Genomic DNA, 137,875 nt, shown 5'->3' with positions numbered 1-137,875 from the left:
AAAATTGTTATCTACTTCTCGCCACATTTCCCACATGCCCACCTACTTCTTTTTTATTTCTCACATGCCCACCTATTTCTTCTCCATTTCCCACACCCTAAAACGAAAATTTTAACTCTCCAAAACCCACCCACGCATCCGCATCATCGCCCTCCTCTCTTGCCGTCTTCCTCCCTTTCTCGATTTCCCTTTCTTCTCGTCTCTCTCGTCCATCGATCTACACCCACCCATCCTTCCGTCGGTCTCCCTCTCCTCTCGTCGCATACATCGGACCACCACCACCTCCACCTCCCGTCGGTGTCCCTCTCATCTCCGTCTCATACGTCGGACCACCACCACCTCCAGTCCGTCTCCCCCTCTCTCTTTCTCTCTCTCGGAGCTCGGTATAAATACATTTATTTACTTATATATTTTTTATTTATTATATATATTTATTTTGTTATCGTATTAATTTAATGTGTTTTAAAGTTAGTTATTTTATTTTAATTTAGGTAAAATTATAAAACTAATGCAAAAAAAAAAAAAATAGAGGAATATGGCAGAAAAATGTGTATTTTTTTCTCTTTTTTTTTTTTTACATTCCCGACGATTTTAAACTGTCGGGGGTTTTAAACCGTCGGGAAGTCCACATTAGCGACAATTTTAACCGTCGCCTATTTTGCCCGTTTTACGACGGTCGTATAGGCGACAGTTATAGAAACCGACAGGAATACCTTAAACAACTGTTTAAAAACGTCGAGAAAAACTATTTTTGTACTAGTGTTAAATGGGTTGTTTGTTCATTGTCCTGAGCTTGCAATACTGGTGGTGAAGGGTAATATGGCTGTTGCGAAGATAATATCTCAACAAATTGTCAAGTGGTTGTTGTGGAAAACTCAGAGATTGTTGCTGTTGCAAAAAAATTCAGAGATTATTGTTGAAACTGACAAAAAAAATATGGATTTTGTGGACTGAAAAATTGATCGGAAAAAAGTTGCTGCATTGAACACCCAAACACTATTAGCTGCTGAGATGAGCTCCCAAATTGACCAAACGTCGGTTGTTGTAACTGTGATCCTCCAAACAAATCAGAGTAGAAAAGTTGAGGAGACTGGGAGGAGCATCCAAACATGTTCGTGTTGGGTTTTGTGCCCTAAATAAAACTCATTTCAATATAATTAGATTTACTAATTAATAAAAATCAGAAATCATTTTATGTTGCATGGTTCACATGATTTATTTCATGATTATGTTTAATGTATAAATTGTATTAAGTCCAGAACATATGTATTTGTTCATTATTATAGTGTCGTCAGCACAGTGAAATATAATCATGATTATATGTTCAAAAGTTTAATTCCCTGATTTATCAGTTCACTAGATTTAGACTGGCATGATAATCAGCGATAGGTATACTTACACCTTAGATAAGTGTTATGTCCTTTCCAGGGCATTGGCAAAGTTTACCAGTATCGGATGTATGGAGTATACATTGGAAGGGACTGAAATTGATCTTAGATAAGATATCATAAACTCGCCGTTTTATCTTTCTAAGTCAATATCAATGGTTGATCTTAGGCCTATGGATCTTAATCCTGACATGGTTAGGTTCGATCTCAAGAGTGTTATTTGTGTTCTTTGATTTGTTAGTTAAGCCTATCTTTTGGTCTGGGTGATACGTACATTTTGGGAACATGATAATGTTGGAAATATTTTACCAGGATCTAGATTTACTACCAAGTATGTTTCATTAGCATCCTAATATGAATTTCTAAAACAATGAAATAAAACACATATAAATTTTAGGAAACTTTACATTGGGTGCAGCGGAATATAATGACTCATTCCGTTTAGATCTCTAGCCCTTGATTCCTTTTGGTAGCAGAGCATTATCAAGATCTGAACCTAGACCTCTTTCTCTCCTTCCTTGTGTCTGATTCTCCTTCTTGTTGATTGGATTCTTCACAATCTTCCACACTATGATTGAGATACCACTTGATGTGTGTGGGTACTCACTCTATCACTCAAGGCTGAATAATATGAAGCAGAAAAGAGAGGAAGAGGGTGGCGGCTAGGGTATAGGTAGAAGGCTCAATTTTTCTGAAAGTGAATTTCATCTCAACTGTTAAGTGTGAATGTGAGCCATCACTATCTATTTATAGGTAACCACCTAGGTTTAGGTTAGATTTAATTAGCATTAAAATAATAGAAAAATAAATGGTAAATTCCTTAGTGTGACCGGCCCTAGATTGGATAATGGGCCCACTTTGCAATTTTGCCATTTTGTCATTTTTCTATCCTATTTTCTCAAAAACGCCAATTTTCTAATTTAACCACTTAAATGCCAATTCCAATTATTTAATAACTAAAAATTAATTATTAAATAATATTGTCATTTAATATATTTATTAATCAGACTTAATAAAGTCTTTCAATTAATAAATAAGACCTAAAATCTCTTTTCTTCACAATTTTGCCCTTGCTTAGTGAAAATTCATAAACTAGACATAGTCTAATTTTAGAATTATAATTGATTAATTAAAATCAATTAACTGAGTCTTACAAGCAGTAGGGTCTCAACTAGTATGGGGACCATGAGCCTATATAACCAAGCTTCCAATAAGTAGATCAAGAATTTACCAAGTAAATCTACTAACTTATTAATTCCTTGTTGCATCCATGCATAGAACTTGGAATTGCACTCTCAGTCATATAGAACGCTCTATATGTTCCACGATATAAATACGCTATTAATTATCCATTGTTATAATCCCAATAATCAATGATCCTCTATAGATGATCTACATTGTATAGGGATAAAATTACCGTTGCACCCTTTCAATGTATTTTATCCTTAAAATACTTGTCCACTTATAAATGATATTTTAGTGAACTAACATAGACACTAAAATGAACGTTCTATTATTTATCTCTATTTAGCAAGCTCGAAGGAAATCATCGCTTCACTTCTAAATACCTATAGAAGCTATAGATTCCATATCTATGTTTAGAGCTCCCACTCAATAGCACTATCATGTTCCCAAAATGTACGTATCACCCTGACCCAAAAGTAGGCTTAACTAACAAATCAAAGAACATGTATAATACTCTTGAGATCGAACCTAACCATATCAGGATTAAGATCATTTGATCTAGGGTCAACTAGGTGATATTGGATTGAATAGATATTACGGTAAATTTAACATATCTAATCAAAGTTCAATATCGGTCCCTTCCAATGTATACTCCATACATCCGATACTGGTAAACTTTGTCAATGCCCTGGAAAGGACATAACACTTATCTAAGGTGTAAGCATACCTGTCGATGATTATCATGTCAGTCTAAATCCAGTGAACTGACAAATCAGGGAATTAAAACTTTCGAACATATAAACATGATTATATTCCACTGTGCTGACAACACTATAATCATTAACAAATAAATATGTTCTGGATTTAATAGAATTTATACATTAAATATAATTATGAAATAAATCATGTGAACCATGCAACATAAAATGTTATTTCTGATCTTTATTAATTAATAAATCTGATTATATTGAAATGTGTTTTATTTAGGGCACAAAACCTAACAGATAGTACAAATTAAGTGGGAGCGCTAAACATAGATATGGAATCTATCATCATAGATTAACACTATTTTGAACCATATATTAGTTACCTATCATATTCTATTTTGTTAGATGATAAAATGAATCTTGTATATTCTGAAATAGTATAAAATAATACACAAGACAATTTTTGACATTAAAAAAAATAATTAAAAAAAACCAACCAATTTGAAGACAATTTTTAATACGAACAGATGTAATCACTCCTCTCTTTCTAGTGAACCCATATTAGATACAATCTATTCTATCTTCGTATCACTGCAGCCTTTTTTTTTCTTTTTTCTTTTTTCAAATTTCGTAATTGCTGGAACTATATGGTTTGATTAATAATAAAACTTAATAGAACACAATGAATTTGAAGAATTATAACAATACATACAACATAGTAATAAACAAAAAAAAAAGTATTTTATACTCTCCTTTTAAAAAAAAAATATATATGTATATATACCTACGATAGGTTCAAACTACAAAGAAAGTAAAATTTTGTTCAATAAGTGAATACAAAACTTTAAAAATGTTTCATTAATATATAATGTAAATAAACATGGAGAAAGGAATAAAAAATCCAACTTTGTTTTGTTATAGAAGGGGACCAAAACAGGCTTTGAGTCCCAAAAAATGCAATGAATAATCTATTGAACAACTTATCTATGTTTAATATGAATGTGCAAAGTATAATTAGATTCCAAACTAAGCATACATCATCTCTTCTTCTTCCCTTAACTGAGATTCATAAGGGGGTGGCAACAAACTCGGCACATTAGCGAAAAGTTCTTCACGGCCTGGTGGAGGCAGCTCGGCTAACGGTTTATCCAAAACAAAGTCCGGAATTGGTACTAGGGCTTCCTCGAAAAATGACTTGACGGTCTACAAATAGGTACAAAAAGCTGTATAAGACATTTGGAATCCTTAAAAGAATTCGGAATGAATCCAATCTCCCCAAGTAGGATTCAAATGATGGTAACACTTCCAATTTCATAGACAAACCACATAAATCATGTTTGGAAAATAGGATTGGATAATTGTTATCATGCAAATTTGTTACAAAATTAAAGAGGTATTATGATTTAGTCTTGACAAAAAATCTACTCAAAGTACTAGTTTGTACTATTTTGAGAAATACATGATCGAATTTATCATTTAACAAAACAAACGATCTAATCGGTAATTTTTGTAAAAACACAAGGTCTAAATCAGTATTTACACAAAAAAGTGTAATTATTGATTGCATACCGTGCAAGTATGGAAAGCAGCATCCGCTTTGCGTTTCCACAAAGTATTCCCGGGTTCGCCATGGAAAAAATTAAGTAAAGGCTGCAAAAAAATTTCAGAAAAGAATATAACTACACAATAACAGCTTGAAAAATAATCTTTCATAGAGAAAAATGTAAGATATTTCGTCCCAAACCTTCACTACATCTCGAACACTTGGTCTACGTCCATCTCTCCACAAAATAGAGTCACCATATACTTGATACTTCTCAATAATCTTGAAAAACAATAGAGAAGTTTAAATAAAATTGTTAGTACTTAACAAAGAAAAGTTCAATGAAGTTTAACAACCGAGTTTGTTCGTGAACCTGACGACGTGTAATATTGGAGCTCGGTACACCATAAATAGCGGTATCAACGTGTCCTAGAACATTCCACGGGCTGTTTAAGAAGAACAAGATTAATTATAAAATATCTGGATAAAAAGAAGCAACGAATTACTGGATAAAGTGAGATTAAGCCTCAAGAATTTTGACTCAAATCACTTTTTGATGATCTGGGGGTGTTTGAATCTTTCCACATTTTGTTTATAGTTTCAATATTTAAAGTGACAAAATTATTCCAGGCTGTGGATTGTAACATACTTGTGATATGCAGCCCGTCCAATCATTACACCATGGGCTCCGGCGGTCAAAGCTGCATTAGCCTATAATTTGAAATAATATAAATAATATAGCCGTTTTTCGAGTCTAAAAGTCCACATTCAAAGCTAGATGAAAAAAAGACTCACCTCATCAACACCGGTTATGCCCCCGTTTATAGTAAATCTTAGGTCTGGAAAGTCACGCAAGAGGCCATAAAAATACTCATATCTGCATACACAGTATAATATAGTGTTATCTTAAACTTCATTCATATTGAATGTTGTGGAAGTTAGTTCCTATATAATAATATAACAGCCATTCTGTTACGAAAGTTAGTTGTAACTAACTTAACTACTTCGGCTACTAACTCAGCTGGCTTACTGGAGAACCAGCTGCCTATAAATATAGCCTTACTCATCTCATTCAAGACAGAGAAGAAGAGCAAGTTAGAAAGAGAGAGGGTACAGAGAAAAGAGTGAGATTGAGACTACTTGGGTTTTGTATGGAGCTGCATATGTAGATGAATATGAAAGCTCGGGATTGAGTGTTTGAGTGGAGAGAAAAACTTTGTGAGAAACCTAGTGAGTTGTATCAACTCAACTGTATTGTACCAAGCTTCTTGCTTAATCAATAAAGGGATTTGGTGGTGTTCCAGAATTGGTGTAGAATTATAGATCACATTGATTTATTGGTCCTGAACCAGTATATTTCTTAGTGTCTTGTACTTAATTGCATTGGTTTATTCTTTTCATTATCTTTGAATTTGGTTTAAGTTCTTGCTAATGTGTTTCATGGTTTTAGTTGTTTAGTTCTTGATCTGTATTTGTTAGTTAATTTTCCCACAAATGTCAAGATTACAAAACGAAAAAAATTATATGGAAAAACGTACTTAAGGGGTGGTATACTTCGATTTTCAGCTGGGCTGATGCCATTAAGAAGTGCCTTTCGGGAATGTATTATAAAATGCCTGGTTGGTGATTGAGAAGAAACCTTGTAAATAAAATCACCTGAAAGGGAGAAAATCAAGTGAGATAAGAAGCTGAGTCATATTCTTTCTTGCATAATAATGTAAACAAAAAATACAAAGTAAGTGATCTTACAGAGCTCGTTATATGAATCGCGATCATCAACGCCTATTCGACATTTAACACTGACAGGGGCATCTGTGTTAGCAGCAATCACTGTCATTGCTTCAGCAACAAACTTCCCATGTAAAACCGAAATGTCAATATAAGAGCATATCAATAAAAATACTCATTTTTTTACACACAATGAACAACGAATCTATCTATCTATCTATCTATCAAACCTTTGGATCAAGCATAAGACTAACACCAAAGCACCCGTGACCAGCTACTTTTGGACTTGGACATCCACAACTATTGAAAAGGAAAAGAAAAGAAAAACTTAATTACAATTATCATGAATAAAAATAAAAGAATAACATTGTAAAGTTAAAGGAAGTGTACAAACTTAAAATTAATTTCATCATAGCCGTAAGGATTCGCAAGTGCAGTTGCTTTTGCGATGTTTTCCAATTTACTACCACCAATTTGAAGAACTATAGGATGTTGTTCGGGAGAAAATCCCAAGTATTTGTCCTGAGAAAGGAACACAGATGTAAGTTTGTCATTAGAACTAAATCATTCCATATGAACCTTATATACATAATCCATTATCCAACTAACTTACCAGATTATCCTTCTGATAAACAATGGTTTCAGCAGCAAGCATCTCTGTGTAGAGCCATGCGTGTTTCGATACAAGCCGGGCAAGAGTTCTATAGTGATGATCAGTCCATTCCATCATAGGAGCAACACTGCAAACAGAGAGAAATCAACCCAAACCCGAAATGTCATTTAGCTTAGTAGCTCAGTGATGATAATGCATAACTAATTCAATATTCTCCTTTCACATAACCAAAATTCATAACTACCCAATATTTTGGATTTGTAACTAGCAGCTACCCATTTATTTTTTTAGCGGCTAAACTATCCAATTTTACTAAAACTGTAATCTCGTCCAATTCCGTCCCAACAGGTTCCGTTTGTAAGTTTGTCTAATCATGTGTATAAGTAACTTATCATTGATTAAATACAATATAAGCATAACTCATTCAATATGCTCCAATCAAATAACCAAATTTCATAACCACCCAAAATTTGTATTTAGCGGCTAAACTATCCAATATTACTAAAAGTGCAATTTCATCCAATTCCATCCCAACAGGTTCTGTTTGTAAGTTTGTTTAATAATCTGTATTAGCAACTAATCATTGATTAAAATACAAGATAATGCATAACAAATTCAATATTCTACTTTCACACAACCAAAATTTAATATAAGCTTCTTACCTAAACAAAGGAGGAAGATACTTCTGAACAACCATCCCTGCTTTTGCACAAAAGTAATGCTTTTGACTATAATTATTATGTAATCTCCTTCCACCAATCAAATTACCATGAAACTTATTCAAATCCAATCTACAACGGCTCTTCCAAAAAATATCATGAACAGGAAAAACAGAAGCAACTGAAGAAGAATATCTAGTAGCAAAACTCATCTTCACTCCATTCAATTCCAACCTTGCTCCTCAAAACACCTATCCATTAAAAATACTATATTAAGCTCTGTAATAATCAATAAAAGACACCCAATTCAAACCCAGAATGAGATTTCAACTAGTTCAACTCAAAGTATTTAGCTTTAAAAAAGACTTACCACAGAGGCATTTAAGCAAACAGTTAATGAGCACAGTTTCATTCATGGGTGAGTAAAGTATATATTATTATTAAGAGAAAAGAAAAAACATAAAGAGTATTAAGTAATTTCATGTACATACATATGTCTATATAAAGATACATATTGATGGGAAACTTGGGTTTTACTTCAATGGCGGAATGGAAGAGGAAAAGTCGCCGGATCTGACCTCAGAGAGATTCTCCGCCGTCCGTACAGAGAGTTGCAGAGAAAATTGAAAAGACAGTTTTTTTGGTTGTGTGGAGTTTATATGCTTTATCCGCCGCCTTTGGGCTCTACCTTAATGGGCTTTAACAATAGATAGGCCCATTATCAGAAACTAATAAAAAGTTTATATTATTTTATTTTTTTTATTATTTTTGAGAAAAACTTAGTTTTGTATTTAGTTGGTAATTTCAAAAGTACATATATGTAATAGTAAAACTTTAAAGTCAATAAAGTAGTAATTTAGTTGGTATTTAATGGTAATATCTAACTGAAATCTTAAATTTGCAAAGAAAAGTAAACTTAAGGAGATTTTGTCACAAAAAATAAATAAGAGGATTAACTGTATAAAAATTAAAACATAAAAAAGTATATCAACTAAAAAGTAAATATGCAAATTTCTATTTTGCTTAAAAAAAATAGGATAATTTAGAAAATACACAAAAATTATAAAAATACAGTTGTATAGAATTTTAAATATTTTTATATTTTTGTAATTTTATTTACAGAAAATATGGTCTTGTGATGTATTTTTATGTTCTACCCCGATTAATTTGTGTGTTGATTTTTTTGTTATTTGTTGTTGTTATTTTGATGTTATTATTTAGACGTTATTTGGATATTATTTTTATGAAATTTTTTTTGTTGCTTGTGTTATTTTATAGAATAAAAATAAATAAAAAAAAATAGGTTAATTTAAATTTTTACCTCTGAACTTTAACATGTACTAAATCATGTCCCTGAATTTTTTAGGTCGTTAAAAATTTCCCTCAAACTATTGAGATTGTTTGATTTAAATTTTTTTGTCTAATTTTACTAAATAAAGTCTGATGTGGACGAAAATTGCAATTTGGTACATGTTAAAGTTCAAGGATCATAATTTAGTAGATATTAAAGTTTGGGAGCATCATTTAGTACATGAACAATCGCCACAATATTAAAATTAAATAAAATTAGACAAAAGTAGTTAAAAAAACAAAAAATAAAATAAGTTTCCATGAGGCGGAGTGAGTACAAGCATATTGAGCTGGGCTTTATCTATATGGGCCTCCTAACAAATCTAGCGATGGCCCAATACATTTAGGCCCATTAACATTTAACAACAACGAATATAATATGTGGCGGAAAAATAACTACCACTAACAGCTTCAGCCTCAGCTTGAGAGCTTTATCCATGGCGAGCTTAAGCTTCAACTCTTCCACACTAAGAACCCCATCTTCGTTTCAATCTCAAAAACCCATTTCCAACTACACAAAACCCATTAAAATCCCATTCACATTCCCCTCTAAAAGTCCCAGAAGCTGGCCAAAACTGCGTCGTTTCGGGGGTTCGAGAAGCTCGGTTTCGATAAAGGAAGAAGTGGAAATTGAAGACGAAAAAGAAGAAGAAGATGATGATGATGATCCAACTGTTGAGCTTTGCTATCTCGATCCTGAAACGAATCCAAACAGTCTTACTGAATGGGAGCTTGATTTTTGCTCAAGACCCATTCTTGATATAAGAGGGAAAAAGCTTTGGGAGCTTGTGGTTTGCGATGAATCTTTGTCTTTGCAATTCACTAAGTATTTTCCTAACAATGTTATTAATAGTATTACTTTGAAGGACGCCATTGAAGGAATCAGTGAAGATTTGGGTATTCCTTTACCTGATAAAATACGTTACTTTAGGTATATTGGTCTCAATTCTCATCAATCAAATGTGTTTGTGTTGTTAGGGTTTTTCTTTGTTAAAGTTATGATTTTTAATGGGTTTTTTTTGGTTTATTGGATTACAGGTCACAAATGCAGACAATTATAACAAAGGCTTGTAATGAGCTTGGTATAAAACCTGTTCCTAGTAAAAGGGTAAGCATTTATAGCTTTGTTTTATTTGAATTTATGTTATGTTATTATGTTGTTTGGAAGATATGGTAATATTGCAATTAAAGGAAAATATATCATATCAAGTGATAAAATTTTGGTGTAAAATGAACACAATGAGATAAGTGTCTAACTGAACCATTTTAAGAAGCTTTTTGTTACACTATGAAATAGTGTAAGGGTTTATTAGTAATTTGTAAAGGGTGTGAAGGACTATAAATATGTAATTGTGTAGCTATTGTTAGATATGGATTGAGAAAATAAAATTTTGGTTCAATTAGGAGATTAGCGCTGTCTCGAAAAATACATTTGGAAATTTGTCTGGTCTCGAAGAGGATCTTTTACCTATTATTTTTACTTTTAGTTTACTTAAGATAAGTAAAAATTTCCACTTATTGTTAGTGTTTGAATAACTATTATAATAACGATTCTTTTTATTGAAAAGTTCTTTTCAAAGTGTTTAGATATTATTTAAAAAAGATTTTTTGTGTGTACTATGTAAATTATTTTAATTTTAAAATAACTTCTCAAGAGTCATTTTGGAAAAAGTTTTAAAATTAAAAATGACTTTGTATTTTATCGAAACACCTTTAGAAAGACTTTTTTCAGTCGCTTACAGACGCTAAGACAAACTGGGTGTGTTGTAGTAAGTAGAAATGTAGAAAAAGAGGTATTGAAATCAGTGTCACAACCTATCACATTAGCTAACTTGGAGTGAGATTAGCTAAAGGCATAGTGAACTTTGTATGGTTTCTTTATATTGTTTAACATTCTTATGGTTGTTTGTTTCAGTGTGTATCTCTGCTGTTATGGTTGGATGAAAGATTTGAGACTGTATATACGCGTCATCCCGGCTACCAGAAAGGAGCTAAGCCGCTTCTTGCATTAGATAACCCTTTCCCAATGGAGCTTCCCGATAATCTTTTCGGGGATAGATGGGCTTTTGTCCAATTACCCTTGTCAGGTTAGAAAATTTACTCCTTTTTTCTCTCTGTGATTGAAATCAATTCTATGTTGGCATGTTTTCTTTGTACTGAGCTTCCTTTTCTTTGACTATTGTCTGTTGGTAATACTAATTTCTGTCTCATGTTTTCAGCTGTTCGGGAGGAGATTTTATCGTTAGAATCAAAACTTGTATTTGGTTCAAGTTTAGATTTGGATTTGTTGGGGATTGAAATTGATGACAACACAATGATACCTGGGCTGGCTGTTTCTTCTTCTCGAGCTAAACCGCTTGCAGGTGCATACTCTGTTCTCTATAAAGCATTACTAAACAACAGGCCAACAGCTGTGCCTTTATTTCTTCAACCTTTTGTTAGTTTACTCTGTAAATTGCTGGCACTTTCTTAATACAAATTTGACTTAGAAACAATTTTTTAACCGAGGGGTAGCTCAAATGGTCAGGCACGAAGTATTCTCCTATAAGTTCTTAGGTTCGAGTCCCTTTTAGGCACTTAGATAGGTTACACACCATTCGGAAACAAAACCAAACAAATTACTACCGAAATCTTTACTCATTTTCTCACATGCCCATGTACTATTTTGTGTGGTTTGATTATGTCTTTCTCTGCTTCTGCAGCATGGATGAACGGTCTTGAAGTGTGCTCGATAGAAGTAGATGTGGCCCGAGCTTCGTTGATTCTTTCAGTGGGAATTTCAACAAGGTATGTGTATGCAACTTACAAGAAAAACCCAGTGACCACAAACGAAGCTGAAGCTTGGGAAGCAGCCAAGAAAGCTTCAGGAGGTTTGCATTTCCTTGCCATTCAAGAAGACTTGGATTCAGATGACTGTGTTGGGTTTTGGCTTCTACTGGACTTGCCTCCTCCACCTGTATAATATTAATAATCTAAGATTACTTGTAAAACAAGAAAAGTTTAACCACAATCACAATATATTTGTCTTCTCATGTGTATTATTCTTTATATTCTTCCCTCCTGGGACTCATATCCAAATGCAGCTTATCCTATTGGACAAATTTTGAGAAATTAAAACTTAAAAATTACCAAGAAAATGTAAAAAAAACTTATAGTCCATATTTTATTGCAGTATACTAGGCCTTCTAATTATTTAAGTGATTATCTTAAAGATTTACGATATAATTAGGAAAATGTTTCAAATACCACACATGGGTTACTCGGCATGCTCGTAAACAATATGATTCTACTGCAAAGTTATGAACACCCCTATCGAGACCACCCATAAGACCCTCTTTGATAGCCAACAATTCAACCATTAAAGGGGTGAGTTCCTACTGTATTACCATGGCAGCTGCATGAGTGACAATGCCACCACTTGCTAAAAAGGGTTTAATTAAATATTTAAAGTAAAAATTAATTTTTGCTTGTTATATATTTAATTATAATTAATTAATTTTAAAAAATAAATTTTGACCTATATAACACGTAAAAAAACATATAACTATTGCTCACCTATAATATATAAATATATATTATTTCTTTTTTTGAAAAAATATAAATATATATTATTAATTTTAACATTATTATTAAAAAGTATATTAAAAGTAGATATGGAAGACTCATATTTTATAGCAGTGACAATAAGATAAGTTAATGTAAAGGAAGAAGACCATTAAAGTTGATATTAAACAATTAATAATAACTAAAAAATCTTAATTTTACATATAATAAATTTATTAATGCACTGTATCTATATATAGAGACACTATATTTAAAGAAATCATACAATTTACAACATTATTATTGAATACCAATAGTATATGTTCAATATTTACTAGATGTGGCTCCTTACAATTAGTTAAGAATATTCCTAAAAATATAAAAAACATTAATCAATAAAGGAAATGCAACTATGTGTTGTCCTTTATTCAAACAATCATATTAAAAAAAAAACCCTTATGTCCTACAAATTGACTCAATAGAACAAACATGATTTATCATTTAACTAAATATGCATGTATATTTCAGAAAATGCAAAATAAATTTTCTATAGTTTTTGTATTTTAGATAGAGAATTACTACTAAGTGTCATACTGCTATTAGCATAAGGAAAATTTGATTTTCTATACTTAGAAAATCAAAATTTTTTTTCCCTAAACTAAAAATTTAAAACCTGAAAAAACTATTCATTTTTTTTCAAAACCCCAAAAATACCCCCCTCACAATATTCTCTCTCTCTGCATCATCTCTCTCTCCCTCTATCTCACACCCGAACCCCAACCCCTCCGACCCCAACGCCGATCACCACCCGAACCCCAACCCCTCCGACCCCAAACGCCGATCACCACCCGAACCCCATTCCCTCCGACTCCAACCCCAACCCGAAAGAGCAACCCCAGTCCGACCCCAACTCCTCCGACCGTCTGTGAAACTTTTTTTTTTCCTGCGATTTGAGAGAGAGAGGAAGAGAGAGGTCCGATGGTCGGACCTTGGGGTCCGATGGGTCCGATTGGTCGGACCCCATCGGACCCCAAGGTCCGACCATCGGTGTGAATTTTTTTTTTTTTTTTTTTTTTGCGATTTGAGAGAGAGAGGAAGAAAGAGGTCCGATGGTCGGACCTTGGGGTCCGATGGGTCCGACCAATCGGACCCATCGGACCCAAAGGTCCGACCGTCTGTGAAATTTTTTTTTTCCTGCAATTTGAGAGAGAGAGGGGAAGAGAGAGGTCCGATGGTCGGACCTGGGGTGTGGGATTCTTGGGACCGGCCGAGATAGAGAGAGAAAGAGAGATGCTATGAGAGTTTGGGGGTATTTTTGGGGTTTTGAAAAAAAATGTATAGTTTTTTTAGGGTTTAAATTATTGATTTAGGAATCAAATTTTTTTATTTTCTAAGTATAGAAAATCAAATTTCCCTAGCATAATTAAGTATCAAATATCACATAACTTTAAAAGAAGGTTAATTTAAATTTTTGCCCCTGAACTTTGACATGTACCAAATCATGCCTCCTGAACTTTTCAAATCATTAAAAATTCTCCTCGAACAATTATGATTATTAAATTTAAGGACTTTTGTTCAATTTTACTTAACAAAGTCTAATGTAGATTAAAATTTAGGGGGCACAACTTTGTACTTTTAAAAGATTGGGGGCAATATCAAAGTTCGATGAACAAAATTTAGTATATGAACAATCGTCACATTAGTAAAATTGAATAAAATTAGGCAAAAATCTTTAAATCTAACAATTTTAATAGTTCAGAGAGATTTTTTAACGACTTGAAAAGTTAAGGAGACATAATTTAGTACATGTCAAAGTTCACCCATGCAACAGAAAGCTTTGTACTTGCCATAACTAAAGGGAAGAATAAGTGTTCACAATCATGACATTCAGAACTCAAAACTATCGAATAGACAAGGAAAAAATAGTATGTCAATGTTCCTAAATCATGTATGAGAATTTCTAGAAACAAATTAACCATAAGAGAAGGTAACTATATCAAGCCATTATCTTGGCCGATCTCACGTAGAGACTATCCACCACCTTACCAATGTTGGTTAAAGTTTCCAACGTGGCTGGGTATATGGCATCAGTCTTCCCATCTTCAAAAATTACTAGGCACCCAGCACCTTGGTCCAAAGTCCCTGCAAATTTTTTGTCCAAAATCATTTGAGATAACTTCTTCTCTACGTGATCGATTGGAAGTTCGATCAACTCAGCGATATGCCCAATCTCAACTCGTGAGAACGGCTCTATCAGCCTGCACAAATTCTGCTCCAAGAGGGTGTCGTAAAGCGATGAAAGGTGTCGATGAACAATAGGATCTTCTGATAACTGACCCTTGAAATCCCCAAGGGCAGTCTCAAAAAGCTTCAAAGAACGTTTTGAGTAGGCGTCGGCCACTGCTTTCATGGCATCCAACTCAGGCCCAACATACTGCAAGCCTGCTTTTGATGATATTACTCCTGTAACATCGTCAGCCTGGTTCACCATGATTTTACATAGAAGCATATACTTAAGGCTATACACAGCCCTACTATCTTCTAAAGCATTAAACGCTTCGAAAGCTTCAAAGAAGTAACTGTACGCTGTTTTGTAGTCTTTTTCCTCTGCGTGCAGGATTCCACTCTGCAAATCAATAGTTCCTTGCTGAGCTGGGGGAACATATATGGCATTAGCCGCTGTTCTAGCAGCTGTGAGGGCAGCTTTTGCCTTAGGAAGATTCCTAAGGGAGAAATGGAGCTTACTCTCCAATAGGTCTATGTCAACAAGCAAAAGCTTGTCATCCAGTCTTCTGACTTCCTTTACCAAACCCGAAAGAAGGTTTAGGGCCTCTGAGTACTCCTTGCTCTCCATCAAAAGAGCTGCAAGCCTGGCCTCCACTCGCTGTCGAAGAAAAGTTCGTTTCTCATCACGAGTCCACTGCACCATTTCTTTGCATAGAGAAATCTGAAGCACTGCTGTGTCTGGTATCTTGGCCACTGTATCAATGATTCCACGAACAATTTTCGCAGTTTTGGCCTTGGGAATCAAGTTAAAGAAAGGCCTCAGTTGAGTTAGAAGGTTCCTGAGGTCCTCAGCACGGTTTTCTTGCCTGAGAAGATCCGAAAGATTTGTGATTGCCTGTTCCTTTATCCGCTGAGCATCAGAAGATGATGATGGGTTTTCAAGAATTTTATAGAGAATAGAGATGGCTTCAGATGGAGCCTTGGCTTCTAAAGCCTGAGCAATCGAATCGGTAGTGGCTGGTAGATATGATGAAGCCATTGCTACTGCTTTAAATTCACTCGACCTGCAATGATAAAGAAACAACATACAAAATTATTGAAATTAACAAAACTATAATGATTAGCAACACAGACTACATGCCAAGTACTAATCATTTCAAAGCTCTTTCACCAGTGGTGCAGATTTGATTACTTCCTATAACACAAAACTACTATGGAGCAGAGAATTATATCATAAATACAATTAAAATTCAACAAACCCCAACTTCCAGAAAGCTATTCAAGGTCCACAATTTCTGGATTTCCTCAGATGGTATATATATGAGAGTATTAGAAGGGTTTTGGGGAGAGAATTGTATGGTTAAGTGAGCAATAGTAGTTGGGAGAGCACTTTATCCTCATCATCTACATCAATGTACCATTCACTATTTTCCTATAATTGATACTGTTCTTACTAAATTTACAGGAAATTCATATCACAATAATAAATAAATTATTTACCTGAATCAAAAGATTGATATATTTCTATGTCCTCTAATACTGAACTCCTCAAATTTATAGTGTTTCTGTCATAATAAAATTAAATCTCAATAATACATCAAATATAAATTTGACAAGATCTTTATAATGAGAAAAATAATAATCTTTACATATACACATAGAAATGAAATACATATTTAGATTATATAAGGTAGAAAATCAAAGAAGAGAGCTGTTCGGACAGTGTAATAACTAGAGCAGCCTTCCAAAGAAGTTTAAGGTGTTTATTTTATTGTCTAAATTAGTGCTGAGAAAAATGGAAAGGGAAACTCTAATAACATACCTGTATCGTGGGTCACCTCGATGAACGGAGAAGAAGGAGAAGCCAACCGCAGCGACGCCGGCGCCGGCGACTCACTATTCTTCAGATCTTGTTTGTTGGTATTGAGAGAGAGAAGATCGTACTTGCTGAGGAAGGAGAAAGAGGCATGGCTATATTGCCCTAAAATTATTGAAATAACTACATAATATACCCATTTTTTTTTTTTAGTTTGTTGATTTTTATTTTTACATTTTTACAATTTCCCCTAAAAATAACACAAAAATAATAAGAAAATTACATAAAAGTAACCTGAAAATAATATCAAAACAACAACAAATTATAACATACATATAACAAAAAATCAACAACAAATTAACATGAATACAACATACAAAAACCGTATTTTCTGTAAATAAAATTAAAAAATTCGTAAAAATATTTAAAATTTTGTGAAACTGTATTTTTGTAATTATTTTGTTATTTTTGTATATTTGTGAAATTATCTCGAAATTATTCATGGGCTTGGGTTGGGCTCAAAATATATTGGCTTAATTAATTTTGGGATAATTTCAAAAAAAACACAAACAATAAAAAAAAAATACAAAAATACGGTCTGTACGGAGTTTTTAATTTTTTTTACGGTTTTTAAATTTTATTTACATAAAATATAATTTTCTGATGTATTTTTATGTTATATTCATGTTATTTATTGTATTTTTATAGAATACCATAAAAATGTAAGAAAAAAAACTTTGAACATAAAAATATAAATTTTTTATAAAAGATTATATTTTGTGTAATTATATTATTAATTTTTATATTTCATACTCTATTTTTTATCTAATTATCAAAATAATTTGGCTAAGTTTTACAAACTTTTTTTAATGTTTTTTATTGTTTGTTATGTTTCAACACCTTTTATATGCATGCATTTCTCTCTCCTTCCGTTTACTTTAAAAATAATATCTGGTCATGTCATTATTTGGTTAACCCTTAAAAACAGTCATTATCATTTATTTTATGATTTATTTTTCAATGTGAATATTTTAAAATGTGGGAAGTATATTTTTCTCTATTTTTGAAAAAAAAAATTATTTGATTACTAATACTATAATTAGTTACTGGTTTATAATTTTTTAAATCTTAGTTAACATTTATTTTAAGAATTTTTTTAAATATATTATATCATATTATACATAATTAGTGTTTTCAAAATAACAAAAAGATATATAACATAATTAGTATATAAAAATAGTAGTTGCAACCCTCATTGGCTCATCCTATTTCTTCTACCTCGATTTTTCTCCATTTGTTGCAAGTATTTTTTTTTTCTTAACTCAGTTTTCTTTTAGGATTTTTTTTCTCTGTTTATATTATATTTTACAAGTAATGTTTGTGTTTTTTTATCTTTACATTGTCTGCATAATGGGTCGATTGTGTGATGACCATTTGAAGTGGCTGTTTACTTTTTCTTTCAATGGAAAATGCTTCATCTATAATGAATATTGAGTATTTTTTTTTTTATTAAATCAAGTTTTTTGTTTATGGATATTGTATATTTTTTTGTTTTAGTGTGGTTGTATTTAGTGTATGTTTGTGTTTTTTTAATTCAAATTGGAGAGTATTTGTTCTCCTTTACATAGATATTTTTTGGTTGTGAAAAGTGTTTCTTTGTTATTAATGTTTTTCTTTCTTGGTTTTTTTTAATATGGTAGAAATAAGGTTTTGATTTTGTATGTGATATTTATTATTTTTGTTGTTGTAAATAATCAAATTATCCCTTTTATTTTTTTTTTAACATGAAATTGCAACTTCATTAAATTAGCATTCTGAATACAAAATAATCTGAAGATCACAGGGGATAGAAGACCCCAGAATGCTACGACCAGTTAGCGATCGTGCATGCCTAGCAATATAGTGGGCCGCACGATTTGCTGATCGTCTAACAAAACGTAAATGAACATCAGAAAGAGAGAATAATAAATTTCTACAGTCATTAACGACTAAACCAAACACAGAAGTCATTAACTGAGTAGAATGAATAGCCTGAACGACGAGCATGCTGTCACTCTTAATCGTAACACCTTTCTAGTGATTTGCCTTGATCTAACTAAGTGCTTCTTTGATGCCCATGGCTTCTTTGATCCAACTAAGTGCTTCTTTGATGCCCATAGCTTCTCAATCGTAACACCTTTCCAGTGGTTTGCCTTGATCCCTTTTATTTTTGTTTATGGATTTTGTGTATTTTTTTGGTTAGTGGGATTGTGTTTTCAGTGTTTGATTGTGAATTTTCTTTTAAATTGCATAATGTATAATCTCTTTTTACCTAGATAATACTCATAAGACTTTTAGTTGTTTTTTTTTTTTTTGGTTGTGAATTAACAATGCTGTTTTAAAGTTGTTTTTTGGTTGTGAATACCCATACATTACAATACATTTCAGAGATTAAACAATATCATTTTCTTTAATTATAAAAGAAATTATACTAATACATCTTAATGCATTATGCAAACATAATTCTAATTACAGCCAATAGTAAAAAAAGAAAGAAAAATAAAAAATCTAACAGCCCTTAAGGGTGCTCTAATAATATCTTACACTATTACAGCTGACTTGATTTCTTAATATAAAGTTTAAACCTTCCATCAATTAATGGTGAGAAACAAAAATTTGCCAATAAAAATCAATCACTGTTGGACTGATTGATGAGTCCCCAACAAACAGTTCATCATCGAGAACCTAGCTGCAGCGATACCAGCGCGGTTGAATTTCTCGGTGGCTTCGAGGATGGGGAACTGTTTTCGTTATGTGCTGAGGTGTAGTGAAAGAAAAGCCTACTGAAATCGAACTTGTTCGACATTTCATGTCTTTGATCTTTTCTGCTTTTGAGACACGAATCGAACGCCTTGTTTCCCAAGTTCCAGGAATTTTACTCTACCGTCGTCTAGAGTAACTGAAAGTGTTGATGTGCCTTCAACTAGATCGGCTACCACCCCCTTATGCCTGGATAAGAAATTCGAAAAATCAACTGTCATAATGCGCATTTAGGATTCGCATAGCGGAAATTGTAACATAATTTTCTACTTGCACCTAAGAAAGATAGCTCAAATCGTCCCACATGTGGTTTGCTCCCCTTGGACATCTACATAACAATTATTATAATTTCCTGATATCCCAATACTATATTTTTCTACATAACAAGGTTTCTTAGAAGAGAAGACTCACCATGAATTGTCAGATGGTTGATGAACTTCAACTCGTTTTCCAATTGCATCTTTACCCAACTTTTTTAGTATCCAATTAGCATCCATGATCTCATCCATTAAATCCTCTTGATGTGCTTGGGTTGCACCATCTGCATTAAGTGTTGTTTTCTCCATGAACGGTGAAGGGCGTTTTCTTTTAGACCTTTGGCCTTTTAAAGAACTTTTCTCCTCCTCTTGATTTGCAGAGTTCTGACTCTCGATACTAGGCTTCTTAAATTTGAACCGCAACAAAGGTTTTGAATCTTTAGGCAAAGAATTTGACAAAGGTGTCTGACTAGAATCATCGTTGTTCTCCGTGCTAGTATCAGGTCTTCCTTCTGATAGCTTTCCTGAATATACTCTCTCCCTTTTCGAAATAGGAACTTCACTTGCAGGCCCAACTGATGCAGCGGTTTCTTCAATTCTTCTTTTTCCCAGTGAAGTGTGAGTTTGCTCTGGAGTAGCAGTTTCAGATCCATCAGCACTACTGCCTCGGCCAACTTTTGGGTTATAACTAGGAACCCCGGTCCTAATTTTTCCCAACTTAATAAAATTTCCTTCTCTTCCGAGCTTCAAACCCTTTGATTGGCTAGAAGAATCATTTCTCTCTGTGAATTGCAGAAAACTATGTAACTAACTTAATAATTTAAAATTTAAAAAGAAAAATCAACAACAAATACTTATGTTGAGCAAGATAAGAAAAAATTATTCCAATAAAGAAGAGAGAATAAGCCAACTACCATCACCACTGTTAGCAAGGCCATCATGCCTCTCCAATATAGACTTCTTATCATTTGTTTTTCGCCAACTCGTGTCTTCTGTGCCTGCTTAAGAACATAAGCACACAAGTCATACCTCAGATATTTTATATTATATAATATATAGAGAGGGAGAGAGAATGTGTATGTGATTGAAAGATGGACACACCGTTGGAATTCATGATCTCTGGTTCTCTTTGGTCGGTTGAAGCATCGGACCTGGGAGAATTGGTTACGTTTATCTTCCGTGGACCAAAATTGATGACTAACTTCTTTCCTTTCACAGTCTTTGACTTGCCAGCTTGCTTTCCAGTATCCTCACCACTATCTAAATCATTAGATTTGTTGTTCTTAATTCGAACAACTCTAGAAGGCCTATTTTCATCACTCACCATTACCTCATCAACAAACTTGCGTTTCAAAACTCCGGGCTGATTGATAGAGCAAATCTCTTCTGTTTGACTATGACTTACTGCAACCGGAGAAGAATACGTGTCTTGTATCTCATCTTTATGAGACTGCATGCCAACATTCTTGTCATTAGCCAAGCTGAATCCTAAGGATTGGGCATCGTTATGCCCTTCAAAACTCATTTCTTGTTCTCTTTTACCGATCACAGATGCCTGGTATTTTTTCTTACTAGACCCTTTGCTGTAATATTTCTTCCCATAATCTTTCGCCTTTTTTGGTGACTTATCAACTAACCCTTTCAGAGATAATTTCAAGGAACGTCCATGTTCATTCTTCAATACAACAGGGCCATTTTCTTCATCGTCAGAATATGGAGAAATCGAAAATATATCTTCTTGAGTTGGCAACCCAGCAGCTGCCCTCAAGCTCGCAATGAGACCTCGATCAGCTTTGTCCTTTCTCCTCCAAAGTTCTTTAACAGCATCCTCAAGATCCTTGACCTAGCATTATATGTAGAAATATGAATATACTTATCAATAGAAAGACTTGTTAAAACCATGTCTACTCTTGGCAAACCTGATAGCATTCTCCTCGGCATGTAGCACATTTGTACTGAAGATTTCCATCCACTTGGTACTGCAAATACTTTTCATCACTGCAAAGAAATTATCTCAGAAGTTAGCACACTTAATTTGTAAGAGATCACTTTCTAGGTCAAAATATATTACGCCATCTGTAATTGGACTAGTGAAAAAGCACACCCAAACAAACACGATACTAAATCGGTATCATGTGGGCAAAGATACTGAAGTAAATAAGCAGATATGTCCTGGATTCATTTTGGCTGAATACCAATGTAACAAATTGCTTCTCCCGCCATTTCTTTGTTATAAATATATAAAAAATATTAAGAGAGTATTTTATTTGAAATAATTCCCAAATACACGAGTTATGACAACACTCCACAGATGTTGAAACACTTCACAGAAGTTGAAACAATAACAGAGAAAAGGGAAGATAATGACCTGATACCATCACATTGGCAATGAACCCATCGCTGGCAAACGTCACAGCAAACCATAGGAGTAGATTCTGAATCCCTATAGACCTATAAATTTTCAACAGTAAAAAATGGTATATATCAAGAATTCCATTATCTTTGACTGATGCATTGTTAGTATTCTGGCAAAATCAAGAAGCATGTTTTTGATTATAAAACATCCAAACAAATGGAGTACCTTCAAACAAACAGGGCAATAATTCCCCTTAACGAACAATCGACCACATGCATCACAGCAAGTGTATCCCAGAAACCACCTGTCAGTTTAGAAGAAAAATATGGTGATCCTGATATTAAAGAAGCAAAGAGGTTGATTTTTTTACTAAAAAGAACACAGAACAATAAATAAGCAATAATTACTGTATTACCTGAAAATTAATAATATAAATTTGCATGTAAAATAACTTAGCAATACTCTCAAAATTTCTTACAAACTTTTCCCTCTACTTTATAGAGAAAAAAATTTAGTAAGTCCCACTCAATATATTTCCACTCATTTTTCTCTTCCCTCCACTCGTCTTTCCTACCAAACAACTTTTTTTTTTCCTTTTCTTTCCTTTCCTTTATCTTCTCTACCAAACATAACATTATAATATGTTAAGAAAACAAAACAAAATAATAAGCTGTTTGGTAGGAGAGAAAAGTGAAGGTATGAGGTAGAATGGATGGAAAATATGGTGAGGCCCGCCAATTTCTTGTCTCCAAAATGACAAGAAATGGGAGATAAAAAATTTTATTAGCCAAGACTTTAAGGGTAATATAGTAAATTTCACAATATGTTAATTTCATTCCTTCCTATATAGACCAAATAATCATGGGAAAAAAAAAATGTCCTTTCAATCCATGTATATATTTCCTTCCGCCCTATTACCTTTTCATATTTTCTTTAAATCATGAACCAGAAAAGTCTAGGTTTTTAGCAAGAACAAATTACTGTAGCAAACACAAAAAGTGAAGATACCATACAGTTATAACCAAAACAGATAAAAATATACACTAAAGACATCTTTCAAACTTCTTTATAATTAATACCTCACGCTTAAGCCATTTCCTGGTACAGGAGAGTTACAGCTGTGACACTTGGTATGTTTTGGACACAAATAAGGTCCAGAAGAAACATTCTGCATTATCCACCAACAAAATTAAGAATTTAGAATACATTTTTTAATTGCAATGTAAGAACTCAGCAATACACATCCACACGCACCTTGTGGGAAGGATGTTGGCAGTAGCAATGGTAAGCACCATCACACCTTTTACAGAACATAAATTTGTTAGGATCTCCTGTTCTCCGGCATACCTATAAAAGGAAATGTATAACATATTTACTACATTTCTGGGTTATTACATTTACTTGAAATAAATTTACAACAAGTTATAGCAACCATATTACATCTTTTCGTCATATTGACATGGAAAATTAAAGTAATAATATCAAATTTCTAAACTAGCAATGATGAAGTTCTTACAATCATATTGAATAAGAAGGAAGAAACAACAGTTTTACCTCACAAATTCGGCAAGAGGGGCATGTCCATGAACTCCAATGAAACAGATCTGCTAACAAGTTCCACTAATTAGGATATGTGAATTTTTAGTCTAAAGAAAATGCTTGGACCAATAATTTTACCTCTATGTTGAGCCCAACTTTTCAAGCAGTTTCTGTGGTACTTCTTGCAACAAGTTTTGCAAGAAAGCATCCTCTTTGCTCTTTCACTTCCTTCATTTTCACCAAAAAAGCATATTCTGCACAATACATTGACATTGGACTGACCCTGTTCTTCTCCTGCAGAACCTCTCGAGACATCCTGTCGACGAGAAGAAAAACGGCAATCATAAATTACAAATTTGGAATTGTACAGAAATCATCTTGACTTTCAAGAATAAACAAAGAAAAAACAAAAACAAAAAATATAACATATCATGTGGGCAGATTAATAAGCTCAGATAAAGTCACTCAGCAATAGTACCTCTAGTGACAAAAGGTCCATGCGTGAGTGAGACAATACAGCAATAATTAAAGGTCTTTCACCAAATTTATCACTAAAGAGGTCCTTTTTCCTTATCACCCCAAACCCAGAAATTGGTAAAAACAAATGCATTATAATCAGCAGAAATCACAATGGCTATTGACTCCCAACAAAACAAGATCATTAAAAGTCAACTAATTTGCAGCAAAGGACGCAAATTAGGGTTTATGATAAAGAGTCCGATCTATTCTAAAATTCTCCATAACAAAAAAGTTCAAGATACTAAATTTCTTCTCAAACTCCCAAAATTTGCAAACACTGAAAAACACCCAACCATTCAACAACAAAATTACGCACAAAAAGGTCAAATTTTCAACTCCACTACATCAAAAAAACTTCCCAAATCATCACAAACAACCACCATTCCAACAAAAAACCCAAAATTGAGACCAAAATTCAAAGAACCTCACCGCCGCCAAATCACCCGACTCAAATCGCCGAGCATAATCTTCAGCAGCAACCATAGCCGCCGCAGCTTTACGCTGCAACGCAGCTCGTTTAGCTTGAGCCGACGCAGCAGCAGCAGCTTCATCATCAACGATATTAACAACCACATCACCTAAAATCGACACCACCGGTTGATAAACCGAAGACGGCGGAACCAACAAAGGCGGAGGTGGCTCAATTCTTGGAACAGCAACCTGAATCGTTCCTCCTTTCTCCTCCCGAACCCTATTTCCCCAAGGATCTTTAACAAACTCCTCAACCTTGCGAATCTCATCAAGGAACTCATTCTTCGCCTTATCAGCAACAAACCCTAGCGAACAAAAACAAATCCTCCGACTGCCAAAACACAGATATAGAGAGTGAGAATGAGAATGAGGAGAGTGAAAGAGAGGGTTTTTAGAGAGAGAAATAGATAGATATAGAGAGAGAAAGTACTAACCATGTAATTGGGCAAGCTACGTGAAATGCCATATTGAAGAGAGAAAGAAAAGATTTTGATTTGAATTTTTTCTTTTTTTTTTCTTTTAATTATTTTTGAGTGTGTGATTTTAGGGATTTGCTCTCGTAAAAAAAATAAAATTTAGTTGGGAAAAAATAAATTTATTTATTTATTAATTATTTGTTAGTGTTTTATTTTGTGAGTAAATAAATATTATTATTATTTAATTGTATATATTAAGAGAGAGAGAGCGTGGTGTGTTTAGAGAGAGAAAGAGTTAGAGAGAGAGAGAAGAGAGAAAGAATGAGAATGGTGCGGTTGGGTTCGGGAATTTGAGGATCTGAATAATGGGTGCTTGGATTAGACGATGTCGTTTTGTATCACGTAATTGTAATTACGATGTGTCGTTTTATGATTAATAAACGACATGTCGTTTTGTTGTTATTTGACTAAACGACAATATTTGCGGGGGTCTGTAATAGAGGGTGTCGTACTCTTTCATTTCTAGTTACGACGTGTCGTTTTTTTGAATTTTAATAAAGACATGTCGTTGTTTGTTAGTTTGACTAAACGACAATCCTTTTGTTTGTAATCTTCCATTTGACAACGTGTGATACTATTAAATAAATTAGTTTATAATATGGTTTTGGAAAATTTCACTATTTCGAGAATTTTTTAATCAAATCTATTTTATAATAATGTATGTTGTAGTTATTTAAGATATTTTACAAAATTTTGACACATTTAAAGAAATTTAACACCCTAAAAATAGAGTTTAAATAGTCTATTACACGCGTGACTCTTTTATTTGATACGATTGTGATATAGACTGTCTAAATAGTACTTTTTATATTATAAATTATTCTGAATTTTTTAAAATTTTGTAAAATTTACACAACTATGAAAATAATTAGACTACAAAATTCTTCCAGATATATATCGAAACAGACAAGGGGTCCACGGTGTACCCTTTTTAGGGGTGTGCACTTAGAATCATTCTATGATTTTTTGGTCTTTAAAACTACTGTTTCTCAAAATGATTTGAAAAAATTCTAAAATACACCCCCTTAAAATGGGTGCACCGATGCGCTCTTATCTGTTTTGGTATCTAAAAAAATATTTAGTCCAATTTTTTTTATAATCGTGTACGTTGTAGTTATTTACGACATCTGACAAAATTTTAAGAAATTTATAAAAATTTAACATGTCAAAATAGTATTTAAAGAGTTTGTTATATGTGTCAAAAATAGTATTTAAAGAGTTTGTTATATGTGTGACTTTTTTATTTTATACACGTGTGAAATAGATGATTTGAATATTGATTTTTATATTGTAAATTATTTAAAATTCTTCAAAATTTTGTAGAATATCTTAAATAACTATAACATACACCACTATAAAAAAATTTATACTAAAAAATTCTTAGAAACAATTAGAAGTAGTATTAGTGTACCAATTTTAGTAGGGTGTTATAAGCACCCAATAAATCCAATAAATTATATTGTAAGATATAAAATCACATTACCTTCTTATAGAGAAACTATACCATTTTCTAATAAATCGAAAAAGTAAAGATTTTTATGTTTTTAAGAATAAACCATCACTCAATTATAAGCTTTTCAACCATTACAACCAGATTAAAAAAAAATAGAAAACAATACAACTTATCAATTATCATTATAAAAAACATGGATGATTATAACTTATCATTATGGTGTGCAATAATAATAAGAAGAATGAATTTGAATTGGTAAAAAAAAGTTGTTATAAGGCAAACACTTTTCTATAGCTTAAATCCTACACTTGATTTTACACTATATTTACCTCTAACTCTTTTCTCTCCTCTAACTTAACTCTTTTCTTTCTTACAAGTGTTATGGTATATGATACTATAACATTATATGCCTAAAGTAGCTCTAAACTAAGTTTCTTTGTCTAATTTCAAAAATCAAAAGACTCTATTATTACATGATTGAGAAATCATCATCAAGACCATCTAATTCTCCTCTTAGATTATGTTGTTGGATGATTAAAACTGAAGTTGTAGCCGAAAAATCTGACCCCGAAAGAACATCTCCAATGGGGCCTAATTCGGGGCATTGTTGCCAATCATTCATACCAAATGTCAAAACTGAGTTCACTCTTCCACCTCTCCCTACAATGATGAGTGAGTATTGTCCTTCAAATGATCTCAAAGTTGAGTATGTCTCAGCTGAATTAGCAAGATGTTTTTCCATGTATGAAACGTGACCACTCCCAACAAATCTTTCATAGAAATCAGCAAAGCATTCGTCGTCAAGGTTGGTTTCCTCTTGTTGCTCGTCGATGTTGATTCTATAGTTTCCTGTCCTTCTCATCGCGTTTTCTGAATTTGCGTCGACTAAGAATCTTATCACTGTGAGCTTCACTCCTGGATGGCGCGCTACTCGGCTAGCATAGGCTAATGCCTCCCTATCATCTTTACCACCAATGAATATCACAGCTACATTGAGTGTTACATAAGGTTTTGACATTTTGTCTTGTAATCCAAAACCTCTGTCAATTAAAATCCCAACTGAGCATGGTGCACTCCTCAACACCTGTTTAAGTTTCAACCATAATATTAAGATGTTAATTGGTCATTTCTTCTAGACATGATAATAACATAGGACTATATGCCAATGCTTTGTGTGTTCATTCTAAGTTGTGATTTTAAGTTAGTTTATACAAAGTTTATATCTTTACGTAACTTCTATTGAGACCCTTTATTCCATTGTTTTTATGACAAATTATAATTTTCTAAGTTGTGATTTTAGGTTAGTTTATAAAAATCTTTACATAACTTTAATTGAGACCCTTTATTCTATATTTTATGACTTTTCTAAGTTGTGATTTTAGGTTAGTTTATAGAAAGTTTATATCTTTACATAACTTCAATTGAGACCCTTTATTCCATTGTTTATGACAAGTTTCTTTTGTTATTTTAAGTTGGTTTATACAAAGTTTATAGCTTTACACAAGTTCAATAAAAACCTTTTATTCCATAGTTTATGACAATTTCTAAGTTGTGATGATTTTCAGTTAGTTTATACAAAGTTTAAACTAACTGAAAATAAAGACCCTTTATTCCATAGTTTATGACAATTTCTAAGTTGTGTTGGTTTTCAGTTAGTTTATACAAAGTTTATATCTTTAAATAACTTCAATAAAGACCCTTTATTCCATAGTTTATGACAATTTCTAAGTTGCGATCATTTTCAGTTAGTTTATTCAAAGTTTATGTCTTTACATAACTTCAATAAAGACCCTTTATTCCATAGTTTATGACAATTTCTAAGTTGTGATGATTTTTGGTTAATTCAAAGAAAGTTTATATCTTTACACAAGTTCAATTGAGACCCTTCATTCCATAGTCTATGAAAGATTTCTAAGTTGTGATTTTAAGTTAGTTTATACAAAGTTTATATCTTTACATAATTTCAATTGAGACCCTTTACTCCATATGTTATGACAAATTATAATGAGTTACTTGCTAATAACATATCAAGGATCAAAGCTGTCTTTTTCTATATGCAGATGCTTGTGTTGTGTGATCATTCTAAAAAAAAGAAAATGTTACCTTTCGATTGACATATCGAAAACCAGAATTGCCACCATCAAGTGTTCCATCAGCTTTCAAAGTCTTATGAAAAGGCAATATAATAAGAGCAACCATTAAATCCTCTGCCAAAATGCATACATCTTGAGACAATCCACTAAATGTTGAGAGTGCAAGCATTCGTCTAAGCGTGATACCATCGCCATTTTCGTTGACATAAGCCTCAACCGCGCTAGTAACTTGATTTCTCTTCTCAACCACACCAGCATCGGTTACAGTCACAGTGTCCGGTCCATCTCCCTTCACCAATGTGGCTGAAATTTCGTTTGTGAGCTCAATCATATCGGTTACATACACAACAATGCCAGGATCAGCCGAGCCCCGAGATATTTCCATGAAATTTATTGTGCTAGGCACATTGTGAGGTCCATGAAGGCATAACAAGATTCTTAATTCGTTTGATGGATCAAGCAATTGAAGTGCCATTCGGTGTGTTGGTGCGCGTTTTCTTGCGCGTTTGATGATTTGTGCTACTACTGATGGTGCATGAACAACAGTGAAAAACACTGCAATTATCATTACTATTGTGGTTGATGTTGATGTTGCTTCAGCCTGCATTTTTACCAATTATATCATAACACATGAACAGTAAGAACTAACAATATTATTGAGACATACTATATTTACCAAAACAAAAAGAGAAAGGGTTATAGAAACTAACTGTTTTTGCAGCAATAGCCAAGTAAATGTGAAAATGTCCTTTAGTGGTTAAAAGCAAGCCAATTGCAATAGACTCAGGCCAATTGAATCCCAACATAGCACCAGAAATTATTGTACCAGAAACTTTACCAATAGTAGCTACACCAAATAGCACAAACAACCTTGCCCAAGTCATCAAATGACCAACCTCAAAATCCACCAAAGTAGCCTCATACCCCATCCAAAAGAAAAATATTGGGTAAAACAAAGTAGTTAACAAGTAATTAATCTTACTAACCACCCATTTTGACACTCTCCCTTCTCTTGGCATAAAAATTCCAGCCATAAAAGCACTCAAAATCGGGCTATATCCATACACCGGTGAGCAACAACAAATCAAAGTCATGAAAGCAACCGAAAGCACCAAATGTGACCCTTTCAAAGGCTTCCCTTCTGGATTTTCATTATTGACCCAATTCATGAAAATTGGTGACAATGTAGCTGCAACAATTGTTTGAAACAACAATGCACAACTCATTTGTATGGCGGTTTTAAGTTGAGTAAATGTAGCGGGATGTAGATCATGATCGCCATCTTTATGAACCGGGTAAATTATGTACCCTAGGGAGAATACAAGAGTGGTTATGAAATCAGAGTGCATTCCTGCACCGATCACAAGCCTTCCTATGTCTGATTTGCCTATTTTTAGGCTTGTTATGAGGCGAGTGAGGACCGGTGAGGCTGTGCTTGAAAGGGCAATGGAGAGTGAGAGTGTGAAGGCTGTTTCAAATTGGTTTGTGTAATGCATGAATGGGATTATAGCACATGCTAAGATGAAGGTTGACACTAATCCTGCATAGGCTACTTTTGCATCTTTTGTTGGTACTCTAAAGAGTGCATATGGATCCATTTCTATACCTAATGCAAACATGTAACAAATCATTCCAAAATCTATTATGAATCTTAGTGTTTTTGCTGATGAGTAGTTTACTGCTCTTTGTACAAATCCCAAGTTTCCAATTAGTAAACCAACCTGTATAACATAAAGATCATAGTGAAAAAAAAACATTAATCACACAATTAAAGCCATTAATCATTACTATACTTTATTCTATAAATGAGACAAACTTGTTCCAATTACTTTAGAGAATACCATATTAGCATAATGAAATAGGCTCTTACTAATGCTTATTTTTTTCGCTAATTAAAAAAAATTTAAGATTACAACACGAAGATTGAAAATTTGGGTAATATAATGATTTCACGAAAATATTAGAAAGTGACTTTTCTTTCCGGGCTTGGTGGGCCCTAAGCACAGACATGGTGCACTATTCAAACTATAGAGTTCTGATAGAATCTGGTGCATTCGATTATAATCACGAGAAGGGTATAAATGCGTTTAACAAAATATCGAGTGTGTCAAAAAAGTTACTTTGTAAAAAATAACAAAAATACATTTTGATTTCGCAAAATGACATTAATTTAAAGTATATTTTAGCATAGATTATTAACATGTATAATAAATTATATATATGATATAAATTAAAAAGAGAAAAAACATACAAATGTATCTGAGGTGATCCTTGGTTGTGAAATTGGCTTCAAAATGTAATGAAAAGCATTACAAAGACCAGCAATTAAGAAAAATCCCAAAAGATTAATAGCCACTTTGGTGAATAGCTCAGTGAGTCTCCCTCTGCATTGGCTATCTCCAAATGAAAAGCTTCCAAAGTCATTAATGGAGCTTGAATTACTATAAGCCATTATTTATATATAAATAAATATAAATATATATTATATTTCTTTTCTTATAACACATTCATAATAATAATCTCAAACATCATCATCAATCATCAAAAATTCTCTGTCTTTTCTCTCTTTATGTTTTCTTTTGTTTTTCCTATGATCTTTCTCTTTTCTTTTCTCTTGAGAAAATTAATTGAAGAAATAATAATTAATTAATTAATTAAGAGTTTGACCTTTTCTTATTAAGTAATTGAAGTTAATTAATTGGTTATTGTTCTTCTTTTGTTATTAGTGGCTGTGAATGATTGAGGTGTTTGAGGAGAATAGATGGTTATTCTATCTCATAATAATAATAATAATAATAATAATAATAATAATAATAATAATAATGGGTTATTAATTTGCTCCATTCTTGTAGGAAAAAATTGTAATTATTTTGGGAGTCTTTAATTTTTTTTATATAATTCCATTCCTTGCAAATAAAAAAATTCATAGTTATTTTCTTAAAAAAAAACATTTTTCATTCACTAAAAGTATTAAAATCCCCTCCAAAAAGAAAAAAAATATATATATTAAAATCAATTTTTGTAACCAACAGTGACGGATCTATAATTTTTACTTTGTGAGTGCTTATTTATCATTTAAAAATATTTATACCTATATTATAATCATTCTTACTAGATTTATTTAATTTTATGGGACTTTTTCTATTATTTTGATCTATAATTATCAAATTTAAAAAATTACATTTAATTTTTTAAAAAGTAATATTTTTGTTAGCGGGGGCTATAGCCCCAAACCAATACACTTGGATCCGTCCCTGGTAACCAACGTTTTTTTTTTTTTTTTGTAAATTTTTACCATAAGAATTTTAATTCAGATTTTCATAACCACCATTAATTCCGTTTACAAACTTTTATTACCATCAAATATTTTAGTCTCATAAGTTTTACCATAGGTCCATAGCTATGATATATTCGTATTTTTTATAGATATTTATTATATATTATATATGACAATTAGAAGTTATAACTGAATAAAGATTTATTAGAAAAAATTAATTAAAATACTAAAAATATCAAATATAACAACAATAAGTTAATAACTAAAAAAATATTATAGTATAATAAAATTATTTTTGAATAAATATAATCATGTATTACAATTCAAAATAAAATTATTAACTTTACATAAATAAATTTTTAATCTATACATATTTTTTATTAAATTATATAGAAAAAATTTCTAGAAATTATTTTTATAGCTCAAATTGCGATTTAATTTTTTTCATAACTTTTGAATAAAATATTCTTAGATAAAAATTGTGTTGGATATATGATTTTTTTTTTTTTTGCTCAAAGAAAGATTTAAAAGAATTTTATAAATATAAGAATATTTTTCTTTTGCTGGTAGAAAAAGTTAAAATTTTCATTATTTTTTTAATATAAAAACATAAAAAAAAAATCTTTTTTTTTATTATTATTTTTGAATGAATATCTTTTTATTATTAATTCTATTATACAAAAAAAAACTAGGCACAGACGAAACCTATATAAGAGCTCAGTGTTTCCCCTAAACCAAAATTCAATTCAGTAAAAAGAAGAAAACTTTTTAGGGTTTTGGCTTGCGATACTCTCTGCTCTTGATCTACTAACAGGTTCGTCGAATTTCTTGATTTCTGTGGTTTAAATGAATCTTTGAGAATTCCATAGTTTCATTTGATCGTCTGTATTCTTTGATTATTTATTTTGGATTGGATTGGATTGAGTTTTCTTTTTCTAGGTATTACGAAAATTTGATTTGCTAGGGTTTTTGGGTGTGCGCCTGTATTAATTCGTGCAATAATTTTGATTATGGAAGCTTTGAAGCGTAATGGTAAGAGAAAAGAATTAAAGAAAGAAAGAGAGAGGAGAAGGAATGATGGTGATTTTAAGGAGAGAGAGGATGAATCAAGCTCTGGTAGGTGCAGAGAGAGTTCTAGATCTAGAAAGAGGAGAAGTACTGGTGAGGATGAAGAGCGAAAATTAGGGGAAGAGGTTGAGAAGCGGAGGAAGAGAGTTCAGCAGTGGCAAGAATTCAGGAGAAAGAATGAAGAAGTTGGAAGAGAGAAAATTTGGGAGGTGAATGATAGGAAGATTTGGAGCCTTGAAGATGAACAATCTGATGGAGAAATCGATCAAGTTAGTGATGATGAAGTTAGGGATGGAATGAAAATTGGTTTGCAGAATGGGGTTGATGGGGTTTCTGTTGATGAGGAGATTGATCCATTAGATGCTTATATAAATACTATGGTTTTGCCTGAAGTTGAAAAACTAAATGATGAGAAAAGTATAGAGTTGAAGAATAAATCTTTGGGTAGAATAATTCCTGGGGAGGAGTCTGATTCGGATTATGGGGATCTTGAGGATGATGGAGAATTGATAGATGATGAAGAAGATGATGATGAGTTCATGAAAAGAGTTAAGAAGACAAAAGCTGAAAAACTCTCTATTGTTGATCATTCGAAAATTGATTATAAGCCATTTAGGAAGAATTTCTATATTGAAGTGAAAGAAATATCAAGAATGACTTCGAAAGAGGTTTCTGCATACCGTGAAGAATTGGAATTGACTACACATGGTGAGGATGTACCGAAGCCAGTTAAGACTTGGTACCAAATGGGACTTACAAGTAAAATATTGGAGACAATAAAGAAACTTAAATATGAAAAGCCAATGCCAATTCAAGTTCAGGCACTGCCTACAATTATGAGTGGTCGAGATTGCATTGGCATTGCAAAAACTGGCTCGGGCAAAACTCTGGCATTTGTGCTACCAATGTTGAGGCATATTAAGGACCAGCCGCCTGTCGTTTCAGGAGAGGGGCCTATCGGGCTTATAATGGCACCTACAAGGGAGCTTGTTAAACAGATTCATGGTGATATAAAAATGTTCTCCAAGGTATTAGGTATTAGGTGTGTGCCTGTATATGGAGGCTCTGATGTTGGCCAACAAATTAGTGAATTAAAAAAGGGTGCTGAAATTGTTGTTTGTACACCAGGCAGAATGATTGACATGCTTTGCACAAGCAGTGGAAAAATTACAAATCTCCGTAGAGTTACATATTTGGTCATGGATGAAGCTGACAGGATGTTTGACATGGGTTTTGAACCTCAAATCAGTTTGATTATTCGGAATATTCGTCCAGATAGACAAAATGTACTTTTCTCAGCTACTTTCCCTCGTCAAGTTGAAAAGTTAGCTCGCAGTTTGTTACACAAACCTGTGGAAATACAGGTAGGTGGAAGGAGTGCTGTTAATAAGGACATCACGCAGCTGGTTGAAGTGAGGCCTGAAAATGAGAGGTTTCTTAGATTATTAGAAATACTTGGAGAATGGTATGAGAAAGGGAAAATTCTAGTTTTTGTCCATTCCCAAGAAAAGTGTGATGCTTTGTTCAGGGATTTACTCAAACATAGTTATCCTTGCCTATCTCTTCATGGTGCTAAGGACCAAACGGATCGTGAGTCGACCATTTCCGATTTCAAAAGTAATGTTTGCAATTTGTTGATTGCAACTAGTGTTGCTGCTAGAGGATTAGATGTCAAGGAGCTTGAACTGGTGATTAACTTTGATGTGCCAATTTACTATGAGGACTACGTTCACCGTGTTGGTCGAACAGGTCGAGCTGGCCGTAAAGGTTGTGCTATAACATTTATATCTGAGGAAGATTCTAGATATGCTCCTCATATAGTAAAAGCACTTGAGCTTTCGGATCAAGTTGTTCCAGATGACTTAAAAGCACTAGCTGATAGTTTCTTGCAAAAAGTGAATCAAGGATTGGAACAACCACAAAGTGGCTATGTGAGAAATGATGGTTACAAGTTTAGTAAAGAAGAAGATGAGTTGATGATAGCAGCAAAAAAAGCACAGGCGAAAGCGTGTGGTTTCGAAGTTATGTCCGACTCAGAAGATGAAGGTGTCTGCAAGGAAGAACTTGACATAGATGGCTCCGCTTCTTCCTCCAAAGGCAGAACAGAAGCATTGGTGCCCGAAACTAAACTGCCTGTATCGGTAAACTTGCAGCATATCCTAGAGAAAATTCAAGCTGATGCAGGGCCTAAACACTACAGAGCAGAGCTGGAGATAAACGATTTCCCTCAAAACGCTCGCTGGAAAGTCACGCATAAGTTAACTTTGGGAACTATAACCGAGTGGACCGGAGCTGCCATTACTACTAGGGGGAAGCACTTCCCGCCGGGTCAAGTTGCAGGACCAGGAGACCGCAAACTTTACTTGTTTATTGAAGGACCTACCGAACAATCTGTGAAGAGAGCTAAAGCCGAAATCAAACGTGTTTTGGAAGACATAACAAGCCAGGCTCTCATGTAGCTCTCTAATTGGTAAGATCTCAATCTTAATCTTTGCTAATGCATTAATTGTGGATCTTTTACTTGATAAAGTTGGATTACTTATAATTTGTTTGTTTCTTTCTTTCTTTCCAGCTCCAGGTTTTGAAACTTTAAGATCAAATTGTTGGGTAGTAGTGGTAATGAGTTGGGTAGTGATTGATTTTGACTTGTGGTCAAAACTTGTTTAATGATATGTGTTTATCCCTTTTATTGGCTAATGATTTTCTTGTTTTTGTCTCTTCAGGAATCCTATTGTGCTGGGTGACTAGTATATTTTGGCTTTTTGTGATAGTTGTTCTTTAATGATGTTTTTAACTAATTGTTCTACTTTGGTTGTTGATAGAATTTGTTTACTGATTTTGTTTCTTTTTTCTTGAAATTTGCAGGAGCAACAAACACTCATGAAGAGAGAAACTTTTTCTTAGAAGAAGGGTGAATTGGTTGATTAATTTTTGTGGGATTCTTTTGTAAGCATTATCTGTTAATCTTTTTATTATAAGTTTAGTATTTTTGTAATTAAAGTACATGTATACCTTAAGAACATTTGAAAAGTTTGTCTCTCTTAAGAATTGAGAAAGAGAAAAAAAAAACAGCTCAATTTGGCACTTTTCAAAGTTTGTTCAAATGCTTGAATATTAGTCAATGGATGGGTATTTTGTTATATTTTCTAACACATTATAAAAATCTTCAAAAATAGATGACTGTGTGAAAGAAGTGAAAAAGATGATCAAATTATAAAAATTATATTTGAAGTTATTTTAATTAAAATTAAACTAAAGATACTATTTTAATCTATCCAAACATAAAACCTAAAATATTAAATAATTATATAAGATGAGTTCTAACAAACCAAAGTAGAATAATAATTTTTTTCAATACAAACTTTATTCATTAGTTCATCAATACAAGAAGGATAGTCTGTCCTCCAAATCTTACTAAGGTATGAGCAACAAAACATACTTATGGCACGTTTACTATACAGTATTCAGAATCGGAATAATTTAAAGGAAAAATGTAACGGAATAAATGAAAAATAATCGGAATCAATATTTGTAATATGTTGTTTACTAAATTTTTTTGGAAATGGAATAGTAGTGATTTATCTTGTTTACTTTATTAGGAAACGTAATCAGAATGCTTAAATTGACTAAATTGCCCTTTTGAGTTAAACTATATTATATGGTAGTTATTTTGTAAGACACATTTTAAAGGACAAAATTGTCATTATATATTTAATATTAAAAAATAAAATAAAAAATAATTAAAATTCATTACCCTTAATGACATTCTTTATAAAATTGGTAGGAGAAGTTCTCCCTTTCTTTTCTCCTTTATTCAATCAAGTTCTCCCTTTCCTAATTTTAATAATGTAAGTAAACAAATGTAAGGGAATGATTACTTTACTATTGATTCCCATTACATATTAGTAAACATGCCATTAATGTTTTAGAATAATGAGAAAGACAAGTATATTAAAAAAAAAAAAAACTACTTAATTAAGGTATGAGCAACAACCGTAAATATTCTAGAACAACGAGAAAGACAAGCATATCGATAACAAAAAAAAAATCTATGTTTAAAATCATTTAACACTAAACGCAAAGAAGAAGCCAACGAGACAGGGTTATTGAACTTCAACACCACACTCAAACAATCTGATTCAAAGCAAACACTATCAAAACCTAGCAACCGACAATAAATACCCATCCATTATCAATCATTTTTAGTGAATACCCACCCATTACATGCCAAACAGCTGAGCCAATCACATTACCTCGAAAATCTGAACCACCATACCCATATCACACCGTCCATTATCAGAATCAAGTGTCAGATCAATGTTGACGTTCATCGTTCTCTCAAGAGGCAGAACCTAGCGGTTGTCAGCCGTCGTAATTTGCTAACTAAACATCTTCACTTATAGAGGAATATTAAGACTCCATAATTTCTTCCACTAATCCGAGTAACCAATAGAAGAGAAAGTAATTGATTAAACACTATGTTTGATTTTTTTAATGAAATTTTTTTTGTTGTCTCAACTTCTTAGGGCTTCTCTTATAAGACGGTAAAATCTCAAAAATAGTAGAGTTTTCACACAATAATACTTCAAGATGTGAGAATCTACAGTGTCCCACTAACGAAAAAAACAAATAATTTTGAATACATATTTGTTTATTTGCATTTATATATTTAAGGCCTACAAAAATTGATAGTTTAATTTATTAAAGAGTAATTTACGATCAAAATTTATAAGTTTAACTTACGGTTGTAAATAAATATTTAAATTTAATTTTTGGCGGTAATAATGTCTAAGTTATATTTCTAAAACTCTGTAATTACCTAGCCGTTAAATGTCACGTTATTATCCACGTGTTATTTTCTTATTAGTATATTTAAACTATTTTTTTAATAAAATAAAAAATTAATAACTTAGACCAATCAAAAATTGTCAGATAGCAATTTACCTAACACGTAATAGTGAAGTACCTACAGAAATTCCATAATTATAAATTAGATATTATTACTACTAAAAATTAAATTAAAATATTTATTTGCAATTAAAAATCAAACTTAAGTATTTATGCTGTAAATTATTCTTTATTAAATATTAATTTAAAATCATGTACTAAATTAATTTATTCTTTTTTTAAAAAATATAACAAAATTATACTTTTAGAATGTTAGTTTTAATTTTAATTATTATAATTAATATCTTATATTAAAGTCAATATTCTTATCATATTAATAAAATAATGGCTAATTAGGATTTTTGCCCCCTGAACTTTGACATGTACCAAATCATGTCCTCTAACTTTTAAGGTCATTGAAAATGTCCCCTGAACTATTAAGATTGTTGGATTTAAGGATTTTTTTTTTCTAATTTTAGTAAAAAAGTCTAACATGAATGAAAGTTCAGGGGGCATAATTTAGTGCATGTCAAAGTTCGAAGGTATGATTTGGTAGATATCAAAGTCTGAGGAACATGGTTTAGTACATAAATAATCATTGAAATAGTAAAATTGAATAAAATTAGACAAAAGTCTTTAAATCCAACAATCTCAATAATTCAGGGGCATTTTCAATGGCCTTAAAAGTTCAGGAGGAATCATTTGGTACATGTTAAAGTTCAGGGCAAAAATCATAATTAGCCTAAAATAATATAATAATACAGAATATGCCATTACCTCGTATAAGTAAACAATAGCTTCAGTAGCTTTTTCTCTGGTCATCGTTTCCACTCCTTTGCCCAGATGATGATACATACAGACACGGCAATGAAGAATTGACAGAAGAAAATCCAGCTAATGGGTACTCACCACAACCACTGCCACACTAAGGTTTCACCAAAATCTCTCTCATCATTTCCCAATTCCCATGTTTATATTTCATCTTTTTTCAATAAGAACCGAAATTTCATGAAAGAAAAGCTTTTTATGTAAGCCATGATTGATTTTCTCCTGATAAAAAGATGGGATTTTTACCTGTGTTTTGGGATGAGTAACAAGTTTTTACTTGCTCTAATGTTTTCAACTACCTTAAAATCAAAAGAAGCCTTAAAAATCACTGTTGGGTTCCATCACTAATGAATAAAAAATGAAATCAAGATGAAAAAGATTTGTTTTTTATGGAAATCAATTGGGGCTCAGTTTTGTTTGGTGTTCATTTGGGTTACTAAAAAAAACTTTACTTTCATCCTTTTTTGTTTATCTTTTATTGGGGTAATCTAATTTCTATGTTATATGAGTGTAAGTTCTTACTGTATGCCCTGAAACAAGTTCAAGCTAGTGACAAAAAGAACAAGCAAAATTAGGGAAAGAATCAAGCTTTAGCCTTGTTTTCATTTTTGCTATATGGCTAAACCTTGTTTCCACTCAAATTCTTCCTTAGGTGGCGTTTGGTTGGAGGTAATGAAACAATTTTTATTCCATTCTTTTGTTTTGTTGTATTTTTATTGGAATGTCATTTCAATCATTCTAATGGAATGGCTTTTTTATTATTTTGGTAGAATAATTATTCCATTTTAAAATTGAAGGAATGATCGTTCCAATATAAAAAAAAATTTATCAATTTTTTTTAAACATTTTAAATTTGATTCTATCCATTCTCATTCCTATTCTAATATTTTCATTTCTCCCTACCAAATAGTCAATATTAATTGGCTAACTATGATTTACTTAAAATTTTGCTTGTTGTTTTAGTGATGTCATGTTCAATATACTAAACTCAAACTTTAGTTTTTGTAATGTTAGGTTAGGACTTGGGAGGTTAGGTGGCGTATGGTCGGAAGGAATTAAAATATAAGAATAAGAATGAAATGCAATCAAATTTAAAATGCAGAAGAAAATTGATAACAAAATTATTAAATTTTTTCTCATCTTGTATTAGAATAGTTTTTCCTTCCATTTTAAAATGGAATAGTCATTCCACCAAAATAGTAGAAAACTCATTCTATTAGAATAACACTCCAATACTTTAAAATCCAACCAAACAAAATAATAGAATGAAACTTAATTTATTTCTATTCTATTTCATTGCCTCCAACCAAACACCATCTTTTCAAAACACTATGTGAGAAGATTTTCCAACACAAGTTGTGGGTTTCTATATGGTTAAAGATTGTCAAAGTTCTCACCTTGTTTTCATTTTTAACTTGTTAAGGAATTGGGATTGCTTGATGTAATTTCATCTGTTTGAAGTTTTCTTTAATGTTCTGTTAGTTTTTTCTTTGAGGGGTTTTTGTGAGTTTAGTTGTTGGTGCTTTGCCTCAGTTGGTCTCTTTTGACTGGAATCATTCCTTACCTTTAATATAAACAAAAAAAAATTAATATGGTTTCTTTCTTTTCTCTTTTTCAGGACAAAGTTTGTGATACATGTGGTGGTAATAATCATCGTGCCAATTTTTTACTTGTAACTTGTTCTAAATGTTACATAACTTCTGAACATGTGTAAGATCATCTTTCTCACCATGAAAATACTAATTTTTATCATTGAATTATCTTTATAACTACGGTTTTTCTCCGCCACAAGTGAGATTTTTCTATATATAACGGGGAACAGAACAGTCTAAGACAAGTGACATCTTTCTCTTCTTCACTAAAAATGATCTTTACATTGATAAAATATAATTGGCTTTGTTGCATTGGATGTGATCATAGTGGAAAATAATGTTATGGAAAGAACTACTTTGATAATAATATGAATGATCTTTCCATATTTCGGTTTTCAGTTATTGCATGCGAAGAGAAATAGAGCACAAGGTTCCCGAAGATTGGGTCTGTGAATCGTGCCAATCTGATAGTGACTCGGTTTTGATGGAAACTAAGGAGACTGAGGATGTTGCTGAACAAGATAATTTGAATGTTCAGCTTGATACGTCGGGGCTTGAGAGGATTAAGAAGAGATACAATTTTCTTGGTAATCTCGAGCTAAGGATGGGCAACGGGGAAGATGCGCAGGCTTGTTGGCCGGGTGGAGCATGGAGTGCATGGAGTGAATATCATAGTAGTGCAGGGGTAGTCCTTCCCCTTAGACAATACTTTATCGATTTTTGTGATTATTTTGGAATTGCCCCATTTCAGCTCGCTCCCAATAGTTATAGAATCCTATCCACTCTGAAGGTGTTGTACCATCAGAAAGGATGGCCAACTCCTAGCCCAGAGGAGATTCACTACATGTATATTTTGAAAGCCAATCCTATTCGCGATAATCGCAATAATACAGATGGCTTTTACTATCTAAGCACTTGGCCTTATGCTTCTGGAAACTTGGTTACAGACATCCCTAGCCATGCAGGTCCATACAAGAAAAGCTTTTTCTTCACTACAGCCATCAAAGCCGAAAACCTGAATTTTCAACAAGTTGGTAAACTTCCTTCCATGAAACTTGTTTGTTTTCTCTTTCCTTTATCATTTGAGTCTTCCTCTTAATTGGGATTCTTTTATAGGGCCATTCAAGCGATCCAAGGTTGATAACGAGATAATCAGTCGAGTTGAGCAAATCAGCAAGTTGCCTTCAGAGGAGAAGAGTTCAAAAGTCTTGCTTACTGATGATAATCTTCGTGAGTGTGGTCTCTTTGATATGTCACATTCTCTTGGTTTGTCTGACTCTTGTCGCCAAGCTGGTTCTCGCTTTAAGAAGGCATATCATGGGCCTGTCCCTCGATTCAATCTTCCTATGGAGCTGCATTGCTCTCCAGCAAACATAGATATTGTTGAGGATTCTGAGGAGACTTTGGATGATCTTCCCCAATGCGAGGAAGCTAACAACGAACTTGAGATTATCCCAACGGTCTGTGAGGATGACACTCACATTGAATCCCCCGAACAAGGATTGAAGCATAAACATGATTGCTCGAAAGAATCATCAATAATTAACCATGAGCTCGAGAGCTCGGAGGGTATGATTCCTTACTAATTCCTTTACTACTTGTACAATTACTCGCTTCGAACATCTTTGTCTTGTCTTTGCAGGAAGCATGGATATATTTGATTGTTTCTCCACACCTATTGTCAACTTGAAAAGAAAGAAGAAGAGAAAAAGAGGTATTAACTCCTTACAAATTCCTTTAATACTTGTACAGTTCTTTTGCTATTAACATTTGGGGTCTTGTCTGTGCAGGTAACATGGATATATATGCTTGTTTCTCCAATCCTAATGTTGACTCGAAAAGAAGGAAGAAGAGAAAAATAACAGCAGGGACCTGCAGGGACACTTCAAGGAAATCAACAGCCAAAACTCCTGCAGCGACCATCTCTTCCAAGGCTGCGATTAGGACTCCCGAGCAAGTGCTAATGGAAACTGCGCAAACTGAGTTGGTACCTGCTCGCTCTCGAGCAATGTCTGATGTTCTCGAGAGTGTACAGGCCTTTGCCACCCCTATGGTGAATGTTTTCGAGAAAGAAGTTGGAGACAACTTGAGCAAAGACGGGTTGTGGATTGACTCTGAGGACTTAACTGATCTTGCTCTCAAGCAGCAGAGCTTGATGAGCTTGGTAAGTGATTATCACCATCCTATTGTCTTTATAATACTTTTGCAACCATATTAACTAACTTTTTCGATATGTTTCTTCTCATCAGACCACTGCGGTAGCGTTCCAACAAGCTAAACTTATGAAATCCTGCCAGAACAAACTAAATGGTCAGGAGAAAGAGCTGATTAAATTGAAAGGAGAGCTTGGAGAGACAAGAAACGAGCGGGACCTTGTTCAACAAGAACTTCAAACTTTAAAGAAGAATTTCGGGGAAAAACTTAAGGAAGAAGTGAATTCGGTTGCTGCTCCTTTAAAAAGTGAGATTCAGATTCTCCAGGAAAAACTTTCCAAGGCTGAGGCTACCGAGACTTCACTAAGGAGTGACCTCAAGGGACGAGATGAACAAGTCGAAGAGCTTCGAATGACACAAAGGCTTAATCTTGAGGAGTTCAAGAAGGAAAAGACCAAGCTGAAAACCCAACTGAATGACATGTCAATGAATGTGTTCTACACTTGTTGGAAGCACAATCGAGATGGCGATTATAGCTTTCTTGGGAGCAAACTCAAGAAGTGCATGGCGGACTTTAAGAAACGGTTGGCTGATGAGGAAGCTGCTGCTGCTGATAGTGAGGAGGATGAAACAAGCTCAATTCAAGAACTGAGCTAAATCTTGAAATCATTTTTTTGTGTTTCATTATTTTCTTTATGTATTAGTGCAATAAAGGACTTTGAACATTTGAATGTTGTATATACAATTTTAAAAATATGTAATTGTATTGCTTAAAGTTGTTCTCAAGTATCAATATTTTGTTAATAAAAATATATATTAAGTATACATAAAATAATTATACAGATTGGTTTGATTTGAATTGTTACCGAAAATTTTAAAATTGTGACTAAATTAGAGAGTTTAAACAGTTCCGATTAACCAAATTATTCTCATTGGATTCATTTAGTTTAGATTAATTAGAGTTTGAAACCACAAATTACAAATTATATATACAACACCTCTAAAATATGCTATAACTATATAAAAGAAAGTGACTTTTCCCTTTTTTCTTTTTCTTTTTGCAGCAATAGAAAAATATTTAATTGAAAGTCTTTCTTAATAAACTAGCATTACATTTTGATTCTTTATTAGGAATTTTATGGTGGTAACATAAATACATGAATTGTGTAATGTAGCTGTATGATATTTTTATGAGCATTTTTTTTTATTTGGGTCAAGGGTTCGAATTTCACTATAATTCTTCATGAAAAGTATTCTTAATAGAATAAGAACTCTCGAATTACATACCGATGATTCAATTATAGAAAAATGAACTATAAAACTCTTGTAACTAGCACGTGATTCCAATAATCGTCTAAACTACTAATAGAGCGAGAAAATAATTTACACCATCTTTTTTTTTCTTAATAAAAAAATTTAAAAAATACACATATTCTGAAAAACAAATATCATTCTATATATAACATTACTTATAATATTATAACATGGATTCAATCTTACATTAAATCTTCCAAGTTCAAATACCCATGTAAAAAAAACAAGACACTATACCCAATTACCCATTTTCTTTTTCCAATTTTTAAATCAATTTGAGCTTGATGTGATTGAATCTTTAGTGGAATGGCAGGTGGGACAGTTCCGGCAACACACGCATTTCTTCTCATTTTTCCCACCCTTTTTCCCAAATAATAATTATATATATGCAAAGCTACAGTGAAGAGAATTTTACAGAAGAAAAAACCAACAAAAATGGGTAGCCATTGCCATACCAAGGTAACCAAATCTCTCTCAATATTTTGTTTTCTTGCCCAGTTCTTCAAGAAATTGAAAAGGGGGATTTTTTTTGGTATATTTATTTAAACTGCTTGTGACAGAGTCTGATTTATCTTTTCAGATTAGAGAAAAACAGTAATTGCGGAATACCCATTTCTAGTGTTAGAGCTATGTGTGTAAAAATAGTGGCTTTTTCCTTTAATATACAATCTAGTACTATTTTTGCTATGTTTTTCCCTTACAAAAAAAAAAAATCTGACTTTTACTTGTGCTTTTGGGGTAACAGAAAGTGTTTTTGCATGAGTAACAAAACTTTAGTTGAAGGCATAGTTTGGTGAATAACTAAGTTGAGAAACATAAAGAATCTGAGATAAGGATTTAGACCAGAAAGATTTGTTTTCTTTTTTTCTATTAATCAACTGGGTTTTACTGTTTTGTTTGGTGTTCATCATGGTTGTAAAAATAATATAATGTTTTAGGTTGTGTGTTAGTACTTAATGTATACAATAGAATAGTTTAGTGTGGAAGTTCTAGCTAGTAATATAGATTTATAGCTATGATCATATAACAGGACATATGTGGGAAATTCAGATGTGAATTCCTGCAACAATACCTTAACACAAGTTCTAAAAGGATCAAATGAAAACAGAATAGAAACAAGTTCAAAGAACTAATTTTGAACAAATGAAAGTAATAAAAAGATTATGCAGAAATGAAACAAGGAACACAGAGAAGTATCCTTGTTACCACTTGAGGCTAGCTCGAGTAGCAATAGGGGGTTATTGGAGTTTGCGTGTGTGGGGGTCTGGGATCGAATCCCAGCTTGTGTAACTCAAAAATGTCTGTATAATAATAATACGCTTAGATCAAACAAAAAAAAGAAGAAGTATCCCTGTTCAGAGACAAGTTCTATGTGAACTTAATCCTAATCAAGCTTGGAAAATCATCTCTGAAGTACAATTACAGTTGAGAGAATGGATCTCTGAATATCTGTAACTCTCAAGTGTTTCCTCACAAGACAAAATCCCAAGAATCCCGAAAACACTTTTCCTCAGTATTCTCAGTGAAGTGAGAACTGTTTATATAGAAGTTAGTTGGGAACAGAAAAAATTAGTTAAACAAGATTAACTGACTTAATGGCAAAGTGAATAGAAGGAGCTAACAGAGATTTGGTGAAGATAAAGTTTGGTACTTGATAGACTTGGAGTCCTATGTTGCAGTTGGTGCTTTCTTCCGAAATTGGTGATTCCCAAAGAATCAAAGCTTAAAACAAAATATTGGAGAAATTTCGTAGTGTACTTTACTAATGAAACCTATATTCGCCTTATCAACTGGCTGAATGAGTAGAACTTCTTCAGGATAAGGAATATATAGGTTTCATTAGTTACTCTGTGGTATGTTTGAGTGTTGTTATTTCTTGTATAAACATAATTAATTTGATTTTTTTCCTTTAAATCTTCAGGAAAAGGTTTGTGAAATATGTGGTAGCAATAATCCTCGTTCTGAATATTTACTTGTAACTTGTTCGGTATGCAACACAACATGTGAACATATGTAAGATTCTCTCTCTCTCTCATATATGTTGTTCAAGTATATCACTCTTATCATTGAATGTGATTATAGTAACACATTAAAATAAATGATCTTTGCATCTTTGTGTCGTTCTGTTTTCAGTTACTGCATGCGAAGAAAGTTAAAGAAAGTCCCTAAAGATTGGGTATGTGAATCATGCCTAACCAGCAGTGACTCGATTATGATGAAATCTTGGGAGACTGATGCTGCTGTGACATCTTCATTCCAAGAAGATGAAGCTGTGAGAAGAGCAATGAGCAATGAGAAAATTTCAAATTCGCAGCAAAAGCCCGTAGAAAATGGTAAAGAGTCAATATGTCAGAAATCTTTGTTAACTTAACATTGCGCCACTAATTTGTCTCGAATGCATACTAACTCGAAAAATAGTAGAAATATCTGAATTTGATTTCCTAATGTTTGGATACATACATTACGAAAATTAACATCATAATAGCTAAGTCTTTACATTACTTATCATCCCACTTTTCATTTTATTTCAAAACTTGAATTGCGATGTTGTAGCTCTTATCTTGAAGGCAGCTTATTCTCCCATTTCGCTTATTCTGTTGATAATCGTTCTTGAGGGAGTATAGTGTATATTGCTTGTTATGTACCTGTGCTTGTGGGCAAAGACTAAGAAAGCATTTGGTTCACTACATAGAGTCTGAAACAATCTATTGATGTTTATTTCCGTTCTAAAATTCAACGAAAAATCATCTTTATGTTCATGAGCTGTTGGCATTTCCGAAATTGTTGTATGTTGTTTTGATTTATCAAGTGTAAAATGACATTTTTCGTTTTCGTAGATATAATAATTTTAGATGATGACGATGATGATGATGCATTTCATGAGGATGGTGATGAGGAAATGGATGATGCTGAGGGGTTCGATGATGATGACAATATGAGTGGTGATGAGGAGATAGAGGATTATGTAGCCGGTAGAGGCCCTGCGTTGATGCATGAGGTAATTAAAGCTCAGAGTAAGGGTATACGCACACCGATAATGTTCAATGAGTTTGGACAAGTTATCGGTCCAGCTAGAAACAAGTTTGCATCGACACTTGGAGCCATTGTACGCAGAACTGTTAATATTAATCATAACAGTTGGGCAAAGGTTCCTATGGCCGAGAAAAATAAATTTTGGCGTATCGTTGAGGTATGTGTCTATTATCATAACATGTGTTAATTGTAATGTACTTAATGTTATGATTCTACTATAATGTATTGTTTTGTAATTGCAGGAGACTTTTGAGATAGATTCGAAAGTGAGGAAAAAGATTTTACAGATGGGCGGTAGATATTGGAGGAATTTCAAAGCAAACCTCACAAAAAGATGGATAGAAAAACATAGACACACTCATCCCCGCAAGCTGAGACACCCACCGAGAGGATATATATCGGTGATAAGAAAAATCGATTGGGATAAGTTTGTCAAAGTAAGACTAAGCCCAGAATGGGCTGAGAAAAGAAAGAAAATGCAAGCGGTACGAGCAAAGGTTCCTTATAATCATAACATGTCTAGAGGAGGTTATATGTCAAAGAAGGAACAACTAATGAAAGAACACGATGGCCAAATAACCGAGGTTGATAGAGCTGAGTTGTGGACATTAGGTCGAACGAACAAGAAGGAAGAGTTGTCTGGTGAGGCGGCATCTGTGAAAGCTAACATTGTAAGCCTATATTGTATTACTTCCTATTTTTTTGGCAGCAATGAATAATTTTATTGACAAAGAAATCATAATGTCATACAACTTTAAAAACCAAGAATCCCCAACAAAAGGAATCTCATCTAACTATACAAGTTCTCTATCTACTCGAAGAGCATGCCGAGCTAATCCATGTGCAGCCTTATTGACCGACCTGTATTATTTCCTTTGTTTCACAATACTTGTGAGATTAACATTTATTATTTGTTTTACAGGATCATTACAGACAACTGCAAACAGAGGGGAAGTGGCCACTCGAAGGGTCTAATGATGAGAAAAGCGGTGCTGTTAGGGGTATGGGAGTTGGTGTGATGCCCAACCAATTTTTCGACACTCCAACACCCATGTCAAAGAAGGGGAAAGCCAAAGAAACTTCGAATAAAACCAGCATTGATGAAATTTTACGTGTAAACTGTTCTGTATGCAACACAACTCGCGAACATGTGTAAGACTCTCTCTCGCCCTCTCTCAGCATGAGTACCGCACATCCTTTCCTTGTTCTAATTTTAACTATTGAATTATCTTTATGATTTTACAGTTATTGCATGCGAAGAAAAGTGAGAAACGAGGTCTCTAAAGATTGGGTGTGTGAATCTTGCCGAATCAGCAGTGACTCGATTCTTATAGAATCTGGAGAGGAAGATGCTGTTGTGACTTCTTCGTTCCAAGAAGATGAAGCGGTGACCATAGCAATGACCAGTGACCAATTTTCAAATCCAGTAGAAACTGGTAAAGTTAAGTTAGATCCTCATGAAGAAGTTGTTAAGCTATCTTCAGGAATCACGGGAACAATATTGTCCACAAACATAAATCATACAGATGATGATCCTGAGGATATGGATGATGCTGAGGGGTTCGATAATGATGAGAATATGAGCGGTGATGAGGAGGTAGAGAATTATGTAGCTGGTAGAGGTCCAACATTGATGCGTGAGATATTTAACGCTCGAAGTGAGGGTATACGCACTTTGATAGTGTTCAATGAGTTTGGACAAGTTATCGGTCCAGCGAGAACAAAGTTTGTGTCTACACTTGGATCCATTGTACGCAGAACTATTAACATTAAGCATGAAAGTTGGGCAAAGGTTCCTATTTCCGAGAAAAATAAAGTATGGAAAATCGTTGAGGTATGAGTCTATTATCATAACATGTGTTGTTTGTAATGTGTTTCATGGTATGAGTTTATTATAATCGATTGCTTGTAATTGCAGGAGACTTTTGAGATAGATCCTAAAGCGAGGAAAAAGATTTTAAAGATGGGTCGCAGATATTGGAAGAACTTCAAAGCAAACCTCACCAAATGTTGGATAGAAAAACATAGATACACTAAACCGGACAAGCTGAGACACCCACCGAGAGGATATATATCGGTTATAAGAAAAATCGATTGGGACAACTTTGTCAAAGTTAGACTGAGCCCAGAATGGGCCGAGAAAAGAAAGAAAATGCAAGCGTTACGGGCTAAGCATTCTCACAATCATAACATGTCGAGGGGAGGTTATATTTCTAAGGAGGAGCAACTAATGAAAGAATGTGATGGCCAAATAACTGAGATTGATAGGGCCGAGTTGTGGATGTTAGGCCGAACTAACAAGAAAGGAGAGCTATCTGTTGAGGCGGCATCAGTGAAAGCTAAGATTGTAAGTCTATATTGTATTACTTCTTTAATTGTTGTTAATTCACAATACTAAGTATGTGATTAGCATTTTATTGTTTGTTTAACAGGATCATTACAGACAGTTGCAAACCGAGGGGAAGTGGACACCCGAAGGGTCTAATGATTTGCTTACTATGGCAATAGGCACCCCAGAGAATAGAGGGCATGTTAGGGGTGTGGGAGTTGGCGTGACGCCCACTCAATATTTTGACACTCCAACGCCCATGTCAAGGAAGGGGAAAGCAAAAGAAACTTCAAATAACACCCGGGTCGATGAAGCTGTGACAAGAGATACGACCAATGAGCAAGTTTCAAATCTGCAGAAAAATGTTATGTTAGAACCTCATGAAGAAGCCGTTAACCTCAACGAGTCAAAAGGTCAGAAATCTCTGTTAACTAAAAATTTGCACAACTAATTTATCTCAAATGCTAACTAACTCCCTAAAGAGAATAGGAAGATCTACATTTGATTTCCCATAAGTCCTTACATTACTTATGATCCCACTTAGCTAATGCGCCTTTTTTCAAACTATCGGTGTGCTTTTATGATTTGTGAAGTGTGAAATGACATACAGATTGCTTTTTCTTTTCACAAATATAAATCCTTTAGATGATGATGATCATCCATTTCCCAAGGATAGTGGTGAGGAAATGGATGATGCTGAGGGGTTCGATAATGATGAGAACGCGAGTGGTGATGAGGAGATAAAGAATTATGTTGCTGGTAGAGGACCGACATTGATGCGTGAGGTATTTAAAGCCCGAAGTGAGGGTATACGCACACCAATAGTGTTCAATGAGTTTGGTCAAGTCGTTGGCCCAGCAAGAACAAAGTTCATATCGACACTTGGATCCATTGTACGCAGAACTGTTAACATTAAGCATGACAGTTGGGCAAAAGTTCCTATTTCCGAGAAAAATAAACTATGGAAAATCATTGAGGTATGAGTCTATTATCATAACATGTGTTGTTTGTAATGTGTTTCATGGTATGAGTTTATTATAATCGATTGCTTGTAATTGCAGGAGACTTTTGAGATAGATCCTAAAGCAAGGAAAAAGATTTTACAGAAGAGTGGCAAATATTGGAAGAACTTCAAAACAAACCTCACCAATTGTTGGATAGAAAAACATAGATACACTAAACCCGACAAGCTGAGACACCCACCGAGAGGATATATATCGGTGATAAAAAAAATCGATTGGGACAACTTTGTCAAAGTTAGACTGAGTCCAGAATGGGCCGAGAAGAGAAAGAAAATGCAAGTGTTACGAGCTAAGCATTCTCACAATCATAACATGTCGAGGGGAGGTTATATTTCTAAGGAGGAGCAACTAATGAAAGAATGTGATGGCCAAATAACTGAGATTGATAGGGCCGAGTTGTGGACATTAGGCCGAACGAACAAGAAGGGAGAGTTGTCTGTTGAGGCGGCTTCAGTGAAAGCTAACATTGTAAGTTTATACCGAAATACTTCTTTTAATTGTTGTTATTTTCACAATACTAAGTATGTGATTAGCGTTTTATTGTTTGTTTAATAGGATCATTTTAAACGGCTGCAAACCGAGGGGAAGTGGAAACCCGAAGGGTCTAATGATTTGCTTACTATGGCAATAGGCACCCCCGAGAATAGAGGGCATGTTAGGGGTGTGGGAGTGGGCGTGACGCCCACTCAATATTTTGACACTCCAACGCCCGTGTCAAGGAAGGGGAAAGCAAAAGAAGCTTTGGAAAACTCCAAAGTTGAAGCGTTAAGAAGAGAGTTTGAAGAAAAATTTCGGCAACAAGAAGAATTCTTCAAACAACAACAAGAAGAATTCTTACGCCGACAAGAAGCCATGATGAAAGCATTCATGGAGTCTGCGAGAGGCTCGTCGTCTCATGCAGTAACGCCTGAGTTGGACACAACACAACCAACATGTGTAACGAACCTTGAACCCGATTAATAGAAAAAAGCATGAGTTTTCTAGCAATGAATGAAAAATGTAAACTGGTGTAGATGATCAATGTAGAAGTTGGACTGTTGTAGAGTAGAGACTATACTATGCTAAACTCTTAAGTTAAGATGTCATATGGTAAAAGAAGCTCAATGGCTATGATTTTGATAAGAGCCTAGAATGGGATAAAAATTGTCTTTTTTTGCTAGATGAATGAGATTCATAGTTACAAAAGAAGAAAACAAGTAATATGGGGTCTCAACCCCAAATTCTTGGAATTAATATGATTCCCTTCACTTATTAATTTGTAACAATTAATATTAAGATAATGGTGCTCTATTAACAATGTTTCATTGCTTTAAGCCAAATGTAAATGTTATTAAGAGGCACCAGTAAGATCCATTACTTAACTAGTATACAATAGTAGTGCTCTTTAGTCCTTCCTAAAACAAGTTACTTTTTCTTTCAAAAATAAAATAAAATAAATATTATATTGTTTTGTTGATTAAATTTTTTTAATGGGGTGAAGTGGGAGAGAGATAACAATTCTTTTTGTTTGGCAAGAGAGATTGGAGGAGGGAAGAAATAGTTAGATGGAGAGCAAATTCTTCCAAATTTTTAATTTATAATTCTTCCACTAATGGAAGAGTCCATACTCTCTCTTTTTAATTGTTTAAAATTACAATTACCCCTCTTAATATATTATTAAAAAAATATTTATAAGGATTATATAATAATTTTATAAATAAATACTCCATCCTTCTACTACTATATCTTTTACCAAACATCTTAAAAGGATTGTTACTTCACTCTCCCTACCTTCTATTCTACATCCTTCATCAACTCTCCATCCTCTCGATCCCCTACCAAACATAGTCGAAGTGCAACCAAATAAAATAACAAAAATGTATTTTTAAAAAGCTAATTAGGATTTTTACTTCCCGAACTTTGACATGTACAAAATCATGCTTCCAAACTTTTCAAGTCGTTAAAATTTTTCCATAAACTTTTGAGATTATTGGGTTTAAGGACCTATGTCAAATTCTACTCAACTTTACAAATGCAGCTATTGTCCATGTACTGAATTGTGACCCTCTAAATTTTGATATCTATTAAATTGTACCTCTTAAACTTTGACATATACCATATCGTGCCCCCAGAACTTTAATCCACGTTAGAAATCTGTTAGTAAAATTAGATAAAAATCCTTAAATCCAATAATTTCAATAGTTCAAGGAGAATTTTAACGGCCTGTAAAGTACATGGGGCATGATTTTGTACATGTCAAAGTTCGGGAGATAAAAATCCTAATTGGCTTTTTTTTTTTTGAATAATTAGTATTTTTGCCACTTGAACTTTTGACACTACCTGATCTTGTCCCTTAAAATGACTTGTTAAAATTTTTCCCTGAAATATAACAATTACATAATTATGTCTTTTTTGTTAAATCCCGTTTCTTTTACCGCTAAAAATTAATATTATTACTTTTCAACTTTGACTAATACAAAATTTTGTCTTATTTTATTAAAAAAATTAATTTTGAATATTATAATGTTCTATTAATTTTGAAAATTAATTAAAATTATTAAAAAATCTGATAAAAATATTTAATTAATTAAAAAATATTAAATTTACTTAAAAAAAACATAAATTGTTTTTTAAAAAATTATTTCAAATTTTATTTTATTTATAAATATGTATCTTAAAAATTAAACTAAGATTATTAAAAATCCAATAAATAATTTAAACAAATTCAGAATTTTTAACAAAAAATTAAATTTTTTTATATTTGTATCTTAAAAAATAAAAAATAATTAAAAATTTGATTAAAATATAAATTATTTTTAAGAAAAAATAAAAAATAAACTAAAAAAAATTATTATATTTACTTAAACAATTTTTTTTTCCTCTAATCATAAATTTCCCTCTTTTTTTTTTCATCTGTAAGGAAAAAAAAAGTTCACTCTTTTGATAAAAGGGCGGGATAGAATCAACATTTTCCTACCCACTTTCCCGGAAAATGGTACCGACGAAAGGCCAGTAAATGGGTAGCCACTGCCACACCAAGGTAACCAAAATCTCTCTCAACATTTCCCATTTTTGTTTGTTTGTTTGTTGTTGTCCATTTTTGCAGACCCTACTTCACTTTCTCTATCAGGGTACAAAAATCTTGGACCATGTTGTTTTCCGACTTTACAAAATTGCATGAATTGAAAAGGGTTTTGTTTATCAAAGCTATTATGTATTGAAGGGGTTGATTTGGTTTCTTGGATTAAAAAGGAGACTGAATACCGAATACCCATTTCTTGTATTTGATTTGGGTTCAAAGATGACTTTTTTCTTGTATTAAAGTGTTTGTTTATGTTATAAGGGTTATAAAGTTTCAGTTGCATTTGCATGCATAGTCTGGTGATCAAAGTTTTCTTCTTAAAAAAAAAAAAAAGAAAAGGTCTTTAGATAAGATCATATTAAACTATTTGATTTTGATCCTATGGTTATTATGGAAAATTTGAGTTTTTATGATTAATTTAGCTTCTTAATTAAAAATCTCTCTTTTAACACTATATGAAAAATATGTTTATATCGAAAATATCTAACTGTATCTCAACTTTTGTTATCTCTCTCAAGTGATTGAACAACAACCTTAATCATATAATAGCCAATTCAATGTAAAAATGAGTGATATTTTTTAATTAGATAGCAAATTTCGGTATAGATACTTACATTTCGTAATAATATCCATTCATGGGTAATACCCATCAAAAGTGAACTCATATATTATCAAGAAGATTTGTTATTTGGAATCAATTGGAGCTCATTTTTTGTGAGTGGTGTTCATCAGTATACTATTCCTTTTTTCCCTTTTTGATTTGTCTTTTATAAGGTAATATTATAATAGTTCTAGTAACAAATTTATAGCTAGGATGAAACTGAGTGTGATTTCCAGTTGGGTCCCTTTATTGGAAATTTAACACTGGTTGGATAGAATGAGATATATATTGGTTTTGCTTAAGGACTTAATTAGAAGCAAGAGAAATTCCTTTGGTTGGCTCTTATTTATTTCCTTTTTAATGGCTTAATTTGCTTGATGAGTACGTACCAGTTTCTACAGGCTTCAATATAATATAGTAAAGCTTTGCTTGTGAACATGTGTAAGAGAGCCCTGACTTTCTTTAATTCTAATTTATCTTTGTGAGTTTGTATATAACCGAAACGATCTTTATGTGAGATAGATTTGTTGTTTAAGTATCACTCTTGCTTTGAATATGATCATAATACTTATTAACATAAGTGTTTTATATTGGCAATAATGTATGAAAATAAATACCTTTGATAGTAAATTATGAGTGATTTTTCTATCTTGAGGTTTTCAGTTGTTTCATAGGACAGGGTCTGTGAATCATGCCTAACTGGCGGTGACTCGATATTGAAAGAATCTGCAAAGAAAGATAGAGCTGTCACAAGAGCAATGAGTAACAAACAATTCTCAGGGACCAGAGCAACAAGGTCATCCACCTTCAAAGAGCCGAAAGGTAAGAAATCTTTGTGAAAAAAGACAAAAGATTTTTGTTATTTGAACGAGTAAGATAGTTTATGTTTATGTAGGTGGTAAAACTAAGGATGTTCCTCAACTTGATCATTCAATTTCAAATGTTATAGAAGGAGACCATTCAAGTTCTCCACCAGATATTTGGAGGTGGGTAACCTATCCTGAGTCCTGATCTTCAGTTTATCTATTTTTGTTATCTTTAACTTGAGCATTCTTTTGTGTTTGGTTGGGTCTATATATAATATACTTATTAGTGATTAAGAAAATGTTTAGTTAATATTTTATTTTACTTTGGTGATGTTGAAACTTTTGACAACAAATTCAGAGATATTAAAATGAGTTTTGAAGGAATAAAATCAACAATTGGAGCAGATGCAGGCTAAGATTGCGTTGGATTTTGGATAGTAAAATTTTTGTCTGATAATTATTATTCAATTTATGTGTGTTTGTTTGTCTTTATTTCAAATATCTGTTATTGATTTCTAATAATAATTATTCTTTCTTATTTTGACAGGATCATGGACCAACCTGATGATGAGATCGATGAGGATGAGGAGGTCGAAGATATCATTTCTGATGACCCGAATGAAGAGGAGGAGAATAGTTCGACGACTAAAGGGGTAGTGAAATTGGCAAAAATAATTGCTGATAAACTCAATGGAATTAAGAGACACTTGAAGTTCAACAAGAAAGGAAAATCTATTGGGACTCCAAATAGAGAGCTGCAATGTTATTTAGGAATGCAGGCGAAGACAATGGTGCCGATAACAATCGACCATTGGCGCCATGTTCCTGCTGAAATATTAGATAACTTATGGAAAGATGTAAATGTAAGTTTTCCTAACTTAGCTGCACATTTATAATTATAGTGTAGTTTGTGTTACTAATTAATTAAAAATTTGAAGTAATCTCTTGCTCGTGTAATTGGGTAATTGCTGCGTTTGGTGTAATTAAATTTAGGCTAATAAGGTTTTTTGTTTGGAACTTTGACATATATATGCTCCCTGAACTTTTCAAGCAGTTAAAAATTCTCCTTAAACTATTGTCCAATTTCATTGACGGAAGTCTGACGTGGATGAAAGTTCAGGGAGGGGCACAATTTTTTTGAAAAAGGAGAAGAGATCCTTATGTCATTGACAGGATCCTCCCCGATATATATTAAAAGTCTTCCTTATGGTGGAAGAAAAACCATAATTACAAATAATAACAAAAATTCTAAGGCAAGGGAGGGGCACAATTTGGTAAATATCGAAATTTGGGGGGCACAATTATGTATATGGATAATTGCCGCATTTGTAAAATTGAACAGAATTGGATAAAAGGTCTTTGAATCCAACAATCTTAAATAGTTAGGGGAGAATTTTAATAGTCTTAAAAGTTTGGGGTATGTCAAAATTCAAGAGGCGAAAATCTTAATTAGCCTTACATACTTATCCATTTTCAATTTCTTGATGGCAATGATTTGTCATGACTAACGAGTCTTCCTTGTTATTTTATTGTCGAGTTGTTCTACCATTTCACCGAACATGCCATTGTTTTCTTCTTGTTGCCTGTGTTTGATTCTGCAATTTGTGTACCTTTTTAGATTATTAACATGTCTTGTGTAATTGTTGAGTCTCTTGGATGTTCAGACACATAATGGATATTCGGTGGAAAATGTTTATATGTCGTTCGTTCAAGTTACTAATTAATTGTCAAATTTCACAGGAAGCTTTCTACTTGAATGATGGAATGAGGAAAGAAATTCTGAGTTCAGTAAGCATTAAATGGAGACATTTCAAAACAAGCTTGAACAGAAAGTTCGTAGCTCCATATTTGGAGAACCCGGACTTATTGAAAGCAAAACCCCATGCTCTCGAAAAACCTCCACCTTTATATAAGGGGATTACGGAAAAGACTTGGAAACAATTTGTTTCCATTAGAGCAACTAAAGAATTCCAAGTAAGAGTATCTCATATATAACAATTTCAACAACTTTGATTCATTATTATTATTCATGGATTGACTAATTCATTTCTAATTAAAATAGGAGTATAGGAAGAAACAACAAGAAAGGCGCGCCGGTATAAAGTCTCCTCATGGATTGTCAAGTCGTAGTTACAATGAGATAGAAGCTGATCTTGTATGTGAGAGAAGTGATCATTTTGTTAATAATTTGAAATGTTTTGTTGATTCCATACTAACTTGTTTCTAATACAGCGAAGTGAATTTGGCGCAAATGAGTCAATAGACCGATCTATTCTTTGGAAGGAGGCAACAGAAGATTCTTCAGGGGATTATCGAACTGAGCTTGACGAGTTAACAACAAATGCCACTGTAAGTTTCAAAGTTGTGAAAAAATTATTGAGCTAATATAATTTTAGATCATGTGTTTAACAAAATTTATGGATTGGACTCTCTCTGTTTGGTTAAATGATGATTTGGATCTTGTCATAAAAAAAGAACATAATAGAAATACTCTGAGCTGGAGGTGGCTCAGGTACTTTATGTTCCTTATTTAAAAAATACAATGTCTGAATTTTCATTTAACAAAACTGCGGGTTTGATTAGTAACTTTTGCAAACATAAAGTCCGAAACGATTTCTCCCAAAATTATTTGTATCATTTTCCAAGTATTCATTTTTAACTCTTGTCATTGAAATTAACATGTAGGATAATCCGCTTGAGAAAAGAAAAGCAGGTGGGCTTGTAGAGATTGGGAAAAATGATGTATTGACCCAAGCGTTGGGGTCTTCCAAACACCCACGTCGAGTTCGAAGCCAAAGCCAAGGGGTGAGTCAGATAGACTGCTTTCCGAAGCCAACTGAGGGTGTGAGAGAATCTCAAGAACAACATGGCGGAGTGTACTTTCAAGATTTTGATAAGTTGCAGCAGTCTTTCGATGAAAAACTGAAGAGTCGTGAAGTAGAATCAAAGAAAGAAAGAGATATGTTTTTGGCTAAGTTTGCTGAACTTTCAAGCCAAATTGCAACACTACAAGAAAATTTAACTGGCCATTCTTCAACAAGTATGCCTACTACTTCGCCAATATACGAGACACCTACACCTATGGAGGGAGTAGGGGAGTTTTGCACGCCTATGAATATCGAAACAACAAAGGTAGCAGCTACCAAGCCTTGATTTCATAATAGAGTTTTGGTAATTCGGTAAATGTTATGTTTAGTGTGATTTAATCTGTATATAAAATAAGTAATGTAATCTCATACTAATTCAATAGTATCATAGACATTGCAGGAAACCCAAAAGTGCAAGTTGTTGGGCAAGAAAGACGGTGATGTTGTTGCCGTTGGAGAAGTCATAGCTAAGCAAGGGAACATTCATGGAAAACCCTTAGGAAAGGGTAACTACTGCGTGGTGGTAAACGAGTGTTTGGACAAGAATGCCGAGATTCCAATTCCAAATGGGAACGAGAAGACTTTAGTAGCTCATGTTGTCAACAATTCCGTTGCGTGGCCATCTCATTTGATCATTCATGGCGACGAAGAAATAGTAAGAAAAATTCAAAATAACTTATAATCTAAACTTGTATAAAACAACTAACATCTTTCATTTTTTTGTTGTTTTTCGTAAACATTCAAGTCGCGGAAGAGAGCAAAGAAGAATGAGAAGAATGTTTCTCTACCTATTGCCCTAATGACACAAGAGAAGACTCATACTTCCATACAACTTCCTAATCAAATTGATAGTACCCCATTGATCTCCAAAATTCCTAATGAGCTTCCAAAGTACTTGAGGATTCTCTTTAGAAGCATAAAGTATATGGAGGCAGGTCTCATATTCCAAGTCCAAATGGATGCTGAATTATTAGGTCATCCACATATTTTATGCATTTCTCAAGAAGATATAATCCGATTTGGCTTAATGGAGAAGGTTGGAGTACCATGTATTTCCTTTTATATAAGGTATTCGAGTCCCTCTTAGATACTTACATAACAATTGTTATAGTTTTCTGGTCTCCAGATATCGTAGGGTTAGACGATAATACGTTTAAATTTTCCATGCAGAGTTCTATATTCCGAATTAGCAAACAAGGATATAAATCACTTTATTGGATTCCTCGAACCGAGTTTTTCGTCAAATGTTGGCGCCATTGAAGTGGAGCGAGCTCGTTTGATATCGATTCGCTTAGATAAGTCGATACAAGGTCAATTTTGGTTATTACCATACCATTTGAGGTAAGTTTTTTTTTTCAATTAATTACAAGTTAGTTAACTTTGTATAGTTATATTAATAACTAACTTTGTATCTTAATTGTGATGTTAGATATCATTGGACTTTAATAATAATTGATAAAGATCACCAAATTTGTTACTTCCTTGATGCTCTTGGAAATCCTCCACCAGAAGATCTTAAGTTACTTATGTCCATGTAATCATTCTAACCCTATTAATCTTTATTATAATTTCAAATTTAAATCACTTTTCGTAAATATTATTTTTAAATTTTTTAGGGTTTTCGACAAAAATGGCGGTGCTAAATGGAGAACAATCGAGTGCCCTCGTCAATCATCAACAGCGAAATGCGGCTTCTATGTTCTAAAGATGATGAAAGACTTTGTTACGAATGAGGCACCGATTCGGTGGCTTAATTTTCATGTAAGTATTTATAAAAGGTCATTAGTGATCTTAATTATATTTAATTGTTGTTTTAATTATCTAATTAGTTTGATTTTTTTTTGTTCTAGTGTAGCGAAAAGAATCCGTACACTTTAGAAGAGATCAATGAAGTACGCGATGAATGGGCGTTTAACCTAATCGAATGGATGCCATAAGTTAATTAGTTTGTTAATGTAAATAGAAATGTTGTGAATCTTCTTTATATTTACTATAAAAAAAATTAAGAGCTTATTTTTTATTAAAAAAAAAAAATTAAGGGCACAATTAATTTTACAGTTTCTACGAATTAAAATTATTTTTGTATATAAAAAATAAAAAATGGACAAACAAATTTCAAAAATGCTGATTTTGAACTTATATATCCAATTAAAATGGACAGAGTCGTAACTTCATAAATAAAAAATTATTTTTATAAATTACCGTTAATTTAGTTATAAATATAATTCTCATGATATTAGGATTATATCAATCAATATTAAATGTTTAAATCTTTTTTAAAAAAAGGTTATAAATATCAAGATCAAATTAAAGAAATCCTAATGATATTAAGATTATGATTAAATATAGACCTATATATATGTGTATATTACATTTTGGTGTTTTAGTTTTATGATCATAAATTCAAAATATTTTAGTTTGAAAGTCTCTGCAATCCATCGATCCTTTAAATCTTATATTTCTTACTTATTCTTCCACCATTGTCTAATTAAGGTTAGCAATTTTCATTTATTTTTTTTAAATAAGAATGTTATATCATTTTTAAATAATAATAATAATAATAATATTATTATTATTATTATTATTATATCTCATCTAATAAGTTTCTCTTTCAATTATTGCATATTTAAATTTAAATGTAATTAAACTAGTTTAGATTATAAATATCTAAATTAAATGAATCCTAATGATATTAAGATTATAATTATCTTTTAAATACAAAACCTATATTTTTTAGAATATATGTTGTGTAATTTAATTTCTTTGTTTTTAGTTTTTAGTAATAATTTGAATTTATTACGATATTATTAAATCTTATCTTTATCTTTATATTTTACATATCTAAATTTAAATTAAAAACAAATTACTTAAACTAGTTCAGGTTCTAAAAATCAAAGTTAAATTAAACTAATCCTAATAATATTAGAATTATAATTAAATAGGCCTATATATATATGTGTGTGTAAGTGTGTTGGGTCTATACTTATTACGTTTTGGTGTTTTTAATTAATTCAAAATAATTAAGGTCTCACTTATTAATTAGTCTTAATATTCCTTCCTTAATTATTCTTCGAGCATTGTTAATAAGGTCAGCAATTTTCATTTATTTATTATAAGACTTTATTTAATAATTTTTTTTTTTTGAAAAAATATAATAAATAATAATAATAATTACTACAATTATTTTAAGACCAATATAAATATAATAATAAAATTACATATATGTTTTTTAAAAATTTAAGTGATGATTTCATATAATTACAGTTAAAGAAGATTATGAGGATTAATAGTGGATTGGGTTTGATCAAGTCGAAGTTGCAAAAGCGTCACACATCAACAAAGGTTAATTATGTTATTAATAATCTCTTAATATTAATTTTCACTTTTGAGTATTATTAATACTTATTTTTGTTTATTGTAACAGAATGAAAAAACCAATCAACACTCTTTGTCTTTGACTGAGAAAGACACTGTAATTCCATCTTCATCTTCTGAAAAAAGTAATTAATTTGTCTCAATTATTTTGATTTTTCTTTTTAATTTATATTGTATATTTCATTCACTTAATGCATTAATAATTATTAATAAATATATCTTTTTTTATTTAGAATGTCCTTCGAAGAAAGCTCTTCCTGTTGAGAAGTTAGAGTGTGCCAACTCAAATTACACAGCTGCAAAATATGAAATAGAAAATTCTACTGAAAGAAAATCAATCTTAAGGAGACCATCTAGCAAATATGAAACTCCACTAGATTATCTTCATAATCATAAGCCAATTCTTTCGGTAAAAGAGGTTTAAACTTATATTCTTTCTATACATGTCTTAATATTGGTTTTAACTTTTCGGTATTATTAATGCTTATTTTTGTTTATTGTAATAGAATGAAAAAACCAATTATCGCTCTGTGTTTATGACTGAAAAAGAGACTGTAATTCCATCTTCATCTTCCGAAAAAGGTAATTAAGTTGTCTCATTTTTTATATTACATTAGTCTATGTTGTATATTTTATTCACTTAATGCATAAATAATTATTAATAAATATATCTTTTTTATTTAGAATGTCCTTCGAAGAAAGCTCTTCCTGTTACGAAGTTGGTGTGCTCCAACTCAAATTACACAGCTGCAAAATATGAAATAGAAAATTCTACCGAAAGAAAATCAATCTTAAGGAAACCATCTAACAAATATGAAACTCCACTAGATTATCTTCATAATCATAAGCCAATTCTTTCGGTAAAAGAGGTTTAAACTTATATTCTTTCTATACATGTCTTAATATTGGTTTTAACTTTTCGGTATTATTAATGCTTATTTTTGTTTATTGTAATAGAATGAAAAAACCAATTATCGCTCTGTGTTTATGACTGAAAAAGAGACTGTAATTCCATCTTCATCTTCCGAAAAGGGTAATTAAGTTGTCTCATTTTTTATATTACATTAGTCTATATTGTATATTTTATTCACTTAATGCATAAATAATTATTAATAAATATATCTTTTTTATTCAGAATGTCCTTCGAAGAAAGCTCTTCCTGTTACGAAGTTGGTGTGCTCCAACTCAAATTACACAGCTGCAAAATATGAAATAGAAAATTCTACCGAAAGAAAATCAATCTTAAGGAGACCATCTAACAAATATGAAACTCCACTAGATTATCATCATAATCATAAGCCAATTCTTTCGGTAAAAGAGGTTTAAGCTTATATTCTTTCTATACATGTCTTAATATTGGTTTTAACTTTTCGGTATTATTAATGCTTATTTTTGTTTATTGTAATAGAATGAAAAAACCAATCATCACTCTGTGTTTATGACTGAAAAAGAGACTGTAATTCCATCTTCATCTTCCGAAAAGGGTAATTAATTTGTCTCATTTTTTATATTACATTAGTCTATGTTGTATATTTTATTCACTTAATGCATAAATAATTATTAATAAATATATTTTTTTTATTCAGAAGGTCCTTCGAAGAAAGCTCTTCCTGTTACGAAGTTGGTGTGCTCCAACTCAAATTACACAGCTGCAAAATATGAATCAGAAAATTCTAACAAGAGAAAATCACTCTTAAGGAGACCATCCAACAAATATGAAACTCCACTGGATTATCATCATAATCATAAGTCAATTCTTTCGGTACAAGAGGTTCAAACTTATATTCTTTCTATACATGTCTTAATATTAGTGTTCACTTTTCAGTATTATTAATACTTACTTTTGTTTATTGAAACAGAATGAAAAAACCAACCATCACTCTGTGTTTTTGACTGAGAAAGAGACTGTAATTCCATCTTCATCTTCCCAAAAAGGTAATTAATTTGTCTCACTTTTTTATATTTTATTAGTCTATATTATATGTTTCATTCACCTAATGCATTAATAATAATTAATATATATGTTGTTTCATTCAGAATGTCCTTTGAAGAAAGCTCTTCAAGCTGCAAAGTTAGTGTGTGCCAACTCAAATTACACAGCTGCAAAATATAAAGTTGATGAGGAATTGAAAAAGAGACGGCGGGAAATTTTTGAAAGTGCAAGAATTGAAAAAGAAAGGGAGCAAAGAGAAGAAATAGAAAAAAATGTCAACTTACAACGACAAAAAGACAGAGAAGAACAAGAAAAAATTCGTGCTGCAAAATTCGTGCGTGCCAACTCAAATTACACAGCCACGAAGTATAAAATCGATGAGGAGTTGAAAAAGAGACGACGCAAAACATTTGAAAATGCAAGGATTGAAAAAGAAAGAGAAGAAAGAGAGAGAATTGCCAATTTACAACGAAAAGAAAGAGCTGAAAGAGAAGAAAAAGAAAAAATGGAGAACTTACAACGACTAATTAGAGAAAGAAAAGCTCACTTAGCTTTAATCGAAAAGGTTTGTTATCAAAATTTTGTATTTAGTATCTTAATTGATAGTAATATAAAAAGTTTTGTTTTGATGATAAACTAATTGTATTATGATAATTAACACAGGTTACACAAGTTGAAGATACTGGTGAAAATATGAAGGATTACTTAGAACTTGAAAAGTTATGCGGGTACAAGCCTTGGTTTAGATATGTTCCAAGAAATTCCAAATGGGAGATCTTTTCTTCTTCTAACATATTAAATGGGACACCCTTAAAGAAGTTGGGATTATTTTTAAAAAATGAGGAAGAAGAAGAAGAAAAGTTATATCGACAACCCATAAAGAAATTGAGAAAAGCTTAGAGGAAATGCTAAAATATTATTTGTAATTATTTTGTTTTTGCACTTTTTTATGTAAGGGATTATTGAGTATAACAACACTTAATGGGGACTAGGGGTAGTTAAAGCTGTTAGGTTATATTAACAGTCTTCTTTTTTATGTTATGAATGAAATTATTTTGAATAAAAACTATAAATTAATTTAAAAGTAAAATCTGATTTTATGCAATTTATACTAAATAATGTTATTGTATGTGATTAAGCTATTATTTTTTTATGAACTTATAATTAATAATAATAGAAAAAATAATGACCTAACTAAATTTATTTAAACAAAATTAAGTTAATTAATTAAAAGGCATACTCTAAACTATAGGACACTCTTTTATAATTAATAAACTTTCTTAAACTAATCTTAAACAATAATATTCAATAAAATATACATATACACACCAAAACTTCATAAACAATCAAATTTTGGGTCATACATATTTCTATAAATTCTTTTTTAAAAAAATCCAAAATTTCAAATTTTGGGTCACATATATGAAGGAAGCCATTTGTGACCATTTAACAAATAACCATTTAAAAGGAAAACGTAAAGAGAGACTTCATTAGTTACCAAATTTGTTTTTGTACAAAGATCACCAAAGATGTTTTCGAAAACAGTATGTATTTATATATATGGAAGAATTTTCAATATGATTACATTAAATATGTAACCGTGATGATTACATTTGTTTTAGCCAAGATGTGTTTAGAAAAGCCGAAATGTAAAAGAAGTGTTCACCAAATCAATCAATTGTTGCGTGCCACCGAAAACAGCCCATAAGAACTTTCCAATTTCTGCTCATGCTGGCAACGGCTCCTCCAGAACTGTTCCAATTTTTTAAGAAATCCATAATGAAATCAATAGTGATGAAATGTTACTGTGAATGAAAGTGTAAAAGAGTGAGAGAAAGAGAGAGAGAGAGAGACCTTTAATCTTTGAGGAAGGTTCAGGTGGAGTAATTTCATCAGTAGTATTGGCTGTAGTTACTGGTTTTGTTGGTACATCAGGAAGGTCCAGTTTGTCTGACTCTGATTTCGGTACGTTAGGCAGATCTTCAACATTCATCTGAAGATTATCCAAAATAAGCAGAAATGAAATGCATTAGGATAGGAGTAATCAGATTTCGATATGTTAATCCAACAAAAAAAGATACCGAAGCCACGTGAATTCTTAAACATAAACAGCCTTTTTCCTCTTAATTTGACAAAAAAAAATACATAGCATGAAAAATCAAATTACACAAGCGATTTCATTGTCCCATGTATGTATTTTAACAAGAGAATGTGATTAATGATCTGAAATTCTAATTGTTTATAAGAGTTTTGATAAGCTCACACACACATAGCAGTAGTAGACAATAGAATAGAGCAGAACTGCAACTGTATATCCACAACCAAAATTGACCTTTGTACTACAAATTGTTCCATCATCACAAAATAAAACCCCACAGGACTTAAGAGGGCTTGGAACTTAAGAGCCTGTTTTCATCCACATAGTGATTACTCCACACCACAAAATGAACCCCCTCCCTCTATTTATTCTATTCTTATGGAGAACCCGATACCCCAGCCACACTCTAATATCACCGCACTAACTCTATGTCTATGCTGCTAAGGGAAAGTCTATCAATACCCTGCCCTTGTCCTCAAGGTGACAGTGAGAGTGAGACCCTAGCTGCACCGTACGTAAAGTGTGTCGAGGAATCGAACTAGGATCTGACTTGCCATAGAATATTAAGAAAAGCTAGTTGCACAATCTTCAAGGGCCTGGAACCTCACAATACAATTCTCCCTATATCCCTAATACCCTCTTAATCCCACCCCTCTGTATTTATATTTCCTATCAATTTCCTAAGATATATGTAACAAAATTAGTTGCGATTAAAGCTCAGCTATGTCACTAACATAAGTTTGCTTGACTAGGCCTATCAAGTTCAAAGGCATTAAAGCCAAATGACATAAAATGGTCACAAATTGCAGACCGGCATTTGCTACTGCACACTAAAAATTAACACCCGAAAAGTAACCTAAATAATTATTCAGATTGAGTTAGACCTCAATTTAAAAAGTTTAAATCTAGCAATATAAGTTTACAAAAAATAAGCAGACAATAAGTGGATGAACGTTCAATTCTAGTTACACAATTAGTCAGGACGAGAAAAATACGAACCTCAGTTTCTAAGCTCTCAAATTCTGCTAAGATCTCTTCTTCGTCTTCTGCTGATAACTGCTCTCCCAAAATAGCATTAAGCTCCTGCATTGATACATATCCAATTATAAACTCAGAATGTTTGGAGAATAATGGTAAAAACAATCTATACCATTACAAGTGAACAAAATTTTGCACAGCAGCAATTAAATAAATAAAAAAAATCTTAATGGCAACAAAAGAAATAAAAAACAAACTGTTGTGAGTGGATCTTCTTCCCTAAGACCATAGACATGCTCGTTTTCAAAAAAGCAAAGATTTGATCCTCACCGAGTACAATGTCATTGCATGAATGAACTCTGATTTGCTCTGGCTTATCAATTAATTGATTTTTTCCAAACCAACCAATACTTTAGCTTAATGAACTAACAGAGATCAATAAAAAAGAAAACTCAATAAAACAGTTAAAAGCATTGAAATCCTATCTCAAACCCGGAGCATGGGATTTGGCAGCAGGCCTCAACTCTTGTAAAGAAACTAAAGAAATAAAGAAAAATAGGCAGCCAACACCCGTACTCTAGCAACTGGTGCAAAATATAAAACAAAATGCTTCCAGTGTCCTACTGTCCTTTACAAATAAACATGGATAAAGTTGCTGCATAATATTAATTGGGGAGTTTTCATATTTATGGGATTAAGGTATAAGTTTGCAAAAATATAACTTATAATCAAGAAAAATTATTTTATGGGGAAAAAACAGTATTAGGTAATGACTATCATAAGGGTACCTGATTAGCATGGTTTTCGATATTTTTCAACTTTTTATTGAATTTTTCTCATAAAATAAATTTTCTCTTTTCAAAAAGACATATTTTTGCACTGTTAGTATAAAATCTCATAAAATTTGTAATTTCCCATGACGTACACGAACAGAGATCACAAATTTAATATTTGAAAACATAGTAATATATATATATATATATGGAGAAAGAGAGCGAGAGAGAGAAAGAGAGAGAAGGATCCTATACAGAAGAGCCAAGCTAAACATAAAGAAGAGAGAAAATCAAACTCACATCTTGATAAGCTTTGGCTTCAGCAGTATCATCCATTAGTTTTTGAACATCATCAAGGTTGACTTCATTCTGTAGAGCTTTCATTGCCTCACTACCAGACTTCAAACTCTCAAACACAGCATTCTGCTTGCTAGTCAATTCAATATCTGCCAACTAAACAAAAATACATGCCAAAAACAAAAAACTATAAAAAGCCAAAAATCATTATGACTTAACAGACCAACATTTTGATCCTAACAAATAACTACTGAAAAAAAAAACAGACAGTAATAATCATAATAATGAGAAAGAAGTAAAAAATTGTGGCTTAAGTTCTCGCTTACCTGTTGCTCAACATTAATGACCCAGACATCAACTTTCTTCAATAATTCTTCTTGTGCCTTCTTCTTTTTCAAAGCTAACAAAGCTCTATCCTTTTTGTTTTCACGAATCAAATCTCTTGCTGCTTGTTTTTCAGCTTCAATGATAGCATCAAGCTGGAAAAAGATAAACACAAACAAGTAAGACCCCAGCATTAGAATACGTTTGTTGAGACCAATCCTCCAGTGTGCGTACAAGTTGATCTATTTCCGAGCTTTCCATATTTACCAAAGTGATAACAAAAAACAAGAGGAGAAAATGTCTAATAAAATGAAAATACAAAAAAAAATGTCATTAATAGAAAGAAGATAAAATTGTTAATATTGGCTACAATAGCCCTCCAACTAGATTCGCATATGCTAGACATAAAAACAGCCAACAGGAGGGCTCCCTGAGTCGAGTAGTAGCTGGAATAGGTTTAATTTGCTCACTTGGCTAAAAATGCTATGGAGGTACTTTCTCAGCTTGTTTCTATTGAAATTGGGATAGATTACATTAGTTAAAATAAGGGGTGGACTGAAAGTAAGAGGGAGTTTATTGAATACCTGGCCATTTTATTTTCTGAGTTTCCTTACTTCAATACAAATTTTTATCAAAAAGATATAATATGTCAGCGCTAAACTAAACTCTAACGAGTATCCAATCCAAATCCAAAAACTAGTTCAAAATGAAAAGCCAAAAGAGCCGCTTGTGATTTGGGGATAATGAGCCAAAAAGAGACATTGTGGGCCAAAAGAACTACTTGTGATCGAGTCGTCCAAGATTGGTGAGCAAAAAATAGCTGTCATCTTGAGAAAAATATTAGAGAGTCACATTGATAATGTGTGGAAACTAAATACCATATATAAGATAGATGCATGGGCTACTCCTTTGGATTTTGAGATGGAACTACATACATCTTACCATACACTAAACCTCATCATACTTAATCCACTACATTTCCGCATTCTAACAGTCACTTCACAAACAATTTTGGGTGTAACACAACATGAGGAATCATGGTTCTAAGAATTACTAGAAAAGATTGCTTCGGTATGGTATGTTTGCGACTGAACTACAATTCAAATGTCAATTGTGCAGCCCTCTCTACACAATGAAAGTAAACCAAGAAGATACTAATTTGCTAGAATAGTTGAATGAAAACTTCCAAAACAAAGTAAGAGCAGGCTATTACCTTCTCAATTATTTGACTATGGTGGTATTAAAATCATTACTGGACATTATTATAGTGGTTCACACAGATAAAATATCTATTATCTTCTAGCCAATAAAAGCAAAAACTCAATAGCATTCCCACTTTACAAGCCTATATACAAATTTTTACTAACACTAACTAATTCATATCACAATTATAGCTAAATGAATCAATGAAGTGAAGCCCCAATAATATGAAACACAATCTTTTCATACAAATTTCAAATGTCAATTGTATTGGAGATTTGCATTGGGTTTTCTAAGTTCCAAAACTACAACTGTAAATTTTGTTTCTTTTGGTTATTTAGTGTTGAAAGTTAACTTGTCTCTCAATCAAAAATCCTAATTTTTTTTACAAACCCTAATCAATTGCCAAAAACAAAACATTTGAAAACTATGGATGAGTTTTATTATACCTGTTGTTGATATTGAGCAAGCTTGCGTCTTTGGGTCTTCAGAGAAAGAATAGCTCGATCTACGTCAGTGATCTTGGGTTTCTTCACGAACAAATTCCCCATCTTTTTCGATGAGCTTTTCTACACATCCCAGGCTCTGATTGTGCCCAGCTCCTCCTCTGATCACCTGCTAATGATTAGTGCCCTAGATCTTTGTACCGAAGAAGAAGATGATGATGAAGAGCCTTGAAGAAGAAGGAAGATCTCGGTCGTGAAGTGACTTGAGCCTCTTCTCTTCTCGTCGCCGGCGACCAAATGTTGTTGCAGAAATAGATTGAAAAATAAATAAAAATAGGGAAGAGTAGAAAAATAAAGGTATTATTTTTTAGTAATTTTCCAAATAAATATCAATGTTTAACTCTCATAACAAATATATAAGGTTAATTACAATCTCCTATTATAATCTCTTAAGTCAGTTTCCACATCCGAAATTACATGCCAAAATATTTTTTTTCAAATTTTTTATAGCGGTATTCGTTATAGTTACAGTATCATCCCTGTAAATTTTTGAAATTTTTTGAATAGTTTACCGTACCGAAAACATAGTTCCTGATATTCCAGTTTACCACGCGCGTTCAAAAAACTTCAAACGTATTTTTGGCACTGTAAACTATTCGAAATTTTTCAAAAATTTACAGGGATGATGTTGTAAGCATAACGAACACCCCCGTAAAAAAAATATTCTGACATGTGTTTTTGGGCGTAAAGGTTGATTAAGAGGTTGTAAAAGGAGGTTGACGGTAGCACTTCTCAAATAGCTAATTTTGAAACTTTATTTAAGTAATTTGTCGTTAAGTGTCAATGTGGCAGTCGCTGATTAGTTCAGGTCATTAAATTTTATTTTTTATTTAAAAATTAATTTAAATAAACTAATAAGAAATGAAACATGAATAATGACTGTACACTTAACAGTCAAGTACTTACGGAAGTTTCGAAAATATAATTTAGATATTATTATCGTCAAAAATCAAACTTAGGTATTTATTTACTGCTGTAAGTTAAATTAAATATTTATACCACAAATTACTCTATTTTAAATTATTATTTTAGTTTTTAAATACTTTCTTATTAATAATAGAATAAATAGGATTTATCCTCCAAAATATAACCCTTGTAAAGTTTTTCCCTTGAACTATAAAAATTGTTACAAATATCTCATATAGTTGCATTCTGCTCATTTCTTTAAATAATTTGTTGATATGCACTAACATAACATTCATCTAACCGAGTTTAAAAATCCAGACAAAACGTAAATGCATAAACAGTAGTCTAATGATGAATTATGAGAGCATGTATGTGAATTCTTAGAGCTATTGTTTGTATGTTTAACGCCAATAAAGTAAATTTCAGGTAGTTTAAAGTTATTAAATAAGTTATTGTATTGTAATTATATCAGTAACTTATAGTCACATAAACAAAGTGTTTTAAAAGATGAACAAATATAACTAAAGAAGGGTATTTGCAATGATTTGTATAGTTCGTAGAGAATTTTCGTAGTAGAAAAAATTTCAGGGGATAAAATTCTACAAGAGTTATAGTTTAAGGACAAAACTCTACAAGGGTTATAGGGGAAAAATTTTATTTGTTCTTAATAATATTTCATTAGATTTATTAATTTATTTTTAGTATTAAAATCATTGATATTTATTCTTATTTTGCATTAATAGTCATCTTGGAAAATAATGATATATTATATTTTTTGTAAATGGCCCGATTCGAATAACGCACCTAAATCAAATTAAAAAAAATTAATAAAAAATACAAACCGAAAAACAAGATGAAAATACAACCAGTCCAATATATATTAAACAAGTTGAAAATAAAGTCAACCTATCTAATTAATTCAAACTAACTTGACCAATCTAATTAAGAGCTTTTTAGTATGTTTTCATTATTTATATAATATTATTTATATCCATTTTTTAAAATATAGTTCAAACTATGTTTATTTCACAGTTGTTGATTTGAATTTTAAATTTAAAGTATATTTGTCAATATTAGTACTAATTCAATTGAATCGACTAATCTATTGAACCAGCTACTCCTTTTTTAGTAGGTTACACTTAAATATCTGTAACTCGTTATTTATTTACATTTGAATGAATAAATATATATAAAACTAAAGTACACTTTTACTTTTTAGGTATTATTTTAACAAATTTAAATTTTTAAAAATTATTTCTAATTAAAACAATAAATAGACAAATGGTTGGAGGTCATTGGGATAAAAGAAGCTTTGAGTTGGATAAAGACCAATGGTTGGGTTGGGGTCATTTTGGAATCGGATTGTTTAAGGGTGATTTATGATATTCAAAGTAATAAAAATATGGCCTCTCCATATGGTCATATTATTTTAGAGTGTAAGACATTATGTGTCGAGGTTGGTAATATCTCTTTGAGTTTTGTGAAGCTGCTAATAAGGTGGCGCATTGTTTAGCGTGATCCTCTCTTGTTGAGGTTGATCGTACTTGTAATAGTCTTTCTTTACCTTATGTAATTTCTTCTTTGGTGTTGGATGATTTAAAGTAATGAAGTTCCCATTATTATTCAAAAAAACAATAAATAGACTAGTAAAATTTATTTTAAGTTATTGAACAAGAAAAAAATCGTGTGTATAGTTCAATTTTGCAAGATATTTATTTGATTTATAATAATCTTAATATTTCTTAATATTTATTTAATTTATTTAATTTATTCTTCAAAAAATAAAATATTTCTAAATTTTTATTTTGTAATTCACTCAACAAATTTTATTGGTCATAATTTTACCAAGAGAGTTTGGTAGTCAAAATTATCCAAGTTTATGCAAGTCTTCAAACTTGTTTTAGCTTTGATCTAATGAGAAATTTCATTCATTAAAAAAAAACAGTATAAATTTTAATTATAAATTAAAATAGAACAAAAATAATAATTATTCAACTCAAATTTTTATAAAATTAAATAAAATACATTAATTTCATCACTATTTTTTTTTTCTTTAAACCATCATCATCCTTCTCAATTATTGTCCAAACAAACTTTTCTTCTGTTGTTTTCTATAGTTGGTAAGAATGACTTTCTTTTTTACAACTTCAATCCAAACATATATGAGATAATTTTTTTAATTTTACTACAAAAATCTCTTCTATTAGTCAGCCTCCTTTCTATAGTCAGTGTAGTACTACTTCTGTTCAGATCACAGGTTCTTAATATACAACACTTAAACATCCATAACCAAATGACATACTTTTCAAGACCACCGGCAAAGCGATTCCTCGTGTATGATACTAGTTCTCCGGACGGCCAAATTAATCTTCATCATCGATATTGTCAGGCGACGACTCAACCTCGGGGAAGAATTCTTCACTAGGATACATCTTCTTGAAAAGCTATTGTTATCGGAAGTAAAACAATTCCAAATTCATGAGTTACCAAACAAATTTTAAGTAAGAATTTGCACAGGTCTTTCGAAACACATTACCTTTACAGTTTCATCTAATAAATCGTTGTAGTCAAGATTTCCATCTGGCATTGGTGTGGAGCTGATATGATCAAAGTTACCCTGGAAATTATAAAAACAATTTGCAACAGTTAAACTTGAAGCCGAAAATTGAGAATTATAGGGAAGTGTACATTGACAATGTGAGAAGAATAAGAAGCAAACCGACCGTAGTCAACTCATGAATATACATTGCGCTCCAAAGCAAAGTGGGTTTTACTTCTGCATCTTGATTTTGGACTTCAGAACTCTTTTCGGAAATTTCAGAAGCCGGGATCTTGAGAAGGGCATTCATAGCTGCACGTAACATGTCTTTCCCTTGTTTTGCATCATCACACAATGCTGAAAAGTACAATATAAACCTGAAGAAGAGAAAGTAAACAGTAGCCAATTACACATTTTTGAGTGGTGAGTGGGGGCTAAAGGTCATCTGCCAGTCAATAGTTCATTCATAAAAGCAAAAAAGTAAATGATAATAGTTCATTCATGGTAAGTAACTTTATACAACTGTTTAGAGCATCAATTTTTCTATCGAGTTGTTTTAAAAACGATAGAAGAGTTGTTATCATGCATCCAACTTGGGATAGCAAAGACAAACTCTCACAACTGAAGGCGTGACTATGATAAAATGCTAAACCTTTTTGTTTTAGGAATAACTACAAAAACAATATATTTGTTTTCTAATTAAGCTGTTTTTCCTCTTGAATTTTGACATGCACCAAATTATACCTCATAAATTTTTTCAGGTTGTTAAAAATCATCGACGAACTATTAAAATTGTTAGATTTAATGACTTTAGTCCAATTCCGTTCAATTTTACTAACAAACACCTAACAAGTCCTTGAATCTAACAATCTCAATAGTTCAGGAGAATTTATAACGGCTTAAATGGTCAGAGGCACAAATTGGTACATGTCAAGTTGGGGGGAAAATCCAAATTAGCCATTTTGTTTTAACATATGATACATCACAATCTCCTAAGAAAATTCAATTTCCCCCCAAAAAAAAAGACCACAAAGATATGCTAAGAGCTAAAACCTACAGAAATATGCTAAGAACTAAAACCAAAAGTATGTCACCAAATAAGAGATATTTCTATATTATGTTATAATAGGAGAAAAATACATTTCAACAAAACTATCACTTACATTCCTGAGGGACAAACTGCCAGATTGCCACCAATCTGCAAAGCTCGGATCGACATACTCTGCTCAGGATATAAAGCTAAAAAAATACGAACATCATTTATTTGCTATCAAAGATAAGAAAATAAAAAACATCAATGAGAGCATTGGATTAGAAAACATTCTTACTTCGAGGAGGGTACATAACGAGAAAATTGACTACATCTGCCTTCAAGGAACTTGTTGTAACACATATCCCCCTTGCCACCTTTCCTTTAACATCTCTTAGATTTAAACCTTCTAAAGTTCCTCTGAGAGGCTCTGGTAAACATGGGACCGTGAACGTTGGGTCAAGAACAAGCTGATTGCTGAATAAATCCTGACCTGAAGCTAATCTAACACCCTTGTACTGCCCGCTCTCCTGGAAAAGTTCTCAAGCTCAAATGTTTGTGAGCTTATATGATCCTTAAGAGTAATAACTTTTAAGGCATAATTATTTTAAGCAATGCAATCTGTACCTTGTCCATAAGCAATGAAATCACTGGCATTCTCAGAACCTGTATAACAAAGATCTCAAGATTAATAAGCATGCATAATCACGGAGTATATGCAATGCAATGTTCGGACTTCGCAACCAGACAAAACTATATTATAATCCTTGAAGTGCAATAATCACTGAGTATATCAAGAACATGAAGGTCAAATTCCAAATTCTTCCATGTAAAATGTACACCGGCCGTGCAAGAAAGACGTTATGAAGGAAGAAATATCAAACAAAAACAACTCATAAAGGCTATAGATATAAGGAGAAAAACACACACCCAAATATAGTCAGCAATATACTATGGCATAAGTAAATCTTAAAGAAATTATGGAAATCAAGTTGAAGTTTCGCATGATATAGAAAACTAGAGATACCACCTTCAGAACTTACATGAATACAACCTTTGACAGCCGCACGGCGGCAAAAGGCCTGAGATAACTCTCCATGGCCATAAATTGGATAAATCAAGGCACCAGACGCATTCATAAACCTAAGAACAGCATAAGAATTAAAAAAAAAATGCTCGTAGAATACTGATCATACTAGCTTTTCGAAATAAACTAAAGATGAAGTGTCAAACATTAAAAGAACATATTGGGTTCTAAATTCCATCTCAAACATGAAACTTTAATTCATAATGTAGCTATATTTCATATTATAATGAACACAAATATATTTGTAACCTTTTATAAGTCTCTTAAGATTGTACCAAGCCTTCAAATTAGCAAATATAGAATATGAAATCTAACCTGCCAACTGATTTGTGATACAGAGTTAAACGTTCTATCCCATGTCTAGTCTTAAGTATACCTTTGCAAAGCTCTAAGTTGCTTTGATCATAATCCGCCATGGCAATAGCATATAGAATAATCCTGCATAAATATATATACATAAACATATATATATATATAAATCATTTACTAGACTCAAAATCTGAAATGGCAGAAGAAAAAAAAATAAAAAATTCTCATTTACAGATAAAGAAAATCAGTACGATTTAATCTTAGGAGGCAATCGCAATTTCTTCAAGAATTCAACAAAAGGGCTTTCCAAATCCTCCATAGAAATCCTCGAACTCTCACTACTTTCTTCCTCAGAATTCTCCAAATGCTGCTGAACCAGCTTAAAGAATCTCATCAACTGATTCTTCTCCGTAAGACTAAGACTCTTATCCTTAAAAATGGCCGCTCGAGAGTCAGGAACACACGATAACTTCCCATTATCATCACAAACAAAGCTCGAATCAATACTTTTGAACTCAACATACTGATTCACACCAGATTTCAATATCAAATCAATGGCTTTATCAGCACAGAACAAAACCCTAGGTCCCCCGAGGTCAATGTTGAAACTTCTGGAGTGTTTGGCAATGGTTTCAGCATCAAAAGACGAAATCTCAACATCAGAATAAAGAGAACTGAGATTGAGATTGAGATTCAGTACAGTATAGTTTTGATCATCATCATCATCATCATCAGTGGTGGTAGTGGAAATTTGGGGTTTGAGGAAAGAAGTTAAATCAGAAATGGAGAGAGAGGTGAAGTGGCTACCGTAGTAAGGGTTGGGATCGAGGTGGAGAACGGTTTTTCCGGCGGATGAGGCGGCGGCGGCGATTACGGATTGAGGTAAACCGGTGCCGATGAGGATGAGATCGAAGGTGTTGGGCTCAATTGGAGGGTATGAAGAGAATTCGAATTCTTCCATGTTTGGGTCTCAAAAACACAACAATTTACTAATTCATTCATCAAATTCTCTTCAAAAAAGATACTTGTAACATTTTTTTGTTAAGTGAAATGATGAGAAAGACACGAGTGTTCATCAAACCGCTCAAATCGTCTGCATCGCACCGTATCGCAAAAAAAAAATAATGATTTGAAATTCTTTGCGGTGCGATCGCGGTTTGAATTTTTTCTAAATCACGCAGTATGATGCGGTTTGCGGTTTTGAATTGTTAATACGCAGTTCAAACCGCACTGCACTGTACATTATAAAAATACTAATTTTTATATTTATTTAAGACCCAATATGTGAATGTCTAACCCAAAGTCTATTATTGTATTACTGAAACTTAATTTTTTTTCATATTTATTTTCAAGCCTTATAGTATTTTTGAAAAGTATTGCTCAAACTTTATTGTATATGTGATAGTTTAATTATTAGTGATAGTCCAAATCGCATTGCTTCGCACCATTTTTTGCGGTGTGATTTTCATGGTTTTTTAGTTTCGCAGTGCGAGTGCGAATTTAGAAAAAATTAGAAAAACTACATGTGTAGGTTGGTTTGAAAAAATGGTCAAAAACTGCACTACCCGCACTATGAACACTCCTAAAAGTAGTAATAAGTACGGTTTCTTATATAATTTAGAGTAATTTGTGATATAAATAAATAAGTTTAAGAGTAATTTATGGGATAAATATTTAAGTTTTATTTTAGTTATAAATAAACATTTAAGTTTAATTTTTAGCGGTAATAATACTTAAAATTATAATTTTGAAACTTCTAATAAATTGTCATATACCACGTGATAATAACTTGACATTTAATGTTGAGATGCCCACGAAAGTTTTATAAATATAATTTAGGTATTATCATCGTCAAAAATTAAACTTATGTATTTATTTACAACTAGAAGTTAAACTTAGTTATTTATGTCGTAAATTACTCTAAGTTTAATTATCGGATAGAGATAAATACTTAAGTTTAATTGTTAACGTTAATAATATGTAAGTTAAACTTCGGTAGGTACCTAACTCTTTTAAGTGTCAAGTATTACTTTTTTTATTGGTATATTGAAATAATTAATATTTAAATAAAAAATTAATAATGAGATGGACTAATCAGAGACTGTCACGTGATTATTGACTTGACACTTAATGACTAGGTACTTACGTAAGTTCCAAAAATATAACTTAGATATTGTTATCGTCAAAAATTAAATTTAAGTATTTATTTGTAATTTAGGATTAAGCTTAAGTATTTATGTCGCAAATTATTCTATAATTTAATGTAAAAAAAATACTAAAAAACACAAGTAATGCTTTGTACTCTCTTTGGTGGTGCTAGTTACCACTAGTACCAATAATAGTACTCTTTAAGAGCAATACTATTAGGTACTAGTGGTTTCCAATCCTCAAGGCACCATGCCTCCACGCATGTTAGCAGGCCCTCGAGACAAGCCACCAAACTAGTAGCATACATTAGATCTCTGTCTCTTTCCAACATGGTGCATCCGTCCTATGCGCATATGCAAACTAGTCCACGAATGACTACCTGTGCCATCTCGTGTTGAGACTCGTGGCCAAGGCACACCACAACGTCTCTTGGAGGTTTAGGCCACGTCCCGTGCAAGCGGCATACCGGCAAACCAATAGAAACGTACCTGTTAACCTCTGGCAGCGCTATTGGGTCGGCCTGATAGTGTCCATGAGTATTCCAACTCATGGAGACATATGAGTCCCCTCGTGGTCCTCATATGCCCGCCCTACTAGTCCCACTGACCAGTAGTAGCTCATTTAACACCAAGGTGCCAGGGGTGGTGGAGAGAGATACTCCCCCCTTAAAGAACATTCTAAGCTTTTAGCCTTCTACCAAGATCATACATGATTTTGGCTATGTAGACATATGGCCAAACCATATACCAAATCACAGAGTTTCTCAAATCCAATTGTGCCATTGTATTTGTAGACTCAAATAAATGGTGAATACCAAGTCCCGTCCCTATCCGAACAATGATGAAGATATTTACGAAAATGCCACGACTGTACAAATTAAGCATCAACATGCCACCAGCATACACAACAACATGCGCCACCACTTGACCACCACTTGGCCAACTTGTGGGCATCACCTAGCTTGTAACATGCCATCTTGGCATGCACGCTACATTGAGCATTGTAAACAATTTTTATCTTCTTTTAGTGATATTTCTTTACGTTTTGTCAAACGATATGCTAATTAAACTACTCACTTTATGATTAGAGTATTTTGTTTATATAATGATCATTTATTTTTAAATATTTTATTTTATTTTGAATAGTTTTTATTATGAAATAAGTAAATTAAAATAATAATAATATAATAAACACTCAAAAATAATTTTTATTTTAGAACTTTTTTCTTCATTTTTATATTTTAAAATGATTTTTTTTACATTTTTAGGAAAATTCAAAACTCACATAGTAATTAATAGAATAGTATATTTCACAAATAAAATTTAAATAACAATCTACATAAAAACTCTAAATAACTCAAAACATAAATTAAAATAAAAATAAATAATAGTATATGGTTAACTTCTCTTTATTTTATTTAGATTAAGAAAAGGCTTATGGAAGGAGTTACTTAAGTAACACTCTACACTCTTCAGTTCTTCATAAAAGAAAAAAAAATGATCAGAAAGACGAAAAGCCTCCAAATCCAAATGGATTGTCAACTCCAAACAAAGGTAACCAAAATCCCCCATTTTTTGTTTTTGTTTTCCTTTTTTGTAGACCCACCATTCTTACGATTGTGTTCATGACTTTTCAATTCCATGTATCATTTTTGAAAGAAATCAAAAGTCCTTTTTTTTTTTATTTGTATAAACTCCATTTGAATTTGGAGCTGGTTTGGTTTCTTGGATTGAAAAAGACACTGATTACCGAATACTCATTTCCTTGTATTGAAGGATTTTATACTCTCTATCACATTTTGCTATGTTTTCCCATATGAAAAGATGTGATTTTAGGGTAGTATAGTTATAGTATAACAAGTGTTTGTGAAAAAGCTTTTAGTTGCTTACCACAATTTAAAGAGGTTTTTGGTTTTCATTTTTTCAATCAAGTGGATCTCTTTTTCCATGTTTTTTGTTCATGAGAGTTGTGAATTAGTTTCCTTTTTTTCTTTATATTGTATAAGGTAAAACAATATTCTGATTGTATAGAAATAAGTCTGACCCAGTTGGTTTTTATTTTAATATAATTTAGTAACAACATTTCTTGTATAATTAATATGATTTATTCCTTTCTCTTTTTCAGGAAAGAGTTTGTGAACTATGTGGTGGTAATGATGGTAATTTTAAACATTTACTTGTAACTTGCTCTGTGTGCAACACAACTTGTGAACACATGTAAGATTCTCTCTCTTAGCATGAGAATGCCTTTGTTTATTCTAACTTTGATTATTGAATTATCTTTATGATTTGATAAATGAAGTCAATGGAAATTATTTTTGTGTGAGATGGATTAGATAGATGTTTATGGCTGTTATTGCTGTCCTTCTTGTTTTTGTTTTATGTTGTTCAAGTATTGCTAAGGTGGCGTTTGGTTGGGAGTAATGAAATGGAATGGATTGGAATCGAAATCATTCCAATAGAATGGGTTTTCTACTATTTTGGTGGAATGGAACCTTTATCAATTTTTTTTATGCATTTTAAATTTGATTCCTATTCCTAACTAAACGCCACCTAATTGCTTTTGTTGACAAAAGTTTATGGAAAGAACAGAGCATTGATAATAATCAATCTTAAATGATTTTTCTGTTTTCAGTTATTGCATGAGAGGAGAAGTAAAGGATGAGATACCTGAATATTGGGTCTGTGAATCATGCCAAAGTGTTAGTTACTCGACTTTGATCGAAACAGAGAAGAACGATGAAGCTGTCACAAGAGCATTGAGAAATGGGAAATTCTCAGTTTCACAGCTTCATTCCAATAAGCAAAAGACTGTAGAAACTGGTAAACTTAAGTTCATTTCTCATGAAGAAGTCATTAAGCTATCTCAAATGCTTACTAACTCTAAAAAAAAATAGTGGAGAGATATATGTGCATAGCATCTACATTGCTATAAAATTTTGTGTAGAAATTGATAAGATTGTTTGTATCATCAGTTCTGCATCTTTCTTTTCATTTGTTAATTCATTAAAAAGAATTACATTCTCTACATAGAAAGTCAAGAGGGAAATGGATTTGGTTGTAATTGACAGTAATTACACAGTTCTGTGTGTATTTATCTGATCATGTAATTACACGGTAATGGTATGCAATTGAGATATGTGTAATTGAGAGATCTCAAAATTTGGTGTAATTATACTTTGTAAAAACTAAAAACTTTCCATTTTAAATATTAGGTACTAAAAAATTATTATTTTCGTGTGTAATTACTAACTATTTTGCCAAACAAGACATTCGGAATTCATAAGTAATTGCCACATTATAGCCAAACACACCTTGTATTTTAAAATAGAGTGTAATTACTTCCCCAGTAATTACACAGTTACTTTCAAAAACACCCTAATATATTAAGGTGCTGTTCCTAGGATCCTTTAAGAGAAAAAAGTTGTTGTGCCCCATGCACAAAAGAGCCTCTAACAACAAAACAGCCAGTACATTGTTGCCTATCACCATTCTTAAGTTGATTTGTTGTTTGATTTGCAGTCTATGTTTCTGTAGGTGGTAAAACTAAGGATGTTCAAGAAGGAGAGCTGCCGAAATTTCCACCGAGTTTTTCCTCGTATATTACATTTTTTCCTGCTCCAAATGCAACTTGGAAGTGGGTAACTTATCCTTTCAATTTATTTATTTTTACTTCAAAATCTTGAATTTCTCGTACTGTGATGTTGTGGAATCGTTGCTTGTTTGAAAAGAAAAATGCTCAGATATATGCTTTGTGCTTTAAGAAATACTCCTCCTCAATGCTTCTCTGTGATTGGCATTTGTGATTGTAGTTTTGATAGTTTTAATCTGCAAATTAAATTACAAACCAGAAACCAAGAAGATAAAGTAAAAACAGAATATAAAGAACACAAGGAAATTTATGAAGGTTCACACCAATTTGGAGCTACTCCTCTTGAACTCCTTTTGAGGAATTCGATCTTCACTATGTCAATGACACATTACGAATTAATCAAGAAAGTTTGACAACTAAGTACTGAACATCTCCCTTTGAGTAAAGCTTCTGAATTGGAGAAGAACACCTTCAAAGTCCCTTGAAGAATTACCCTCTTCCCTTCGACTTCTCTCTGTTACGACAATTTTAAAACCTCACCAATACAGTGGCTCTCTCTGTACTAAGTACTGATTGCAATACTTACAAAAACTGTACTTATACAAATGAAAAGAAGCTGACTTGACTACTAAGTAAGCCAACTGAATTAACTAACTTCAAGAGTAGTCAAACTTGAATATCCAATCCGTAAGTGCCATGTCATCAAGATAAAAGACTAGGATTTAATAAAGCTTCTCTGAGATTGTCTAGACAGTTATACAGTAAAGGTGATTTCCCATCATCTCTTTTTAATGCAATCTTGTTTGGTATTTGTGAGAATAGGAATAGAATGGAAAGGAAATACCAATTCCTTTGTTTGGTTGAAATTTTGGAATGGAATGAGTATATATGCTTTCATAACAAAATGCTTGTCTTTTCATGTATCTCAAATAGTAAATCCTTTGAATTTCAACTGTTTTTTCTTTCTTCAGGGGAGACTTCAGCATTCTAAATTGGACACCATGTGAATTGCTTGGTAGGTTCCAGGCACAACTTCCATGCAAAGTTCATCAAAAAGTGTATGAAATTTCGAGAAAGATGCCTGCCGTTCTTCAACTTAAGATGCTTCCTCGGTGCCATGTCTTCACTGATCTCTTCCAGGATGTTTGTCCAGATCTTTTAGATGTTGGCATGTACTTTTTCCCAGCTGATGATAACAGTACAAGGTCCATTTCAGCTTCTTATTTATTAGATGATATCGCTTTTTGAGTTATGTTCTTGTGTTGTAAATACTTTTCTTTTATATCACTTGTAGTTCAAGACAGGAATATGTGAAGCTGTTTGAATACTTGGAATTCCATAAATCTGTTATGACAAGTTGTGTCAATGGTGTTGAGCTACTAATATTCTCATCAACACAGCTTAATGACGATTCGCAAAGTAAGTTTTTTTTCTCTAAATTCTTGTTGTTAGTGTTTCTAAACAAACATTCTTAGTGCCTAATAGATGATATGAGGTTCGAGTCTTTTCTGAGTACCTTACATAGCAGTTGAATAGTTTCCTTGACTCGAAAAATTATTTATTTATTTATTTTTTATTTTGTGGAAAAACAGAAAGATGCCACTTGTCTTAAAATGATCCCTCTCCCACGCTATATATTGAAAAACCCTCACTTGTGGCGGAGGAAAACCGTGATTACATAAGTTTTAGCATAAAACACACCAAAACAAACTAGTATCCAATTTGGATAATCCAAAACAGTTCACTAGTATATAAAATACTCATTTGTCCAAAAATAAGAAAAAATTACACCGAAGCTCTCCATTCTCTGTGTAAATCTAAGAATGAGAATTGCTCAAAATACTTAGTCTTGACGCGAAAATTTATAGGTTTAGACGGGGTTTCCTTCATGAAAAATATATTGTCACTCGCATTATTTTGTATTGACATTTTCATTTTTTCAAGTCGATCTTAAACTTATTTAGGTTATGACTAAACTCACAGGTACCTTATTTGCTTAAAATAAGTTTTCACTTTCATATGAACACTACCTGTTGCCATTGATGACTTGTTTCTCAAATGAGCTAGAAATTGCTATGTAAAACCATTATAACATGTCTGATGTTTTGTTATGATAATAAGATTGTTTATTTGCTATTGTCTTTATATGCCTATACACAAAATTTCCTTTCCCATGTATTTTGCCAGATATTTTGTCCTCAGAATCAAAGCAGTTCTTTTGGGGTATCTTCCGTAGTAGCACCAACAACGATACGCCTCTTCCTTCAAATGCACAAGAGAAGCTCCCCACATCGGTTAATTCTATGACCGTCGATGAGGACATGGAAATCGAAGTACCATTGATTCGTAAAAGGCGAAGATCGGTAGAATTCAGAAAAGACTAAACTGAAAAAGGTTTCATATCAGATATTGTAGCTGTTTTCTTAACCATTTTTATTTCCTCATTCTTGTTTAGCTGAGATGTACATATATAGTAAGAAAAAGAAGCTCAATGGCTATGATTTTTTTGACAGAATTTGGAATTGGAGTGGAAATATTTTGTCATTTTTGTATGAGATGATGGTGAATGAGATTTTGATTAATGTTACAAGAAAGCCAGAGTTGAATTTGTCATTTTGGGTGTTCAATCTTTATTTAATCTCCTAGACTTTCTTTAAAATGTTCAATTGAATTGGAAAATTTGTCAACAATTATATAATCTGCTCGAGTATTTACAAATAATATTAAAATTGTTTCATTAATAATTCCATTCAAAGTCAGAAGTAACCATCACAAACATACTAATAATAAATACTATTTAACTTTTATAACCTAAATATCTTCCTAAACTATATGAGACTATGAGTGGTTGCAAATATCTTCTTTGTGAAAAGTCTTCATAAAAGGCCAAAAGGGCAAACAATATATCATTCAAAACTTAAAAAGTCTTTCCAGTAAGATCGGCAAAACAAGTCAGACACGATAACACGATTCAATAATCACACGAGAGTAAGCGAATTTGGATCGTGTTCAGATTGACATGACTAACACAAAACAAACATGTTAATGATCTATTTAAAATTATTTTAGTACTTTAATAAGTCATAAATAAATCATAATCATGTTGAATATATCATAAGCGTGTCATTAGTTGACATGTTTAAACAAAATATAATTATCGTGTTCAAATCGAGCATATACCTATTGTATATGTCTCGACACGAATACAATTTGCAAACACGAATTATCACCCCTACTTTTTAGTATCCTAATTACACACTCCAAATTGGATATGAGAAACTGGTGTGGTGTGGTACATTTCAAGCAGCAAAAGAAAGAACAATCTGATTAGGTAGCTACCACAAAGAAAGTACTACATAACAAGCACTTAACACATACAATTAGCATGTATATAAACTTCTTTGGATGAAGTTCAAAAAAGAAAAAGAAAAAGCTTGGAATATCACCATCAACACAACCCATGTTTCTTTCTAGATCTCATTTCTTGTACTTGCTTATCCATTGCTGGAATAAGCTTGGAATTTCATCATCAAAACAATCCATGTCCCATTTCTTGGACTTGCTTATCAATTGCTAGAATATCGTTCGTTTTCTTGTTCTGCAAATGCAATCTTTCTTTCATTTGACGAATTTCTACACCTGAATCCAAAATCCTGCATATGAAAAATAAGTAAAAGTTATTGACTGTACACTTTATTTTGTTAAATGATAAATTAAACCCTGTATTTTTTAAAATGGTACAAAATAATACCTTAAACTCTGATACAGTAGAACCTATATCCAAGAATACACTTGGGACCAAGTAAATTATATTCTAATTGAGAGGTTATAACTAAATAGAGTTACATTAGAAAAAGAAAATTAAAAAACTAAAAAATATCAATGTAATAATAATAACAATAAATAATCATTAGTACTATATTATATTAAAATTATTTTAGAGTAAATATATAATGTTAATACATATATTATAATTTGAAATAAAATTATTAATTTTACATAAATAAATTTACAAAATATATGTATATATTTTATTAAGATGTAATTATTCTTATATAGAGGTATACTTTGTAAATACGGGATTTAAAAAATGTATAACTAATTACAATTTAGAGGTTATTCTTATTTATAACTGGCCCAAATTGAGACTTGATTTTTTTATAATAAATTAGAGATTATTCTTGAATAGAGTATTCTTAAATAGAGGTTCTACTGTATTTTCTTTTAATACACCCAACTTGAAGATAATTTATAGCACAAAGATATGCAATATTATGTATCCAATCGAGTTGTTATTAAATTTTTTAAAATACTATTTTGTACCATTTTAAAACATAAGATTCAATTTATCATTTAATAAAACAGAATATCCAATCGGTAATTTTTTCAAAACGCAGAATCAAAAAGAATATTTATCAAAAAACAAATGAAAATCTATCTTTGCTATGTAACATTAATATAGATTCAAAATTTATACCTGTAAAATCACTGGTGAATGAGGAACAATTTCACCAGATAACAAATTGTTATGTTTATCCTTCTCTCCTTCTCCACATGTTTCCTTCTTTACAACATCTTTATCCACTAATGACATAACAAGATCCTTAATTTTTTCGAAATCCGTCTTTAATCCACTAAGTTCTGTAATTTTGTGATTAAGCTCATCTATTTTCTTTCTTAATTCACCATGCTCTTTCCTCATTTCAGCATTCTCTTTCTTGATTTCACCATTCTCTTTCATTAAATCCTGATAAAATATATGAGGTGAAATATACAATAATTTTACAAATTTGTAAACCATATGGAAATATAATTAAGAAAGAGTAAATAGTACACAAAGTTGTCAGTTTGTAAGCGGCATAAAAGAATAAGTACTCAATTTTTATAAAACTGTAATTTTTCTCCAGTTTCGTCAACAAAGACTCTGCTATTGTCTTAAATAAGACACTTATAAAACCCGAATTTTAGATTAATAGGTTTGGACGAAAACATGTAATATTAGTTACTTTCAAATCTTCTTTTAATAAATTCAAAACAGTCTGTATTGACGAAACTGAAAGAAACTTACAATTTTACAAACATTGAATATTTAGCTTACAAAAATTATTAGATTGACATGAACTCTCTCTCTTACTTTTTCTCTCTGACTTGAGAATTGTGCCCATGCACACGAGGGGGTTCCATGGCTCCTTTGGCCATGGTAAGCACCGAAACCCCACTGGTTTTGGGAAGGAAAATGGCTATTACCCCACTGGTATTGGCCTTAGAAAACACTCTGGATCCGGTAGTGACCAGGGGTCTCAAAAATATTGGAGTTTTCGTACTGCTCATAAGGTGTTTATGCTCACCCTATCGAATGATGGAGGCTTCGTTAGAATATGTGAAAGAACTCGCCTCGCAGGGTATGAAATTGCTGTTACATTGGAAGCAGCTTCGTGGTTATGATATCTTAGAAGAGCTGATAGACAGGGAGGAGATGCAGAAAGTTAACTACAAAAGATCATTTCGTAACAGGTCCAACAGTTGCTTATTGGAAATATATCATAACAACCGGGGGGTGTTCATGAAAGTATCAGTCCTTAAGAATAACAAGATATCAATGGTGATCATCCCGGAGGAGGAACGTGCTAATGGATGGAAGGATTTTGCACGATGCCTTAAAGGAACGTTAAAACGAGACTGCCAGCTAAATATCGACAAAGCGAATTTGCCCAAGGAACCTTTGAGAAGCAAGGGAGGAGGAACTCAAGAATCTTGGGCAAGTATTGTGAAACGTAATACCGGCTCGCGAGAAGACGTATTGTTGATAGAGTCTTCGACCCAACTAAAAATTCGAAACCTCTTGGTGGGAGAAACAAGATCAAACAAAGAAACATCCCTGAGAATCGGAAAGCCAATGATTGGGATATTGGGACTTCCTACCAAAAGGTAATGGGAGCTTCAGCTCGAAATCCATTTCCAAGAAGGAGAATGGAGCGTAACAACTTTCATGAATTTCTACAAGCGAGTTTGTGATAAGGATTGAGCCGAGCCGTGATCATGTTTAAATAACGGCGAAGTGTCCCTGAGCTCTATCTTCTATAACTCGTCACTGAAATTAATAGAAAGTTAGAGGTTAGTCAAATGTTTGACGATCGTACTTTAATATGGTGCAAGAACGTGGAAGAGATGGATGCATTACTGAGGATCAAAAAGACTACAATACCGGGAACAGGTGACACAATTGTCTCTTTTGTAAAGTGGTCAGGGGAAGAACAAAACAAAGAGGTGAAAGTCGAATGTAGGAGCTCGTGGATTGGGGTAGAAGGAGTCCCCCTGAACTTATGGAACCTTGAGATGATGGGGAAAATTGCGCTTATGTGGAGGGTTGTTGGATGTAGAGAAAGACACAAACGGAGAAGAACTTTTACACCACTTCGAGACTCGAAACGAGAGGAGACGATAAAGGATTCGTAAACAATTCAATTCTGTTAAGTCACGAGGGACAGGAATATCCTTTGAAGCTGTTCAAACTAAATGATTGGGGCTATAGATTTAGTGGTTTTTTCAACACAATATGGCATCAGGACTCGGAATTCTATAAAAGTCAAGAAGCAGGGAAAATTCAAGCTCTAAGGGAAGAAGAAACTTGTGAAGAGATGGAATTTGTAAACAGGCAGGCGGCGGGTGAATCTCAGAAATCGACCGATGCTTTCACGGTGGTTTCTCAACAAAAGGAACCAGGGACTCTCCCTTCTCCGGCGACGGCAGGGGCTAGCTATGGTAGGGCGGTTTGGGGAAGGAACAAAGCGGCAGAGAGTTCAAAAACTCAGCGTCCGTGCGATGATGATGGTACGTCCCTCGAGACAGATAGCCGCCCTAGTGATGCGGATTTGTCGACGATTAAGAGTCCCAATGAAGAGCTACGTGATTGTAGGAGGACGATTCCTATTCAGAAGATCTTTCAACGTATTTGGAGAAGTTTGAATGTGCCACGTGTGGGTGCTCCCTCAATGCCAGCTGGACATTTAAATTTAAATTTTTTGTAGCGGATTTGGGAAAAATCTGTCTTTTGATGTGGGCCAAGACCTTATGGGCCGTCCACTTAGGGTTAGAATGAACCAAAGAGATGATGGACTTACAAGCCTTAATAAGATGGATTGGAACTGTTTGGGCCTAAAAAATAGTAGCATGGGCTTCAGTATTTATACACACCATGGGCCCTACACGATGAAATTGTTGTACCACGATCTTCAGGGAAGCAAGTCGACTTCAGTCGACAAGAAGGAGCCTCTTTCCATGGTCAGCAAGAAGAACCCAGCCCAAATCTTTTCTGAATATTTCGAAGGCCTCCTCAAGTCTGTCAAGCCAAAATCACGACAAAAATTCCGAAGTGCCATCATTCAATTCTGGAAAGAATTCGAACCAAGAGAAAGAGATTATTCAAAGGCAGTGTTGAGAGAATCGGAACAAATCCCAGTCGTGGAAGAACCAGTAAGCAAACGCTATGTCGTAATGTACTCCAGAAAAAGGAAGTGCACATCCAAACGCAGTAGAGAAGAAACAATAGGTTCAGATCGAACGGACCGTATTGAAGAAATGATATCGGAGGACGACGATCCCTTGACAAATGAGATTCTCGATTTCTCCTCCGAGAGCGATAATTCAGAAGAAGATGATGATCCGGGATTAGTAGAAGATGAAGGAGAAGAACAGGAGGAAATTATGAAGGATATCAAGGCTCTTTGGATTGATAGTGAAAAGCCTACAGAATGCCCAGTGAGTTATGAATTAGGTGTGGAAGTGGGCGAGGTGGCAGCAGAAGTTTCTGCAATAGGCGAGATAGGGGCTGCTCAAGGAAACAATTTGGTGAGAGCCATGGAGGAGTTGGGACTGAATTTGATAATGAATGAGGGCGAAGAAGAACAAACAGTACAACAGACAAAGGCTCGGAGGAAGAGCATTAGAGAACTCAAAAAGTTGGCCTTTAACATTGACTATGACAGAGGTCAGAAAAAAGAGGGATCCCAAAAGAGATCATTATGAGAATCCTATCGTGGAATGTAAGAGGCAGCGGAGACAAGGGAAAAAGAAAAGCAATTAAGGCATCTATCAACAAAGTTAACCCGGATTTAATAATATTACAGGAAGTGAAAAGAGCAACTGTAGATAGGAACTTCATTGGTAGCATTTGGCGATCCCGATTTAAAGCTTGGATCTTGATTCCAGCCATTGGAAGTTCGGGAGGGACGTTGTTAGCTTGGGATACCGTGTATCAACGTGCCGGACTCCCCGGTGGGCGAGTTCTCTATCTCGGTATTAGTAGAAGCAAGGTAGAAGCCCGTGGTGGTTTTCTCGGGATATATGGACCGTGCTCGTATAAAACAAGACATGATTTTCGGGATGAGTCAGCCGGTCTTAGCGCAATTTGTGGTGATTCATGGTGTTTAGTTGGGGATTTCAACGTAGTCGGACCTCGTACAAGAAAAACTAAATAGCTCTTCTTGGACTAAGAGTATGAAGACGTTCGATCAGTTAGTGCGGGAAATGAAGTTAATTGATCCAAAATTAAATAATGGGTGTTTCACTTGGTCAAACTTCCGAGACAAACCTATTTGTTGTAGATTGGACCGTTTCCTTTTTACTAGCAATTGGAGTAACGTTTTCCCGTACGTGAGACAAGAAATGTTGGTGAGGATTGTCTCGGATCACAGTCCTATTATTCTAGACTCAAACCCGCCTAGATGGGGTCCTAGCCCTTTCCGATTTGATAACCAATGGGTGGAACATAAATTGTTCCCCAATAATTTCCGTAATCGTGGAAAGAGCGGTCAATGTTAGGGTGGGCTGGTACGAAATTCATGAGCAAATTAAGAACAGTAAGAGGAAACATCCAGAAGTGGAGCAAAGAAACGTATGGCCTCAAACACGAGGCTAAGATCGCCATGGAACGAAGATTGATGATCCTGGATCGTCTGGAGGCCTCTGATGATTGGAATCAATCTTTAATGGACGAAAGGAAGGTTATCAAAAAAGAGTGGCAGCAACTTGCATTTGAAGAAGAACGAAGTGTGTGGCTAAAATCAAAGTGCAAATGGGCTAAAGAGGGTGACGCAAACTCAAGATTCTTCCACAACCTCTTGAACGCCAGAAAAGCCAGGAACACAATATCAAGACTTGAAAAGGAAGATGGGTCAATCATTGATAGTGAAAAAGATATAGTCGATGAGATAGTGTCCTTCTATACAAACCTGTATAAAGCTGAAAGAAGACAGGGCTTAAGCATAGAAGGTATTGACTGGCAAAGGATCCCTCTTGACTCCGCCATGGATCTGGAGAGGCCATTTGAGATAGAGGAAGTGAAGGAGGCAGTGTTTAGTTGCGAAGGAAGCAAGGCCGGGACTCGATGGTTTCACTTGGTCATCTTTCAATCCCACTGGGAGGTAATTAAGGAAGACCTTATGGAAGTTGTTAAATCATTTGAGAAAGAAGGAATCATCCAAGGCAGCATCAACGAGACCTTCATATGCTTGATCCCAAAAAAACTAAACAGCTGTAGGGTAAAAGATTTCAGGCCAATCAGTCTTATAACAAGCGTCTATAAGATGATTGCGAAAATGCTCTCCATCAGACTTAGAGGGGTGTTGGAGAAGACCATACATGAAACTCAATCTGCCTTTGTTGAAGGTAGACAAATTCTTGACTCGGTTCTCATTGCTAATGAAACAGTAGAAGACTACAGAAGTAGAGGCAAAAGCGGGCTGGTTTTAAAGTTAGACTTTGAGAAAGCCTATGATCGAGTGGATTGGAATTTCTTGGATCTCGTATTGTGCAACAAGGGTTTTGGAGTCACTTGGAGAAAATGGATCAAAGGATGCTTGTCTTCTACCTCATTCTCAGTTTTCATTAATGGAAGACCAAGAGGGAAGTTCTCTAGCTCTCGGGGCCTTAGACAAGGTGACCCACTATCACCCTTCTTGTTTACTCTGGTAGCGGATGTTCTAGGAAGGATGGTGGTCAAGGCAGTAAGCTCAGGCAACTTTTCTGGGTTCGAGATTGGAAAAGAGAAGGTTCATATCAGCCATCTTCAATTTGCAGATGACACCTTATTTTTTGTCAAAGATGATGACTCATTGCAGAAGCTGTTACGATTAGTGGAGGCCTTTTGTGCTATTTCTGGGCTTAAAATCAACATGAACAAAAGTCAAATCTTGGGGATTTGCACGGAAGAGGAAAAGGTGGCCAGGTTGGCATCTCAGATAGGGTGTGAAGTTGGCAGTTGGCCCTTGACTTACCTAGGTATGCCCCTGGGGGGCTCGCCTAGAAAATGGGCTTTTTTGAGCCTCTGCTCGAATAAGTGCGCTAAAAGACTAGATGGCTGGAAATGTTCATTTTTATCTCGTGGGGGTAGATTGACTCTCATTCAGTCAGTCCTATCCTCCCTTCCAATCTACTATCTTTCCCTATTTAAAGTTCCAAAAGCTGTAACTAAAGCATTGGAGAAGTTGATGAAGGATTTTCTTTGGGAAGGCTGCGAATCGTCAGGCGGGGATCATTTAGTGGCTTGGGGTGAAGTATGCAGATCTCGAGAGGAAGGTGGCCTGGGAATTGGGAACTTGGAGATGAGGAACAAGGGCTTGCTTATGAAATGGTTGTGGAGGTTTTCCCTAGAACCAAACTCGTTGTGGCATAAGGTGGTGCTGAGTCGATATGGAAAGTCTGATAACTTCTGGGACACAAAAAAAGGAAGTCGTCTCTCTCCCAAAGGCCCATGGAGGGATATCTCTGACTTGTATGACGAGTACCTTGGGTTAGTACAATTCAAGTTAGGCAATGGAGCCAGCATTCGGTTTTGGGAAGATGTTTGGCTTGGTGACTCCTCCCTATCGAGATCCCTCCCCGACTTAGCAGCGCTCTCCAAGGATAGAAATGTGTCAATAAAAGATCTGATTGTTGACGAGGGTCAGCCTGGGGGACGAGTAGAAAGCTGGGATTTCAAATTTAGAAGGAACCTAATGGAGCGGGAGATCCCAAGTCTCTCCTCGCTGTTGCAAAAGGTGGAACATGTTAGAGTACTCAATATCTCAAATGATAGCCGATTGTGGAAACCAGACTCATCAGGAATTTTCTCTTGCAAGTCAGCCTTCTCTTGGTTTACGGCGAACCCGAATGGCAGACGAGTCTATTGGGTAAGGCCCTTATGGAAAAGTTGTGTTCCATCAAAAGTCAAAGTTTTTGGGTGGCTTGTTGCTCTAGGAAAAGTGAACGTTCATGATAAGCTGCAAAAAAGGAGGCCATATTCTTCCATCTCACCTGGATGGTGTGTTTGCTGCAAAGCTAGCGGGGAAGATGTGGGGCATCTATTCTTAGGATGCAGTTTCATCAGTCAATTATGGATCAAGTTGATAAAGGAATTTAAGTTGTCATGGGTTATGCCAAGATGTGTACCACAACTGTTAGTTAGCAAGCTAAAGGGCAGCAAACGCACAACAAAGATGTGGAGAACGGCAGTATTAGCAATAATTTGGGCTGTGTGGTTGGAAAGGAATGCTAGAATCTTCGAAGGGGTGGAGTGTTCAGCAGAGGAATTGTGGGAGAAAGCTAAGTTCTGGACAGCTACTTGGGTTTTTAAAACTAAGTTCTTCGAGGACTTGTCCTTCTTAGATTTAAGTAGAGATTGGAATGCCTTGTTGTAAAGGGGTATCTACCCCTTGTATCACTTGTAATATGGTTTTCCTCCGCCACAAGCGAGGCTTATTAATTTACTTTTGGAAGGGTCCTGTCTATGACTTGCGGACCCTTTCCCTTTTCAAAAAAAAAAAAATATTTAGCTTACAAACTCAAAATTTTGAGTATTTATAATAGAAAAGCACCTTTAATGAAACAATATCTTCATCATTATTCATTGTTGGACTACTAAAATCAGGAGTCCTTCTGGCATTAAAGAGAGCCAAAGGGGCATAAACAACCTGTATACATAGAAAAATAATATCAAAAAAAGAAAAAAGAAAAAGAAAACTTAGACAAGATAGGAATACACACCGTCGGATCTTTGAAAACTTTTCTCCATATTGTATGGAGGCGGGCCGTCTTGGTCAACTTCCAGTTTAAAATTTTAGGAATGTTACTACCAACCTTAGTTGCAAACAATGAGCCTAACTTCGGAAGAACTTCAAAACCCCAAATTTGAAAAGCTAAAGGAAAGCCACATAACTCATACCCCGTTTTTCGACAATTCACAGCAGTAGAAAGATTGCCAATCGTTGCATTGAAAGAACGGCGGCCCCAAGGATAGTTTTCAAATAGTTGTTCATCATCAACCAATCTCAGAACAAAATTGTCAATATACCTATCACCGCGCTTACTTTCTAAAATGTTTTGCACAATAAAAACCTTTGTCAATTTAACAGCATCGTCATCATCATCAATATTGGTTTTCATAAGAAATTCTGCCAACTCGTTTCTTTTAATGAATTCTTTGTGAGGAAAGTACTTGTTCAGTAATCGATTGGTAGGGCAGTCAATGACATCAAAATCTGGTGGAAATTCATTGCAATTCAAACCCGTTATGAAACCAAACTCAGCAATACCAAACTTTGCTTTGTGGTGACCAAAACTCAACTGAAGCTCATTTATATTAGAGTTGCACTCTTGATGAAGTAAGAGAGAGTGGATAATCATGTTTGATGGTTTAAGAGATTTATCTAAATCTAAAAGAAATCCAAAACATGATCCTCTCAACTTCTGTAGCTGCGGCGTGCTTAGAAAGCTTCGTATACAATCAAAACCGTGCCAATGACTTGAAATGTGGATGTTAGAATCAACAAAAGTAAATTTGTTTGCATCGAAATTCTACACATAAAACAAACATTGAAGAAAAGGTAAAAAAACTTAAATAAACTGAAAAAAGCATACAAGACATTGATTGTATCATAAATAGGTCTCTAATTCGAATTTCAAATGATACCAAGTACTTTTATGTATTAATCCTAAGTAGAAAACAAAATAAACATTAGTTTCTAGACCAACATGTGTGTTAAGTATTGGTCAAATGCTCTTAAGACAACTCGGCTATGAATTGGACATCATAACTGAATATTTGAAATTCGGTTATGACAGTTGGTACTCGAAACTTTAGGGTTTTTCATAGTTACCCTAGTGTATATAAGGCTCTACCTCTCACTACTCCAATTCATTCTATTCCTAACAATTGTAAATAACAAGAGTGTTACAGAAAAAAATACTTTGTACCACTGTAGAGAGAGAAAGATTGGAGTTAGTCTCCATTGTTGTACAGATTGAAACTCGGATTCAATAAAGAGATTATCAAGCCCACGTGGCTGGTTTGGCCGTGGAGTAGAGTGGTGTCTAGTCAACACTCATTCGGAACCACGTATGTGATTGTGTTTTTCTTTATGTTTCAATTCTGTTAAGCTATGATTCCTTGATTAAACCAGTTTTTAGTTTATGATTGATTGTTGATCAATTGTTTTTGGTTTAAGGTGTGAATTATGTTCTTGTCTTGAGGTTGTGGTTTCAACAATGTAAACCAACTCCAATTTAATCATACCCTTTACATGTAAACCAACAATTTTGTTTACCCTTTTAAAAGTTGAATCAAAGATTGTTCAGAACATATTAACTACAATAAAACATAATCATACCTTATAAATTGCATCCTTCTTTTTATTACGACGACTTGAAGAAAATGTTTTCTTTCGTTTATTTTGACGACGTGATGAAGCTCTCCTTTTTTTCTTCATTAGGGAACTAATTGTCATATCTACAATGATAAGACAAACAATAAACATAGTTAAGCAAGATGACATAGATTGAAACTACCAACAATAACTTGCAAAGTCAAAATCAACTATTATATTTGTGGATTTCTGTAGTACACTCCCTTAAAAGGATGTTCGGGTAGACTTCTAACCTGTTTCAGCATCTATAAAAGTTTTTTAGTTTATTTTGTTTTATAGTTGCATACGTTGTAGCTATTTAAGATCATTTGTAAATTTTTAGAAAATTTCAATGTGCTACAGTGCCTAAAATAAAGTTCAAACAGTTACTTAACACGAGTATAGGAGCAAAAAGTTGTGTGTGCAACGAAATATTTAAACCTTATTTTCAGCATTGTAAATTACTCGAAATTTACTAAAAACTTACAGGTGGTCTTAAATAACTATAACGTACATCATCATGAAAGAAAAAATTGGATTAAAAAAGCTCTATTAAATGCTAAAACAAATAGGGAGTCTACAGAATCATATATTGTAGCAATGTGATCTAATTGGCTGTCAAATTAGAGATGAAATTGATATATTGGGGAACAATTACAACACAGTCAAAAATTTATAGCAGAGTTAGTAAGCATTTGAGATAGTTAAATTAGTGTACATTGCTAAGTTTTTGACCTTTGACTCTTTGAAGAGCTACTCTTCTCATGAGGAAAGAACTTAACTTTACCTGTTTCTACAGACTTTCTCTTCTTGGAATGAAGCTGTGAAACTGAGAATCGCCCATTTCTCAATGCTCTTGTTGTGACAGCTTCGTCGTTCTTCTCAGATTCCATCGAAGTCGGGTCACTGACACTTTGGCATGATTCACAGATCCAACATTCAGGCACCTCATGCTTTACTTTTCTTCTCATGCAATAACTGAAAATACAAAGATATAAAAGCCATAAGTTAGTGACACTTGAACAAGTAATAAAAAGGACAGCAATAACAACCATAGACATCTATCTAATCCATGTCACACAAGTAATTTCTATTGACCTCATTTATCAAATCATAAACATAATTCAATAATTGTTAGAGAGTTCTACATTTCTAGTTCGTGGAAAAATAATATCATATATAAAGTTCATAATCTACTTACTTCTCTCTTGGATTTTGAGATGGTACCCTATGCATCTTACAATTCTAAGATTGTATCGGAGGCAAAAACAAAAACTTCTAACAAGTATCCGAAAACAAAAAGTAGATCAAGAAAAAGTAGGCCAACAAAAGGCACCAAAAATCCAAAAAGTTGGCTCAATAGAGCCGCTTGTGATCGAAATATAATGTCACATATAAGATAGATGAATTACTTCTCTCATCGCCAATTAATTTTGAGATGAAATCCCGTACATTTTACAATTCTTACAATAATCAAAGTTAAAGTAAACAAAGGCACTTCCATGCTGAGATAGAGAAAGAGAGAATCTTACACATGTTCAAAAGTTGTGTTGCACACAGAGCAAGTTACAAGTAAATGTTTAAAATTGCCACCATTATCACCACATACTTCACAAACTTTTTCCTGAAAAAGCGAAAGGAATAAATCATATTAATTATATAAGAAATGTTGTTACTATATTACATGCAAAATAGCTATAGACCATTTGAAGCAAATTAAATCATAACAAATGAAATCAATAACAACTCAGCAAAGATTTCCCAATCAAAAGCACCAACTTCAACTGGGTAAGACTAAGTTTCATCAAAACTGTAAAATTCTTACTAGCATAATCTACAGTAAGAACTTGACTATTACTAGTATATTATATAAGAATTTTTTCATTTTTACACTTTAAAATAGTTTTTATTTTTTATTTATTTATTTATTTATTTTGCATTTTTACATAAATCCACGTAGCAACTATCAGAGCAACCTAAATCACAAGATTTACATAACAATCCACTTAGAAATCACCGTAAAAATTACCGAAACAACCCAAACAAAAAAAAAGTTGAAAAAATAATACTAAATATATATACATACAAAATATAAAGAAAAAAGGAAACTTTACCACTCTGATGAGCAACAAACATGAAAAAGAGACCCTCTTGATTCAAAAAGGAAAAATCTTTTGAGTACTTCAAAATTCTGGTAGATTAGAAGATATTTGGTCTATCACCAAAAATTTTACCCAAAAATTTAATTATACCCTTTACACGTAAACCAGCAATTTTGTTTAAACTTTTAAAAGTTAAATCAAAGATTGTTCAAAATATATTAACTACAATAAAACATAATCATACCTTAAACACTGCATCCTTCTTTCTATTACGATGACTTGAAGAAAAGGTTTTCTTTCGTTTATTTTGACGACGTGATGAAGCTCTCCTTTTTTTCTTCATTAGGGAACTAATTGTCATATCTACAATGATAAGATAAACAATAAACATAGTTAAGCAAGATGACATAGATTGAAACTACCAACAAGCAACAATAACTTGCAAAGTCAAAATCAACTATTATATTTGTGGATTTCGGAAGTACACTCCCTTAAAAGGATGTTCGGGTAAACTTTCGGCCCGTTTCAGCATCTATAAAAGTTTTATAGTCTAATTTTCTTTATAGTCGCGTACGTTGTAACTATTTAGGATCATCTATAAATTTTCAGAAAATTTTGAATGTGTTACAACGCCCAAAATAAAGTTCAAATAGTTACTTAACACACGTTTTTTGCATCAAAAAGTTGTGTATGCAACGAAATATTTAAACCTTATTTTCAGCATTGTAAACTACTTGGAATTTTTTAAAAACTTACAGGCAGTCTTAAATAACTATAATGTACATCATCATGAAAAAAAATTGGACTGAAAAAGCTCTCTTAGACGCTGAAACAGATAGGGGGTCTACCGAAACACTCCTCTAAGGGTGTACTATAGACTTACTCTATATATTTGTTATATTGTAGCAATGTGATCTAATTGGCTGTCAAATTAGAGATGAAATTGATACATTGGGGAACAATTTTAACACAGTCAAAAATTCATAGCAGAGTTAGAGAGCATTTGAGATAAATTAGTGTACATTTCTAAGTTTTTGACCTTGGACTCTTTGAAGGTCTCTGTAGATAGTTTAATGACTTCTTCATGAGGAGAGAACTTAACTTTACCTGTTTCTACAGACTTTCTCTTCTTGGAATGAAGCTGTGAAACTGAGAATCGCCCATTTCTCAATGCTTTTGTTGTGACAGCTTCGTCGTTCTTCTCAGATTCCATCGAAGTCGAGTTGCTAACACTTTGGCATAATTCACAGACCCAACATTCAGGCACCTCATGCTTTACTTTTCTTCTCATGCAATAACTGAAAACACAAAGATATAAAAGCCATAAGTTAGTGATACTTGAACAAGTCAAAAACAAAGAGGACAGCAATAACAGCCATAGACATCTATCTAATCCATCTCACACATAAATAATTTCTATTAACTTCATATATCAAATCATAAACATAATTCAATAATTGTTAGAGAGTCCCACATTGCTAGTTCGTAGAAAAATAATATCATATATAAAGTCCATAAGCTACTTACTCCTCTCTTAGTTAATTGGTTTTGAGATAGAACTCTATGCATCTTACAATTCTAACATAGTATCAGAGAAAAAAAAACAAAAACCTCTAAAAGGCATCCGATCCATATACAAAAAGTCGCTCGAGAAAAAGTAGGGCCAAAAAACGCCACCAAAAATCCAAAAAGTTAGCTCAAACAGAACTGCTTGTGATCGAAGTATAATGCCATAAATAAGATGGATGAACTATATCTCTCTATTGCCAATTAATTTTAAAATGAACCTCGTCTCGTGCATTTTACAATTCTTACAATAATCGAAGTTAAAGTAAACAAAGGCACTTCCATGCTGAGATAGAGAAAGAGAGAATCTTACACATGTTCACAAGTTGTGTTGCACACAGAGCAAGTTACAAGTAAATGTTTAAAATTACCACCATTATCACCACATAGTTCACAAACTTTTTCCTGAAAAAGAGAAAGGAATAATAAATCATATTAATTATACAAGAAATGTTGTTACTATATTACATGAAAAATAGCTATAGACCAATTGAAGCAAATTAAGTCATAACAAATGTAATCAAAACTGAGCAAAGATTTCCTAAGCAAAGCACCAACTTTAACTAGGTAAAACTAAGTTTCATCAAAACTGTAAAATTCTTACTAGCTAAATCTACAGTAAGAACTTGGACTATTACTAGTATATTATATAAGAATTTTTAAATTTTTAAACTTTAAAATAAGTTTTTAATTTATACATTTTTACAAAAATCTACCTAGAAATTCAACTAGCAACTATCAGAGTAACCTAAAACACAAGATTTACATAACAATACACATAAAAATCACTGTAAAAACTACCAAAATAACACAACAAAAAAAGTTAAAATTAATACTAACATATATATACATACAAATTTTAAAGAAAAAAAGGAAACTTTACAACTCTGATGAGCAACAAACATGAAAAAGAGACCCACTTGATTCAAAAAGGAAAAATCTTTTGAGTACTTCTTCAAAATTCTGGTAGAGGAGTTAGAAGATATTTGGTCTATCACCAAAAATTTTACCCAAAAAAAACACTTGTGTAAATACCCTAAAAATCACATCTTTTCAGGGAAAAAATGTAGCAAAATATATAAAACTTTAATACAAGAAATGGGTATTCCTGAATCAGTGTCTTTTTCAATCCAAGAAACCAAATCAAACCTATTCCAACTTCAAATGGAGTTTATATAAAAGCTATGAGGAAAAAAAAACCCTTTTTATTTCTTTCAGAAAAATGATACATGGAATTGAAGTGCTCTTGGAAGATGACAAGAGAAAATGGGTATGCAAAGAAGAAAAAGGAGGGATTTTGGTGACCTTTGTTTGGAGTTGGATACCCGTTTGGAGGCTTTTCGTCTTTGTGATCATTTTTTTTCTTTTATGAAGAAATGAAATGAAGTGTAGAGTGTTACTTAAGTAACTTGTTCCATCTTCAAATATAAATCTTTTTAATATTTATTAAGCTTTAAAAGAAAATAAGTAATTTAAACTAATTTGTATTTTACAAAAATTATCGATTGAAATTTCTATTTTTATTGAGCATTGTTATAGGGGTATCAAGCACCTTTTATAAGTGGCTCCTTACGATTGGTTATCATATTTTCTAAAAATTATTTTATTAAGTTATATAGAATTCGATATTTAATTTCACCAATAGCAGTATGACATCGAAAAGTGTATCAGTGGTGCCTTTTAGCATTTTTCGTTTTTATTAAATGATAAAATAGATTCTATATTTTTTAAAATAATACAAATAGGATCTTAAGCTTAATTTTCGACATTTTTTTTAATAACCAACTTGAAGACAATTTTTAGTACGAATAGTTGCAGAAAAAGTTATTAGTTTTGTCATAACACCTTCTAGGTCGACTTATTTACTAAGATTTATTTTGATAAAAATTCAAATTAGGATCCTATTTAGTACTACAGTAGAACCTCTATTCAAGAATACTCTATTCAAGAATAACCTCTAATTTGTTATAAAAAAAATGAAGTCCCAATTTGGGCCAGTTATAAATAAGAATAACCTCTATATTGTAATTAGTTATACATTTTTTTAAGTCCCGTATTAATAAAATATACCTCTATATAAGAATAATTAGATCTTAAATAAATATATACATATATTTTATAAATTTACTTATGTAAAATTAATAATTTTATTTCAAATTATAGTACATGTATAAATATTATATGTACTCGAAAATAATTTTAATATAATATAGTATTAAGAATTGTTTATTGGTATTTTTGTTACATTAATATTTTTTGATATTTTGATTTTTTTTTTCAAGTGTAACTCTATTTAGTTATAACCTCTCAATTAGAATATTATTTTCTTGGTCCCAAGTGTATTCTTGAATAGAGGTTCTACTGTATTTTGAAAAAATACAAAGTGTAATCTATCATGTAACATAATAAATAGTCCAATTAATTAATTTTACAAAATATGTGATTTAAAATAGTATATATGGCGAAAAAATTAGTAGAATATTTTTATTAGAATGACATAATTCTAACAAGATAATAATATTATGCTTAATTATTAACTCCGTATAAATTAATCTTTAAAATTGACACTTGTGATTATATTATAGAGAATATAAAAGAGTATAAAAAAGACTTTTCTTAGCACTCATCTTCTGTAAATATATAAGTACATATTTTTTCTGGATAATTTCACAAATGTACAAAAATAACAAAAATACGGTTTCACGGAATTTTAAATATTTTTGATTTTTTTGATTTTATTTACAGAAAATACGATTTTTTATGTTGTAATCTTGTTAATTTGTTGTTTATTTTTTGTTAGTTGTTATTTTGATGTTATTTTTTTGTTGTTTTCTTATTGATTTTATGTTGTTTTCGTGTCATTTTTTGGAAAACCGTAAAAATGTAAAAAAACATTCTTTAAATGTAAAAATGTAATTATTTTACCAAAAAAAATAGTGATTAATGTAATTATTCTTATTTTTTCGTGTTAAATTATGCTTATGTTTTTAAGACTCGTGCTATTTGTGCCATTTTAAAAAACCCCAATCCATATTTACTACTCTAATTCTTATTTATCCAATATCCTATATTAATTGAAAAAAAATAAAAATTAATTAACAAACAAAATGGAGAAATTTCAAAACAATAAAAAAACAAACTAAAAAGGGTCCCACAAGTCAACAAAGAAGTAAACCGCCAAAAATAGCCGTTGGCGCCAATTTAGTCATATAACTTACAACACTAACAACTATACACTATATATACATATTCATATACATATATATATATAAAGCTTCGTTCTTTTCCGGTGAACGACCTCCGTGATCTCCAACCTCTCTCGCTCCTTCTCCACCCTCCGATCATCTCCACGATCTCGGCGCTTTATCATCCAGGTTTCTATTCCAATCTTACTCTTTACAGAAAATCTAAATTTTATATGTTTTGTTTGTAATTTGGATTAGGATTTGAGAGAGGAATCGTGATTTGCGATGATTTTGTTTTTTTCTAGGGCAGAAATGGGTGCGATTTCAAGGCAGGTTTTTCCTCTTTGTGAAAGTCTCTGTTTTTGTTGTCCTGAATTGCGCGCCAGATCTAGGCATCCTGTTAAACGCTATAAGAAGTTGATCTCTGATATTTTCCCTCGTTCTCAGGTTAATTTTACCTCTCTTATATCTTGTTTATCTCAACAAAAATTGTAATTAATGTGTGTGTGTGTATGTATACACATTTGAGTAATTGGTGAAAATTGATCCTTTTCTAATCTTACTTTGCAAAAGATTGTTTTTTTTTTTTTAATAATCTTTTGTAAAATAACTATGTTGATAAGGTTTAGGGTATACTTTTGTAGTGTGTGTAGTGTTTTAGGAATGTTATGTTGTATATTGGAAAACATTGTCCCATATAAGAACACGGACTACTCTACGATTCTCATCGTGGTATGAAGAGCCATATCCTCGATCTACACTTATCTAGATAGTAATGCTTGCACAAAATCTTCATAGTGCAAAGGCACTTGGTTTTGAGATAGAATCCATAGTTATAGTTCTTGTCATTGTAAATAATTATTTAAAGAATGCTTATTTTTTACAAAATAATATTGGGAAAATGTTTATTTTGCCAAATTCTCCTGTATATTTTTACTTATATAATTGCCAAAAATATTTGCAGGATGAAGAACCCAATGACCGTAAGATTGGGAAACTATGTGAATATGCCTCAAAAAATCCTCTTCGTATTCCAAAGGTACTTAAAAGAGCAATTTAAGAAATGGTTGTAGGTTATTATATGGGTTATTGATGGATTTAGTTAATTTGATTAAATATTTGAACTTTCAGATCACAACTTCTCTTGAGCAAAGGTGTTACAGGGATTTGAGAAATGAGCAATTTCATTCAGTAAAAGTGGTCATGTGTATCTACAGGAAGTTGTTGTATCTTTGTAAGGAGCAAATGTGAGTTCTTTTGTTTTATAGTATAATGTGAGTACATACGAATAGTATAGTGTTTTTCTCTTTCACCATTTGAATAACTTAGAATTGAAAAAAGAGGAATGAGTTGGGGAGTAGGATTAGTTTGTCTATGTATTAATTATTCATTTCTTATAAAATATTAGTTATTACATTGTGGCAGATCATTGTTCGCAAGTAGCTTGCTTGGTATTGTACATATTTTACTTGATCAAACACTACATGACGACCTACGTATTTTAGGATGCAACACGCTTTTTGAATTTGTGAATAACCAGGTGGGATTTGTTGTCATTATGTTCTTTCTTTTTGAGCTTGTATTGTTCATTCTGAATGTTCTTTTTGAGTAAATATTGTTTTTGTGTTGTGTAGAGGGATGGTACTTATATGTTCAACTTAGATGGCATGATTCCTAAGCTTTGTCTTTTAGCTCAAGAAGTGGGGAAGGATGAGAGGGAGCAATGTTTACGTTCGGCTGGGCTTCAAACCCTTTCAGCAATGGTACTTGTTAGAATTTTTGCTTAATGTAGGATAGGATATGCATGTTGCAATAAGAGGTGACTATTCGTCATCTTCAGATCCTAATAATAACTTTTTCGTGCTTGCAAATTCGATTTGTTTCTTAGTTTTGAGACTTTGACAGATAAATCTATTGTAACTCAAGTACATCTCTTATTGCAGCTATGGTTCATGGGTGAATTCTCTCACATTTCAGTAGAATTTGATAATGTAAGTGAATTTGAGTTTGTTCTTTTTAAACATTCTAATGCATACTTACATTGCCATTTTGAATAGTAGCTCAAATATTATTTTTTTCACTGATCTGGATTATAAACATGTCATGTCTTTCCACTGGAAGAACTGTTCGAAAAATATGGAAATGAAGAGAAGAACCCTTTTATGGGTTGCATTTAATCATTGAAATATGTCAATCAGTCTCTCTTTATCTTATTAAATATACTTTCCTTTTCAAATGATAATATTAATCTTGCCAGAGACCTTATGTCTTTTTTAACTACCTTATTGCTTATTTTTTCATAATTGTGTTCTTCTATGCTTCTCATTAAGCCTTTTCTTTTAATGAAAAACTAAAGGTTGTTTCAGTAGTCTTGGAGAATTTTGGTGATCTTCAAAAAAAGTCAGATGCCTTAACCAGTGATAACAAAGATTTCAGCAGTGAATGTTCAGAAGGGGATTCTTATTCACCAGTTGCCATGACAAGGATTTCTTCCTGGAGGATGATAGTGAGTGACAAAGGCGGACTTAATGTGTCTATGTAATTCCGCTGATCACAACATGTAGTATCTAGTTATGCACCCCTCTGCTTGAAATTGTGTATGATATTTGTCCTTGTATTTCAATAATAGGGAGGATGCCAAGAATCCAAGATTTTGGTCAAGGGTATGCCTACATAACATTGCAAAGTTAGCCAAGGAAGCTACAACTGTACGGCGAGTTTTGGACTCTTTGTTTCGCTACTTTGACAATGGCAATCTCTGGTCTCCTTCTAGTGGGCTCGCTCTTTCGGTGTTACTGGATATGCAGTTAATAACTGAAAGTTTGGGTAAGTGATATCCTTGGAAGCTTAGTCAGCCTCCTAATTTCTCAATTTCGTAGTACAGCTCATTTGGCATTCTTATGAATTGCATAAACTTATCTTCTGATCAAATTTCAGGGCAAAACACACACTTTATATTGTCCATCTTGATTAAACATCTTGATCACAAGAATGTTCTTAAAGATCAAAATATTCAGTTGGACATTGTTGATGTTGCCACCTGTCTTGCTCAGCAAACAGATGTTAAACCCTCCGTGGCCATAATAACTGCATTAAGTGACATGATGAGACATCTAAGGAAAAGTATACACTTTTCACTCGATGATTCTAATTTGGGTGCTGAAGTTATTCAATGGAACCAAAAATATCGGGCAGCTGTAGACGAGTGTCTTGTGCAGTTGATACATAAGGTGCACTCTCACCTTACAATCTTTCATGTCTTTTTTAAAATACAATGCTGCTTGAATTGAATCAAAATTATACGTAGATGACTTGCCATTGTTATTTTGGCAGGTTGGAGATGTAGGTCCTGTTCTTGACCAGATGGCAGTAATGTTAGAAAACATGTCTAGTATTGTTGTTATGGCAAGAACCTTGGTTTCTGCTGTTTACCGAACCGCTCAGATCGCTGCATCTATTCCAAATCTTTCATATGAAGACAAGGCATGACTAACTAACTATCAATCCCATTTGACCTCTGGCTGTGTATTACATAGATTTGCAAGGTTCTTCTTCCTCCTTTTCTAACTCTTTTTGTTTTCCCCAAATTCTTTTAGACATTTCCGGAGGCACTATTCCATCAATTACTAGTTGCTATGGTCTATTCGGACCCTGAGACAAGGGTGGGAGCACACCGTATATTTGCAGTTGTTCTTGTCCCGTCTTCTGTTTGCCCTCGTTCTTGCCCTGCAACAGCCTACTCCACAAAGAAAAATGACATTCAAAGAACACTCTCAAGAACTGTGTCTGTGTTTTCTTCTTCAGCAGCACTTATTAAGAAATTGAAGAAGGATCAATGTAACTTGCAGCAGGAGAACATGTCTCAGGAGAGTAGTAAAAGCAAAATTTTCGGTGAAGATGAGAAGAAGATCAATAGTTCTACCATTTTCAGTAGATTGAAGTCAAGGAATCCGTCAACTAGAACCACTGGAGAAAATGACGGCTTGAAATCAAATCCTTCTTTTCTCAGCAGATTAAAATCATCTTACAGCAAATCTTATAGCATTAAAAGACACTCTGCAACAACTACAATTGACACTTCAGGAAAAGATACTGTATAAAACCATGTATCTTTGTCTAAAAAGTTCTTTGATACTTTCATCATTGTCTTTTCTGATAATATTGTCTTATGATATGTTTGCAGACAATGTCCTTGAAATTGAGTAGTCGCCAAATCACTCTCCTGCTTTCAACAATCTGGGTGCAATCTATCTCTCCTATAAATACACCCGAGAGCTACGAAGCAATTGCTCATACTTTCACTCTGGTATTGCTGTATGCCCGATCAAAGGTATATCTTTCATTCCTCTATGATGAGATTTGGCTGTCAAAGACTAAACATTTGAAAATCTTTTATGTATAATGAATAACAGAATTGGAACTCAAAATTGTCTCTTTACTTTATCTTCTTCTAGTTAATGAGTTATTTGCTTAAAATCCATGTAATACAGAATTCCAGCTATGAGACTTTAATTAGAAGTTTCCAGCTTGCATTATCCTTAAGGAGCATAGCTCTTGCAGAAGGAGGTAGGCTACCTATAAATAACATACCATGTATTTTTTCTGTATTTTTTTACCTTTAAGATTTAGCATCAAAGATATAGCAATGCTCCCATGTTCCGATAAGGATTTTTATGTTTCCAGGTCCACGGCAACCGTCACGACGCAGATCCCTCTTCACCTTGTCAACATCTATGATCATCTTCTCATCAAAAATTTACAACATCATCCCTCTTGTCCCTTTTGCTAAAGCTGCACTTACCGAAAAAACAGTATGCAAAACAATACTTTATAAAAGTGTTTCTGCAATTCATTTCACTGTACCATTATGTTTTTCTATTTGAACTTCTCATGTGTCAATATTGGGGAATCTTCTTGAGTCATGAATTTTTTGAAATCACCTACTAATCTTGCTATAATACTCTAACTTGAATCAGGTTGATCCATTTCTAAAGTTGGTAGATGATTGCAAGTTACAAGCTGTTCATGGAGAATCTGACCGAGCTTATGGATCAAAGTCTGACGATGAGTGTGCTTCAAGCTCACTTTCAGTGATAGACATTACAGGAAGTCAATCAAAGGAATCACTTGCTACCATGATATTGAAAGCTCTGGAAAAGTCATCAGATGTAACCATTGCTTTGTGCCCTGAACACATGCTGTTTATCATTACAGTATGGTCAGTGATAAAACTTTTAAATTTCTGATATGCAGGAATCATCTGCAATAAGGCAGCAGTTACTCAGTGACTTTTTGCCTGACGATATATGCCCGCTGGGATCTCAGTTATTCACGGAGACACCGGGACAAATCTACCAACGTGGATTAAAAGATAACATTGTTAGTTACTATTTTACAGATTTTAAGTCTATTGTTTTTCATCACCATTGCTATGGAAACATTTACAGAGCGGCTTAATCATGCAGGTTGAGCCTCCCTTGTTCACAACCGAGGAAGATGTTTCATCCAACATGTTTGGAAATCAAACTGACTCTGAAGCTAAACAGGCCTCGGAAAGTCCTAGCCTTTTAAGCATTGATGAGCTTTTAGACTCAGTGAGTAAAATTTTCATGTTCTTCATGTTTAGAGTTGTATGAACTTCCAAGACTTCCTTAAGAAATTTCAATATCAAAATTAGACTTTCACAAACTATCTACAATCAAACCCTCATCTTACATAAAGTTTATCTCCAATCTGGCCAATTTGATTCAAAGTTGATTTTTCACATGCAGGTATTGGAGACAAGACACCAAGTAGGGAGAGTATCGGTTTCAAATCCTAACGACATGCCCTACAAGGAAATGGCAGGCCAATGCGAAGCTCTTCAAATGGGAAAGCAGAAGAAGATTTCCACTTTCATGACTACCCAACAGAGGCAAGAAAGTTCAATTAGTATTTCTTATGATTTCAACAAGGAAAGAGAAGCCTCTTCTTCTTCTGCTTCTTCTTCTTGTTCCACAATCCAATCGGGTTTGCCTATGGTACTTTTTCCTTCACTTGTTATAATCCCATTAAGCTCATACACTACTACACATTTGAAACTCTAACTATTATGTAACTTACTATTAACTGAAAACTGCAGAGTGGGAATCCATTCCTTGCCTCAAACTTGAATGAATTATCATACTACTCATCGGTTAACACCGGTCCAACACCATGCTCAACTGTTTACCATCATAACTTTTTTCAGCTTCCGGCATCAAGCCCTTATGATAACTTTCTAAAGGCTGCTGGTTGTTGAGACGTGGAAGCCAAGTTACTCATTAAGCTCCAATAATGGAAGCTCTCCTTCTTTCTATCTTTATGAATATCGATATGGGGAACCCGCCATTTGATACCCCATACACACCAGCTCTGACCACCATTGCAGATTCATCACTCAATTCTTGTAAGGTTTTCATTTGATTTGTATAATGTAGGTTAGATGTACCTCTTATCATGCTCACCTAAGGCTTTATGTGAAGTTATTTGATTTTGATGTGTTGTTATTATTATTTTATATTTGGGTTTTGTTTTATATTGTATTGGGTTGTCAATCCCTTCAAATGTTTTGGTATATATATACAGTTGTAGAGCTTAACTGTATTAACAGTTTGCTTGTTAAAGCTTTGGTATATATACGACTTGTCGTTTTTTATTCTAAACGACATTATTGTTTTCTCTCGCTTCATAACTCTTCCCTCACTTTTACTTAAACTACTTCATTTTGTACTTTTCTTCCAATATTAATTAGTTTTCAATAATTACACTCTCTTTTAAAATACAATGTTAAGTAATAATTATATATGAATTTTTATTCTGATGTTTGGCAAATAAATTAATAATTACATAGCTTAATAGCATTAATTGAAAAATACAGTAGAACCTCTATCCAAGAATACACTTGGGACCAAGAAAATAATACTTGAAAAAAAAATTAAAATATAAAAAAAATAACACTTGGGACCAATAAACAATTCTTAATACTATATTATATTAGAATTATTTTCGAGTACATATAATATTTATACATGTACTATAATTTGAAATAAAATTATTAATTTTACATAAATAAATTTATAAAATATATGTATATATTTTTTTAAGATGTAATTATTCTTATATAGAGGTATATTTTATGAATATGAGACTTAAAAAATGTATAACTAATTACAATATAGAGGTTATTTTTATTTATAATTGGGCCAAATTGGGACTTTATTTTTTTTATAACAAATTAGAGGTTATTCTTGAATAGAGTATTCATAAATAGATATTCTACTGTAGTAATATTTTATAATTACAACCCTAAGAATTAGAAAGTGTAATTAAGATCCATCAATTACCTTTAATAACATAATTACTGTGTAATTACTTGGTTGAACATCCAATAATATATCATAATAAAAATGTACAACAGCTACAATGTGTCGTTTCTCTCTCTCAAAACGACATTATAATTCTTCTTTCCTCACTAAAACGACATGTCATGTTGTACTTTCCTTGCCCAAAATATCCTACATTTTCTCCAGATATTTTCCTTGGAAGAAAGAAGAAAAAAGAAGCAAGAATCATCAATACACAATATCTACTAAACTTATTGAAACTATAATCAAATCAAGTTATACAACAATTATAACCAAATCCAAATTTTTAAGATCAAATAATATACAAAGATCTCTTCACAACCCACTTTCCAATTTCCCAAAAATGCTACCATAATTGTTTGGGCATGGACATGACCCAAGCAAAGTAAGCACAAACAATCTTTTGAGAAATATAAACATAAACAGCAAAGGACAAACTCATCAAAGTCAAATCTTTCCAATCACCCTTTTGTTTTGGGCTCAAATTCTCTCTCAAACACTTTCCAAACTTGTCAAACGACATCATCATATTCATATTCATCTTCTTCTCTTCTTTAGCTTCTTTATTTGTTGTTGTTGTACCATTGATTTGTTCTTCACGTCTATTGAGGCAACACACCAAAACGACACCACTTTGGTGTAGTTTTGGGAGTTGTCGTTTGATTGGATTTTGGGTGTAGAAAGATGGAGTAGTCCCAGCTGAAATTGCAGCAACCATAGTTACTTTACTTATTTATTGAGAAAGAAAATTTTGATTGTTTTGATGAGATTAAAGTTGTGGTTTTTTTTGTTTGACCTTTGCTTATTTATTGTAATGGAGAAAGTTGTGGCTATTGGAGTTGTAGTGGAGTGATTTGGATAAGGCTTTTTGTTTGTTTTGTTCTTTGTCGATGTGGGACAAATATCTAGCCTACTAAACAACTTATTTACTTGCACAACTTAATAAAGTATACAAGGATTTAAAAGATTTTTTCTTTTGAGTTTAGTACTTTTAAGGCAAAATATTATTATTGGTATAATTAAAATTTATAGAATATTATTAACTAATTACAAAGTATTACCTCAAAGTGATACTAGATACTATGTCTAATAACTACAAAAATAAAATGATAATTATTTTAATTAATCATATTTATTTAAACTAAAATATATGATTTAAAATATAGAAGTGTTAGGATGTAGGGCAATTAAAATAAATCATTTATTTGATATATTCTTTTAAGGCTAATTAGTAATTTTTCCTCCCGAACTTTGACATATATAAAATCATGTCCTCTAAATTTTTTTGGCCGTTAAAAATTCTTCCTAAACTATTGATATTGTTAAGTTTAAGGACTTTTATCTAATTTCATTCAATTTTACTATTTCAGGTACTAAATTATGCTCCATAGACTTTGATATCTACCAAATCATGCCCATCAAACTTGTATATGTATTAAATCATGTCCTTGAACTTTCACCTATGTTGGAAATTTTTTACTAAAATTAGATAAAAGTCTGTAAATTTAACAATCTTAATAGTTCAGGGGGAATTTTTAACGACCAAAAAAGTTTAAGGGGCATGATTTAGTACATGTCAAAGTTTGGGAAAAAAATTGTTAATTAGCCTTCTTTTAATGTCGAAATGTGGTGGGTTCTACAAATATTTCATAAGTAATATGAATATTTTTTCTACACTTAAGTTTTATGTGTTCAACATGAATTTCATAGTTATGCATTTGATGAAAATGATCAAACTTAACTCTTTGGTAAATCAAATTTAATGAGATTTGTATCTCTAAGTAAATTTTATTTTTTAAAATTAAAATGATAGTATTCAAAGCTATCTCGAAACACAAATTTTATTAATGTTTAATGAAGTAAAAGTAGGATTGTGATGTTAAAGTAAGATTAGATAGCATGTGTACTGCAATGGTAGCGAGGAACCATCTTGATATGGTGGTGTGGTTTAAACGACATGTTTAGAATTTTTTGATATGCTTTGTGTGGAGAAGCGGTTGCCTGTTGCTTGGCTTTAGAAGTTGCTAAAGGCAACAGTTACAAAGTTTATTATTGTGGAGAACGATTCTATGGTTATATGCACTTATTGGGAAAGAGTCCCATTGGGCGCTTGAGAACTACGCCTCTTTTTGTAATAGGGTCTCTCCCTTATTTGTTAGTTGTATTTTCTCTAGTATTAGTAGATCTTGTAATTTTATGGCAAAGTGAGTATTTTACCCACAAGCATTATGGTTGTCCACCGATTTTTTCCATCCCTATAAACTTATTTTATAATAATTGTGAGGTCTAATCTTTATTTATTTATACACATATAAGAAAGCGTTTCATAATTGACTAGCAGTTTTTTATATTATTTATTAAAATAAAATATGTGAAGTTAAGTAAGGCAACATAGTTTTAGAATCTCTTTAGTCTAAGTAAGTGCACATTTAGTTTAAGTTTGACCAAGATTTTTTCCCATTATTTTCTCCTTAGAATATATACCACCTAATAAGTAATAAGACCATTTCAAAAATCGGAAATTAGAAGGTAGGAAAACTTAATGACATGTTTGAATAGCTAACTAAAATAGTGTTCATGTCAAATTCTACTGGTTACATACATACAAACACACACAAAAGAAAACTAGTAGTTCTCTCAGTCAAAGTCAACAACATCTAGTTATATAACAGAAGGAAAAAAAAACAAACTTTTCACTCCTCATCAAAGTCTACATCACTTTCACTTTCAGACTCATCAAATTCAGAATCCCCAGAAGGCTTCTCACTTTCAGAGTCACTCAGCACATATCTCATCTGCTTCCTGTTAGCCCTCAAAGGTCTAGCTTTTGCAGCTGGGAATACAACTTCAGCAGAAGCAGCCTCAGAAGAAGAAGAAGAAGATGGCTTCTCACCACTCCCATTGGATGCATCCTCATACTCATCATCACCATCCTCTTCAACAATACCAATATTACCAATAGTAGTCCTTCCCAACAAGGAACCACTCTTCTTGTTAAATGGGGATTCCCTCATTTTCCTCACTTTCTTCTCTGGTGAAATCCCTGAACTCTCATCAGCTGGCTTCAACATATCAGTCAAAAACTTTTGTCCCAGCAACTGACTACTCTGTTTGCTGGCTGCTGCTGCTGCACCACCTCTCCTCTTTGCTGGTGCCTTGGCTGCTGCTTTCGGTTTTGCTTTGGCTGCTGCTGCAGCTCCTCCTTTCTTATTGCCACCCTTCTTATTACCACCAGATGAGCCTGAACCCGTTTCCATTTCAAAGTCATCGTCGTCATCTTCATCTACCTCATCATCAAGATCAACAAGATCAACATCTGGAAGAGCTTTCTTCTTTGCAGCAGCCCTTTTTGGAGCTGCCTTTTTCGGGGCTGGAGCAACCTCTGGCGCTTCTGTAACCAATATGCTAAGTTAGGCCAAAGTATTTCTAGCACAATGCTAAAGCAAAGTTTAAGAAGAACATGTTACCTGCTGGTTTATCAGGAGATGAGTCAAGATTATAGGCAGCAAGTCGATCTTTCAACTCAAGTACTTCGTCGTCGTCGTCGTCATCACTGACTACCACCTGCTCAGAAGAACACATACCATAGTTAGTTTGTGTTTTTCTTTTTCTTGTTAAGGTTTGAGAGATCATGGGAAAGAAACAAGCCATACCTTCTTTTTAGCAGCAGCAGCCTTCTTTGGGGCTGCTCTGGCTTTTGGTTTCGCTTTCTCTGGAGGTTTCTCTGAAATACACAATGATAAATATTACATTAGAATAACAATGTTGAAGATAAAATCAAAATTCATGCTTGTAACTAACTAATCCAGCTTACCAATATCCATTGCAGAATTAAATGTTTCAGTGATTTGTTCAACAGCTTCAGCATTAGCCGCCTTCTTGGTGTTCTTGCGTGGGGCTTTAGGTGCTGCTCTGGAAACTTTAGAAGCAGCCACTGCCCCCTTCTTTATTTGGCCTTTTGCATTCTTTTTCAGCTCCTCTGCTAATGCATCACTTTTTTCAAGATCCTGAAAGTAAACCAAAAAAAAAACAGTCAGTTGAAACTCCAAATGTTGGGGAATGATAACATAGTCTTGCTATTTTCAAGATTCATACATTCAGCTCGCTCTCAAGATTATCAAGATCTTTAGCCCACAATGACGTTGGAGTTGCTTTTCGCAATTCATCAACCTGGCTGTTAAGCTTATCCTGTTCAGCCAACAATGCTTGAACCTTCTCTAGTGTCAATGTTCCAATTGCCATAGACAGCAGGTACTCATAATCACCAATGCGAACTTCGGTAGCAGCAGCCTCAGCATCATCCTCGTTATCATCTGTTGCATCGGTTGCTCCAGCTACCTCTGGCTCAACAGCCTTAGTTTTCTTAGGGAAAGGAGTAAAACCTTTCTGTTGCAGCTCAATGAAGAGATCAGCTCTCTTTCGGTTGCTCACAACAATCTCCCCTTTCACAACACCAAGAATAAACCGAACCTTGTTCTCCAATTTCAATAGGTCCAACTCTAGATTATCCAATAGAACTTTCTGCATTCATAAAATAAAATGTTTATGTAAATGGCTGCACATCCTACAAACGGATAAAAAAACTACAGGACCAGTAAAATACCTTTCTCTTGACATAAAATGCAAGCCTAATGTGGAAAAATTCTTCAAGGACTGCACAAGAAACATAAAAGGAAAACATAAGTATAAAAACATTAACGGTTAGCCAGTGTTGACATAACATCATCTTGGATTGAATGCTTACTTTGCTCAGGAGTATCATATTTCTTTATTAAGCCATTAGCATCAAACAGGTGCATGTTACTTGTGTTTAATGAAGTTGTCAATTTAAACTTCTTCAACAAACCGTCTTGCTTCGCCGCCATCATGTTCTCTTCGGTCATATGAACAAGGATATCCACAGTACTGTGATCACTGTGTTGTGTAAACCCCTGAAAGCAAACATAAAAACAATCAGAAACTAAAGCTCTTTTCAAGACATTTAAATCAGATCATAACATGGGCTAACTAACTTACTTCAATAAATGGATCCTTTGCCTTATCATTTCCACGAGTAACAGATTCCAAAAACTCCTTATAATCTTGAGTCCACCTACGAACTGGAAGCTCAGAAATTCTGATAGTTGTCTCATTAATTTCCTCTAACACCCCACTATTATTGTAACTTCCATCCTTGGAAGATTTCTCAATAGTTCCCTTGAATCCTCTGTACCATGGAGCCATTGGAACCATTTCCTCACCATTGATCAAGTTCCTTATGTTTGCAACTATGTCTCTTGGGTTATAATTAGGAATGTAAGAACTCCAACCTGTTCCAATACCTTCACTTCCATTGACAAGAACAGTTGGAATGACTGGCACATACCAAGTAGGCTCAATGGACTGACCATCCTCATCAAGGTAGTCAAGAAGAATGTCATCGTCCTTTGGGAAAAGTGTTCTTGTGATAGGAGATAATTTGGTATAGATATAACGAGCACTAGCATGGTCCTTTCCTCCCTGATAGTAAAGAAATTGGCATAGTAAGTAAAAAATAATTAAATAAAGATTGAAACTTTGACAAGTGGGCAGAGCTCATTTACCAAGTTACGTGTGCCAAACTGACCATTTGGTTGTAAAAGATTGATATTGTTACTACCAACATAATCCTGTGCCATTCCAATGATGGTACCGGCAAGACTTGCCTCACCATGGTGGTAGGCTGAATGTTCAGATACATAACCAGAAAACTGAGCAACCTTTGCTTCTTTCACAAAGTTCCTCTTAAAAGAACAGAAGAGGATTTTCCTTTGACCAGGCTTTAAGCCATCCACCATTGATGGAATGGACCTTTGTAGATCAGCCAAAGAAAATAAGATAAGCTCCTTGTGAACAAAGTCCCTGTACTTAATGAGCTTTTCCTTCTGGTCCAGGTGAGTACCAGGCTGAAAATCAACAACAACAATAAAAAAGATTAAAAATTTCTTCACCATCTATGGCAGCCAAAGAAAAATATATAAAGTTCCCTTTTCATACCTCGAATTTTCTGAGCCAACATTTTCTCTCTTCTATCTTTTTCTTACTAAATGCAAGCTCAATTGCCTCACCGTCTTTCTCATCTACCCACATGAAATCTTTCTTGTGCATGTCCAGATTTTGAAAGTAATCCCTTCCTTCCTTTGATGTGCTGGTTCCCAACCCCTGTAAGACATAATAAAGTTAAGTTCATAAAAAACGAGAAAATTATGATGGTTCATAAAATTCTATAATTATAGAAGTGCCTTACTTTATAAGTTGAATAACACAAACCTTATAGTATTTTATGGTCCACCCATTTGCATTTCCCCTCAAACTTTCCTTCCATGCCTCGTACTCAGGCATGGTATAGAATGCTAATTCATTTCCATTTTTGTTAGTTGCCTGTAAAATCCAATTGCAGGTAAGTTAATATTCATAATTCAAAAACAGGTATTCCATAAACTAAACCCAAACACAGAGCATAAAGACACCAACCTTCACAATAGGAGTAATAAACTCCACCAAGAAAGATGGGATTTTCAGAAGTGATGGCCAGAAAGAATGGATGAAATTAATCAACAGACCCTTGATATGTGAACCATCGTGATCCTGTTGTAAAAAAACATATAAGATCAGCAATAAAAATATTGAAAAGATATTATTTAAAATAAGAGACTCGAGAAATCAAACCTGATCAGTCATTATCATCAGATGACCATATCTGAGAGATTTCACGTTGGCGTATTGCTTATCTTGCTGCAACCCAAGAATCCGCTTGATGTTCTTAATTTCCTCATTATCCCTTACTTGGGTTGCGCTAGCTTCCCTTACATTGAGCAATTTACCCCTCAATGGAAATACACCATAATGGTCTCTACCAACAACAGAGAGTCCAGCCATCTAATTGAACACAAGTGAGTTAAAATGAAATCTAGTGCAGTTCATACTATGAATGAAGTAACTGATGAAAAAAAATTCAACTTACTGCAAGAGCCTTGGCTGAATCTCCTTCAGTTAAAATCAAGGTACATTTCTCAGAGTTCCTTCCTCCAGCTTCATTAGCATCCTCCAGCTTATTGATGTTGTGAACCCTTTCGGTCTTGGTTCCATCTGTTTTCTTAAGATCCTTGTTCTGTTTGAAGTTAGCCCAGGAAAGAAGACTATCCACAATGCCAGACTTTGCCACTGAATAAGAAAAGCAAATATAAATAATATGCACAGATAAACACTGGTAACAGTTACTACATAAACAAACAAAGAGCTTCTCCCACAAACCTTTCTTTAAGAACTCAGGTGGCAGTTCACATTTAGACCCGAAACTACTTGGACGAATGGTAAGAGTTTCTTTAGTTTGAGAGTCAAAAGCAGGATTGTCAATAAGAGCATTGACAAAAACCCACAAATAATTCTTCACATTGTGGGCTTTCAAGTTGGCATTCTTGTTCTTCTTATTTACAACGGTCATGACATGGTTAGTGATCTGACTCGTGACGTGATCTACATGAGTTCCACCCTTAATTGTGGCAATCGAATTTACAAAGCTAACCTGTTTGTTAGAACAGAAAAATAATCAGAATGAAACTCACAACCTTATAAAAGTACAGGACAGCATCAAAGTATTATAATTAACATAGAACTTCATATACCTGTTGAAATTGCCCATCACTAAGGCTTACACAAACTTCCCACCTATCATTCACTCTCTCTGTGATCCTGTAAAAAAAAGGTTAAGTAAATATCAGCAAATAAGAAATCCCATGAAAAAAAGAATGCTAGTTTTAGTAAAAATGAAAAAGAACCTGGGAATAGTAGCATCAGATTTCTGGGCAGTTCGCAAATACAGATCAACATAATCTAAGAAGGATTTCACAGGAACTCGGTTTCCATCAAGTTCCACTTTGACAGAACTCCCAAGGCATCCAGCCATGTCAAAAACTCTCTTTTTCATCAGTGCAACCACATCATTTTCCAAATGAGTCATGTTAAACTTAGCCAAATCTGGCTTAAATGTCACCTTGGTCCAGTTATCACTCGCCTTGCACTTTGTGATTACTGGATCAGATTTCTTCCCCATGTTGTTGGTGAAAACCTTCAAACAATCACAACAAAAAATACCAAATTCAAAATTAAGGAAATTAGCTTAAAACTATGCTAAACAAAAGTTCAAAATTGACTATAAAGAAAGCTTTTCTGAAACTCAAATCATGAAAATGAATTTCATAAATGACAGTTTCTGCTAAACCCTAATCAAAAAATGAAATGTAAAAGCAAATCATTTCCAATCTTGGAAAACCTTAAAATCATTAACACCAAATCAACATGTATGCTAAACACTAAATTCAAATTAGCTAGCTCAAAATGAAAACTTTTGTAAACAAATTAATCCCAAACCATGGTTTAACTATGCTGAACAAAAATTCAAAATCAACTAAAAACTAAAGCTTTTCGGAAACTCAAATCAATAAAATGAATTTCAGAAATGACAACTTCTCCTAAACCCTAATCAAGAAATGAAATGTACAAGCAAATTATTTCCAAATGAACTAAAAATGATAACTTTTCCAAACTTCAATTCAAGAAAGAGCCACAACCCATAGTTAAAAGTTCATACCTGCTTGTACTTCTTCTGACGCTTTCCATCAGCAGTCTCAATAACAAACTCAGTTGAGAAAATATTAGTGAGCTTAGCACCATACCCATTTCTTCCACCAGTTGTTTTCTTCTCCTTATCATCATAGTTACTACTCGTCAACAAATGCCCAAATATCATCTCAGGAACATAAACCTGCTCCTCTTGATGAATCTCCACAGGAACACCATCACCATTGTTATACACACTAATACTGTTCATCTCAACGTCAATCTCAACCTTCAGACTGTTCATGGAAGGATCCCTCTGCTTATTATCGGCAGCATTAACAAGAATCTCATCAAAGATCTTGTACAAACCAGGGACGTAGCTAACAGATCGGCTCACCATTTCATCATTCTCGTACACCCAAAGTGTTTGGGTGTGCTTTTCAATGGATCCGATGTAGGTATCGGGTCGGAGAAGGATGTGCTCGAGTTGAGACTTCTTCTGGTACATTTCTTCGATCGTTTTTCCTCCCGGCGGAGGAGCAATGTTGACATTGTTGCTTGACTGAAGAGGGCGTTTCTTCTCGACCACCATGGTTAGGGATTCGAATTGAGTCTTCAAATTACTGAAAGATTCGTTCTTGAGATAGAGAACGAGGGTTTCAGACAGAGAAAGGAGATGAGAGAGTTGAGACTTTATATAGTTGGAGTTAACGGTCAAGTGGAGATTTGAATTTGAATTTTGAACTTCAAGCGGGATGTTTTAATCTTTTGGGCCTTGTTTATTGGGCCGGCCAGATTGGGAAATTTACAAAAATATTAGAATTTAGGTTAATTTTTACAAAAATACTGTCACACAGAAAAGTTTTCAAAAACACTGTATTTTTATAAACACCAAGGGCTCGTTTGGAACGCCGTATTAGGTCGTATTGTATTGTATTGTATTATATTGAATTGAATTATATATCATATTTTTATATAATACTATGTTAAACTTTAATTTATACTAAAATATTATATATTTAGGTGTCCATAAAAGTTATTACCACATATAGTTTTACATAAAAATATTGCATAAAATACAATTCAATATAATACAATACAATACAATACAACCTAATACGGCGTTCCAAACGAGCCCCAATAGAATACAAAATAGAACAACTCAAAACAACATAGAACAACTAAAAAACACAAGTAGAACATTAGTGAAAACTTAACACGGTATACTGTAGTATCAAACTTATAAAAAAATACAGTAAAAAAATAAAAAATACCACCTGCAGTATTTTTGTAAAAAAAATGACAAAATTTAGTATACCATGTAAATTTCCCTACAAATTTGGGCTATAATGTGGCTGAGAAATTTGTGGCCGGCCCTCAAGAGTTTAATTTAGGAAAAGGGAATTTTACAAAAATACTGGATTTTAGGTAAAAGTCTACAATTTTATACAATAACTATAAAACAATACAATATAACAATTAAAATAATAGTGGAACAACAAAAAAACAACTGTATAACAACAGTAAAAACTTAACACAATACACAGTATAAAACTTATATAGTATTTTTGAAGAAAAAAAATACAGTATTTTTGAAAAAATTCCGTCCCCCAGTAAAAAAAGAAAAAAAGCTGTAAATTTCAGTATGTGGTGTAAAAATCCCGCTAAGAAATTGAGGAAATTTGTGGGCGGCCCTCAAAAGTTGAATTTAGGAAAATGACCCCTTATGGTTGTGTGGTTTTTTTTCAAACTTGGTTGTGTACTTTTTGTTTACAAATTTAAATTTTCGCAGTGTGGTTTTTGCGGGTTTAAGATCTCGTGGTATAGTTACAAATTGAGAAATTATAAAAATCACATATGTAATTTGGTTTTAATAAAATTTTATAACTCGCACCCCAAACACCCTTAATAATAAAACTGGTACTAAAATAGTTTTTTTTTAGCTACAGAAAACAACTCTGTAACTCCAGAAGAAACCAGAAAAACAATCACTGCAGAAAAGTAAAAACACACAAGGTTTTTATACGTGGTTTCATCAATCCTTTCAGATTCTTACTAGTCCACGGGGGCACGCCAAGAGATAAGATTCATTAGATAGGTCTCAAAAATACAAAATAATTGACTTATGCATAAATAAACTCCCTTTTATTATATGCTGCAAGCTTGATGTATTCCACCTTCTAACCGAACCTTGTTAAAACTTCAAGAGCTCAAACTCCCTACGATCTCCTTGAAGAGTGCTTGCTTTCTCCCGATGCAAGACTTGAAAAGCAATCTCCCGAAAGTTTTGTAAAACCTTCTCCTGAAGGTAGCATTGTTGTTCTTCTTCTTTGTAGACTTGAATACAAACTCAAGATAATACAAAATACAAATAAACAAAGTAAGATTCGAACAAGCTCTTCTCTACAAAACAAAGACACTATTTACTTAAGATATGAATACAATTCAAAGTGTATGAAAGAGATACTAAACCTAGCTGTTATATGGTGTATTTATAATCAATATACACCTTATTGACAGCTCATACACGATCTAAACAAGACCACAACTGACTAGAAAATTCTCTAAAATAAAACTTCAATCAGCCGAGGAATTTTTATTTATGTACCTACAAATCGTGAGCAGTAAGTGCGACTTTCCTTTTATAGAAAAATAAAGTTTTGCTTTGATTTTCTCCTCAAGAAATCTGATCAATCAAAACGAAAAACTCATACAAGATCGAAATATTACAGCTCGTTAGATAGAAAAGAATTGAGTAATCAAACTTATCCTCTTTACCTTATTTTTCATTAATAGGAAAGCTAGACAACTTTCCTTCCAAAGATAGATTGCTTAATATTAAATTCACATATAAAAGAAGAAAACCAATATTTACACACAAAAATTAAACAATAAATTAATAAAATATTTTTGTCAATTAAATATGCTAAAAATAAAATTAACATCTTTTTTTTTATTATTATTAATTTTTAACTGTTAAATGTCAAATAGACCTGTCACAATGTACACTACTACACTTAACATATTTTTATTGATCCACCTCATTTAATTGTTTAAATAATTTAAAAAAACTATTTTAAAACATAAAATAAAAGAAAAAAAATATTTTTTCATTTTTGTATTTACATTTTTACAGATTTGTGTATTTTATGCATTATTTTTATATTGTGACATTGTTACTATGAAACAACGACTTTTTTTAGAACAACCAAAAAATATTAGTCTGTAAGAAAAAAAAAATCCATCAAAATGTGAAAAAAAACGAAAAAATTCATTAAACATAACCTCTTTTTTTATATTATTTTTTTTTTTTATTTTTTGTAGTTTTTAGGTATTTTTGAAATAATCCCTTTCACAATTATATGTAAGGTTTTCAATAAACCACCCACACTGCACAAATTGCCCACACCGCACCACACCACATAAAAATGTGGTTTAAAATCCTTTGTGATGCGGTTGCGGTTTGCATTTTTGTTAAACTGCGCGGTGAGATGCGAGTTGTAATTTTGAGTTTGATAATTGCAGTTTAAACCGCTATATATTATAAAGTTACTAATTTTTTACAATATGATTCTTATTTTATTTTTTCATATAAAGACAAATATATGTATGTACATTATATTATTTTTTAAAGATAATTTATTTTTTTTTTAATAAATTACGTAATTTTATTAAAACTTAATAAAGTTAGACCTCATGGTCATTACGTAATAAGTTATCTGGTATGGAGGACGGATCGACCATACTAGTTACATTACAAGCAAATGTCCACTTAGTCACATTATGGGTTGCGAAACTGCAGTCTAGAAATAAACACAAAATTACAACTAGTTAAAAGGTTTGAGAGAATTTTACATTGAAGCACATAGATACCAATATCCCAAATGGAAGTAGTCTCCTTCATCGTGTTGATCACCGTCTCAAAATCACTCTCTATTATCACAAACAAATGCTTCCAAAGGATTGTTGATTCGAGGGCTAACAAACAGGCCACAACTTCTCCAATAAGAGGGTCAGAGAAGTTGAGGACGTTGTTAGCCACCCACAAAATTGACTCCTTGTGGTCTATAGCCAAAGCCACTACACACATTGAGTCACTGTTGACTTTAACGTCACAGTTGATCTTGACCCAATCGTCCGGTGGGGGAACCAAACTGGAGGCGCAACCATCACCGGCGAAGGAATATATAAGAACCAAAATCTGTGTTACATATAGAAACAGAGTCAATACAGTGCTTAATGCTACGTATAGAATTATTATGAATTTGACCCAATCCCACACTTGGACCCCATAATCCAGCACGATCATCACTCCCCAAGGGGAGAACCTCCAAAGGTGAAAAGCAAAGTTACAGTAGAGAAAAAGATGTTCCATTGTTTCCTCTCATTAACCATAAATAGGGCATGACACATCCTCAATATGCACCCTTCTAATAAGAGCGGTACTTTGTGACGCTCTAAGATTCTAGAATTCCAAAAAGCGATAGTAACATTAGTAGGAGGCGCTCGTGCCAAGGCCTGAGTAAGATAGGCAGATTTCGTAGAAAATCGACCATTTGGTTCTTTTGTCTAAATCTACTTATCACTAGTATATATGTTATGATATTAAAATTTATGACTTGATGACTTGTATATATTCATTTATAATGACTTGATGACTAGTATATATATGTTATGATATTAAAATTTCAATAATTTTTTTATATTATTAAAATGCTATTAGATTGATTTTAAATTTAATTATAATGTTTTGTAATAGTGATAATGTAAACCGTTTAAAACACAGTGCACCACATTTTCGCAGTATGGTTTTTGCGGATTTAAGATCTTATGCTCCAGTTGTAATTTGAGAAATTACAAAATTGCATATGCAGATCTTATGGTCTTGTGTTTTGCAAAAAATTATCAATTAGACCATGTGTTTTGTTAAATGACAAAATGAACAATGTATTTTTCAAAATGGTACAAATAGGATACTGAATTGATTTTTTGCCAAAATAAAATTTAATAATAATCCGATCTAAATGTGCTATGAGAAACTATTTATATTTTCTGTATTTGTTCTTGTTAAGAATTGTCTTCAAATTGGTTGTATTAAAAAAAATTGTCGAAAATTAAGCTCAGGATCTTATTTTTAGTATTTTGAAAAATACATAGTTCGTTTTGTCATTTAACAAAACAGATAGTTCAATCAGTAACATTTACAAAACACAAGATGTAAAATGGTATTTACCGTAAAAATATTATAACTTCCACCGCAAACACCCCATGTGTAATATTTTGGGCTAAAAGGTCCAACTTACAAAATAAAACCGCTAGAAGGAGGGTTCGAACCTCCGACCTTGTGGTTAACAGCCACACGCTCTAACCAGCTGAGCTATTCCAGCTTTTGCTACGTGCCATTAACAAACTTTTGTTATACTATTCCTAAAAACTTGGACTTTGTCTTATCCCGCCACACCAATCGATACGCAGACTAAAACCCTTTTTGGGTATTTGGTAATGAAGAAAGAAAAGGAAGAAAAACAATGCCCACTATCACAAACCACCTTCGTTTACTCTTCCATTCTTCTTCTTCTTCTATTAAGCTTAAACCCTCTTTCAGTTTCTCCTTACTTCCCAAACCCAGACTCAAACCATACTCATCTTCTTTCACTCTTCTTGCCTTATCTTCAAATAGAAGAAGACCCCGTTTTGATCCCCACCCTTCTCGTGGCCCTGGCAGGAGAAATATTAGTACTTTTAGAGAGAGGAAAAGCCGGGAAAGAGGAGTGCCGATGGAGGGGAGTAATGAGTCTTCTGGGTTTAATAAGAGAAGGGCTGAGGGAAGGGATAAGGATGATAAGCCTAAGAAGAGTTTGCAGTTGAAATCGCGTAAGCTTAATCCTTCGAATACCATTTGTTATTTGCAGGTATAGTGTTTTGTTCTTGTTTTATGTTTGGATTTGTTGATGGTTTTTTTTTGAGTTTGGTATATTGAAAAGGATGGAACTTTATTGGTATGTATAGTTATTTGAGAAAGATAATGGCTTTGTTTGATTAAGCATTGGGAATATTGTTAGCACTAGTAGTTGTTTCTATAAGTTCTTGAGTAGAGAGGTAATGAAATGGAATAATAGAAATGAATCAATTTTTGTTCCATTTCATTCTTTGGTTGCATTTTAAAGCATTGTAATGTCATTCCATTAGAATGACTTTTTTACCATTTCAGTAGAACGACTATTTCATTTTGAAACGGAAGTAAAGACCATTTCAATGTAAGATTAATGTCTATTTTTGTTTCCATTACCATTCCTATTAGGTGATGTTTGGTTGGAAGGAATGAAAACATAGGAGTAGAAATGAGAATGAGAGTAGGAATATGAATGAAATAAAATCAAATCTAAAATTTAAAATGCATAAAAAAGTTATTCAGTAATGATCGTCATTTCTTCTATTTCAAAATGGAATAGTCATTCCACCAAAATGATAGAAAAGTCACTCATTTATAAGATTGGATTTTAATGCCATCTTTACTTGATGTATGTAGATACTGGGGACTGGAATGGACACACAGGATACATCACCTTCGGTGTTACTTTTCTTTGACCGGCAGAGATTTATCTTTAATGCAGGAGAGGTAAGTCTTCTACACTGATTTTTACTTAAGGAAATCATTCATGTAAATTGATCTCATTATTTTGGTGATAACTTTTTATGTGCCTATTGTTTTGTATTTAGTAAAAAAGCAGCATTGGATTATGTCAAAATCTACTCAGTATAAATAAAAGAGTTTTTATTGCAGTAATTTAAGGCTACTAATAATCTTCAATAGTAAAAAAGATTTTGTTTGATCTTGAAGGGCTGTGTTGTGTTGTTAATAGTTTTTTTTTTCCCCTTAATACTGGATCTGTAAACATCATTGGATGATGCTATGGGTGACGAGCGCATTTGTAGAATGACGGCTATACATCACTTCATGTTGTTCTTGTTGAAACTAGTTGCGTAAATCAAACATTGTAGGATTATGCAGCGAGCGTAGTTTTATGAAACTATGCTTGGCTTTAGTCAAATCGCTTGAATGTATTTCACTGCATTTTTTTGTGGGGTAGATACTATTCTCGCATTTGTTTTCTGCAGTCGCTTCATCTAATTATTTTCTTTAACTTTTAATATAAAGTTTTGATTTTTATTTGGCTCTTAACGTATAATTCTTCTTGTAGGGTTTACAACGTTTTTGCACAGAGCAAAAGATCAAGTTGTCTAAGGTGTGAGTTAATTAAAAGAGTATTCCCAATATTCAGTTGCAAAATTATGTCCCGAAATTAATCTTCATCAAGAGGTTCCTTTATATTGTTGGTAAGCTCATTGGAATTCTTAATGTTATTTTCAGATAGATCACATATTTCTCTCTCGTGTATGCTCCGAGACTGCAGGTGGCCTTCCAGGTTTGTTTCTCGATTTCCAGCTATTGTGGAGCTATTATTTACTTTAAATGGTTGTTTGAAGGATGATTTTTGCAGGTTTGCTTTTGACATTGGCTGGGGTTGGAGAAGGATTGTCTGTGAGTACCGCATTGGCTTGTTGTTTTTCTCTTATAAATTTAATTGAAGAAGATATTCTCTACTTTTTCGTTCAATATTTTAATTTGTTTTTTCACATACAAGGTTTGTGTATGGGGTCCATCAGATCTGAAGTACTTAGTTGATGCGATGAGGTCTTTCATCCCGAATGCTGCTATGGTTAATACAAAGAGCTTTGGACCCGCACTTGGCTCTAATGTAAACACTATGCCCGAGCAACAAAACTCAACAAAACCCATTGTTCTTATTGATGACGAGGTTGTTAAAATATCAGCTATCGTTTTGCAACCGACGGTTTCAGAAGGAAAGCCTGGTGATATGTCTGTAGTATATGTATGTGAGTTGCCTGAAATCAAGGGGAGATTTGACAAAGAGAAAGCGCTAGCTTTGGGTGTTCGACCTGGGCGAAAGTATAGTCAACTTGTTGAAGGGCAATCAGTAAAGTCGGATCACCAAGATATCATGGTAGGTTATAGAAACATAATGAAACTTAATGTATCTGTTGTGCATTTGATGTTTCGAAAGTAAGTTTGATTTCCCCGATTTCTGTTTAGGTTCATCCGAGTGATGTAATGGACCCATCTCTTCCCGGTCCCATTGTAGTACTCGTAGATTGCCCCAAGGAATCGTATTTGCAACAGTTGTTGTCCACAGAGCATCTCAATAACTATTTTGCGGACTTCTCAGGTTTGCCCGAGAGTTCTAAGGTGGTGAGTTGTATCATCCATTTGAGTCCCGCATCTGTAGTTAACAGTCCAAAATACCAGAATTGGATGAAGAGATTCGGTTCAGCACAACATATAATGGCTGGACACGAAAGGTTTGCTAGGTTTGCTCGTGTCTTCTTCTTCGTCTTAAATTATGCCAATGCCATTTAAGTGCTCATCTGTGCTGTTCGCAGGAAGAACATGAAAATTCCAATACTCAAATCAAGTGCAAGAATTACGGCGAGGCTAAATTATCTATGTCCCCAGTTTTTTCCAGCTCCAGATTTTTGTTCTCTTCAGCAAAATGGTTCCTCGGAATCAAGCTCCATTGTTTCAAGTGAGGTTTGTTAAAATGTTACGATATAATCTTTGATTTTTCTATTTAAGAAAAAACTTACATTAGGAGATGTAGTTATTTTGCAAGTTTTGAGCCAATTCATTGTAATACAATTTATTCTACCAGGATTCTGATGGAACACTTTGCGAAAGTATTGGCGCGGAAAATCTTCAGAAGGTATGAAAATGGCTTCTTTACTTTGATCTGTCTAGTAATTTCTTCAGCATTTGTTTTGTTAACAGAGTGTTCATTTGATGGAATATGAGCATCACTCTATGGATTGATGAAATATTGATCTTAAAACTTGTAAGGATGTATGGTTATTCTTGGGTGAGTTTATTTATTTCATTGAATGAATAATAGTTTAGTTCTTCTGTTTCGTGTTGAACAGTTTGTTTTGCGACCTCATAGTAAGCACGGATTGGATAAATCTTGCGTACCAAGTTTGTTGGTACCCACAGAAATCATCGACGAATTACATTCTGAGATTCCAGATATTGTAGTTGCTGCCCAAAATGTTAGTCAGTTGTGGAATACATCCACTGGATCGACAGGAGAAATAAGCTGCGTTCAAGATGTTAAGTTTATGGTTGAAGAGCCGTGGTTGGACGAGAATACTCTTCCCAGTTGTCTCGAAAATATATCAAGAGAGGACATGGAGATTGTCTTTCTCGGGACTGGATCATCTCAGCCATCGAAATATCGGAATGTCAGCTCTATCCATATCAATCTTTTCTCGAAAGGGGGTTTGCTTTTAGATTGCGGTGAAGGAACCTTAGGACAGCTTAAACGAAGGTAAAACCCGAGATTTTACCCAAATACTTAATAGTATAATAGTGTGTTTATCGAATGTACTAACCCTATGACGGTTATGGTTTCACAGATATGGTGTAGATGGCGCTGATGATGCGGTGAGAGGTCTGAGGTGTATTTGGATTTCCCACATTCATGCCGATCACCACACAGGCTTGGCGAGAATACTAGCCCTCAGACACGAATTGTTGAAGGAAGAGCCTCACGAGCCAATACTCGTTGTAGGACCGAGACAGCTTAAGAGATATTTAGATGCATACCAAAGACTTGAAGATTTGGACATGATGTTTCTCGACTGTCAGCACACCACTAAAGAATCACTCGATGCGTTTAAGAGCATTATCGAGTCTAGTAACGACCTAATTTCTATAGGAGATCCGAAAAGTTCCAAAGATATTTGGAAGAAACCAACTGACGGGCAAATGGCTCAGAAAATCGATTCTACTTTGTTTGCTAGAGGATCCCGAATGCAGAGCTACTGGCAGAAATCGGGTAGTCCAGTTGACAATATCACAGAAATAAAAAGCTTAAAGAAAATTCTCGGCGATGCTGGTTTGGAAGCCTTGATTAGTTTTCCGGTTGTTCATTGCCCACAGGCGTTCGGTGTTGTGTTGAAGGCAGCCGAGAGAACTAATAGCGTTGGAAAATCTATTCCAGGATGGAAGGTTGTGTATTCTGGCGACACTAGACCCTGTGAAGCTTCGATAGAAGCATCTCGTGATGCAACTATTCTCATACACGAGGCAAGTACTCGTATACCTTCTCCCGAAAAGTGTGTAACGATGATTGTAAGTTCTAACATCTCTGATTTTCGCAGGCAACGTTCGAGGAGGGAATGGTCGAGGAGGCAGTGGCGAAAAACCACAGCACGACAGAGGAAGCCATAGAAGTGGGGAACGCTGCCAGTGCATATAGAATAATTCTCACACATTTCAGCCAAAGATATCCGAAAATCCCAGTATTCGATGAGACACACATGCACAACACGTGCATTGCGTTCGACATGATGAGTGTCAACGTAGCAGATTTGCCTGTGCTCCCGAGAGTACTTCCATATCTGAAGATGCTGTTTCGAAACGAGATGGCGTTGGAGGAGTCGGATGATGTTCAAGAATCCGTGTTGGTGTAGTGCTATTGTACTCAAGTTTCTTCTTCATTTCATTGGTTTTATTTATTTACAATATTTTTTTGGTCACTTTGTTTGTAATTTGAAGTGTTTTATTAATATTCTTTATGGGGATTCACTCACTGCATGTATAGTCAGTCCCCTAAGTAATTGAAATTAATGGAAATTATACTTGTGTTTTTTTTTTCTTCTTAAATAGGAGGACAAGAGTATCTTTTAGTGAAACATGTAATTATTATAGTGAATTAATTTATAAAAAAGAATTGAGTTAATAAGCATAGTTCTCATTGTTTCTTCAATATATTTATGCACAAAGAGATTCTGAATTAAATTACTCATCTCGATTTGTAGTAGCATTCATTATTACCAATCTTAAGTTAGATAAAAATTAATTGAAAATTTAATTAATATTCTTTTTTACCAACAATCAATCTAAAATGAGTAGGGAGTTTCATCATGATCTTGAATGGCGACTCTAATTACCGGTTATATTACAATCTACTGCACTTGTCCTTCTTTGTGTAGTGGTATATTTTGTTAATTTTAAGGATTTATCAACAACAAGAAAATACTTCAAAGATAAATTTTTCATTCTTATGTAATTTTATTTTTCTAGATAAAAGGTATAGTTTAATCAATTTGAGTATTAGGTATAATGTTTGCTTATTTATAGGATGTCATCTTATTTATGTAGATGTTGTGGCATATGTGGGAGTTTCACATTTTTTTTTTAAATCAAGAGCCTCACATTTGCTCTCTTAAATTTGGTCAAAGCATTTTTCTTTTCTTAATGAATGAAGATCTTTATTAAAAGTGTTCGTTAGTTCACTTTTTTTATTTTTGTAAGATGTTTCTAGTTTATGTTTGTACTTATAATTTGAGCATTGTTATTAAGTATAGTGGTGCTTAGGGGTGTTCATCCGATCCAATCCGCACTGATTTGGTCAAACAACATCCAATCCGCACTAAGTGCGGATTTCATATTTTGGATCCAATCCGATCCACGTAAGAGTTTAAATTCAATCCAATCCAATCCGCAATAGTGCGGATTGGATCGGTTATTTTGGATCGGTTATTTTTTTAATAATAAATTATTTAATATTTCATAGAAAAAAATTAGAAAAAGACTATTGTTTCTTAATCTCCAATAATAATCTATTTCCATCTCTATTTATATACAAATTAAACCAATATACATATATATACATCAATATATACTTATTTTTAGATTTACACTAAAATATATATGTATCTCATTACTAAAATAAATAAGCTAGTATATATATATTTAAACTTTATGTATATGTGTCTATGTAAATAAGATTTATTTTTCTTGTATTTTTTATTACAAAATAAATAAAATGCACCAACTCAATATCTTTATATATTAAAAGTGCCAATCTAACGACAATTCTTCGTTTAACAGAATATACTCAAGAATATTCTGTTAAATTTAACGATTAGGTTTGATCTCCCGTTAACAAATAAACTCAATAATTAAACCCAAAAAATTAAACAATCTTTTAAATATTAATAATCTCTTTTTAAATTAAAAAAAATCATCTTAGCCACATATCTCTCTAACAAACCTATCTTGGGAGAATATTAATATATTTTTTTTATTTTTTTTTTTAAAAAAAGAAAAATCTTTATATATTAAAGTTAACCTCACGTTATCTAATGTTTTCTCTCGATAAGCATAGGAAGCAGAAATACCACTTCTATCTTTGTGTGATTGCAGATATACCACTTCTGTCATTGACCCACTTTTTAGCTTTATAAATGGAGATGTTTATATAATATTAACACTTTACAGAATATTTATAGATATAAACTTACATTACAATGCTATGTTAAAAAAAGAACTAAATAGAATAATCTACTACTCCAATAATAAATTTATTTACAATTTTATAATTACACTAATATTATTTTTAATACATTATTAAATAATATTTTAAATATAAATATTTAATTTTTTCAAACAAAAAATTTGTAATCTTTAAAAATAAAATACATTCAAAATCTTAAAAAGACCAAAATCTTAAATAAAACTAGCAATACGTGGCTCGACACGTACATTCACCTAGTATTACTAAAAAAGATTAAGAAATTAGAAGTTTGTGTATTTTTTTAATTAATATATATTACATATTATAATTTTTTAAAAATATATATAATTAAGTGCGAATTGGATTGGATCGGTTACTTTTTGAGGTCAAACAACATCCAATCCGCACAAGTGCGGATTTTAGATTTTTCAATCCAATCCAATCCGCACAAGTGCGGATATCCGCATTTTGCGGATTGGATTGGATTGGATCGTGCGGATTGGATTGGATCGGATACTTTGTGAACACTCCTAGTGGTGCTTAGTACTTTCTAAAAGTGACATTTGTTAACGATATTCCTTAAAATTTATTATATTAGATTATAGGATAATCATATAAAATCAATCGTACGGTTTTGAGCGATTTTTAGTGGTGTTTTAATTTGGCGGTTTTGGATGATTTTTGGCGGTTTTAGGTAGTTTTGGGCAGTTTAGGACGGATTTTAGTGGTTTTGATAGTTTTTTAGTTCAACTATTTTTTTATTTCGAAAATCAAAATCGACCGCCATATAAAAAAAAATTGTAACCGAAAATAATTGACAAATTCAATGATGACGTGGAACCAAAAATTTAGTTTTGGTTTGGTCGGGTCGGTTTGATGGTCGGTTTCGATTGTTCAGTTTTTATGAACATCCTAAGGTAAATATTTTTGGTGCCATTTTTTTTCTAATTAAGTGGATTTTAAATATGCCTACTACTCCCTCCTTCCTAACTGCTTTCCGTTTTTTTCTCTTGTTCCCTCCAAAGATTCATTACCACTTGCACAGAGACCAAAATCCAGGAAACAGAACCGCCGATGGAGGAGAGGAAGAAGAGAAGCTCTGATGGACGTGATAATGTCGACGACAGGCCTAACAAGACTCCTCACTCGGAAACAACACCCGACCTCATTCCTTCAAACACCACTTGTTATTTCCAGGTATAACTTTTGAGTTTGACGTTAGACATTTTCTGTATTTCTGTTTGAAATTGATACGTTGGTTTATCATGCTATGCATTTTTGCGAATTCGAGCTGTTCAGTGTTCTTACTAAAGACACTGATTTATTGATGAATCGAATTGTGTTTTTTCTGTTGTTTGTAAAGTTTGTTGACATTGTTAGATGGAAAAGGATGTAACTTTGTTGTTATTTAGTTAGGATTTTTCCACAAAATTTTCAGAATCGTGTTTGAACTTTTAGGCAGTTAAAAATTCTCCCTGAATTAGTCTTCTTGTTGGATTCAAGCACTTTCGTCCAATTTTGTCAATTTTACTAACGGACGCCCAAGGTGAGTGATTGTACATGTACCAAATTGTGCCCCGAACTACTGTTCAGACACGTAGTAGTAAAATTGAATGGAATTAAACGAAAATATTTGAATCTAACAATCTTAATAATTCGATAGAATTTTGTACAGTCTGAAAAGTTCGGAAACATGTTTGGTACATGTCAAAGTTTGGAGAACCTAATTGTTAATTAGTTTGTTTGTTTGATGTGTCCTTGAGTATAGGACACTTATACGATTGGATTTTAATGCTGTATGAGTATTTACTTCTTGTCTGTAGATACTGGGGACTGGAATGGACACCCATGATACATTACCTTCGGTGTTGCTTTTCTTTGACAATTTAAGATTTATCTTTAATGCAGGAGAGGTAAGTGTTCTTGACAGATTTCATTTATGTAAATTGATCTCATTACTTTGTAGATAACTTTTGTAAGTGGATTATGTTGTTTTTAGTCAAAAAGTTGCATTGGATTATGTCTAATATCTACTTAATGTGAATGAAAGAGTTTCTACTTCAGTTATTTAAGGTTGCTAATTGTCTCAATTGTTAAAAAATTGTATTTAATCTTGATTTGTTAACTTCATTGGAAAATTCAAGCCCATTTGTATTTAAACCTAGTGGAGAAAATATTACCAAATGCTTGAGATAGCTTTTATGAAATTATGCTTGGCTTTTGTCATATGATTTGAATATATTATGGACAGTTTCTCTTCCCCCATTTGTTTTCTACAGGCTCTTCATCTAATTATTTTTTCTCTATTTTTCTTTTATACAAAGTTTTTAGTTGTCTCTTAATATATGATTATTGTTGTAGGGTTTACAACGGTTTTGCACAGAGCAAAAGATCTCATTGTCTCAGGTGTGAGTTAATTGAAGGACTATACTTTTTTTTTTTTTTGATGAATAAGAGAATTTTATTGCTCATAACCAAACTTACATCACAGTTTACATCACATTTTTACACTGTTTACAACTATTCCATCACCCAATATAATCATGTACAGTTTAAGTTTCTAGTATCCAATCTATATCTTCCCCCCTTGCTTTTTTAGGCGGCCAAGCTTGAATTCTCAGCTTACTTAGCTGCTTGGCCTGCTGCACCGTTCTGTTAGTGAGCCACTGTTGCTGGTTCCAAAGTGCTTCATTTCTTGCCTTCCATATGTGATACACAAGGCTAGCCACAACTGTATTCACCATGCTCTTCCTAGCAGCAGAAAACTTTTTTGTTTGATGACAGGATTGCAGCAGCTTGAAGATATCACCTGCTGGTGTGTTCCATTGCAGGGACACTTTGATTTCTTGCAAGCATTTTGAGCTATATTCACACTGAAAAAACAGATGCTCAATGATTTCTTGTCAAATCAAAGGTTTGCTTATATTGTTGGGAAGCTCATCGGTAACCATAATGTGTTTTTCTTTTTCCAGATACATTACATATTTCTCTCTCGTGTATGCTCTGAGACTACAGGTGGTCTTCCAGGTTTGTTTCTTGATTTTCCAGATATTTGGGAGCTCTTACTATTAAATAATTAGTTAAAGAGTGATTATTGCTGTCCCCTATACTAGTATCTATGCATTGCAGGTGTGCTTTTGACTTTGGATGGTGTTAGATGTTTTGTGAGTATCGGATTAACTTGTTGTTTTTCTCTTAGCTCCTTTATCTATTTTAAATTTGATTCAAGATGGATAGCTTTATTCTCTATTTTTTTTTCTTATATTTTCTCATATTTTTAAGGTAAGTGTACGGGGTCCATCAAATCTGAAGTATTTAGTCGACACAATGAGGTCTTTCATCTCAAATGGTGCTTTGGTAGACATAGAGAGCTTTGAATCCTCACTTAGCTCCATTGATCTTAAACATGTTAAAGATGTGAAAATATCATCTATTGTTTTACAACCAACTCCTGGTGATATGTCTGTAGTATATGTCTGTGAGTTGCCTGAAATCAAGGGGAGATTCAACAAAGCAAAAGCCCTGGCTTTGGGTGTTCGACCTGGGCCAAAGTATAGTCAACTTGTTCAAGGACAATCAGTAAAGTCAGATCACCAAGATATCATGGTGAGTTATAGAAACATAATAAAACTACTTATTTGTTATGCATTTGTTGTTTTGAAAGTAAGTTTTATTTCTCCAATTTCTGTTTAGGTTCATCCAAGTGATGTAATGGACTCGTCTCTTCCCGGTCCCATTGTACTCCTTGTAGATTGCCCCAATGAGTCTCATTTGCAACAGTTGTTGTCCACAGATCATCTCAATAATTATTTCACAGACTTCTCGGGTTCACCTGGGAGTTCTAAGGTGGTCAATTGTATTATCCATTTGAGTCCCGCATCTGTAGTTAGCAGCCTGAAGTACCAGAATTGGATGAAGAGTTTTGGTTCAGCACAGCATATAATGGCTGGACATGAAAGGTTTTTATGCTAGTTTGTCTTGTTTTTTCTCTTAAAAATATATATATAATAAATTATGTAAATGTTGTTTAATTGCTTATTTGACTACCTATGTTGTTGACAGAAAGAATATGAAAATTCCAATTTTCCAATCAAGTGCAAGAATGATTACCAGGCTTAATTATTTATGTCCCCAGTTCTTTCCATCTCCAGAATCAACCTCCATTATTTCAAATGAGGTTTGTCAAAATGTTGTAATAGAACCTTCAATTTGGAAAGCAATCCACTTGTAATATAATTTGTTATAATATTTTCAGGATTCAGATCTAAAGCTTTGTGAAAGCATTGCTGCTGAAAATCTTCAGAAGGTATGAAACTATGAATGGCATCTTAACTTGGATTTAGCTAGTAATTTATTCAGTATATGTATCCTTAATATAATCAATCTTCTTGTAACCTTATTTATTTATTAAGTTTTCATATTTCCTGAAAAGTTCACTGTAACTATATTTGTGATGAAGTTAATGACACACTAATTAACATTAATCATTCACACAATGGATATATGAAATACTGATCTTAGAACTGGCAAAATAGTCTACTTCCTCTGTTTGTTGTTTGAACAGTTTGTTTTGAGACCTCATAGTAAGCACGGATTGGATAAATCTTGTGTACCAAGTTTGTTGGTGCCCACAGAAATCATTGATGAATTACATTCCGAAATTCCAGATATCACCTTTGCAGCCCAAAATGTCAGACAGTTGTGGCATACGTCCACTGAATCAACAGGAGAAATAAGCTCTGTTAAAGATGTTAAGTTTAGCGTTAAAGGGCCGTGGTTGGATGACGATACTCTTCCTAGTTGTTTGGAAAATATAGGAAGAGAGGACATGGAGATTGTCTTTCTTGGGACTGGATCATCTCAGCCATCGAAATATCGGAATGTCAGCTCTATCCATATCAATCTTTTCTCAAAAGGGGGTTTGCTTTTAGATTGTGGTGAAGGAACCCTGGGACAGCTTAAACGAAGGTAAACCCAAGATTGTTATCCATAACACTTTTTATATCATCTACTAACTTATAGTGGTTATGGTGCCACAGTTATGGTGTAGACAAAGCCGATGATGTCATGAGAGGACTGAGGTGCATTTGGATTTCCCACATGCATGCTGATCACTATGCAGGCTTGGCAAGAATACTTGTCTTTAGACGCGAATTGTTAAAAGAAGATCCTTACGAACCAGCACTTGTTATAGGACCGAAAAAACTCAAGAGATATTTAGATGCATACCAAAGACTTGAAGATTTAGACATGGTGTTTCTTGACTGTCAGCACACCACAAAAGATTCACTTAATGGGAAAATCGACTCAGTTGACAATGTCACAGAAATAAAGAGCTTAAAGAAAATTCTCAGTGATGCTGGTTTGGAGGCCTTGATTAGTTTTCCTGTTGTTCATTCCACACAGGCATTCGGTGTGGTGTTGAAGGCAGCTGAGAGAGCTAATAGCATTGGAAAATCTATCCCGGGATGGAAGATGGTGTATTCTGGCGACACTAGGCCATGTGAAGCTTCGATAGAAGCATCTCGTGATGCAACTATTCTTATACATGAGGCAACATTTGAGGATGGAATGGTTGGGGATGCTGTGGATAAAGACCACAGCACAATAGAGGAAGCCATAGGAGTGGGGAACTCTGCTGGTGCATATAGAATGATTCTCACACATTTCAGCCAAAGATATTCGAAAATCTCAGTATTTGATTCGACACAAATGCACAACTCGTGTATTGCATTTGACATGATGAGTGTCAACGTAGCAGATTTGCCTGTGCTGCCGAAAGTAGTTCCATATCTGAAGATGCTGTTTCGAAACGAAATGGCTTTGGAGCAGTCGTAATCGGATGATGGTACATGGTAGTTCTGTTTCTTTCTTCATCTCATTATAGAGTTTTATTTATTTATTTATTATTTGTTGAGTTAATATTATTTTGGACTAGTATTTTTTAAAAATTAATAATTGGATCCTCTGTATTTTTTTAAAATAGTACAAATAGGATCATGAGCTCAATTTTTAATAATTTTTTCTTTTAATATAACCAATTTGAAGACAATTCCTAACACGAACAGATGTAGAAAACATAACTAGTTTTGTTATAACACTTCTAAATCGAGTTATTATTAAGTTTTAATTTAATAAAAAAATCAATTCATGGTTATTTAGTAGTATTTTGAAAATACAGGGTTCAATTTGTTAACAAAACAGAGAGTCTAATTAAAAAACACATGATTTAAAATTGTATTTACTCTTATTTTTTCTCTTTTATGGAATTAGTTAAGAAAGAAAGTAGTAGTTTATATTTTCCTACAACTCTTATCTTGTGTAATCTGAAGTGTTTGCTTATATTTTATAATTAGCAGTGGTTAATCCAATTTTGTTGGAATATTTTCCAAGGTGCCTATAGGTGTGTTTTTTTTAAGTGTACACCAAATCTGGAGCTAAAATCTCACTTATAATATTATCATTAATTCTCTGAGAAAGATAAAGTAGAAATAGATTATAATTTTAAACATAATTTAAGAGAAAAATGAATATCTCAAAGAAGATATAATAATTATCTGACAATTCCATTGTTTGAAGGACTTAGAATTAATTGAGGCATCAATAGAAAAATAACTTCTTGGTTAATATTTTAAGGGAGAAAAAATAATTAAAAACACCACTGAACTTATTAAAAAATTTGAACTAAAGCACCAAGATGTATATTTTATTAAATGATAAAATAGACTCTATATTTTTTAAAACACAACAGCTTAAAACACAAATAAAACCAGAAAAGTATTTGTTTAAACTGAACACTTGTTTGGTTCAACAATTATTTCACCTAGCAAAAGAAACTTTGATCTCAGGACAGTCTTCGAACTCCATCTTCGTCTTTATAGAATCGAGGCTACCAATCATCTGAATCGACAATTCAAGTTGAGGCAGAGCTTGAGGGAGAGCTTTCGAGCGATTTGAAGTGCTCAACACAATCCGAGATGTCTTCCAATTTGTTACTCCTCCAAATATAAAGCTCTTTCAGGTTCATCAGATGTTGAAGCCCTTCAGGGAAAGTCTTCATGTATGGAAGATGATCTAATGTTAAAGACTCAAGGCTAGAGAGAGATTTCCAATGATTGTCAAGATGATTGATTGATACATTAAGAGTTAGTCCCACATTGCTAATGTGTGGAAATAAATTGTGATATATAAGATGAAAGGGCTACTCCTCCCATTGCTAATTGGTTTTGGGATGGAACGTCATTCATCTTATCCCCAAAATTCTAACATGGTATCAGAGCCACTTGTGATCCGTTGTGAGCCAAAATTGCCACCGGTCCAAAAAGCCGTTTTGACCCGTTGTGAGCCAAAGTGTGGTTTCAAAATCCACAAATTTCCCGACATGCACACCCACAAGTTTCCCGATATTTGGTTTTGGGATGAAACCTCATTCATCTTATCCCAAAAATTCTAACAATACACTAACGAGTTGAAGTGTACTTAACTGATGTTGTTGTTGTTACTGTTTTCGTCCACTGGACTAGACTTCAAATATTATCTCAACTTGCAGTAAGAGATCAAGGAACCTTTCCAAATATTGGATTTAATAATACATTTACCAAAGAGGTTGATATCAATAATTTGGGGCATGAAAAGTTTGATATGAGCAGGTATTTGAATGTGGTATCAGGGGTTTAATCATTGTCTTTGAAATGGGAAAGTAATGCACCTGAGTCTGATGAGCACAAAACACCACTAGAGTGACTTGTTGTTAGCTCTTCAAGAATTGACTCTGCTTGGTTTTAAGGGGAAGGTCTTATTCTCTTCTAACTGTCCAAACATTTTGGTCAAACTTTCATTGCGCAAATGCATAAATTGCAAAGCCTACCACCACTCGAACAACTGTTGAATCTTAAGGTACTTGTACTGGACGAACTTATGAAACTCGAATATATTTCGGAAGAATAAGAATGCTTCTTCAGTAGCCACACCTTTCTTTCATTGTTTGAAAGAACTCTAGCTCATAGAACTACCTAACCTACAGAGTTGGTGGAGAAATGAAGTCATGAATGTTGATGTGTCATTCCCTTGTCTCTCATAATTAGTTATTGAGGATTGCCCACATTTGAAATCTATGCCATTGTTTCCAACTCTGGAAGAAGGTCTTGCTCTGGACTCAACTTGCTGGGGAAGCCATTTCAACGCACCTTAAACAAGAAAATTGCACCCCAAGAAGCATCATCATCGTCATAATTGTCATCTCTTCCACTTTCCAACTTGAAAGCTCTGCGAATTGTAGGCATTGAAGGCTTGAAGCTGATGAAATTAAGTGGATGTTGGGATTATACTCACTTAACCCTTATCAAGTCACTAGGTCTATCTTAACTCTCATC

At 33.1% G+C, this 137,875-nt stretch overlaps 19 protein-coding genes and 1 non-coding gene across 41 annotated transcripts; 10 read left to right on the top strand and 10 right to left on the bottom strand.

The window, feature by feature from the left end:
- Positions 1-4,111: 4,111 nt before the first annotated feature.
- On the bottom strand, positions 4,112-8,477 carry LOC115709865 (uncharacterized). 3 transcript variants are annotated; one of them, XM_030638096.2, is made up of 13 exons: positions 8,402-8,477; positions 7,827-8,074; positions 7,165-7,291; positions 6,946-7,073; positions 6,782-6,851; positions 6,573-6,675; positions 6,362-6,479; positions 5,619-5,700; positions 5,473-5,534; positions 5,197-5,269; positions 5,025-5,105; positions 4,850-4,930; positions 4,112-4,483 (listed from the first exon to the last, which is right to left on the bottom strand). In XM_030638096.2, exons 2-13 carry the CDS (start codon positions 8,033-8,035, stop codon positions 4,307-4,309), a joined length of 1,311 nt encoding a protein of 436 aa, XP_030493956.2. In that variant the 5' UTR covers positions 8,036-8,074; positions 8,402-8,477; the 3' UTR covers positions 4,112-4,306. The 3 variants fall into 3 exon arrangements, with proteins under 3 accessions (XP_030493956.2, XP_030493958.2, XP_030493957.2); XM_030638098.2 differs by having other exon boundaries at positions 8,315-8,458; XM_030638097.2 differs by having other exon boundaries at positions 8,361-8,456.
- A 1,031-nt stretch (positions 8,478-9,508) lies between these two features.
- On the top strand, positions 9,509-12,221 carry LOC115709866 (protein TAB2 homolog, chloroplastic). The gene is made up of 5 exons (XM_030638099.2): positions 9,509-10,104; positions 10,212-10,281; positions 11,089-11,260; positions 11,393-11,536; positions 11,876-12,221. The coding sequence occupies exons 1-5, from the start codon at positions 9,611-9,613 to the stop codon at positions 12,133-12,135; spliced, it is 1,140 nt and encodes a 379-aa protein (XP_030493959.2). The 5' UTR covers positions 9,509-9,610; the 3' UTR covers positions 12,136-12,221.
- Positions 12,222-14,514: 2,293 nt separating this feature from the next.
- LOC115709964 (26S proteasome non-ATPase regulatory subunit 11 homolog) lies at positions 14,515-16,934 on the bottom strand. Of its 2 annotated transcripts, XM_030638242.2 has the most exons (3): positions 16,765-16,934; positions 16,443-16,507; positions 14,515-16,006 (listed from the first exon to the last, which is right to left on the bottom strand). In XM_030638242.2, the coding sequence occupies exon 3, from the start codon at positions 15,979-15,981 to the stop codon at positions 14,713-14,715; it is 1,269 nt and encodes a 422-aa protein (XP_030494102.2). In that variant the 5' UTR covers positions 15,982-16,006; positions 16,443-16,507; positions 16,765-16,934; the 3' UTR covers positions 14,515-14,712. The 2 variants fall into 2 exon arrangements, with proteins under 2 accessions (XP_030494102.2, XP_030494104.2); XM_030638244.2 differs by lacking the exon at positions 16,443-16,507.
- Positions 16,935-19,179: 2,245 nt separating this feature from the next.
- On the bottom strand, positions 19,180-25,437 carry LOC115710710 (uncharacterized). 3 transcript variants are annotated; one of them, XR_004010406.2, is made up of 14 exons: positions 25,134-25,437; positions 24,658-25,030; positions 23,848-24,025; positions 23,725-23,774; positions 23,425-23,517; positions 23,250-23,338; positions 22,396-22,474; positions 22,183-22,265; positions 21,734-21,812; positions 20,916-21,657; positions 20,729-20,815; positions 19,969-20,596; positions 19,834-19,885; positions 19,609-19,746 (listed from the first exon to the last, which is right to left on the bottom strand). XR_004010406.2 is itself a non-coding variant. In XM_030639062.2 (13 exons), exons 1-13 carry the CDS (start codon positions 25,163-25,165, stop codon positions 19,605-19,607), a joined length of 2,655 nt encoding a protein of 884 aa, XP_030494922.2. In that variant the 5' UTR covers positions 25,166-25,433; the 3' UTR covers positions 19,180-19,604. The 3 variants fall into 3 exon arrangements, 2 of the variants coding, with proteins under 2 accessions (XP_030494922.2, XP_030494923.2); XM_030639062.2 differs by lacking the exon at positions 19,834-19,885 and having other exon boundaries at positions 19,180-19,746; positions 25,134-25,433; XM_030639063.2 differs by lacking the exon at positions 19,834-19,885 and having other exon boundaries at positions 19,180-19,746; positions 20,729-20,812; positions 25,134-25,433.
- A 1,424-nt stretch (positions 25,438-26,861) lies between these two features.
- Positions 26,862-31,683, bottom strand: LOC115709515 (cation/H(+) antiporter 28). Its single transcript, XM_030637630.2, has 4 exons — positions 30,973-31,683; positions 29,432-30,442; positions 28,732-29,322; positions 26,862-27,712 (listed from the first exon to the last, which is right to left on the bottom strand). The coding sequence occupies exons 1-4, from the start codon at positions 31,171-31,173 to the stop codon at positions 27,098-27,100; spliced, it is 2,418 nt and encodes an 805-aa protein (XP_030493490.1). The 5' UTR covers positions 31,174-31,683; the 3' UTR covers positions 26,862-27,097.
- A 999-nt stretch (positions 31,684-32,682) lies between these two features.
- On the top strand, positions 32,683-36,208 carry LOC115710711 (DEAD-box ATP-dependent RNA helicase 42). Of its 3 annotated transcripts, XM_061111464.1 has the most exons (3): positions 32,683-32,812; positions 32,938-35,536; positions 35,639-36,208. In XM_061111464.1, exon 2 carries the CDS (start codon positions 33,009-33,011, stop codon positions 35,523-35,525), a length of 2,517 nt encoding a protein of 838 aa, XP_060967447.1. In that variant the 5' UTR covers positions 32,683-32,812; positions 32,938-33,008; the 3' UTR covers positions 35,526-35,536; positions 35,639-36,208. The 3 variants fall into 3 exon arrangements, with proteins under 3 accessions (XP_060967447.1, XP_030494926.2, XP_030494924.2); XM_030639066.2 differs by having other exon boundaries at positions 32,704-35,536; positions 35,932-36,208; XM_030639064.2 differs by having other exon boundaries at positions 32,704-35,536.
- Positions 36,209-38,728: 2,520 nt separating this feature from the next.
- On the top strand, positions 38,729-43,349 carry LOC115709791 (uncharacterized). Of its 4 annotated transcripts, none has more exons than XM_030638002.2 (7): positions 38,729-38,883; positions 40,400-40,491; positions 40,773-41,407; positions 41,490-41,942; positions 42,016-42,087; positions 42,164-42,537; positions 42,623-43,349. In XM_030638002.2, exons 1-7 carry the CDS (start codon positions 38,851-38,853, stop codon positions 43,181-43,183), a joined length of 2,220 nt encoding a protein of 739 aa, XP_030493862.2. In that variant the 5' UTR covers positions 38,729-38,850; the 3' UTR covers positions 43,184-43,349. The 4 variants fall into 4 exon arrangements, with proteins under 4 accessions (XP_030493862.2, XP_030493865.2, XP_030493863.2 ...); XM_030638003.2 differs by having other exon boundaries at positions 38,763-38,883; positions 40,400-40,424; XM_030638001.2 differs by lacking the exon at positions 38,729-38,883 and adding an exon at positions 38,942-39,450.
- A 629-nt stretch (positions 43,350-43,978) lies between these two features.
- On the top strand, positions 43,979-51,417 carry LOC115709327 (uncharacterized). The gene is made up of 12 exons (XM_030637406.2): positions 43,979-44,299; positions 45,762-45,853; positions 45,974-46,173; positions 46,678-47,030; positions 47,116-47,544; positions 47,796-48,025; positions 48,119-48,707; positions 48,792-49,220; positions 49,306-49,615; positions 49,848-50,179; positions 50,264-50,692; positions 50,780-51,417. Exons 1-12 carry the CDS (start codon positions 44,276-44,278, stop codon positions 51,182-51,184), a joined length of 3,822 nt encoding a protein of 1,273 aa, XP_030493266.2. The 5' UTR covers positions 43,979-44,275; the 3' UTR covers positions 51,185-51,417.
- Positions 51,418-53,088: 1,671 nt separating this feature from the next.
- On the top strand, positions 53,089-59,681 carry LOC115709280 (uncharacterized). 6 transcript variants are annotated; one of them, XM_030637345.2, is made up of 14 exons: positions 53,089-53,243; positions 54,561-54,708; positions 54,782-54,872; positions 55,240-55,555; positions 56,433-56,666; positions 56,755-56,847; positions 56,925-57,041; positions 57,378-57,824; positions 57,960-58,214; positions 58,305-58,627; positions 58,730-58,900; positions 58,989-59,093; positions 59,176-59,320; positions 59,410-59,681. In XM_030637345.2, the coding sequence occupies exons 1-14, from the start codon at positions 53,220-53,222 to the stop codon at positions 59,494-59,496; spliced, it is 2,556 nt and encodes an 851-aa protein (XP_030493205.2). In that variant the 5' UTR covers positions 53,089-53,219; the 3' UTR covers positions 59,497-59,681. The 6 variants fall into 6 exon arrangements, with proteins under 6 accessions (XP_030493205.2, XP_030493204.2, XP_060967445.1 ...); XM_030637344.2 differs by having other exon boundaries at positions 57,951-58,214; XM_061111462.1 differs by having other exon boundaries at positions 54,550-54,708.
- Positions 59,682-62,823: 3,142 nt separating this feature from the next.
- Positions 62,824-63,856, top strand: LOC133035396 (uncharacterized). The gene is made up of 2 exons (XM_061111270.1): positions 62,824-63,432; positions 63,531-63,856. Exons 1-2 carry the CDS (start codon positions 62,956-62,958, stop codon positions 63,765-63,767), a joined length of 714 nt encoding a protein of 237 aa, XP_060967253.1. The 5' UTR covers positions 62,824-62,955; the 3' UTR covers positions 63,768-63,856.
- A 471-nt stretch (positions 63,857-64,327) lies between these two features.
- Positions 64,328-69,364, bottom strand: LOC115709281 (vacuolar protein sorting-associated protein 20 homolog 1). Of its 2 annotated transcripts, XM_030637349.2 has the most exons (6): positions 68,987-69,364; positions 67,340-67,492; positions 67,017-67,169; positions 65,965-66,048; positions 64,722-64,860; positions 64,328-64,619 (listed from the first exon to the last, which is right to left on the bottom strand). In XM_030637349.2, the coding sequence occupies exons 1-6, from the start codon at positions 69,086-69,088 to the stop codon at positions 64,594-64,596; spliced, it is 657 nt and encodes a 218-aa protein (XP_030493209.2). In that variant the 5' UTR covers positions 69,089-69,364; the 3' UTR covers positions 64,328-64,593. The 2 variants fall into 2 exon arrangements, with proteins under 2 accessions (XP_030493209.2, XP_060967444.1); XM_061111461.1 differs by having other exon boundaries at positions 64,328-64,860; positions 68,987-69,362.
- Positions 69,365-71,939: 2,575 nt separating this feature from the next.
- Positions 71,940-76,005, bottom strand: LOC115710206 (rab escort protein 1). The gene is made up of 9 exons (XM_030638553.2): positions 75,166-76,005; positions 74,921-75,043; positions 74,562-74,661; positions 74,146-74,184; positions 73,817-74,048; positions 73,652-73,727; positions 72,673-72,865; positions 72,486-72,566; positions 71,940-72,393 (listed from the first exon to the last, which is right to left on the bottom strand). Exons 1-9 carry the CDS (start codon positions 75,873-75,875, stop codon positions 72,313-72,315), a joined length of 1,635 nt encoding a protein of 544 aa, XP_030494413.2. The 5' UTR covers positions 75,876-76,005; the 3' UTR covers positions 71,940-72,312.
- Positions 76,006-78,447: 2,442 nt separating this feature from the next.
- On the top strand, positions 78,448-83,280 carry LOC115711460 (uncharacterized). Of its 2 annotated transcripts, none has more exons than XM_061111460.1 (7): positions 78,448-78,615; positions 79,187-79,278; positions 79,697-79,884; positions 80,599-80,698; positions 81,625-81,858; positions 81,948-82,072; positions 82,856-83,280. In XM_061111460.1, the coding sequence occupies exons 1-7, from the start codon at positions 78,559-78,561 to the stop codon at positions 83,035-83,037; spliced, it is 978 nt and encodes a 325-aa protein (XP_060967443.1). In that variant the 5' UTR covers positions 78,448-78,558; the 3' UTR covers positions 83,038-83,280. The 2 variants fall into 2 exon arrangements, with proteins under 2 accessions (XP_060967443.1, XP_030495662.2); XM_030639802.2 differs by having other exon boundaries at positions 82,841-83,280.
- A 471-nt stretch (positions 83,281-83,751) lies between these two features.
- Positions 83,752-98,448, bottom strand: LOC115711333 (uncharacterized). Its single transcript, XM_061111459.1, has 10 exons — positions 98,293-98,448; positions 97,521-97,711; positions 96,658-96,776; positions 95,844-95,935; positions 95,099-95,289; positions 94,297-94,415; positions 92,675-93,484; positions 92,506-92,601; positions 85,131-85,400; positions 83,752-84,306 (listed from the first exon to the last, which is right to left on the bottom strand). The coding sequence occupies exons 2-10, from the start codon at positions 97,702-97,704 to the stop codon at positions 84,220-84,222; spliced, it is 1,968 nt and encodes a 655-aa protein (XP_060967442.1). The 5' UTR covers positions 97,705-97,711; positions 98,293-98,448; the 3' UTR covers positions 83,752-84,219.
- Positions 98,449-101,133: 2,685 nt separating this feature from the next.
- On the top strand, positions 101,134-107,859 carry LOC115709019 (protein SEMI-ROLLED LEAF 2). Of its 3 annotated transcripts, none has more exons than XM_030637045.2 (20): positions 101,134-101,353; positions 101,475-101,611; positions 102,129-102,203; positions 102,296-102,411; positions 102,590-102,704; positions 102,799-102,927; positions 103,108-103,155; positions 103,521-103,702; positions 103,794-103,990; positions 104,102-104,394; positions 104,498-104,647; positions 104,761-105,258; positions 105,348-105,494; positions 105,655-105,730; positions 105,848-105,975; positions 106,141-106,332; positions 106,418-106,543; positions 106,630-106,758; positions 106,936-107,184; positions 107,286-107,859. In XM_030637045.2, the coding sequence occupies exons 2-20, from the start codon at positions 101,477-101,479 to the stop codon at positions 107,442-107,444; spliced, it is 3,144 nt and encodes a 1,047-aa protein (XP_030492905.2). In that variant the 5' UTR covers positions 101,134-101,353; positions 101,475-101,476; the 3' UTR covers positions 107,445-107,859. The 3 variants fall into 3 exon arrangements, with proteins under 3 accessions (XP_030492905.2, XP_030492904.2, XP_030492907.2); XM_030637044.2 differs by having other exon boundaries at positions 101,135-101,353; positions 101,470-101,611; XM_030637047.2 differs by lacking the exons at positions 101,134-101,353; positions 101,475-101,611; positions 102,129-102,203 and having other exon boundaries at positions 102,573-102,704.
- A 1,036-nt stretch (positions 107,860-108,895) lies between these two features.
- Positions 108,896-109,267, bottom strand: LOC133035534 (uncharacterized). The gene has a single exon (XM_061111378.1). The coding sequence runs from the start codon at positions 109,265-109,267 to the stop codon at positions 108,896-108,898; it is 372 nt and encodes a 123-aa protein (XP_060967361.1).
- A 1,788-nt stretch (positions 109,268-111,055) lies between these two features.
- Positions 111,056-117,813, bottom strand: LOC115709424 (DNA topoisomerase 2). Of its 2 annotated transcripts, XM_061111458.1 has the most exons (19): positions 117,158-117,813; positions 116,346-116,635; positions 116,193-116,259; positions 115,822-116,092; positions 115,532-115,731; positions 115,237-115,446; positions 115,042-115,155; positions 114,838-114,948; positions 114,565-114,729; positions 114,132-114,473; positions 113,566-114,048; positions 113,294-113,480; positions 113,153-113,202; positions 112,645-113,070; positions 112,364-112,556; positions 112,203-112,273; positions 112,017-112,113; positions 111,799-111,940; positions 111,056-111,768 (listed from the first exon to the last, which is right to left on the bottom strand). In XM_061111458.1, exons 1-19 carry the CDS (start codon positions 117,716-117,718, stop codon positions 111,243-111,245), a joined length of 4,506 nt encoding a protein of 1,501 aa, XP_060967441.1. In that variant the 5' UTR covers positions 117,719-117,813; the 3' UTR covers positions 111,056-111,242. The 2 variants fall into 2 exon arrangements, with proteins under 2 accessions (XP_060967441.1, XP_030493385.2); XM_030637525.2 differs by having other exon boundaries at positions 111,056-111,940; positions 117,158-117,812.
- Positions 117,814-122,439: 4,626 nt separating this feature from the next.
- On the bottom strand, positions 122,440-122,513 carry TRNAN-GUU (transfer RNA asparagine (anticodon GUU)). Its single transcript has one exon. It is a non-coding gene; the product is annotated as a tRNA-Asn (tRNA).
- An 80-nt stretch (positions 122,514-122,593) lies between these two features.
- Positions 122,594-127,852, top strand: LOC115709960 (tRNase Z TRZ3, mitochondrial). Of its 2 annotated transcripts, none has more exons than XM_030638237.2 (12): positions 122,594-123,038; positions 123,656-123,745; positions 124,329-124,373; positions 124,499-124,553; positions 124,629-124,669; positions 124,773-125,153; positions 125,243-125,508; positions 125,590-125,737; positions 125,859-125,909; positions 126,124-126,527; positions 126,616-127,288; positions 127,363-127,852. In XM_030638237.2, the coding sequence occupies exons 1-12, from the start codon at positions 122,655-122,657 to the stop codon at positions 127,672-127,674; spliced, it is 2,850 nt and encodes a 949-aa protein (XP_030494097.2). In that variant the 5' UTR covers positions 122,594-122,654; the 3' UTR covers positions 127,675-127,852. The 2 variants fall into 2 exon arrangements, with proteins under 2 accessions (XP_030494097.2, XP_030494096.2); XM_030638236.2 differs by having other exon boundaries at positions 125,243-125,517.
- Positions 127,853-130,500: 2,648 nt separating this feature from the next.
- On the top strand, positions 130,501-135,564 carry LOC115708743 (tRNAse Z TRZ4, mitochondrial). Its single transcript, XM_030636746.2, has 11 exons — positions 130,501-130,700; positions 131,327-131,416; positions 131,865-131,909; positions 132,476-132,530; positions 132,633-132,667; positions 132,786-133,109; positions 133,197-133,462; positions 133,566-133,680; positions 133,759-133,809; positions 134,068-134,471; positions 134,543-135,564. Exons 1-11 carry the CDS (start codon positions 130,578-130,580, stop codon positions 135,339-135,341), a joined length of 2,307 nt encoding a protein of 768 aa, XP_030492606.2. The 5' UTR covers positions 130,501-130,577; the 3' UTR covers positions 135,342-135,564.
- Positions 135,565-137,875: the final 2,311 nt, after the last annotated feature.

Source organism: Cannabis sativa, chromosome 3 (assembly GCF_029168945.1).
Source record: "Cannabis sativa cultivar Pink pepper isolate KNU-18-1 chromosome 3, ASM2916894v1, whole genome shotgun sequence".
Taxonomy (NCBI): domain Eukaryota; kingdom Viridiplantae; phylum Streptophyta; class Magnoliopsida; order Rosales; family Cannabaceae; genus Cannabis; species Cannabis sativa.
Note: the sequence above shows the minus strand (reverse complement) of the source record. Positions and strands in the feature narration are given on the sequence as shown.

Coding starts and splice junctions, on each gene's coding strand:
- LOC115709281 (XM_061111461.1), bottom strand. CDS start 69,088: ATGGGGAATTTGTTCGTGAAGAAACCCAAGATCACTGACGTAGATCGA. Junction 67,493..68,986: donor TTGCTCAATATCAACAACAG/GTATAATAAAAC, acceptor ATCTTTTTCCAG/CTTGATGCTATCATTGAAGC. Junction 64,861..65,964: donor TTGAGAGCTTAGAAACTGAG/GTTCGTATTTTT, acceptor GATAATCTTCAG/ATGAATGTTGAAGATCTGCC.
- LOC115709019 (XM_030637045.2), top strand. CDS start 101,477: ATGGGTGCGATTTCAAGGCAGGTTTTTCCTCTTTGTGAAAGTCTCTGT. Junction 102,412..102,589: donor TATCTTTGTAAGGAGCAAAT/GTGAGTTCTTTT, acceptor ACATTGTGGCAG/ATCATTGTTCGCAAGTAGCT. Junction 105,731..105,847: donor CATAGCTCTTGCAGAAGGAG/GTAGGCTACCTA, acceptor TTATGTTTCCAG/GTCCACGGCAACCGTCACGA.
- LOC115709280 (XM_030637344.2), top strand. CDS start 53,220: ATGGGTAGCCACTGCCACACCAAG. Junction 56,848..56,924: donor ATGAGATAGAAGCTGATCTT/GTATGTGAGAGA, acceptor TTTCTAATACAG/CGAAGTGAATTTGGCGCAAA. Junction 58,628..58,729: donor TGTATTTCCTTTTATATAAG/GTATTCGAGTCC, acceptor TTTTCCATGCAG/AGTTCTATATTCCGAATTAG.
- LOC133035396 (XM_061111270.1), top strand. CDS start 62,956: ATGTTGTTTCATTCAGAATGTCCTTTGAAGAAAGCTCTTCAAGCTGCA. Junction 63,433..63,530: donor ACTTAGCTTTAATCGAAAAG/GTTTGTTATCAA, acceptor TAATTAACACAG/GTTACACAAGTTGAAGATAC.
- LOC115709515 (XM_030637630.2), bottom strand. CDS start 31,173: ATGGCTTATAGTAATTCAAGCTCCATTAATGACTTTGGAAGCTTTTCA. Junction 30,443..30,972: donor GGATCACCTCAGATACATTT/GTATGTTTTTTC, acceptor TATGTTATACAG/GTTGGTTTACTAATTGGAAA. Junction 27,713..28,731: donor TTCGATATGTCAATCGAAAG/GTAACATTTTCT, acceptor AAACTTAAACAG/GTGTTGAGGAGTGCACCATG.
- LOC115709960 (XM_030638236.2), top strand. CDS start 122,655: ATGCCCACTATCACAAACCACCTTCGTTTACTCTTCCATTCTTCTTCT. Junction 123,039..123,655: donor ATACCATTTGTTATTTGCAG/GTATAGTGTTTT, acceptor TGATGTATGTAG/ATACTGGGGACTGGAATGGA. Junction 127,289..127,362: donor CAACTATTCTCATACACGAG/GCAAGTACTCGT, acceptor TGATTTTCGCAG/GCAACGTTCGAGGAGGGAAT.
- LOC115709424 (XM_030637525.2), bottom strand. CDS start 117,718: ATGGTGGTCGAGAAGAAACGCCCTCTTCAGTCAAGCAACAATGTCAAC. Junction 114,949..115,041: donor TTATTACTCCTATTGTGAAG/GTTGGTGTCTTT, acceptor TGGATTTTACAG/GCAACTAACAAAAATGGAAA. Junction 113,203..113,293: donor ATATGATACTCCTGAGCAAA/GTAAGCATTCAA, acceptor TTTCTTGTGCAG/TCCTTGAAGAATTTTTCCAC.
- LOC115711333 (XM_061111459.1), bottom strand. CDS start 97,704: ATGAGAAGAAAAGTAAAGCATGAGGTGCCTGAATGTTGGGTCTGTGAA. Junction 95,936..96,657: donor AGAAGGATGCAGTGTTTAAG/GTATGATTATGT, acceptor TCGCTTTTTCAG/GAAAAAGTTTGTGAAGTATG. Junction 95,290..95,843: donor AACACAACTTTTGAACATGT/GTAAGATTCTCT, acceptor TTGTATTTTCAG/TTATTGCATGAGAAGAAAAG.
- LOC115709964 (XM_030638242.2), bottom strand. CDS start 15,981: ATGGCTTCATCATATCTACCAGCCACTACCGATTCGATTGCTCAGGCT.
- LOC115708743 (XM_030636746.2), top strand. CDS start 130,578: ATGGAGGAGAGGAAGAAGAGAAGCTCTGATGGACGTGATAATGTCGAC. Junction 131,417..131,864: donor TTATCTTTAATGCAGGAGAG/GTAAGTGTTCTT, acceptor TTATTGTTGTAG/GGTTTACAACGGTTTTGCAC. Junction 134,472..134,542: donor CTGGGACAGCTTAAACGAAG/GTAAACCCAAGA, acceptor ATGGTGCCACAG/TTATGGTGTAGACAAAGCCG.
- LOC115709866 (XM_030638099.2), top strand. CDS start 9,611: ATGGCGAGCTTAAGCTTCAACTCTTCCACACTAAGAACCCCATCTTCG. Junction 10,282..11,088: donor AACCTGTTCCTAGTAAAAGG/GTAAGCATTTAT, acceptor TGTTTGTTTCAG/TGTGTATCTCTGCTGTTATG. Junction 11,537..11,875: donor TCGAGCTAAACCGCTTGCAG/GTGCATACTCTG, acceptor CTGCTTCTGCAG/CATGGATGAACGGTCTTGAA.
- LOC115709865 (XM_030638096.2), bottom strand. CDS start 8,035: ATGAGTTTTGCTACTAGATATTCTTCTTCAGTTGCTTCTGTTTTTCCT. Junction 7,292..7,826: donor TATCTTCCTCCTTTGTTTAG/GTAAGAAGCTTA, acceptor CTCTGTTTGCAG/TGTTGCTCCTATGATGGAAT. Junction 5,270..5,472: donor GGACGGGCTGCATATCACAA/GTATGTTACAAT, acceptor CTTCTTAAACAG/CCCGTGGAATGTTCTAGGAC.
- LOC115709791 (XM_030638001.2), top strand. CDS start 39,397: ATGGCTAAACCTTGTTTCCACTCAAATTCTTCCTTAGGTGGCGTTTGG. Junction 41,408..41,489: donor CCTGAATTTTCAACAAGTTG/GTAAACTTCCTT, acceptor ATTCTTTTATAG/GGCCATTCAAGCGATCCAAG. Junction 41,943..42,015: donor TGAGCTCGAGAGCTCGGAGG/GTATGATTCCTT, acceptor TTGTCTTTGCAG/GAAGCATGGATATATTTGAT.
- LOC115711460 (XM_030639802.2), top strand. CDS start 78,559: ATGATCAGAAAGACGAAAAGCCTCCAAATCCAAATGGATTGTCAACTC. Junction 80,699..81,624: donor GCTCCAAATGCAACTTGGAA/GTGGGTAACTTA, acceptor TTCTTTCTTCAG/GGGAGACTTCAGCATTCTAA. Junction 82,073..82,840: donor GCTTAATGACGATTCGCAAA/GTAAGTTTTTTT, acceptor GTATTTTGCCAG/ATATTTTGTCCTCAGAATCA.
- LOC115709327 (XM_030637406.2), top strand. CDS start 44,276: ATGGGTAGCCATTGCCATACCAAG. Junction 44,300..45,761: donor GTAGCCATTGCCATACCAAG/GTAACCAAATCT, acceptor TTAAATCTTCAG/GAAAAGGTTTGTGAAATATG. Junction 50,180..50,263: donor AACTATGGAAAATCATTGAG/GTATGAGTCTAT, acceptor TTGTAATTGCAG/GAGACTTTTGAGATAGATCC.
- LOC115710710 (XM_030639062.2), bottom strand. CDS start 25,165: ATGGCATTTCACGTAGCTTGCCCAATTACATG. Junction 24,026..24,657: donor AGTCGGGTGATTTGGCGGCG/GTGAGGTTCTTT, acceptor TCTCGTCGACAG/GATGTCTCGAGAGGTTCTGC. Junction 23,775..23,847: donor AAGTTGGGCTCAACATAGAG/GTAAAATTATTG, acceptor ACTTGTTAGCAG/ATCTGTTTCATTGGAGTTCA.
- LOC133035534 (XM_061111378.1), bottom strand. CDS start 109,267: ATGGTTGCTGCAATTTCAGCTGGGACTACTCCATCTTTCTACACCCAA.
- LOC115710711 (XM_061111464.1), top strand. CDS start 33,009: ATGGAAGCTTTGAAGCGTAATGGTAAGAGAAAAGAATTAAAGAAAGAA.
- LOC115710206 (XM_030638553.2), bottom strand. CDS start 75,875: ATGGAAGAATTCGAATTCTCTTCATACCCTCCAATTGAGCCCAACACC. Junction 72,866..73,651: donor GCAGTTTGTCCCTCAGGAAT/GTAAGTGATAGT, acceptor TCTCTTCTTCAG/GTTTATATTGTACTTTTCAG. Junction 72,394..72,485: donor TATTAGATGAAACTGTAAAG/GTAATGTGTTTC, acceptor CGATAACAATAG/CTTTTCAAGAAGATGTATCC.